At 36.8% G+C, this 113,472-nt stretch overlaps 2 protein-coding genes across 2 annotated transcripts; both read left to right on the plus strand.

The window, feature by feature from the left end:
• Positions 1-12,867: 12,867 nt before the first annotated feature.
• On the plus strand, positions 12,868-62,888 carry LOC140163650 (uncharacterized). The gene is made up of 38 exons (XM_072186965.1): positions 12,868-12,978; positions 15,934-16,756; positions 21,954-22,206; positions 25,502-28,093; positions 29,075-31,201; positions 31,704-32,567; positions 33,986-34,086; positions 35,866-36,042; positions 36,629-36,725; positions 41,658-41,839; positions 43,410-43,604; positions 43,849-43,950; positions 44,252-44,540; positions 45,287-45,478; positions 46,150-46,396; positions 46,927-47,098; positions 47,424-47,576; positions 48,069-48,229; positions 49,037-49,163; positions 49,821-49,919; positions 50,082-50,277; positions 51,136-51,391; positions 51,957-52,083; positions 52,396-52,527; positions 52,674-52,950; positions 54,226-54,369; positions 54,610-54,802; positions 55,595-55,728; positions 56,697-56,894; positions 57,506-57,663; positions 58,560-58,686; positions 59,048-59,137; positions 59,433-59,525; positions 59,782-59,871; positions 60,369-60,521; positions 60,648-60,903; positions 61,493-61,662; positions 62,527-62,888. The coding sequence occupies exons 2-38, from the start codon at positions 15,974-15,976 to the stop codon at positions 62,886-62,888; spliced, it is 12,069 nt and encodes a 4,022-aa protein (XP_072043066.1). The 5' UTR covers positions 12,868-12,978; positions 15,934-15,973.
• Positions 62,889-63,294: 406 nt separating this feature from the next.
• Positions 63,295-76,538, plus strand: LOC140164763 (adhesion G-protein coupled receptor G7-like). Its single transcript, XM_072188131.1, has 14 exons — positions 63,295-63,848; positions 64,573-64,668; positions 65,127-65,254; positions 66,248-66,470; positions 67,513-67,740; positions 68,213-68,340; positions 68,920-69,072; positions 69,325-69,667; positions 70,053-70,249; positions 71,581-71,727; positions 72,482-72,633; positions 73,265-73,554; positions 74,267-74,333; positions 74,647-76,538. Exons 1-14 carry the CDS (start codon positions 63,356-63,358, stop codon positions 75,269-75,271), a joined length of 3,270 nt encoding a protein of 1,089 aa, XP_072044232.1. The 5' UTR covers positions 63,295-63,355; the 3' UTR covers positions 75,272-76,538.
• The last annotated feature ends 36,934 nt before the right edge of the window (positions 76,539-113,472 follow it).

Genomic DNA, 113,472 nt, shown 5'->3' on the forward strand with positions numbered 1-113,472 from the left:
AAAGGCTAATTGCAGCCACATTTACTTTGATGTGAATTGAGCATCGAAGGAGAAAATGCTTGAAATATTATAAATACAAGTTGAGGAAATTTGACCTGTCAATAGATGACCCCTGTTTCATCAGCCTAAACCCAGTGACCTCTTACACCAAATCTGCAAACCTTTTCCGCGCTTCGCGTGTATTTTGAACATTAATTTCTAAAGCAATTTTAGCTTCAAAATGGCACTATTTTTCATGGTTAATGCTACCAACCTTTTAGTGTTCCCAAACATAATGACCCAAGTTTCTTGTAGCCCCAGCTGAATGATCTTTTTTCGACAAAAATCGCCACCGGTACGTCACTTTCATATTTCAGGTAAGTCAATTTCAAATTCGAGTGCCACAACCTTTACCCACACCTCTCGAGGATATGATCCACCTTAGTGATTTGGGGGTAAATTCGTCGGTCGCAACACATAGTGGCGTACAGGACAAAATACGTTTCCGAACAATCCGTTTTTGAAGGATATGTTAATAGTAACGGAGTCGATACTCCTCCACTGTTATCTCCCAGTGACCCGATTCCATTTGAAATTGAAGTTTAAGGTTCACACTATTAAACTGTGTCTTTAATAGTTAACAAGGAATAACTATTATAGGATAATAGCTAACTCTAAACCTATACGCCACTAAGTGGAACGGAAAATCACTCTACGCCACTATGTGCTGCGACCGACGAATTGTAATATGATTCATTCTATTTTTAATTAAACGGAGATTTATAAAGGCACATTGAACACGATTAACTAATAATCGGCAAGAGCGAACTGAAACCCTTATATCATTAGCTCTTAAAGTAGTATCGCTAGTCATTTTCTGACAAGCAATCATTAATAGTCAGATCGTGAGCTAGTTTACACGTATGCGTACAAATGTACCAAATTAAAATTGAGTTTTACCAAATAAATATGACTATGCAGAATTCTTTTATTCATTCATATAAGAATCTGATAGTAAGGGCTAATAGACGAGACTACACAGGACCCATATTTTATTTTAGGAGATGTTTCGATGGAGATATAGATGTTGGAGGTATATTTTCATCCTCCTCTATTACGACGGTACGTATACAAATACTAGTATGCTGCAAGTCATTGAAATTGATACTTGCATCTGGTGACCCTCACACGATGCGAATGATGTTAGCGGTCGAATGTAACTACATGTAATATTGAATTCATTTTATCAAAATGAAATCAAAATGAACGATAATTATTACCACGTAATGTGTATCACGGCGTAGCTGTTTCGGTGGTCCTTTTCAGTGATGCTTGGCCTGGTTATATGTGTTTGCCCACATGCCAGCATCCTTTCAACGAGAATAAGGTTGAGAAACAAATAAAATAAAATATATCAAAGTTTTGCTTGAAAGCACCATATATATTACCATGCTCATAATGAAAGTTTTACTCGCTGCTGATTAAGACTTTTACACTTTGCCGGGAGATTTTTCATCGTTCCATGTCATAAATTTCTTTACGTCTTCATTTAGGTGTGGTATCGAATATAGCTCCTCCCAAAGGACCCCATATGCAACTAGTGGAGCAATTAATGGAAGAATATGGACCTCCATTTTGTATCAGCTGAATGACCCCCTTTTTTCGACAAAAATCTCCACGGTACGTCACTTTCATATTTCAGGTACGTCAATTTCAAGTTCGAGTGCCACAACCTCCACCCACCCCTTCGGAGCACATGCCCCACCATAGCGATTTGGGGGTAAATTGTAATATGTAATGATTCATTCCAGTTTTAATTAAATGGACATTTATAAAGGCACATTAAACACGATTGAGCTCTTGAAGTACCTACCGCTAGTCATTTTCTGACAACCAATCATTAATAATCAGATCGCAAGCTAGTGTACACGTATGCGTACAAATGTACAAAATTAAATTGAGTTTTACCAAATAAATATGACTAAGCAGAATTCTCTTTCATCATTCATAAGAATCTGATAGTAATGGCTAATAGGAGAGGCTACACAGGACTGATATTTTTTCACGAGATGTTTCGATGGGGACATGGATGTTTGAAGTATATTTTCATTCTTCTTCATTACAATGGTACGTATACAAAATATGCTACAACTCGTTATCCAAGTAAGTCAGTGAAACTGATCCTTAAATGTAGTGACCCTCACACGACGTGAATGATATTACTGGCGGTAGCGCTTTTTGTTGCGAAAATGAAACCTGAATGAATACATGAATAAATGATGCTTACCACGTTATTGACGCATATGTTATAACTATGGCGTACCTATTTCGTATGTCTTTTTAGTAATTGCTTGTTCTGACCGTCTAAAAGTCCTAGTTATATCCTTTCAACCGGAAAAAGCTTGGCAAATAATTTAAACAAAGTATAAACAATAATTAAAAGATGATGGTCTCCATTTTGCAAATGAAATTTTTAAAAATAATTATATCAACGTTTCCTAAAACTACGCACACTATTGACAATTGAGCTCGCTACTGATTAAGACTTTAGTATTCACTGCGAGATGTATAACTAAACCATAATACATTCTGGTCTTGATTATTTTAGACGTAGTATGGACGTTGGCGTCTCCCAAAGGACCTCATATGCAACTAGTGGAGCAATTATTGAGTGAGTATGGACCTCCATTTTGTCGACCTGTCTCTGAATATAACAAGACAATAGAAGTTGAATTCTTCATGTTCATCAACCAGGTTCTTAATTTCGTAAGTATCATTATTTTGCCAAATACTTTTCTTATGATTTTTAACTAAGGGATGAAATCAAAACTCGACCGGCGGTTGACAGCCGGTTCCCCTCGGTTCCGTCCGGTTACCATTGTTTACCGGTCAACCGCCGGTCGAGTTTTGATTTCGTCCCTAAGCAGGACTCTAATCCAATTGGCTTATTTAAGACTATGTTCATAACAGCATTTATGATTTAAATGTCAAAATGTCAGAGGCACGATGTAATACCTTTTATATATCATCCTGATCAGAATAGTAATTTATAATATTGTTAAGATTTTTTTCTCAATAGAATGAACGAGATCAGATGCTAAAAGTGAGCGGACAGCTTGATATGGTAAGGCTTATTAAACATGTCACACAGGGCATTTACAATAGAATCACGTTTTATGAAGGCGTAGGGAAAATAGCATTGGGTAATAAACTTAATATTTCTTACAGAAAATCAATGATATTGCACCAAGCAATGGCCTTCAGTGTTCAAAGTAATTATATTTTTAGCCATTTGATATTTTCATTTGTAGAAGCATTGTACGTTATTAGTTCCATTATAAAGTGTGTCAGGATTTCTAGTTGTTTAATGGCTAACCGTCAATAAAAGGTTTGCTAGGGTATCTTTCTTTTGTAAACAAAATAATAACAGCTCGTAGTTAATGTTTTAAATAAAACGGATTTCGTATAGGGACGAAAATGCATTTAATCGACCTAGCAAAACATATATTTCAGTGTGGTGTTGAATATTGAAGCATACATTTAAGTTTCACCTATTGTGTAATATAAGTGTATGAAATCTGGCGGACAAGAAATATTTAGAAACATAATTGTAGGATTTTTTAAACTCTTTTCAAGACATGGCACGATGAGTATCTTGTATGGAATGAAACTGAATTCCCAACAGTTGAAACGGTTAAAATACCAATATCAAAAATCTGGCATCCTGTAGTATATCTTCATGAAAGGTAAGTCATTTTAGCCATAAACATTGCTATAAACTGTACCATATGGTTACAGAACCACCACCGGCAATTTAAGGGGAAGGAAATTATAGAACATTTTTGGGTCATTTTTAAACCAAATTTCACACAAAACATATCTGTGTGAGCATGGTGAAGTTTACTTCCAAGCAAAGTGAGAGTCTGCTTTGTCCGTGAAATAACTGCTACGCAGGGCAACCTACCCAACTATTCCAGGGGCGTTGGTTGTCAATGAGATGTTACAGTGAAGGTGTTGAAAGTTTTTAAACTTTCAACACCTTCATTATTATTTGTTATTGTTATTTAAAAGTATTATTATTTAAAAATAACAATACTTTTAAATAAGAATAACAAAGTTTCTATTGTTTAGACTCAAAGAATATTTGATATATGCACCTGATTTGAAGTATTCAGTGCGTCGTTAACCGATCAGAATAATGTTTAAGGAGTTTTTAAAGAATTGGTTTAAATATAATAATTGTATGTTCTTTTACATTATATTCATATGTTCAGCAATATATCAGGACTACAAGCACAAAACCAACAGGTATATGATTTGTACAATGCCTGCCTCACTCGGCTTGTAAATCAAATTAAATCTCTAAAACAAATGAAAGCAAATATCTTTTTACCTGCCGGTCAATCAGTCTTTCACAATTAACTCATTTTGGTGTGATACTGAAAGGTTTCTGATTTTATTGTCCTGAAAAGTGAAATTGCTCTAGGCTTTGGGTCACTAGCGTTACAAAAATGTATGATTTATCATATCTACAATATTTAGCTTATCAACGTCAAACGAAGGTTAAACGACCAAAAAATGTATTCTTCTAGAACTTATATCGCCATTCAATTTTAAGAACTACCCATTTGTTTTAATCTGACCAATGGTTGTTGTGGAAGAAAGACTGAAGATATTTATTATTGATTATAGAACACCAACGAGTGACCATGATTATGTTAATTTATAGCTTTAAAATAAGAACATTAAGTATAAACTTTCTTCTGCAAGTTTTGGTCCAAAAATGATAAAGTTTGTGATCTGCAGATAATTTTCAAAACTATCAAAACCCAATATCCTAAAAAGTAGTGTTTTGGCACTTGACCACTTCTTCCACTATAGCCTTAAAATGAATGATGTAATCTAGTTTTCGGGCGCGATTTGATAACTTGTATGTAACGATCTTGTTCTAGATCAGATCAGAGATACTGTTTTTAATTCTAACTCAATTAAAGGCCCGTTTAGTGTTTTACTCATCCGGACGATCGTAAAAATCATTTTGGTACATTTGTCATTGTCATAAATGCTAGTGGTACAGCCGAATGCCGTGTATTTAAGGAATTTACATACATCTGTAATTTATATACTGACATTATATAAATTAGCTACATGTGTTTGAATGGGGCTTTAACTTCGTCGATACTGCTGTTTTCTTCATTTTGTTGCCAAATTTTTCGTTTCAAAAATACCAAATAACAATATGAACGACTTATCTTTCACTTGTAAGCAATTTATAAAGCAATTTTAATTGTTTTACACTTTCGCACATTTTGTTGTCACTGACAGCTAATGACCCTTGATAACTTGATTTTCACGCACTTAAAAATGGATGTACACCATCATGAGTAATACAATTATAACATTTAAAATACTTTCATATTTCTATCCTTGATTTAAAGTTCAGATTTTGAAACTCCGATAGATGGCCTTCCGTGGATATATCCCGATGGACGTATCTATTTCGCTGTACCAATGATATTTACTACAATGTGTCGAGTTGACGCTCGATTTTTCCCATTTGATACTCAACGATGCCAATCAAAATTTGGATCTTGGACATACCCTACACGACATATGGATCTGGTTTTACCAGAGCTAAATGCTTCAGATTCTAGTACGAACTTTGTGGAAAATGGTGTTTGGGACTTAACCGACGTGTTGTTTCATCGCAAGGATACGTTTTACGTTAATTATGGCAACTATTCAGAGATTGTTTTTACATTAGTTCTTACTCGTCGTCCGACATTCTACGTCCTAACAGTAACCATCCCTTGTTTGCTTTTGTCTGTGATTAATGTGATGGTTTTCATTTTGCCAACGGAATCCGGTGAAAAGGTGTCTTTGGGTATCACAAATGTATTGGCACTGGTACTTTTTCAACAGTTGATTGCTGAGATTATGCCACCTACATCTGACAAGTCACCTTTGATATGTAAGTACGACCCAATGAGTGACCCAAAATGACGTATCAAAGTATGAAACACACTGTACTCATTTTTTTATGCAATGCCCACAGTTCACGGTTGTTTGATGTATATAGAATTGGCTTCATTATTAACTAAATGCAAACTATAGATGGCGCTATTTTTCCGAAATCATATTTCTTTATTTGAAAGGGGTACGTGATTAATCCTGCCATTAAAATAGCTGGAATAGGTGAAACAAGCAACAAGGAAATTTTATAAACATATTTTATCAAACAATAAAAGGACCTATTTGTATTAAAAGCTTGAAAGTGTAATTTCCAGTAACTAAATAGCGCCACCAATTTGTTCATTAACAGATACATTTTATATTCGAAAAAGGTTTAAACATGCTGTAAATGTTAATAATTTTGTAAAAGAGTGGAAATTAATGTTGAGAATTTGGTTGTACATAATACTTTGTTTGAAAAACTAATAAATGATCTCATCAAACAACCGTGAGTTAAGGGGTGGGGTATGAACGTTTGGACAGTATTTATTTTGGGACATGAGAGCACATCAGACATATCGAATTGCATTCTGAATACGAAGAATGTCATTCTGATATCAAATAATTTTGATTTTTTTTAAATTCGCAATTTAATACACATTTTATGGCAAATCATTAAAAATTGATATTTTTGATATTTAACAGTACTTGAAGTAAACTTTATAAATCTGATGATTTATACTTAGAGTGTATGTAGGTGGGATGAAAAGACGACGATCAATTGAAAATTTTGACCTTTCGTATTGAAGATATGGATTTTTTTTTCCCAAAACACCAAAAAAAATTAGGTGTTTTTGGGAAAAATCCATATCTTCAATATAAAAGGTCAAAATTTTCAATTGACTGTCGGCTTTTCCTCCTTGATACATACACTTTAAAAATATATTATTAGATTTATATAATTTACATCGAGGACTGTCATATATCAAAAATTTGAAAAATATCAAATTTTTATAATTTGTCATAAAATTTGTATTATATTGTGAATTTCAAAAAATAAAAATTATTTGATATCAGAAAGACATGCTTCGTATTCAGAATGCAATTTGATAGGTCCGAGGTGCTCTCATGTCCCACAAAAAATACTGTCGAAACGCAATAAACGCTCATTTTAGATCCCTTAATGCACTCCTTTGAAAGTGAATTGCACTTCTTCTTCACTATTTGCAGATTGACCGTCAATCTAAAACCCCGGGTTTTATTAAATGAAATAAATTTACAGCCTTTCCCTTCACTCATTTGTCTAATCACTGATGGGGGTAAGCTGTTAAAGGAACATCAACTCTTTGTTTAATTTAGTTTTATTTCGAAATTTAATTTGGCTCCCGTACACGTACAAGGGCACGAAAGTAAAGTTCTCGTATACATATACATACATACAAGGAATGCCGAAAATATCATTTGTATATATTTTACCATTAGAAACGCTGACTCTGTGAACCGTTTTTAAACATCAGCTCAAAACTTATCTAGTTGTGTTCTTTCAGGTGTAAGGATGCATAAAACATTGGTTCCACTGATATAGGGAAAAAAAGATCCCAAACCAAAAAGCACCCCTTAGCGCCATTTAATATAATAACCGGGCATAATAATTCAAACTGTAGCATTCATTCGTTTTCAATGAGATGCGGACAGACGAGTGGAATGGTTGAAAGTTTTAATAACAATACTTTTAAATAAAAACAATGTTTCTACTGTGGCGCAACGGTACGGGCTCTGTCTTGCAATGTAAATCAAACTTAAATCTTTAAAAATAAATCAAGCAAACTTTTCTTACCTGCTGGTCAATTTTTCTTTCATATTACTTCATTTCATATGAGAACTCGACACAAATTAAATTTAAAATACCTGAAATAATATTATAATATGCAAGGCACAAACGAAAGGTTGAAAATCTTCAAATTGCAAACAATGTTATGAGAGAGTGGTGAGGTGGTGCATCTCTCCTTCTGTTGATCCCCAGTGGGATGCTGGCACCCGTAATATCTTTAGAAAATTTTTACCGTTTTCCGGCTCCTTTGGAAAAATCCTGCCTATGCCACTGATTGGGAATGCAAGCTACAAATAGAACTGCATGCAACAACTTTTTCATAAGCCTCTTTCACATGTTATTTCATTAATCTACAGCTTATTACTTCACACCTATGATAATAACAGGATGCCTGGCCGTTATGACAGGTGTAATTGTGGCGTATTGTCACCAGCAAGATGGGAAATCAGAAGTCCCTAAGTGGGTTTGCATACTAGCTAAGAAGAGTCATTATCAAACGAAACCGGCAAACGACTCCAGCATTGACCAGAATAACACTGACAGTGATAATGAAGAAAATGGGAATTCCAATATGTGTGATACGAGTTATAGTCAAAAGCCAAGGACATTATGTTTAGATGAGACCAAAAAAGAGGATAACGTGGAAATTGAGAACACTGATACAAATGTATACAAATTAAAAAGTACAGGTACTAGAATGGGAAATACTACTAGCGTGTTTCTTACCAAATACAATGGACATTTGATTGATAATATTGTAACGTGGAAAGACATTGCCACTGCTATTAACCGCATCATGTTATCTGTTTGTCTATGTATCACGGTAGTTTCAAGTATTGTTATCGTCTTTTGTTTCATTTTTATGTCACGGGATCATTAAAGCGCAGGCAGGAAAAATCACGTTTTGTAATTTGATCTCTGTTATAGAAAGCCATGTGCATATGCGGCAAAATTAGCAAAACGATCCATGTGTACTGTCGATATTGTCGTATTTCAAGGAATCCCGAAAAACCTAAATAGATCTTATATACTTTACGTAAGCGCTTTTGTAATAATAATAATAATGTATGTATACACGGTTCCTCACAGTAAGTAAATGTGTGTATATCAAACCAAGTATTTGATTCGTTGTATATAATAAAATATGTATACTGTATACTTCACGGATCTCCACAGGCACGTTATTCCAAATGCGAGGAGCACCGACAGCAAAGGAAGAATCACCCGCCTTCTTGTGAGATCTCAGAGTGGACAGACGGGTGCAGTCGGCGTGAGAGCGGAGTCGGCGTCTAGCACCAAGGGGATCGTTATTTCTTTGTAAACAAAATAAGCTCTTCCAAATAAGGAGCTTCACCATGGAGACACCGTTTCTAGTTTCTAACCAAGGTTTCTAGTAAAAGCTGAACTATGATATTTAGCGTATACGTTTTTTGCAGTCGGAAAGTGTCCAGAAACTCTTCACTACAACGTCAAAGTCGTGAGCGGGTCAATTGATAATGATAAGATTGATTAAACATGTCAAATATAGCTCATTTACAACTGAACCTCGTTTTATTAATTCGCATCAGGTACCTCAGTTCTTACAAAAAGTAAATAAAAGACATAGATTTCGTCGAGGACGGACGTGTTTCTAATCAATCTCTATAGTTGGATTTGATTTACTTTATGTATTAAATATTCCTGTGAAGTTGCACTTCGCTTCGTGTCTCGAATACTATTTTAGTAGCATAATGTTAAAATACTGATTCTAAGATATGTCACTTTAAGGTTACACAAAGAAACGTATAAAAACGTATAATAGACGTATAAAGTTGTTTTCTAAAACAGAGTTTTCTCAGTAATCAAATATCGCAGCGAGGGAAATGTTGGTGCGTCGGCTCCATCTCACCTAAAATGTGAAATGATGCGGCCTTGGGGGTATTTTAAACTGCATTCTATCACCTGTTTTACACGTAGACAAAAGAATAATGACAGTGTACAACACAAAATAATCTAACATCGAATTTTAAGCGGCTTTAATCCACCCAATTGGGCAGTCACTACACCAGTTTGGTGCATGCGGGGACCCGTCATGGCCGACCAAATCCTGACCATGACTTGGCTCGTTGGATTCGTCTATAAAACCACACCGAGTGATTGTTTTCTTCTTTTTTGTATTGTACTACAAATCCATCAAAGAAATAATGTTGCCATTCAACAGAACCAATTACAGTACCGATTAAATTTTAAAAGCCCATTTTTGGGGGAACATTTTCGAGAAAGGAAATTGTTTACTTACCCCAAACGTTTATTGTATTTGGCTTTATAGACATCATTTGATTTCAGATGAATACTGACATTTAGCATTCATTTGAGCGCACTGCACAGAATCAAGAATTTATTCTTGTTTCATAGTTGAACCCCGAGTTGAACACGTACACCAGCTCACGTTAAAATCGAAACTCTTCGTAAAAAAATTTGTTACTAGCAACATAGGCCAAATTCCGTTGGTTTGCGAGCTAAGATCTATATTCCTTCACACAGTGTAGCTTACATACACGTTTCTGAATTCTCTCCAACCGGTCTTCCTGTGCTGAGCGAGACCTGCTTGCCATAAGGGGGCTGCGTTCTCTAACACTGGCGTCAAATAACCGTTGTAGACAGAGAGGATTTCACCTGCGTTGAGACATGCTTGTTTAATTTTACGTAACATGAACATTTTTTTAATTAGCTTTGGAGTGCATATTGTCTACATGACTTTGCCATTTTAAACCATATTGGATGATAACTCCCAGCAACTTGGATTTCTGGACTTATGTTAAGGAGTGTTCAGAGATGCGCAGATAAACATCCGGGGGATTGTTTTTACCAACGTATACACTCATGCCTTGGTATTTACTTGGATTCACCTTAAAGTTTGTTACTGACAGACCACTCATGCAGAGATTCCAAACACTGCTGTACCTCAGTGACGGCATCCACGGCTCTATTTTCACCATAAAAGTCGTCAATATACTTCCAAACCTTCATGCTGTTGTCATCAAATCCAGTAAGCGCACCATTGATCATGCCTAAAAAGGCATTAGGTCCAATAATAGTGCCCTGAGGTACACCACCATGTAATTCTATCCACTCAGGGTAAGTACTTTTGTATTTCACTCTTTGTTTCCACCCAGAAAAGAAGTCCACTGTACAAGAGAAACACCAAGTTTGAAAAGCTTTCAGACTGTGATCTTATGATCAATCAAGTCAAAAGCCTTAATCTGTTAGCACAATAGTGCCAATATTCTTGATTTCTCGGCCCTGACATCAAATGGTGATAGACATCAATAAGCCAGTGGGTGGTAAACAATCCCTTCTGGTTTAATTTGTCTTTGATGAACATGGGGATGAATCGCATCCACATGGGGAAGAATAGCACCCACAATCTATTTGTACACTCTTCCTTCAAAGACTTTCGTAAGAATGATTAAGCGTGATCTCGTGCGCTAGTTTGCAATGTTTGAATGGTTCTATATTCCAGTGTATGATGCGTAAGCCCCTTCCCCAAGTTATTTGTTTTTAACTTACTTATATATCTACATGTATGATGTTTTGGAAATGTTTAGTGTTAGTGCAAATACCATTATGAACATTGGTTTAGATGACTGATGTAACAAACAAAGATCGAGCGTTACATTAACCAGATGTAACAAAGCATTATGTTTATGTTTTATATTTAATATTATACTTTCTCCATCCAACTAACTCCGTGGCCCAGAGGTAAATACCTGCACTGCACTCATAAACAACGAAGTAACATATTGGTTTGAGTCTCATTGAAGCCTTTCGGATTGCATTCCAAATTATATTAGACGTTTGTCGGTAAATCATAATAGGTATACATTTAAATAAGAATTAAATGAGATCAAACTAAATATTACTAGCAGAAACGTCCCAACAAAAAGAGTACATACTGGAGAATGAACAAAAACGTTTAAATAAACAGGTGCCATATCGTATATCAAATGTGACCTCCCGAAAAAGTTCAATCTAATCAGGTTGAGACTTGTTCTATTCAAAAAATGCCAAAGAGGAACTCTCTTTAATATCAATATTGATTGTCAAAATAACCAAGCCACCTTTTGCACACAAATCCAAAATGTCATTTGTCATGGGTTGTAAACATAATCAAAGGCGCATTAGTGTTTTTGTCATTATTATTACCGACTTCCCTTTTTAACTTCTTTATTCCACAAGTACCTAAAGTAACTCGAATATCTGAACTTAATATTGACGTCAATACGCGAAAGTACTGTGACATGTCATTATTCTTACCGGCAGTTTATGTATATTTATATATATTTATGTATATATTTCATTTAGTGCATAGCTGATATGATAATTCGTTTCACATAGTAGACCTTTGCAGTAATACAAATTGTAATATCGTACAGGTGTTGATATCAATTAAGGGGCAGTCTGCCTTTGTGGTGTTAGAGACTGGAATCAATTAGTCCTTTTACTCTAAAGGGCTAGATCAAATATTGTACCATCCAAAAACGTAAAGGGCATTTCCTGAAGGACGTAAAAGTTTGTATCAACTGGCCGAAGTTGTGCCAGCTTGACCCAGGGATGGTGGTGGTGAGCCGTAATCCGCTCCTTTTATGGGTCGTTGTCGAGTTCCTACGGGAAGATAACTTCAAAGAAACAAATAAATAAGTTAAAGCTAATTAAACTATAAAAAGAGCATGGATATTGATCATTTAAAATGTGAATGCATAATAATATATCTCACAGACAGAAATTTAGAACATGGGTTTAAAAAAGATGAGCTTTTAGCAGGGTCATGGTTGGTGAAGTGGTAAAAACATTGAAATGATTAGAATTGTGGCTGGACGACCACTACTCTAAATTTGCTCGACTTATTAATATATTTATTTTTTCATCTTTCACCATTTCCAAAGCTTTTCATGTCCATAAAACTGAGTAGTAATTGAGTGCACTTTTCGTGTACTCAGATTGACGTGCAATATAATTTCTACTGCGTCAATGTAAATATCGTTTGTCAAGGAAAAGTTCCAAACAATTGAGAGACCTATGACCAACTTAGCTACACCTATCAAATTTAAATGTAATCTACTTCCTCCCCAGTACGTACAGAAGTTGCGAAGTTCTTCAGTGTGTGTGGTGCAGTGAGTACGGAGTGCAACTGAGTTACAACTATATTTGCGCACGTTTTTGATTTGCATTAATTGGTAAGTAGTAATAATTTAATATATTATAGTACCATGATCAGCTACAAATATTTCTATAAAACGTAAGTTAAATTTATTTTGTAGTATAAAATATGAGTCTAAATAAAAACTTACGTGAAAAAAATCTGTAAAACTTGTGGAGTTTGTGTGGTTAGGTGTAAGAGTCATTATGGACCCAACATTTTGTTTCACAATTGCGTTTGTTTTAAATTAAATGTGATTTGAAACTTACTCTGGAACTCTTTTAAAAATTACATTGACGTTTAAGTAAGAACAAAGAAGACCTTTGAAGTATATTAAGTCAAAGCAAAGGGATTTGCACATGGATATCCTCGTTATTGTCATTAGAAGTTATTAACCTATTTGCAGCATTACGTACAAAGATAATATTTGTAGATGACATTGTAAAGATTCCTTTATCAAAAAGCTTTCGTTTGAAATATTGTTCAAATTATATCGAAAAATACCGATATGTATTTTCTATTTGTAATTTCAATTTATTTATTATTATTACCGTGCAATAACAACATAAGTTTTTAAATATATGAAACCTTTACATAGCTGCATATAGATTCAGTCGTGGCAAAAGTTAGAAATATTTTCACCTTCTTGCCATATGTGTCTTACGCAAGACTTTAAATCAACCTGAAGAAAGAAGCGATATTCGCATGCTACAAACTGCTACCAGAACATCTTGTTGTTGTACTTTGATTTTCAATATCACTTGCCCGGATTATTTGGTACTAAGGACGCACCATTAGATATTATCGGGTGGGGGTGGCTAGGGAGTTAGGGTCAGGCGAAGTTGTCTTTTTCAATTTTAATGTATACCTTTTATACAGAGCTGGGTAGGGAAACAATTTTGTTACTCATCAGTGAGGCAAATTTTTTTTTTACCTATCAGTGAGGCAATTTTTTCTTCAAAAACTCCCTAGCCTCCCTGATAATATCTAATGGTGCGTCCCTAATGTGAATTTATGTGAATATTCCCATGGCGATTCACAGCAAGCTGCACAGCACAAGCATAGCAGTTACACATGGTTGCCTATACATAATTATCGCATTTTCGTATCCGGGAGTTCCTCTTTGTGGACAATCAAACTATTTGTTTTCATCAAATGTTCACCTAAGGTTAGCAATTATTTTAAACTGTTGTGATTTAGTACTTTACAGCATCTTGCGAATGGTAGTGAGCACAAATTGCATTGATCATTTCATAGCGAGTGTGTAGAAGAATGCGAATATCACAGACATACTTTTGTAGGTCCTGTGGTTCTTGAATTTTGTTGTAAAGAGGGCTGAAACAACAACACTTTTGTAAAACGTACATAACTCATTAACAACAATAAATCAAGCAAGTTTTCAAAGTATATGATTTGTAGAATTAACTTTTGCAAAACATCAAAGTGTTACTTTTCAATAATATATTGATTTAGATAATGAAAATCGATTGTTGTTTGTCTGCTTCGACCAACAATACCTAGTCTACCCTTAATAAACAAGCCACAAAAGGTCCCACTGTAGGGGCCACTATTCAAAACATGAATGAGCAATGTACATTTTGAAGCTAAATAGTAAAACAGTCAGCTTATGTTATACATAGAGCTAGATAATGTAGAAAACGTATTACACACAGGTGTGTTGACATTACAGCTTCTAGAGGACTATGACCTAATTAGTCATATCTAATGTGCAAAGTTTTACGCACTTCATGCAATTTGTTCGGGAAGAACCATAGGAGCACTGTACTTGCTCAGGGCGGCATGTCCTTGACATGTCGCTTTCTTAAAATATCACTATAAATATCCAATTTGATAAAAACGTCTCAAAATTTCCAAAAAAAAAAAAAAAATACACATTCGCACTCAACGGCCCGGTCATTACCTGGCGCCTTGATTTTGGAAACTCGTCGCTTCCCAGTTACCTGTATTTTAAGTGTGCCCCTATCAGAGCCATTAAAGGTAAAACTTCCTTAACCAGGGCAAAGACTAGGCTAAAACTGATTAGTTGTAACATTCCTCCTACATGTACCACATAGCAAGAAATCTTATTTCAGAAGATATCCTACCAGGCAGTTTATTTAGGACTTTACATTTTTATTCTGAGTATAAATTAATTTGAACATCACTGTCAGGCTGCACCCGGATGTCACCAGAATCAAATTGGATTAAATGGACATAAACATTTTATATTTATATGTGTTGGATCCTCTTTAAAGCCATATTATAACATTTGTCCTCTGATTTTGACTAATAAGATTGAAATATATAATCTAATAGACTATAATTCAATATAATTCGATTGAAATGATTTAATCCAATTTTGGATTTGTCCTTGATCACAACCGCATAATTTGATCTTTAATCTACTTTTTGTATAATATTCCATTTTCAGGGGCGCACCATTTGATTGGGGTGTGTGTGTGTGTGTGTGGGGGGGGGGGGGGTTAATTGGAGTTTTTGTAAGACGAACAATTTAGTGCACAAGAATGCAATTGAATACATGAATACAAAACCCACCCAAAGTCCATGGGAAGTGATTTTGAGAGAAAAACTTGCGTATCATTCTAATTCCTTAAGTTAGATTTACCTGGAATGTATAATGTTGATAAGCATTCTGCCATGTAATATAAACCACACACGTTCCCTTATTAAACCCATTTTTTTTCAAAAGTCACTCTCTAGCAATGAATGTGTTACAAGTGGACTGTTATACATACTGAATTTCAATCAATGTGTTACAAGACTCAAATCACGGAATTGGGTGGTTCTTTCATACATGCTATTTAGCACATGCTCAATAGACACAGATGACGAATTTGAGTTGTTCTTTCATACATATGACAGGCCTATGTATAGCAACAATTTCCCATGCTTAACTCAATTTGGCCAGCGTATGGACTTGGGTGGGTTTTGTATTCATATGTTCATTGTTTATGTTGTTTTTTCTTTGCAGAAATTGGACAATCAGGTAGAAGCCTAACCACTCTGTGACAATGGCATCTCCACTAAAGTGGAGATGCAACATATTCTGTACCATATTGATCATATTGATAACAGGTACATTCTCTGAGATTGGCCCACCCGTGCCGCCCTCCGTATATCATGTTGGAGGACCTATCACTGAACATGTTACCTGTCTCATAGATGGTAGCCCATATCTTGTAACAGAGAACATAGTGATCGAGCAAAATGCCAGCCTAACTATTAACCCTGGTGTTGAGCTGCAATTTGCCCAGAATGTCGGCATCGTAGCTCATGGTGTTTTGATAGCAAATGGAACAGCGGATCTACGGATTGTGTTGACTGCCAGCGAAAATGATTGGAATGGAATCGAGTGGACAGAACAGGCAAGCAACCAAGAAAATGGACCCTATCAGTCTATTCTTCGATTCACTGATATCATGAAGGCCGGCGCAGCAGGAGTAGCCGTAAGTGCGATAATGACGTCACCACTGTTTGAAAATGTCACCATTTTTGAGAGTTCAGGAGATGGTTTACGGCTTACTCGTATAGTCGACGAGGTGCAGATCATTGATAGCTTGATATCCAACAATAATGGCATTGGCGTGTCTGTAGCTACTATCAGCGATGGGAATCTGTTCATGGACGGAGTTGATGTCAGAGACAATACCCAACAAGGTGTCCTTTTTGAATGGGAGAGACCTTCAGGGGATACAACGACCTATGACTTTTGCTCTTTCGATAGAAGTGTTGACGACTTTGTCTATCTCCAACACGATGCTTCGTTCTATGGTGATCCGAATGAATGTGTTCAGGTCAGTATTGAGTTTTCATAATACGTTTGTGTTTGTGTAAGGGCGGTTATAAGCCGGGTCGCCAAAATCAGGCCAAGGTTAATAATCTAAATGAAAATTGATTGCCGTGATCTAAATGCGCGAGAAGTGTGTGAAAAGAAATCCCACTGGGCTATTCCAGTTAAAATCCATACACATGGCATGACCTTAATCTCCCACACAGGGGTTGTAGATATCAAATGGAGTCTCCCATTCAGGTAACCCCATTTTAAATTTGTGGGATCTCCCACAAATTTTAAATTTGGTTATCTGCACGGGAGACTCCATTTGATATCTACAACCCCTGTGTGGGAGATTAAGGTCATGCCATGTGTATGGATTTCAACTGGAATAGCCCATTACACCAAATGTAACTCATTTAAATAAATATTATTTTATACCAAACTTGGATCACTTGGTTACAAATTCGCATTATGTGGGAAATTGGCTAAAATAGTTTAACATACCAAAACATTTTATTAAAGTTTTTGCCTGTTAGCGATACAGTAACCTAGACCAGGGGCGTAGCCAGCTTTCTTGGTCAGGGGGGCAAAATAAAATTTTTGGGGCACAGACGAAAAAAAATTGCAGTTGCATCATACAATACATAGAGACTGTATGTCTTCGAGCTTCCCGAAAAGGGCCTTAGTGGGATGATGTGTGCGCGTAGCGCAAAAAAAATGGTATTTTACACTATTTTCGCCCATTATCCGGCTAAAAGGGCTTTATTGTTACAATTTGCGCGCGTAGCGCGGCAAATTTTGTATTTTACACTATTTTGGCCCTGAATTTTGCTAGAAAAGGGGCTCCTTGCCCTTTTCTTTTCAGTTGCCCTCCTGATTTTCTCTCTCATTTTTTGTCAGAGGGGCACTTTTTCTTTCATTTTTTGTCAGTGGGGGCACTCTGCCCCACCTGCCCCCCCGCTGGCTACGCTACTGACCTAGACCCAAACCGCTAAAAATAGTGCATTAGTCGAACGTGACCTAATAAGCCAACCGTATCAGGCCTACTGTTTAAAAGGTGTTAAATGTGTCGTTGACTGTTTTAATAATTAACAAAGTGTCATGAACATAATAAGCAAGAAACGCAGAGTCAATTAATTGAACAACAAAGTTTTGAGCTTAGTTTTGAATTGATCAATGGAGACAGCAGAACGAATGGTGAAAGGGATATTGTTCCAGAATAAAAGGGTGCTGCCACTGCCAAGGCCCGGTCACCATAGGAAGATGTTTTAAAGTGGTTTTCAAATGGATGTCACAGTAGAAATTACGTTAAAATATCACCCTAATATTTTCTTGACTAGGGTCAAATAAACGAGTCATATAAGGCAAGTGATATGGCAGGAACCATATTTTCCACAATTCCCATGTAACTAAAAAAGTGCAGTGCCCATCGTGATATTACTAAATTTATCATAACGGAAATTAAGACTCCAAAGATCCAAATGTTCCCATGGTTCAACTTAGTCGGCACTAATTCATGCGTGCTAAGCGTTGATTACGGTCTGCTGAATTTATATATTAGGTAAATAAGGGTATAATTAACCATGGGGTCTGCGCTAGTTCATTCGTGCAAAACAACGATTCATTTTCATATTAATAAAGTAATATGAAATAACATGTATTTAAGGAAGTATCTCGCCAAACAGTTTTATTAAGGTATAAATTTCAACTTGATTTTTAAAATATTCAAAAATGTAAAAGAAATTTGATAAAAAAACAACAACAAAAAACAAGTAAAAAAAGTCACGACGGTTCTTTCAACGCGATTAATTTTCACCACGAAAAAGTATCATTTTGAAAATATATAATAATAATGAACATTTCTAATGCGCACGCATCCGCAAAAGAAGCACCCATGGAGCAACAAGAGTTCGCTCGAGCAAAGATTAATTAAATCAAACAACAACATATATATGGTCGAATCCAACCAAAAGTGTCCACGGGCCAAAAATAAAAGTCCGAAATAAAAATGTCTCCACAATTTTTTCCTTTTGCCCATTGATTGATGACATATTGGCCTTATAGGAACCAAAAGTGCCATTACTAATCTTGAAAAATAAATCCAGGACGTGTGATAGTAAATGTGATATCAAAACCCAATGTTACCTACGAATACCACTAGGATGCTTTCACTATCGCAATACTAATCAACCTAAAACAAATGGAATATTCCCGTTAACGCTTTTTTCGTGTAATGTAGACCACACGGTGTCAGGAAAATGTTAGCTCAACCAGAAAATATTTGTTTTTATTTTTATAACGCGATCAATATGATCTTAGTCAATTTATGCTAGTTTATTTTTGAAAATGAAGTTTAGGTCAGTTTCTGTATTTTATTTATCAAATGAGTATGAATCAATTTACACATTGTATTAGAACGAGTAGGATATATGTTTTCAAGAATATTAGGAATTATACGCATACACCTAACGCTTTATACAATGAAAAGGTGAAGAAACCCGGGTATTCGTAGGTAACATGAGCGATTTAACAATATCTATATTGAGTTTAGAGGTTTAAATTTTGCTATTATGGTAATGAATTAATGAAATGGTAGTTTTTAGATCTCTTTCAGATGGTACGTCCAAATGAATAAATGCTATTACCTTAGATCAAAAAATTTCGATGCTTTTAGCAAGATTTTGACCACTTCATGTTGATATACAAGTAGTTAATCAGCAATTTTACATAATAAATAATTGTTGAATGAATCCGTATATGGGTAATAATAGTGTCCTGGGGTACCGCTTAAAGTTTCTGACAATTAATTTCCATTGGTAGAGACACTTCATTACACATGTCATGTATTATGCTGTATTCGTAACATTTCAGTATTTGTAGGTAAGAATTTGGAGGTAAAGCACTTTGAAATTATTATTTTTTTATGTGCGTTTATTGATACTTTAGACCCTATCATGTATTAATAATGTCGGTTCACAGCGGTTGAAAGAGGATTGAAGTAAGAAACAAAGGCACTAAAGTGACTTTAATTTGCTTAATTGCACACAAATCGCTTAAAACCGTTATTGCAGACTTGTGAAGTCCATCTTGGAGTCAGTTACGTCTTGTGGCCTTTCGTTTGAGGGCAACTACAATTAACTTTATACCAGGGTCCATCAATGTGTTGTCTAGATCATGAGACAATGAGAATAGTCGTTTTTTCCATGGTATTCGTAGGTAACCTTAGCGAAAACGTCAAAAGTTACCTTCGAATAAATCAATTTGGACACAAAGTACTCAGAAACCAGAAGGTCGGTAAACATTTAAAATGAAGCACACATGACAGTTGACAAATCCAAGTATTTATCCCTTCTAATCTTCTTTGAATCTGATTTTTCTTTCAAATGAGCAGACCGTCGTCTATTTCAGTACATATTTTTCACCAATTAAGCCGTATTCAGTTTTGCATGGTGGGCATGTATGTGAATTCGCAACTTTCATTGACATATGATTTGATAGCAAACATACAGGCCTTTGTTATGTACCAATATGGGCATTGGCATGAATGGCGGTGTTTCACAATACTGTCATAATGTCAAATTGTATTCGTAGGTAACATTCGGTTACCGAAATTTACCTACGAATACTTGCTTTTGTTGTTGACATCTCAGAAATATTTAAACGCAGGCTATTGAAACTGCGTAGAAATAAAGAGTGTATTACCCTGCACCTATTGCTTAACTATTGTTTACTATTCTCTCACTTTGTGGAAATGGCACAGCTTTTAACATGTATTCGGAGGTAATGCATATTTTTTACCAAACCTACCTTTGTGCCATTTAGAATTTCTGGCAGCTAAACACAATAATAAAGATGTCCGAATGCAATGCATTTCAGTATTGGACATACCAAAGCTTGTATCAATTGCGTATTTATTAGTGATTTTCATTTTTTTAAGATATATCTAGTGCTATGAAAAATTGTATTCGTAGGTAATGTAAAAAAATACCACTCAAAAAATTATCAAAAAAAATTCATAATTATGTACAAATATGTGAAAAATTGAACAGGCAATCTTTGAATACACACCTTTCATGAAATCAATTTAGATTCAATCCAATGACTTCTTTTCATAACTGATTTATATGTTTTTAAAAATACTTTAAGAAATATTTTGAAAAAATGGGTAAAAATAGCATGTTTTGGGGTCTCTGTGTCTAAGTTTTTCACAGAAGGGGTCTTATTATATATGGCGCGAAGCGTATCATCAAGGCGAATAAACAAAACAAAAAAAGGAATGCCAATTGATTAATACTTTTAAGTCATGGCCCTGAACATGCCGTGTACACTTTTCGTTGGATTCGACCATATATGAAAACAAGAAATAGATAAACAAGAACTTAATCATAAGCCATATTCATAAGGTGAGCTTTAAGACATGATTTAAATGATTCAAGAGAAGAACAAGCACGGATATGATGAGGTAGAGAGTTCCACAGACGAGGAGCTGCCACCGTAAATGATCTATCAGACTATCCCCCATGTTTATACACGTTGTGGTCCTTAAGAACTCGGTCACTCACCTCTGCACGGTATTTTTTGTGGGATCTAAAAGCACGTCGCGAGTATTATATCGCGAATTTCAACAAATCTAAATAATTTCATATCAGAAGAACATTCCTTGTATTCAAAATGCAATTTGGTGTGTCTGATGTGCTCCCAGCCCCCACATCCCCATAAACAAACATTCAAAGGTGGGTGACCGACCGCTTAATTTGCCAACATATTAGGGTGTTTTTTACAATAATAATATTAGGGAAGCATTGAAAAACAATTAATTTTTAGCGGCATGTTAGCCCTGTTTTAAAATCAGGCCGAGATAACAGTGTTCGTATAGAGACCACTAAAAAAACCTGTATAGGCGCCTTCCTTTTTACCACATTTGGGTCACATGCATTTGGATTACAAAAGGGCCGCACGCCGTATGCACAATCGTTGGTTTAGTATTACAGAATCATGCCTTTATGTGCACTGGCCCATCAAATACCAAAATGTACTTAAATTTTGGGGAAAAATAGTCTAAAAAATTGAAACAATTTCGTGCGCAAATGTCCCAATAAAACCGGCACAAAATATGCTCGTCCTGCACACCCAGCTTTAATACTACTGCCGCTGATTGTACTGGTGATTGTACTTTTAATGATTTTTGGTGTTCTTTTTTATATCAAATTTTGTAGGTGATCCAATCAGCTCCTGGAACAACTATTACGACTTATCTAGTGTCCAATACTGCTAGTAGCAGCAATTCAAGAGTAGAGTTTTGGAATAGCGATTCTTCAACATCATCACAGTTTCTAGCCACCGTGTTTCCTTTTAGGGATATCGAGGGAGAGTTGGTAACATCAACAACGAATAGCATGAGAATCAGGGCTTCACGCGTCAATACCGCGTACAGAATTCGCTTCACCATGTTTATTAGAATAAACAAAGGTAATTAGTGTATCTCCAATATGTTCATATGATACGATAATGGCATATTTAATCATTGCTGTAATACTAAAAGCTATTTAATAAGACATCTACAATCAATAATCCGCTTGTCAGATATTGTACAATCTTGAATATAAGTAGCAAACAAATTTTAAGCGCCTTTGAATAAAAAAAACGGTTCTTTTTTTGTAGGACGTTACCTTTATTCCCCCGAAGTAAGCGATTCCTTATGACAAGCCGCTCGCCCTTCTAAAAACGAAGTCAAACGTATCACAAGCAACAGTACACATATTGACTAGAGCAATAGAGGTTATCCACTTCACTCATGTGTGACTTCTAACAAAAGGCGCTGATTCCCGTAGTATTCCTCATTCAAAGCAATTCAATGCACGACCTCGGAGTTACCTGCATGACTTTGGCGGGTTATTTTGAAACAGTCATGGTTGCACATGCAGGTACTTCTTTTGAAAGTCCTAAACAAGGTATAGCAGTCGTTGATAGGATATGCAGCTTATAGAACACGAATAACCTCTATTGAAAAAAAAGGTAGCTGCCCTAAAATACTTTTGTTCAATAGAAGAAATCCTAATGGGACAATTATTGGTATGTCAATAAAAGCATTGTTATTTAATATTTAACCGACACACTTTTCAATATTTCACATGTGAAATGCACCTAAATATTATTGTGAAGAAAAAAAGATTACATATAGATCTTGTTGGCAAAGCCCAAATTATTTCGACAATCTTCCCAAAATCAACAGACAGTGATTGTCAGTCAGAATTGTTGGACAATAATATGCTACGCAAAATGGACAAAACAAAACCCAACATTTTTAAAGATGCTCTCTCTATTGTCATGATTGTATTGCTGAACTGGTGAGTTAGTCCATTGTCTGCGACCGATCCCGTGTGTGTGGGAGGTCCCGCAAATTAGGGAACGTTAACGTGTACTTAACGAGTCACGATGAAATTTGTAACGGGTGATATTCCAACATTTGGACTTCCACATCATTTAAAGTGTACTACCATGCAACGTGTACTTTTAACTTGTAGTTTAGTTTATAGCCATGTTTAATGTGGAGATAAAGCAGCTTCCATTAGCTTTTAACGAGTGCTGACTCCAACGTGGTACGCTGTGTACCCGTTTGAATTTGGAGACGCTCCCTTACTCTTCCTATTCTTAATGTAGTAGACCATGAGCCTTTTGAGGGTAGACTTTGTGCAACTCGGTATTTTTAAAATGATTTTGTTTTTAATATCATAAGGACAACTACTTGTCTGCTACATAACTGTGAAGAGTAACTTAGTGGACCTCTCACGCACACAGGATCGGCCTCAGACAATATGTACTAAGGTGTAAATTGTCTTCTGCCTGGTTGTTTATGGGTAGACCCAAACCAAAGGTTGGAATGTCGTTGATGATTTAGCTGTTGGATATTACATTCAAAATAATGTTGCTGGTTATTACATTTCAATTTTCACGTCTGATACCATCATACATCTGCACTTAATTGAGATGTTGGGCTGACACCTGACTCAAAGATTTACAACCAAAGGGCAAACGCGTAAACGTAGTGTACAGTTTAGTGCGTGGTGAAGCCGATTGCTTATACGGTATATAGTGAAATTAAACAAGCCATGAAAACCAGGATTAAACAACACAGGGAGCACAGCGCCATCTCGGACCGGAAGCAAATCCGTTTTAAAAATTCGCGCACGTTCTATCTGTCTTGCGGACGCATCCGAGAAACAGTTTACAATTCTTTTCCAGGAATCTCTATCAGCCATCAGATTTGGAATGTCATTAATTTCTTGATTGGCGTCCCTTGCCACACAGTCAATGTAGTTGAATGGTCTTCTTCCTCTACATGTTCGTGGAAGCCTCATACAGATGACATCTGAAATTATTTGGTCTGTTGCTCGGTAGCAGTGGCCTGCAAATCTGGATCGCCCTTGAGCAAGGATGGAGGACACCTGTGGAACATCATCGTAGATCTCTGCTTTGGTTTTATGTTCACGCCAGGATATATTTCGAACCCTCATCAACAGCCGGGTGTAGGTACCATCAAGACGATCCTGATAATCTTTCTTCATTGTCCAGGTCTCACTTCCATATAAGAGGATACTCTCTATGCAGGCTCTAAAGAAGGCAAGCTTGGTATTTCTTGATATGTTGGACTGCCAGATGGTGTGCAGCTTGTTGCAAGCTTTCCGCGCACGTTACCAGCCCAGTATGAATGGCCAAATGGACCAAAAACATGTAAGATTATACGTGTGACCTTGGCCTTACAAGTGTAAGATTGCATCTTATACGTGGAAGATTTCATCTTATTCACTCGGTCGGACATCCGGGGACATTGTCCCCCTCGTCTCCTTTGTACAAGCGCGCGCATAGCAACCAGCTCGAGAAAGGGGAACTGCACATGCGTACACTGGTTTTACAAGGCCATTTCCTCTTTGTGACGTCAGCCCGACCAAGAGAATACGTCTTAAAATCTAGCCGAATGCTGAAATTGACGAATGAAAAAATAAGAAATCCCAAACGACGAACGAATCTTCTTACGTGTAACCATTTTTGACCAATGAAATCTCGACGTGCAAACCATGGTATATCTTATACGGGTAAGAATTGTTTTTAGTGATGGACGGTATGCCAATTTGACTGGCACGAACGAGCGCCGAAATAATCTCAAATAAAATATCGATATACCCTGGTCATTTTCGTAAGCGTAATCATTTACTTTCACTTCGTAACTAATCGTAATTCATTAGCTATCCAGAAAATGAGCAAACAAAGTCAGATTAAAAGGACCAACAATCGGAAGTGTCTAGAGTGTCTAGAGTAAGACTATACAAAGCATATGCGAACAATGTATACAATTTGTCCGTGGAGCGCTCAGACACATGGTATATTGTGTTTGAAAATACCCCCTCTACGATTGACAATGACGACCTCTCCTCGGTACACACCCAAAAACATCGTCCATCACTAAAATTTAAATCTTACAAGTCTAAGACGTGTAAGATACAATCTTACACGCATTAGATAGAGCCTTAACACATGTATTAAATGTTACACGAATATGTAGCACGTTTTTTGGACCATTTGGCCTTTTCATAGCCCAGCGGGTAAGTTGCCTGAAGTTGTATGATATCAGATGCTACATAGCAGGTTGCAAAACATCAAGTAAGTTCCAGTATTCGATTTATTAAAAAAAAATTGGAAAAGTACAAATTGGTCACAAAATTGATAAAAGGTTCAACATGTTTTTCCACTCGTTTTTATTGCACAGATGCTGATAATTACGACTTGACATTACAACGTTCCATCTTCACAAGTAATGGCTTACATGGTGTTCACATCGACCGAAGCCAGCGTGATATCTTAATCAGCGACTGCCTTGTTTATGACAACGGACAAAATGGAATCTTAGCAAACCGAGTTGATGGACAGTTTCATTTATCAACTTCTACTGTGGATAACAATCAAGAATCAGGGTTATCAACCCTAACTATGGTTGGGCAAGCTTTCATTACTGACTGCCGATTTAAGAATAATACTATGGACGGCGTTAATTTAGGTATTAGATCATTCTATGACGTACGCAATGTAGCCTCGGTGTCGGTGACCTCTTCTGATTCATCTTTTTCTGATAATGGTTATTTAGGCTTAAATATACATTCTGTTGGCTGTAGTGCTGTCAGCCTTTTTGATGATTTTGGTATGTTATCGTGCGTGGTAAGGCGCAATGGCCGCGGAGGTATTCGGATTTTCAATTCATGTACAAGCAATCGGTATCGTTGGTCTGCATCCATCGTAAATACACTACTTACGGAAAACGAGAACCGAGCTATGGAACTTCGAGCGCTCAGTGAAGTCGATGTTTGCGCTAATGATTTTGAAAGCAACTTGGGATCTAGCGAAGTTCTGTATTGGTTTTTAGATCGGTTTGAAAGTGGAGAACTAGTGACAATTTCTGACAACATATTTGTTGATAATTCGGCAACAGTTATAATGCAAATCGACGGATCATTTGCTGATACTATGAACGATATAGACATTGAAGGCAATGTTTTTCAAAATAACACTTGCCTTAATGTCATCAACATGAAATGGGAACCAAACGGCGAATTCTACGATATTAACCATTTGGCCATTACTAGAAACAATTTTACAGCAAATTTACCTGTTCACTCATTCCGTAAATACTGGATATTACCAGCCGCTACCGTGTCTTACGATAAGCCACATGTAACATTCACGGGAAACATCTTGGACAATCCGGTATTTCCCTTTCAGTTGAACGTCCAAGGTGATAACTTCGGAACCACCACAGACGCTAGCCTGAATTGGTGGGGAACTAGTGACGAAGAAGAGATTCAAGAAATCATTATTGACCAACATGACAAATACGACTACCCGCGTGTTGAGTATTTCCCGTATCTTCTGTCTCCCGATATTTCAGATATAGTCGACAACGATGTAACCAGATTCAGCGTGCCGTTTGAAAGAGGTAGTGTGATTGGTGGCATTTTAGTTGGAAATGTCACTCTTACGAAGGAACTCGGACCATATTACGCTGATAAGGACATTTTCATACCTGAATCGGCGGAATTTCATTTGGAACCTGGTTTGACATTGCGATTTGCATACCATGCCGGAATTGTTGTCCAAGGCAAACTTATAGCTATTGGCACGGAAACAGAAAACATACAATTAGAGTCTCAAATTGGACAAAGCCAAAGTTCTATAGTTAGATTAGTAAGTGATAGTGAACAGTGGGAGGGTCGTCTTGAGGTTCAAGTTTCTGAAGAATGGAACAGAGTGTGCTTTTCAGATTGGACATTGCAAAATGCACGTGTAGTGTGTCGAGAATTAGGATATAGTGATGCAGTGCGTTTTTACTCCGCAACAAGTAGGCCACCAAATTATTACTCTTACTACGACCCCTTCCCTCCTTATTATGATAATTTTCCAACTTACCCTGATTTTCCGGAGGATATTGATGATATTCCAATATGGACTCAGACATTTGCGTGTAATGGATATGAAGCAGATACCTCATTGTGTAGCCGAACGAATTTGCCTTCCACATGTATGGATAACTTTACCGATATCTACATCGAATGTAGACGACCTCAATGGGGAGGGATACTTTTCCCTATCAACAGTAAACAGAGTAATCTACAACATGTCACTGTGAGAGATGCTGGATTTAAAATACGTTCTTACGACTGGACAGTGGTAAATAACTATTCTCCTCACATTGCTTCAAGTGTCATAAGTCACAGTGCAATTCATGTGCTCAAACACATAATGGTAGAATCTCCAGCAAATGGAATTGGTTTGTATCCCGATCCATTTCACGTGATTTCTGAAGATCAATTCTGTAACATTTCTGTCGATAACTGTGTAGGCACTTCCGGAACACGTGGTATCCATCTGTATATTCCTAGTGTATACATGGATGATCTTCGGGTGAATGACTGTTACTATGGCATTTATTATGATCCAAACACATACTACATTTCAAGAAGCATCGCAACTTATGCAGGTGATGTTTCACGAAGAAGCAGGTGTCAAGACAGTATACAGTTAACCAGCGATGACAACATTGCTATCATTACCACGCCAAACTATGGTTCTGGCTCTTGCGCGGTCACAGTCAGCAATGTGAATGTGTCAGGGCGTTTGGGTGTCTTCATAATTTACTCAAACTTTGAATATATATACGTACGCGACATGGGACAAGAAATACTGAGGGTAGGAGGAGTGTCTAGAGCTAGCGTAGACCATATTGTTATTTCCAATACCAATGTGATAACCATACAATACACTGTGACTACAACTAGGGCATTCTATATCATGGTGAAAGCTCTAAGCGGTAAGTACTAAACTCATAATAAAATGCTTATTAACAAACAAATAGCAAATTAATCAATTGTTTTAGATTTGTAAACATAATAAAAAAAGCGCACATAATACAGAGTGTCCCTGAAAGGACTGTATCGTCGGAAGCTGAATTGTTTGGGTATTTTAACGCATAAACCAAACATAACTAAATAACCGACGTGGTTGAGGAATATATCAGCTATCACATACTTTTTGAATGTTAATTAATCAAAAGAATGAATCTGAATCAAAAGAATTTTACGAAACTACCTCATTTTTAGCCCGTTCCACGGAGTTAAATATCTATCAACGACTATAGACGCCTCATGCGCTGATGATGCGCAGTGATTAGCACTCCGAATACAGATCTTCGATTGATATTTGAATCCGTGGAAAGCTTTGAAGATGAGAGAGATTCGTAAAATTTGTATATTTCACGAACGGTGTGGTCAATTGTCAAAATTCAAAAAGTATGTTATTGTAGATTTATTTCTCAACCACACCAGTTATTTAGTTATGTTTATTAATATACCCTAACAATTAAGTTTTTGACGATACAGTTCTTACAGGGACACCCTGTACGCATCTTATTTCCAACTGTTATTAAAATTTATCCAAACAAGTCAAAGGATGCTAACCTTTACGCATGTTCCAAGTTACACCTAAATAGAACCAGCTAAACATTGTGCACGGAGCTCTTTAGACATAAAGTCATAATCATGACTTTTAATCCCATACATAACTGTACGGGCCACGAAAAGACCAACATAGCCAGTGTGGTCGCTTTCACGTTATCTTGTTATTTCAGTGTAACGTGGTTAGAAACCCTTCCTGGCGAGTATTACTAACACTAAAGTTTACAGAAATCGTACATAATGGCTTTAATTGAATTGTTAACTTAACCACAACGCTGATATACCAGGCAACAACCATGTTTTTACGATAGATAAAATCGATCTCTATTATTTTACAGAAACGGGTTTAATTGAACCTACCGGACAGATTGCGTTTAGAAGCAGCGGTTTCAGGAATGCAAATTACGGAATATACATTGGATATTCAAATCCTCCGTTTCCGTTTCAATTGCATGTTGAAAATGGAATTTTCGAAGAAGACGCTTTTAGTGTGTACTTATCTTCATTCTATCGTGGACATGAAGTAAATTTCCACAACAACACTTTTCACAACAATGCCCGGGTTTTTTACATGTCAAGATCGCACGAAGATACAATTCTTTCAATAACGATGAATACATTTAGTTACAACAAGAACAAAGTTCTAGAAATACCAAATGATATACGCTGGTGCAATGTATCCAACAATGTCTTCTTGAACAATGTAGGCCCAACGGTTGTTGAATTTTACGAAGCAGTTCGTTTAGTTTCGATGACAACAAACAATCCCGTCAACCAATTTATGGACAACACACTGAAGGATAATATGCCTGATAATGTTGAGCTTATTGAGTTTGGATTAAGATGTACCATTCTTAGCAAGGCAAACTCGTTAAGGCTCCAGTACAACCACTTCGACAACGCTGAATATGATTTTGAGCTATGTACAGCAGGAGTCATAACATTGATTCAAGATTACGTTGATGCTAGATTTAATTTCTGGAATAGATTTAATGACACCGCTATAGCAATGAGGTTGTTCGATTTTAATGACTGGAATGACAGACTACCGGTCACGTTTCGCCCATACTTGATATCGGCAGATGAATATGGCGGAATGGAAATACCGAATGATACAGGTGATGTCTATCTAGATAAGACTTACACCGGTGGAAGAATTTTCAAGAATAGTATTATGTCCATTGAAGAAAGTCCGTATTACATACAAGGAGATATCACTGTACTTGCAGATGCAACGTTGACTATTGAAGCCGGGACTAAATTACACTTTGCGGGTCATGTCGGTGTGCTTATTTTGGGTCAGCTCATTGCACAAGGAAGTCATGATAATCACATAACCTTAAAATCAATTATGTCCGACAACCCAGATGAGACTTTAGAATCGGGAGATATCCGTCTTGTTGGAGGACCTTCTAAATTTGATGGGAAATTGGAAATATATCTTGGAGGTGAATGGGTGTCGGTCTGTTATCCAAGGTATTACCAACGAGGACGTCGTCTTGGAATGGTTGCGTGTCGACAATTGGAATTGGGACCCTTTCAGAGCTTTCATATTGAGTTTGATGATGTGTGGCATGATTATGTATGTAATGGAACTGAAAACAAGGTCACTGACTGTTTTTCGTCTGTAATTGGTGAAAACGTGTATTGCCAACATGGATATGCTTTTGCGATGACATGTTCCGAGCTTATTACTTCTACATCCGGCTATTGGGGCGGTGTGCGTATTATCGGAAACCAATCAACCCAAGTTCAGTCTGAACTCATTAATGTTGATGTATATGACGCAGGTTATCTTCACTTCCAAGAGGTGCCAGGGATATATACAAGGTACACTAGTCCTAAACTGATCAACGTGACTGTTAACCATTCAAGAAAAGATGGCATTGTTTTTGATACAGCTCTCAATGACCTAATAATGGAAACGGTAACAATAGACGAGTCAAGTTCATCAGGAATGGCAATGTACAATATGGATAATGTGAATTTAGATATTCAAAATCTGACTACCATGTTTAATGCTGGGACTGGTGTGGCTGCTCGAAATGATGATTACATGTCAGTGTCAATGACCCATTTGGACTATCTTTATCTTTTTCGTGATTATACTGCCAGTGAGGATTACATAACAATAGAAAACGCCAAAGTACTGTTTCTTTACCCTCCTCGCACGTTTCCGTACGACTATAATACTGATTATTCGTATTCTTTATTCATAACAACTGTTTATGAACGTTATCTAGTAGTCTCGATATACCGGCAAGCTTATTATTATTATGACAGCTTAAGTGTGATAGATACAGCATCAGAAAGTGTTTTAGGAAGTATTCCAACTCGTTCACATATAAGACATCTGTCTGTTGTATCAACGTCGACTGGAAATACCTTTCGTGTCACAATGAGTTATCGGGGTACAGCAAGAATCCGAGAGATTTACATCAAAGTTATATCACCACTTATGACAGGTTGGTAAACTTCGTATTTTCTACTTATTAATTTTTAGTTGAAATTAAAATCAAAAGTGTATCTGTAAAGAAAATATACAGTAAACTGAAAGACGTCCATATATGGTTTGATACTTGCTTTCTTTATTAAAACAAATTATGTTGGTGACCCATCTGTTTATTATGCTTCTCGCCAATTATTGTTAAGTCATAGTTTCTGAAGCTGTCCCGTGAAAGCTGTGTGTATGTCAAACTGGTGGTTCTTTTTGTGCCGCAATATGGAGTTTTTAATGTCTTTAAAACATGAATATGTAGTTTTCATCGATTTGAAAATTGAAGGTATGTTATTATGGTGGAGGAAAACAAATCATGCTTTTCTCAAAAACTGCTTATTTGCTGTGTTAGTTGGATTCCTTGCGTCATTTCCTTTATGAAGATATATACTTTTCTAACAGTTTAGAATGACACTGCCTACTCCCTTAAACATACAAACAATACAGACTTTTCACTTAATTCTTTGCAGAATTCATCTTCCAATCAGTAAGAGATTCCTGTTTTGGTTTCAATACAAACGGAGGTGGTGTCGAGCTATCGAGTCCTTTCAGTGTAGCCAATGCTACAAACGTCTTAATTGATAGCTGTAAAATTACGTCGAATACGGCATACGGAAATGACAACTACGCGATCAAAATCACCAAACCTAGCAATGGATGGATTGACATTCGAAATTGCCTTGTGACCAATAATGAAAATGTAGGTGGAATCAATATAACCACTGAACAGAAGATCAATACGGATTCAGAAGACCTGGAGAGTTTAAACCTGATTGTTGAGAACACCTTTACTAAGAATACTAACGGTGCAGGCATGGTAGAAATAGACTCTGATTCGGGTACAGGCTTACCTCTTCATTTTCAGATTGAAGGCAACGTGATAATGCATAATTCCCCACGTGATTCGGCGAATATTATGGATGTCAGCGGAGCATACCTAGATGTTAATGGGAATATCGTATACAACAACACATGCAGAAGTGTTCTCCGGTTTCGGCAGGATACCTTATCGGCATCTTCCCAGCAATGTACAAACAATCTTATCTACTACAATATAGGAATGGAGATTAATAGAAAGTACACAATAGAAAACGCAGGGAATGGCATAAGGTACCACCAAAATACCATACACAATTCTGCTAATGTTTACGAAATCGAGGCTATTACCGGAGAAGACATGCCAACAGGTGACAACGACATCTTGAATGCAACTAAGAATTGGTGGGGACCTGGTTCACCCGGAGAAAGATTCAGAGACTCAGGATCTGTCGCTGGCTATGCAACAGTGGAATTTCAACCAATCTTACCCGAAAAACCTAGTCACATTCAAAACTGTAAGTACTCTTTAATGGAAATACATGATATCAAATACATTAATTTTGTTACATACATTGTTTGGTTTTCAGCTGCTAGCTACACTAACAGTATGTTATCGACAATTTAGATGAACCTAATATAACATGTAATTCAATCATGTCAGCCAGAAAAGCTCACTTTTTAGTTATACGATATCACCGACGTTGGAGCCAAAACCTTTGGCCTACACCCAGCTCGGTGGATTCTTTAGGGTCAACCGAGGTCAATCGATGAGGAATCTACTTGATCATCGCCCCCGCTCCTGCTGAAGCAGTGTGAGTACGAGCCGAACAACCGTCCGTCAACAGGAGCGGAGGCTTTAGAGTTAATCTGTCACATAGTTGGGATCGGGTCATCAAGCAATTTCCTCATAGATTGACCTCGGATGACCAGCTGAAGGCCAAAGGTTTTGGCGACAATGTCGATGATACCATCTAACCAAAAAGGAGATTTTCTGGTTGACAAGATTAATTAATCACAATTTGATTAATTAATCACAATTATCAAATGACGTAATTACATTCATTTATGAATACGGGGAGCAAAAAAAATCGGGCTAAATCACGATTTGAACCGGCGAAATCTGGTTTTTGAGACCAGTGCTGTACAATCTGAGTTATTCAACCCTATGATGGACGGCGATCCCAATTACTAAATATCTGGTCAGAATCATGAAACCGTGCTGTTGTTAGGCCGGGATCACCCACGTTACGATATAGTCAGGTAAGTGACAGTACAGGGGATCAATGAAGGTGCCTTTTTAAATACTTCAGAGAAACTGACCAGGTAATAATATTAAGTGAAGAAGCGGAGCTGAAAATTAAGCTGAAATGGGATTCGAACCAGCGACCTCTGGTTTGCGCTACCAGTCTCCTATCATCTGAGCTATCCAGCCCAATAATAGACGGCGATCCCAAATACCAATATCTTTGTTCGGGTGCCTGTCAGAGCCTTGAAACCCTGCCGTCGTGTGGGCGCTGGTCAGAGCCATGATACCGCGCTGTCTTGTGGTCGGGGATGGTTCTCAGTACATACACATAGATTATCCAGGACATCACGTGGACCTACACAAAGTGAAGATCTTCAATAGAGAACCACGGTACTTCGAAAGAGGAGTCACAGAGGCAATTCACATCCGGGCTAACCAACCGTCCTTGAATAAGGACGAGGGGCGCTACAATTTATCAAGAGTCCACGATCCAGCTCTGACGTTACAAGTCTAGAGTCGTCAAATCGATCAGCGAACTGGATCGTTCTGCTGAAGAAGGTTGTAGTGTTAACAATTAAAAAATTTGAGGTGAGCAACTTATGTGAATTGCGAACAAAAGTTCAATTTTTCATTGATTTGATTACCACACAGATGTACTTTCATGCTCGTTCGTGTCTCTTAATTTAGATCGATGCCCTGTTGGATACAAGTGGCTTGCGGAACGTAGTTACTGCTACAGTTACAAAGGTGGCGTTGACGATGGAGAGTCTGCTGCCCTAGAGTGCGAGGTTAATATTATTTAAGCTATAAACTTGAAGAACAAAAACTAAACTTATCATTATTCTCACTTTGTAAAAGTATAAACATAATGCATTATAAAATATATCAATACTGGGAATTGATGATGATGATGATGATGATGATGATGGTGATGATTATGATGTTGATGATAATGATAAGAATAGATTTGAAGCCAGCTGTTATCTTTCCCTATAAATGTATATCACTGCGGACAAAATTCTTCTAGTTTATACTAAACGTTGATATCGTCTTCATCACCGAAAAGTGACAAATACCAGTTAAAATAAACCGATAACTTTCTGTTATAGTTACTATACAGTGTGGGCCAAAAACAACTTTACCCAATTTCAGAGGGTGGTTGCTTGAATTATAGAAGAGCTATTTATGATAATGTTACATATTCTAAATGTATATCTTTCTAAGAGTATGTGATGAAGAAATGAAAGCAAAAGACGCTGAATTAACAAAATGGTGCTAGTTTTGCGTCAGAGGGTCAAAAATCACTTTGTCCACACGTAATTCAATGGGATTTGTCCGATTGCTAAGAGTAAGGCATACATATGCGTTAGGCATACATGTAATTAGTTAACACGTTTGGCTTATCTTTGAAAAGTGATGATTGTTTTATATGCATGAAAGAAATACAATCGATTTTAACCCCATTTACTTGTCATGTACTCGAACTTCACTCCTGTCATTGACCAACAATTAGCATAAAAGTTACACAATTACAAAGGTTTTATCTGGCGCAATTTTTGAATTTTAAATAGGCCTTCGTGCGTTTTGTGACTGCGTGGCTTATTTCTAAATAGGTTTGTAAGGTGCCAAGTTAAGGCAATTCACAACACAAGAGATGACTTTTATGGCAGAGGTATACTTTATTAAGAACAGAAAGCTCTTTGGTAGTGCAGCGTCAATTTCGGATTCGTTTCCCGAACGTAAGATCACACCGAAACCTACCATAACTCTACATACGAACAACTTTCATAACCTCGGAAGTGTGATGAATAGATGCAAAGCACAGAGCGGACGTCCAAGAACTGGTCGTTCAGCTGCAAATATTGCAGCGGTTCAAAGGGACTTGCAGCTAACCCCAGAGTCAGTTGTCGACGCAACAACAATTTGCCGAACATACCACGTACGCAATAAGTTCAATAACTTCAAACTTTCTTGTAGATAACATTTCGTAATGACAAAAAATCAGGTGAGGTTACAATTGCTTTGCTGAGGTTACAATATTTGAGGAGAATTGTGTTTTCTTTGCAGCGTGAAAGCTGCATATCATGACGAAATATCATAGCTTGATATTTAAATTGTTCATGTTTGATTTATTTGATTGTGTTCATGTGTTATATAAAATTGCTGAACAAATTTGTGCGTATACTGAGTGGTTCTCATTCTTTATCGAACTCGCCATTGCAAGAGATGCGACGCGACAGCTAGTAGGCCTTCGCGTGGACAAAGTTAATTTTGACTCTTTGATTTAAAAATAGCGTCACGTTTTTATTTTAATACATTTTTGGATAGTTTTTTCACCAAATACTCTAATGAAAGTGTTCTTTACGAATATGTGAAAACAATTTGCAGCCGACTTTTTAATTTTGAGATATGAACCTTTTAAATTGGGTAAAGTTGTTTTTGGCCCACACTGTAGAGGGTGACGTTGTTGAATTGTTATTTTTAATAATAGCATTTTCGTAGCATCAGCGTACCAAAATTACAACGATATTACAAACAACACATTATATATTAATTTGTTTGTACAGAATGAGGGCGCTCTACTAGCTAGGTCTCCAAAGATCGTTGACAACAGGAACATCTTGCTATTTGAAACCATCAATGATGCACGGGCAGACTACGCAGATGACAATCATTTCGTATGGGTTGACCCGTGCTTAAATAACTTCTCCCTTGAATCAACCCTAAATTTAGGGGCAACACAGGTAAAATGTAACAATCTGAACGATCTAACTCTATTAAATTTTGTTATTATAGTACATGTGGTAAGAAAGCCGGAAAGTCCCCATAAATAGCTTATTCACATGCACATTGAGCAATGCAACGAAACATCTGGGAATGCCCAATCTATAGACAGGTCTGACTCATTTTGTTATAATTGTCACCTGATTTGTTATCGTTACTTTATCTCTCATGAAGTTTTTTAAATGTACACAGATTTCAAATGAAATCACTGAGGGCACTTCTCAATGGTTCTTAAATTCAATGAGCTATCCTGTCCGTGACGCAATAAGTTACATGCATTGCAACAAACAATTTTTGTCAAAAGTTATTATTCTGTACGACATTAACAATCAAAGAACCTGGAATAACTGCTTAGTCCATTTTTTCATCGTCTCCTCTTTCTTTCCGTCTTATTGTTATATTTTCCCGTTTTTTTCTCGGTTAGGCACCATGTTAGCACATGACATACATGTAATAGCGAATTACTTAGCAAATAATAATAAAAAACAAAAACAAGATTATTCGTGATGATATAATTGTTTCAATTTCAATTTACCATGTTTACAGGATTGTAGCTGTTTTGCCATGGACTTGAATACCATAGGAACTGTTCACGAAATGCCTTGTGAAAACCGACATTCTTACGTGTGTCTGAAAACGCCAAGTATGTTTGTTTATGCATAATTGCACTTTATTATTAATATTTGAATTTATATGGTGGTCATGATGTTTACCCAAATCACGTTACTGAGATATTGTTTACACGCTCATAGACCATTCCTAAAATTGACACCTTCGTGCTGTTATTGAACATAGGGTAACGAAAGCAAGGTCAAGTAGGGTTTCCCGTGATTAATTCGTTATTTTATAATCACGTGATATCCTTCTTGATCTCGCTTTCCTGGTCACTTTCGTAGTTTTTAGTACGTAGTATCGATGTGATATAGATTGTTAACTCCACCAACGTCAGGAAGGTACCCATCATAGGAATGGTCTATAGATGATGTGACATAACAAACATTTGCTCGTCAGGCAATATTGACCAACGTTTCCGTCCGGTTCCGTCCGGTTTCTATTGATCTAAACAATGGAAACCGGACGGAACCGAACGGAACGGCGGGCAATCGCCGGTGAGTTTTGATTTCATCCTTTAGAGTAAAAAATAAGTAAAATATATTACGATCATTATCAATGGATATATACAAGCAGTGGTATTTTTTCACTAATATTTATCAAAATAAAGATCATTTGCATATATTTAAGTCAATATTTCCAAAAACCGTCGGAAATTGGGTATTGAAAAGTGGAGTGGTTATATGCAGATCCATTGAACATGTCAATAGACACGTCCATTTACTTTTTATTTACATAATCATCTCACCTCATTTATACAAACCTCATTTATACAAACGAAAAAAAAATGACATTAAAACTAGAACCTAGAATCTTTTGCTATGAAATATGTTTCAAATTCTATATTTCAAAAATGCTGTTCAATTTGATTCCTTTAATTCCTTTAAATGATACGTGAAGTCAGCTTGGATAAAATACTGGTAGATTACATGTTGGTAACCAAGTAACCCAGGAACTCATGAATGATTTTAACACTTTATAAAGTCTTCAAGTCTTCAAGTGCTGTTCTCCTAACAAAGCGAAGCTTATCCAAGGAGTAAGGTGATGATGCTCATAAATGTGCAGAAATGTGCAGAGTGCAGAACAACAAACGGTGCACGTAAAAAGAACTGGAGAGCTGATTTAGATGACTTGGTGAGTAGCAGTAGGCTGCAAGACCCTCACTGCTGGCAGAGCTATGGCCTGGAAAACGTTGACAGATGGTGCTGCAACTGCTTCCGCAGGTAGCCTGTTCCAAGTTGGAATTGTCCTCACAAAGAAAGAGTATTTGTAGGTGTTGCGAGTAGCCAAGACTGGAAGGTAGCGTAAATTGTGTGATCTTTCAGAGGTTGGATGAAGCCTGATGTTTGGTGGAAAGCTGATGTTAACTAGACCATGATGGATTTTATAAAACATTGTACATTGAGACATCACTCTTCTAGTGGCTAACTGGTCTAATTGCAGCTGATCCAGAAGAGGTGTTACGCTTGTCTTTCGATGAAATTCTCCACAAATGAACCTAACAGCCTGACGCTGGACCATTTCCAAGGGTTTTACATCACGAGCTGTGTATGGACTCCAAGCTGTGGCAGCATACTCAAGTTGAGGTCTGACAAGAGTCTGGTATGCCTTTAATTTGACATCCTTGGAACATGGCCCAAGGTTACGACGAATAATTCCAAGTGTGTTGAGAGCTTTTGTACGAATGTTTGAGACATGTTGTTTGAATGATAGGTCATTAGATATAGTTACACCAAGATATTTGTGACTTTCCGTTTTCTCAATAATTTGGTTTGAAACACAATAGCTGAAAATTGACGGCAGTTTCTTACGAGTGACAGTGAGGTGTTGACATTTGCTGGCATTAAAAGACATTTGCCATTTGTCTGCCCATGCAAACACTGCATTCAGGTCTTTCTGTAAGGCTACATGATCTTCTGGTCCTTTTATCTTACGATATAGAACACTATCGTCAGCGAATAGTCTAATGGTAGATTCCAGCTCTTCAGTGATGTCATTGATATAGATAAGGAAGAGGGTGGGTCCTAAAACTGACCCCTGGGGCACACCAGATTTTACAGGTGCCCGGTTTGAACAAGTTCCATTCATGGTAACACACTGTTCCCTGTTTGACAGGAAACCTTGAATCCATTGGAGCGATTTCCCTCTAATGCCATAATGGTGCAATTTGGCAGCAAGCCTCTGGTGCGGCACCTTATCAAAGGCTTTGCTAAAATCTAGCATAAGAATATCAGTCTGACTGGTTCTGTTTAGACATTCTGCCCAATCATGGATGGCTTCCAGCAGCTGAGTTTCACATGAGCGCTTTTCCCTGAAACCATGTTGATTTTCTACTATGATATTATATGTGGCCAGATGTTTGGAGATATGCGACAAGACTATGTGTTCCATTAATTTACATGAAATACAAGTTAAACTAACAGGTCTGTAATTCTCAGGTGAAGATTTTACTCCCTTCTTGTATATGCCAGTGACAAAAGCTTTTCTCCAATCATCTGGCAAAGTTCCTGTTGCATAGGATTGCCGAAAGATGAAATGCAGCATCGGTGCAAGTTCTGTAGCATAATCATGAAGCATCCTGGATGGTATACTGTCTGGTCCCCCTGCCTTGTTGATGTTTATCTGAGTAAGTTGTTTTACTACTCCTTGTAACTCTATGTCAAGATCTTGAATACTTGAAAAGGCAGAGTGCCCTTTGTTAGGAATTGCAGATAAGTTCTCGTCAGTAAATACGGAGGAAAACTGTTTGTTTAGAGCTTCAGCCTTTGATAAATCAGAGACACATGTTTCCCCATCTGATATTAATGTGGGGATACTTACTGCATCCTTCCTTTGGGATCTTATAAAAGACCAAAATCTCTTTGGACTGGTTTCAAGACTTGGCCCAAGCACTTCTTCCATGTAGTGAGTGTAAGACTGACGTAGGGTAGCAGTCACATTGTTACGCTTTTTTTGTAACTAGTCCATAGGCGTTTGGATTTTGTTTTCTTTGCAGCAGAATACAACTTATCCCTTTTCCTCATTTGTTTCACAATACTATGATCTATCCAAGGGTGGCTTTGTTTACCCTTGGAGAAATGATGGGGAACATACTTCTCTGTTGTATTTAACACATAGTTCTTAAATGTGGTCCAGTTTTCATTTACAGATTTGTTCATGGGTTCATTCAGGAAAAAATCCCTAGAGTTAGCCTCCAGAGTTTCTTTGATGCTCTGTGTAGCAGCTTTCTTAAAATTGTAGATCTTACGTGGTGGCTTACTCATTCTTTTGGGCTTTAAATTCAAGTCAAAGAGCACTATGTCGTGATCACTCACTCCTGGTTTTGTTCTAATATTACTCACAACATTTAGGTTGTTGGTACATATCAAATCTAACACGTTTTGTGATCTTGGTCTTGTGATCAACGTATTCAGCTGCGTAAGACCTGACTCAGATAGAAAATCTAAGAAATCATCATGAAGTTTCTTACGTCTACTGTCACCTTTTGTTTCACCTGTCCCCCAGTTTATATCTGGGAAGTTAAAATCACCACAGATGATGATATTACAATGACTTTTGATTTTACTCAAAACTTTGGCAAGGCTATCAGAAAGATGATTGACTGGGTCAAAGTCATTATTTGGTGTTCGATAAAAACTACCTATAAAAACTCTACCGGCTTTAACAAACTCCATGGAGGACCAAACAATTTCACAAGGTGCATCAAACTCTGGTTCTTCAACAGAAACAAAGTTACCCTTAACAGCAAGGAATACACCTCCCCCTGATTGATTACGGTCCTTGCGCATAACATTGTAATCTTCAGGGAAAATGGAGTAAGTTGGAATACCTGAACCAAGTTTGGACTCGCATCCAAATATTATATCAGGAGCATGCTCTTTGATTGAAGCTTGAAAATCCAATCTTCCTTTCTCCCCTTCTAGCCCATCACAGTTAATGACCATTAATTTTAACGAAAGAACACAATTCTTCCTGGATCTATACACTTTGTTTGCCTGGTGTTTAATTGGCGTGGACGTATCATGTGGAACAAAGTTACACACATCAGGTTCATCAACAGTAACTTCGTCAGTTAATGACTCAAAGGAATTACCAGTAGCAAAGTAATTGCTATCAAAGAAACTGGGACCAACATTAGGCAAGCCACATTGTATACAAATCCACGACAAATTGGAATGGTGAGTATACACGTCAGATATGTGGTCCGTTACAACGGCACACTCCCGGTGGTACCATATGTCGCATATAAACGTGTTATAAATACGTTTTGAATTTGATCAAAACGTTTTAATAACATTCAAGTGTCGGGTTATATAAAGGACATGTTTAAAACTTTTTATATGACAAACACTACATCAACATTTTAGAAATGTTGTCAAAATGTTATCGTAAAATGTGTTTGGAAAACTAAGATTTAATATAAATCTGGCCAGATATACCTATTTTTGGCGAACGAACCTTCAGTCGTCAGCTGGGTTGTGATAACCTTGAGTAACGGACACTTGACGGGTATTGATAACAATCGGAGAGAAATATGTCCTTAATATGATTCTGTCCCAGTCGTGAGAAAGTTTTACCCGGACGCATCCTCCACGGTTGAGGGATAGTTGCTCAGCCAACACCCAGATCGCCTCTTTTACGCCTCGCTGAAACCAACGTTACTTGCGATCTAAAATTCGGACATACTTGGTGTCAAAATGGTGTCCACTGGCTTTCATATGTAAGAAAACCGTTGAGTCGTTTCCACTTGAGCTGGCTCTCCGATGTTGTAACATGGTATTGTAAAGAGGTTGGTACTCAAGGTCATTTGCATCACAACCCAGCTAAAGACTGATTAGGTTTCAGTTGCAACGTCGGATCGTTCGCCAAAAAGAGGTATGTCTGTTTGATCAGATTTAAATTAAATCTTAATTTCAACATACCCCCTGTTAAACCGCATAATGTACGCCTTTTGTTTTCCTAGGAAGCGGTTGCTCACATTACTGCAACGGGAATGGTGTATGTATAGGAGTAAACACGTGTACCTGTAATTATGGCTGGTCTGGCCCTGATTGTTCAGAATTTCATTGCGATGATGTCAATAACTGTTCTGGATTTGGTGAATGTGTTGGGCCAAACTTGTGCAGGTGTCGTGGAGGATGGCAGGTACGTATTTGGAAACCGCCTAATTGGCTAGGGTGACTTTTACCCAGAGAAGCAGAATCTTGACTCAGAAACATTGTATCTAATCTACTGAAGAAGTTATGGGTCTCTCAAAACCTCTTTTTGACAAATAAAATTTTGACAAAACGAAACAAGGTTTTGAGAGACCCATAACTTCTTAAGTAGATAAGATGCACTGTTTCTGAGACCAGATTCTGTTTTTCTGGGTAAAAGTCACCCCAGTTAGTACTTTTCAGCATAATATCTTTTTTGCAAAGTCAAATATGAGTGTTCCAAAACGCTACTAATTCAACGTCGCAACTTGAGAGAGCAAAAAGTGGGGGTCTGGGCCAAATTTTGACAAGCCATATCTCCAAAACCGCTTGGAGTTGAGCATTCATTTTTTCCATGTGTTCATTATGCTCATAGAAGTATGCTAGAAGTGATTTTCAGCAACATTTGAGGGGATGACCACTGACCAACCATCCCATTTTGTTGATGTGGTTGAAATGACATATATGTGAGTAGGCAAACCTAACTGATGTTTTTAAAGCAAAGTCAATATCTCTCAGAAATGTTGTCCAAGAACATATTTTCAACATACCTGAAGTTGATGGTGGGGCAAAATGTCTGACATTGATTTTCAGGGGGGTCAAAATGTACAAAAAATGTATAATTGGAGTTTTGCATGGGTAATATCTCAGCTAAAAGTATTCTAATAGGCTCAATATGGGATAAGAGTAATGTCCTACCAAAGGGCTCTGACTTGGACAATAAAATTATTTTTACTTTTGGAGTTCTGACCCCCCGAAGTTGGTCCTGGATGGACAAAGTTGCATTTTGAGAGCCCTATATCTTTTAAAGTAAAGGATTCATAAGTTGTCTGATGCCAGATTTGAATTCTACACAAAATGTACCCCAGGATACATACTTTTCAAAGTTGTTGGGGATTCCCTTTATACATTTATGGCCCTCCAAACATCGTCTTTCGCGTTGCGACACATTTTTTACGCTGACCCCCCTAAATTTCAAATTGATGCCACGGGAAAACAAAATGAAGTATGAAGCTCAAATTTTCAGGATGTTGCTTTCTCATCAATATCTACCACCACACAGAAAAAGAAAAAAATTGAAGAGGCGCTGCGGTGCACATCCCTGGAGTTGATATGGAATGGCTCATATGACAAACAATATCAAATATATGACAAAAAAGAATAACCAAAAATAATTTTATTATAAGATTGTACATTTCGATGACTTTCATAATAATATACTATTATAAGATTGTACATTATGGCTTTCAGACCAAGTAAGATGTTAAAATATTTTCTCATTTACTGTTAAAGTTCATATAAAGCAGATTTGATATACCAACTAACCACAAGTACAATGATTTTATCATAATTATATGTCCATCTTATACCATTTTTAAATACTTCGCACGGTCTATGACAAAAATGTATGATACTAATATCTCCATTTTGGATGCCCTGTGAATAAGAGCGTTAATCAGACCATTCTCCAAATGATGATATCAACGTTCTAACACTTTAACATCTTTCTACTTTAACAGGGTCGCGCTTGTTCTGTAAGCTATTGTAGTCGATACGATCGATGTTCGACGTGTGCGTGTGAAATCGGATGTGGCTGGTGTGATGCTACTCAAACCTGCGTCCCTGGTACAGCATATTCACCAGATATTGGACAATGTAATAACTGGTTTTATTACGGTTGTTTCAGCCCAGGCATCTGTTCTCCAATAGTTGATGTAAGCTTTCAACCATGCACTTATTGTAGCTATTTGTATATTGCTTTATTCTCGAAAAACCATAAATCTATCGACTTTCAATTTCTTAAAATCTGTGAGTGAAACTTGAACTCATGCATGAGCCACATGTCACACACCAAACTTAAAAAGGTCGTACTTCGCCTATAATCATATCTATTTATTGTTTATAAATTTGAAGTATACCTTTATATTAATAATAATATTATATAATTTCTAAATTCAGAAACTGGACTGCGAATTTCGTCAATGCGAATTTCGAGCTCGCGACACAGATCGAGAGACTTGCCAGAGATGTTTGGATATTCAGAATTGTTTTTCAACTCAGGTAAGAAAAGCACAAGCAGGCATTTTCTGACTCAGCAAAAGGCAATTAATTTGTGTTCTAAACCCTATGCAACTACTACACGTCGTAACGTTCACTATGCAAAACTATGCTTCCACTAGCAGTCTCCTAAATCAGATTCTTAATCAAATCGTTCCACACTTATTGTTTCTATTTTGCTACTGAACAAGGATAGTATTTGATATTGGGCCAGTTGTAAAGTATAAAGGTATCATTGTCTTTATGATCTAAAAATAAATGTATTGTGGTTAGCTTAATTTCAGTGTGAGATCTACCTTCACAGGAAAATACAACCTGTCAAACTTGGGATGAAGACAAATGTCCATCTGGTCTTGTAACCAAAGCGTATACCGACAGCACAAGGATCGATAAGGTTGAGATTAATGAAGATGTCAAACTCCTCGATAACAGTGATGCTCTCATTTACCGATGTCAGATTGGTGGGGACGGCGTTCTGGATGAACATGAGTTGTTTTTAACTAGTGAAATATTTGATGTAACAGAGGGAGATATAGTTGTTAGTGGACAAGCTGGCGGCATTATGCATAGGATTGGGTTTCTGTCAAATCAAGGTTTGTTGACTTTCTCTGATATAAGCTTGTGAAATGTTCTATTAAATTAATCTCAACCACAATTGTGATATTAATGAAGCAGTTTTAGCTGAGATAAAGAGCAAACAGTTACGGGCTGCAGCTGATTGTTAGAAAATTGTTGAAAGGGATTCAATCATGTTTCACCGTTGTTCATCACCGATTAACAACTATGCGTTCGCGTCGTCTGCGTGGTTTACTTCACGAGGGCAGCTTCCGAGAGTAGTATAGTAAAACCACGCAGACGCGCAGGATAAGGGATGTTAATCGGTGATAAACAACGGTGAAACATGATTGAATCCCTTTCAACAATGAAAACAAGCTAAAGGTCTTATTAATTCACATGATTATTTTATGAGGAATGTCAGTTAATCATTGACAGTCAGCCTCAAAATGGTCGGTGATTACTGTTGATATCAGCAATAAAACTGAATAAAACGGCAATCTTTATCCGATACTTCCAAAGTACTGAATTCAACTTGTAAGCGTGATACGCACACAGATTCCAGACATGACTAATTTTACGCGCTCACGCGTAACACGGATGTGCGCTGGCGTTCGCGTATACGCTTACTGTAAAAGCGTGGATTCCTCACGGATTAACAACGGTTGGCTCCTATACAAATGTATAGGAAGCGTTGTTGAAACACTGTTAGCGTAAGTGTGTTGCCATTGCGTGATAGAGTTTATTATGCTGTTGCTTTATACCGATTTATATATTTTAACAGATCACCACACTCTGATAATGGGCCGTCAAGTCGATATAACTGAAGTAATTGACTATGCAGATTTTAACCAACCTGTTCAACTACATAGAGCACGAGAGTTTCCAGTTTTAGATGATCAACCCAGGGATAATTTTATTACAGATATACTAAATGACGGAATCAGCGGCAGTGATGTACATGGAATACCACCAGGTAGGAATTAGACTTGTAAAAATCGTATGGACATTAATGGACAATAATCTAGTCTGGGCTTGCAAAATTCCTTGTGGTTTATTTGTATCATGTAAAACACACGTATTGAATTGCAAAGGAAGCCTCTTAAGGACTTTTCTTACTGTTGTGGTCGTGGTATAACTTATTTTATTTTATGCCGTCTGAATGTTCAAATAATTTTACATTAGGAATTCCTTTATTGAAGGATATCTATAGCAAGTCTGAACTAAGTCCCGCTTATACTTGAAAAAGATACCAATAATATACCGTAAAGATTAGCATAATATCTCATATGGATTCCCTTGGCATAACACAAACTAAAGAAAAAATCCCAAGTAAGGGCACGAACCCTAAATGTGTGTTGGCATGTTCAGAGGAGGGAGCTCTCTATTTGAAAGTGAAATAGAGAATGGGCACTAAGGCAAAGAATCATATGTGCGCAGTTCGGCAAATATTTGTGGTATTCAGACTCGAACTTCAAATGGGGTTTAGCTACATCTCCAAGCACTCTAATACACACTGAAGTTCACATTATTGAACACAAAGTTGGGATGTAGGATCAACCATGAACTTGTTTCACGTTTGAGTACTTTCAGAGAAATTAATGAAATGTCACTAATGTCTGCCTTCCATATTTACTTGTGTATTAGACACAACGCCATACAGATGTCTTGGATTAGAATATGCAAATACCGAAGTATCCAAGGATCGATTTGTATCAACGTTTATTTTCCTGCCATCAAATGTAACGACACAAGGCTACATGTTGGGTGATATCTTGGTTTCAAATACAAACAGTTTAAACGTAGAAGAGGTGATTGAAGTTGTTCCAGAGACCGAAGCTGTCTATTTGCATACGAATTTGTTTAAATGTGATCGTACTTCTTCGTTTACCATGTGAGTAATTAGTTGCGTGCTACATTCAAGTTCAAGTTCGAAGATAAGCATTACTCGTATGAACGTCTCCTTTACAAGGCGTTGTAGAACAGATGTGTGTATCTTGGAACTATCCTACAGATCTGTCCATCTTTGAACGATCCACACACCACGAAAAGTGTTTGAATATACATTTCAGGTTTAGAGTTTATGCTAAGTGAGTGCATTTCTGCGTCAAAGCGACCAAGAACGTTCATGTATTCAGGGTTGTGATTTGTTAATTATAGTCTTAGCGATTATGATACGCATGCCTTTAATGCTGTTCATATTTGGTGTCATTTATGTAATGTGGACCTTTTCTAAGATCGTGTCAAAGGACTGTTACATTTTAGAGAATGATTTTGGAGTTCCAACCAAATTCAACACTGTAAATTACTGTAGATTCAACCATTTTCATCCATGAAAATTCATATCAAATGCATCTTAGATCGTCAGCAGTTATTTACATCATAATTATAGCATACACTACCAGCTAAGTTTTTTTCCTTTAGGTTTAATCATATCTGGGCAACATCGGAGAGCAACGGTGTCGATTTATCCTGCCCAGGAGGATTTGGACGATCAAACCTATTAATCTTGAGCCCCGACCTATCTACTGATGATCTCACCATATCACAGAATGACATAATCCTGGGAAGTATCAATGGAAAACTCGCTGGAAAGGTATAATCTAACAAAAAAACCTATTAAACTTTAATACTTTCCGGCACATTAAAACGCAAATATTAAACGAAAAACGACGAATTATGGTACCATCCACTTATTTTAGCGATAAAAATGTTGAGCCGACACTACCGGAGTAAGGGCGACCCACGACATGAAATGACAACAATAAAACATGATTGAATCAATAATTGTACCCATTTTGCCATTAAGAAAATACATTCTTTGGTTGGATAGAACTGAAGAGATAAAATTATTCACATCTTATTCACATTGCTGCACTACAAAGAGACAAAGATTTTTATTATTGTTTCCCTTTTTTCAGATTATTTTCAAGATGGAAACAAATGGTTTCATATTATTTGAAATCATAACGTTTAAAACACTCAACGATCTTTATACCATCCCGACTCAATTAATGCCGGTATCTGATATGGAAAATCCAGAGTTTTATTTCCATGAGAGTATCTCTGAACAGGTGAGACATGTTTTACGTGATAAATACCCAACTCACTATTAGATATAAGTTACCCATATAAATTATAACATAATCCATTTGGGTTACTATTTATTATGATTCATACCTCGGAACAGACTAAGCAGGATTGTAAAGTAAATTAAATACAAGTTCTCAGACAAAAAAAGGTTCTGTAGACAAATCCAAAATTTCTACTTACTTAGACAGTTTCCTCACTCCGGTTGACTTCTTCAATAATGCGATGATGTGCCGGTTTTCCCGCAAGACTTCTTATCCCCAGGGATCATCGCATCACTGAAGAGGTCACCCGACCTGGGTGATGAATTTGTCTGAGTAGAAATTTTGGATTTGTTTACAAAACTGACTGAGACCTTAAATGATTGCACACATTTCGAACAAAAAGGTTTTACTTAACATAGAACATTTCAAATGAAAATGACGTAATGCTAGTTAACACATGACTTCGTGATTGATGTTTGTTTTGTTTTTCAGCATCCGGCCCTTACATGCTCAGGAGATGTTCAGTTTACGTACTGCCCAGAATTTCAATTTACTCTTCAAATTTCTGACTTTGGAGGACTTAATGCGATTGGAATGGGGTTCAATGGAATGAGAGAATCTTCTATTCAATTTCAGTGTGAGCTTGATAATGGGTATGTTTATTTAATAAATACGATCATTAATGGGCGTGGAATGAGCACTTTAATTCGATCAACCTTGAAAAAAACTTCCTGTATTATTTTAAGGACCATAAAAACTTTTCAATGTAAGTGACCTAATGGAAAGTCTCATCGCCCATCCACTTTATGTCAGAAAAAACTTATCTAACAATATCCCCATTGCAATTCCAGGCAATATGTTTTAAAGGTATATGCACGAATCTCGGTAGCAAAGTGGTGTACCGGTCACTCCTAAAGCATTTTGCGTTTCAATAGGGGTCATAGTAATGCACATTGTTGCTTCTAAGTTAAATATTACCACCGCTGATTTACGTAAAACTTACAATTAACCGAATAGGGTGCAACTTGCTAGACTTGAGTCCAGTGTTAAGGGTTGGGGTTGGGCAGTATTGTAATACGACTAGTAGAGTTGCACCATATTCGGCAATCGCTCCAAACTTAAAACAAGGATGTTTGGGCCATGGTCCTTCGCGTAAGATGTCTTAATATCACCCACGTTTAGATTTTCAGTGTGTTGTTTTCTGCAGCTCATTTAATGGGTTATTCCATTTGAAATCCACACACTTTATGGAAGACATATCCATAATCTCACGCAGGTAGTGTGAGTTTCAAATAGGGTTACCTGAATTTGTGGCTTCATTTGAAAGTTGCGCCCCCATGTGTGGGGGATACAGGTCATGTGTTCCATTAAGAGTGTATGAATTTCAACTGGAATAGCCATATTTTAAGAATGTCAAACGTGGCCATCAACAATGATAAATTCTATTTAATAACTTACAGGGCTGAAAGTGCAACCATTAGTTCTGGGCAGAAACATTTTGGCCTATTCCAATTTGCTCTTGGTGGAGTTCCGTTTGTCGCAAGCTTTTCTGGAGCTGCTAATCTTCTACTGGAATCCGAAAGCTCAGTAAGTTTTCAGAATTATACCTTACTCAGTTTGTGTATAGAACGATAATACTTCTTGCCTGTCATACGGGAAATCAAAGGGTGCACTCTTCACGTACTCTGTAACCTTTGGTATTCCATAATGCCGCAGCACTGAAAACATGACGGACCTGTTGATGGAGTCAAAGGTATTTTTAAAGTCCACAAAAGTGACTTTCAAGGGAAGTTGGTGCTCCTTAAAAGCTGCCATGATCCTCCTCAAAATGTGTATTTGCTGAGCACAGCTGCGACCAGATCTTAAGTCAGCCTGGTTGCTTCTCAGTAAAGGATCAATGTGAGGTCGGATCCTGTTCAAAAGGATCTTGTTGTACACTTTTGCGGCAATGGACATAAGTGAAATACCACGGTAGTTTGTCATGGGAGAGAAATCGCCTTTCTTTGGTAGAGGAATGATAACATTTGTGACCCATTCACGTGGCGGTGTCAGCGTTGAGAATAAATCCATGCAGAATTCGAGAATCATATCAATCATGCTATCCCCTCCTCCCTGAAGTGCTTCAGCAGTCATAGCACAGTCCAATGCTTCTGCCTTGTTGGTCTTCATTGCTGCTATTGCTTCAACTACTTCTTCACGAAAATCGAGTATAACTACTTTATAAAATACATGTAATTTTTACAGATCACTGCTGATGCCAATTACACCGAAGACACATCATGTAGTTCTGATGTTGGCATAATACGGAGAGACAGAACAGGAATGTCTTTTTATAATTTGGATGTAAGTTTAGATCTTATCAAGTTATTAATGCATTTTTTAAATATTATTGTAAGTAAGTGTTTTATACTTATTTTTTTGTTGGCATTGTTGATACATTGATAGTTTAAACAGATGTATGACATTTGTTTTGAGATCTCATTTGTTTTACTTCTTGTGCTTTAGCCGCAATGTCAAACAATTACAACATCAAGTTTTGATTTCGACGAGGATACCGTTAATGGAAACAACGTTGGTATTGAGAGCTCACATGTTAAGGTCACGTTAAACGTAGATGTTTCAGCAGCTGTTCTAGCTCAGGGTACCATTCCGTGTACTAATGGAGTTGATAATGCTGTTCCAAATTGGCTTCTGTCAAAGCGTAAGTTGTGATAAGATCGATGGGCATAACGCTATTGAACTTAAAAATTTAGAGTTAGTTAAACTTGGCACATTTTGGGAATTTATGTATTACCTATAATAGTATCTTAAAAGATATAAAGGGCAAAATTACATTATAAAAATACCCAAGTGTAATATAAAAGGCGAATTTCGGTACTTTTCCCCAACCAAACACTGTGTGGTATTTATATTTTAATGAATGAAACAAAATGATTGAGGCATCTGGGCATAAAGATAATAAATCACAATCATTAAGTTGTGACAGGATCGATGGGTATGACGATGATATTAAACTTCAAAATTTAGAGTCAATTGAACTTGGCACATTTTGAGAATTTATGTATTACCTATAATAGTATCTTAAAAGATATAAAGGGCAAAATTACATTATAGAAATACCTAAGTGTAATATAAAAGGCGAATTTCGGTACTTTTCCCCAACCAAACACTGTGTGGTATTTATATTTTAATGAATGAAACAAAATGATTGAGGCATCTGGGCATAAAGATAATAAATCACAATCATTAAGTTGTGACAGGATCGATGGGTATGACGATGATATTAAACTTCAAAATTTAGAGTCAATTGAACTTGGCACATTTTGAGAATTTATGTATTACCAATAATAGTGTCTTAAAAGATATAGAGGGCAAAATTACATTATGAAAATTACTGATATAGGTCCAAGTGTAATATAAAGGCGAATTTCGGGTTTTTTTCTCAACCAAACACTGTTTAGTATTTATATTTTAATGAATGAAACAAAATGAATGCACTATCCCTAAGGCATCTGGGCATGAAGATAATAAATCACAATCATTATTTTTATTGTCACAGTTGGAATCAGCGCCAACACTATTTGCGCTCTATCTGGATCTCGAAAGGGTGTGTTCTTCACCGAGTCACTCAATATAGAATCTTCGGTCAAAAGCACTATCTGTGCTGAATTTTGTCACGATCCTGGATCAAATTTATTGGTTTACGGAGACGCGGGACTAAATAGTGTAACATTGCATGGTGTCTATACAACAGATGATATAAATGATAGCCAAAGTCGTGTAATGGCTAACGGTTATCTCGGATCCACATATAGGTAATGGTATATTAGATGTTTTCTTAGAACCGAGCTGTGAGTTTATTTTTGTCCATCCAACCCATTATGTAAAAGCTCTTTTTGGGGCCAATTCCAGTGTGAGGTCAAATTGCAATTTAAGTGGCTACGACATAGAGTGCTGGGGCACGCTAACGGTAAACTTATATTTGAAGTCTGAGTTGATTGACCAGAAAAGAGTTATAAACTCATTTCAAATTTCTTTCAAGAAACTTTAACATAGCTTGGAGAATTGATACAGCTTTTTTATTACTACTCTCGTCACCAAATTAAATAGGTTTGATTCCTACTAATATATACTATCAACACCACTACCACCACCACCACCACCACCGCCACCACCACTCCACCACCCACCACCACAACCACCACCACTAGCACCACCACCACCACCACCATCGCCCACCACCACCACCACTACCACCACACCACCACCACACCACCACCACCACCACCACCACCATCACCACCAACAACAACAATACTATCACCAGCACCAACACCACCCATATACGTTTTTATTGAATCTACTTTATCTTCTTTGCAGGGAATGCAAGTCAACTTCGTATCAATGTTGCAGCTGTGCGGGGCAGATTCCTGGTATTATCGATACTACAAATAACAATGATTGTCTTTGTCAATGTGATTGTTGGGGAAATACTCCAAGTTTCGAGGTAAGTTTTGTACTCAAAATGAGCCTAAACATGAAAAACGAGTGAATGATAATAAATTTATGTAACACTTATTTTAGAAAATGGCCCTATACTTGTATAGGGTATGTCGGCAAATTGTTTCAGTTGGAAGAATTTATTTTGAGCTTTCATATGCTAGTATGTTGTTTTCTAACGTGCCGCTGACGCATAATATTTCTTATTACCTTCCGTAATGCATGTGATAACGATGTTAGCGTGGAGTTCCCTTTAAATGCATCCAATGTTTGGATACTTCTATCAATGATTTTTTCAACACTTTTACTCCTTTCATAGCTAAATGGTGACTGTCAGTGTGAGTTATGTCCAGATGGAACAACATTGAAGAGGAATAGCATGAATCCTGTATGCCCATGTTTTTGTGCTGATGGCTCAGTACGTGATATGAATGACGATGGCAATTGCCCGGTATGCATCACTTTAAGATACTTCCAAGAAAGCAGAAGCATATGCCTTAATGATAATTTTGTAATATGTATCGATTTTTTAAAATTATTTTGCTCTCTATTAATTTATTATATTCATTTTTGTACTTCTTCCAAATTTATTGTTAGTGTACATGTGAATGTGTTGACGGTACAACTGATGTCATTAGTGCAAACGGAGAATGCCCATGTCTTTGCCAATGTGATGATTGCAGCATATCCCGACGTAGTGTAACGGGTTGTCAATGTACCAATGTGTGTCCCCCATGCGGTCCTGATGAAGTTCAAATATGGGAGAATTGTGAATGTACCTGCAAGATCCATAATAAGTGTGGAATCCCACCTACTTGTGTTCTTGGAAGGAAAGGGCCATATTGCGACGAATTGGATTGCTTTCCGTGTCATAGTAAATTAATTTGCTTTAATAATTTTTAACTGGTGGTGGTCATATCAGCTATTATTAGAGGGTAAATATGTTACATACTGTCATGATCGTACAGTTTTTATGTGTTTGTTGCCACTTTGCTTCATCTATGTGCGCTTTTACTTTGTTTGTTCCTCATGTATCTTCAGCGTTTGAAATAAGGCGCGTCCTTGCGTCAAATACCCGTGAAAGTAAGCGCGGACTCGCAATTTTCCTACGGTACGGGTCCAAGTGACCCGTAAAAAATGAACCATTAAAAGAGCAAAAATTCCTAGTTTTGTTGTTCCACTGGAAAATGTGGTTCACATAATAAGTCCTGCTCCCTAAGTACATTTTTATTTTAGTTTCCCATTAGGTTTTCACCCCGGATTTTCAATTTTCTACAATCTACATACATAAAGGAAATAACGAGCTAGTCTACGGTTCCTTCATTATGCAGACTGGCAGACAGTAGGTGGTATTGCTAGTTATTGTTTCTATAGGTTAAATACCACTAATTATGTATTACACGGGTTTCAATGGGAAAATGCCTAATTTCGGGTGGAATTTTCTCATATTCAGAACTCTCACAGTTCAATGCCACAAATATCAGGTGAAACTATATGATTTAGATGCCAAATGATCAAAAATTCAACATAGGTTGACCTGAGACTTTTCTTGTTTTAACGCACTGAACCGTAAACACCTTAAAATGACAGTGCGCCCTCGAAGCTGAAAGTTACAATATAATAGGGCAAATATTTACTAAAAACGAAGCCGTGCGTATGAATATTGGTACTATTACAACAAAAATGTCATATAATGAGAGAAAATGTACCATTTTGAAGCATCAAACTCTAAAAAGTACTTTTTGGCTATATAACTTGATCAATGTCAGCGATTTTAATGCAGTCTTTTCGAATGCCATGAAAACAAATAGTTACTCGTCGTATTTCAATGTATCACCAAGGCCTATTAGTGGTATTTAACCTATAGTCTACACAAACATTAATACTTCATAATATTCGGACCCTTGAAATATCAAAAGCAAGGGTCCGTGGTCGGACCCTTGGATTTCTTTTCTTATTTCAAGGCCTGTGTACTTTCCAGACTGTAAGATATTTAAGCTTAATTGAATTGCCCGAAACATGTCAAGGAAGCTTTTAGGTTGATGGTGATGGTGGTGATGGTGGTGGTGGGTGGGGTGGGGGTGCAAAAGAGCTTAAAATGATGATAATGTAGGCATACTTTAACGTTGTTATATGTGTTGCCATTCAGCTTGCTCCGGTAACGGCTACTGTACCGGCAATCCAGGTGAATGTACATCAAGATGCGTGTGCAATAGATTTTGGACAGGCCCTTGTTGTGATCAACGGGTTCCACGTAATATGTGGGGTGATCCACATTTACAAACACTGGATGGTAAGGAAATCCACAATGTTTTTGTTAATCTGAAGTAAATTTAATCATGTCAAAACTTGAATACATGAAAAACCTTCTATGAAGAGGCACCTTTTACAGACGGTCTTCATAAGTTATTCGACATCCTGATGTACCTACTGCCAGGAAATGACATGTCTTTAATTTAATTGCAATAAGTTTTAGATGACATTATCAGCTGGTTGTTGCACCTTTTTTTATTAATTTCTGGTTTCGTTTTAGGCATTCCGTATTTATACAACGGAATCGGAGAGTTTGCGTATTGTAACAGTGAAGCAAATGACTTTGGCGTGCAGACACGTTTCTTTAAGTACGAAAGGGGATCTTTAACGGGAGCTGTGTCAGTGAAAGTCGGATTAAGTATCGTCACAATCACGACCCCTGGATCTGATAAAGACGATTTACCAAATTTAAGGTTTGTAGAATATTTCATATGAGCTATTCCAGATGAAATCCATATACCCCCTATGTAAGACATGATTTTTTTTAAATCTCCAAAACAGGGAGTGTAGATGTCAAGTAGAGTCACCCCTTCAGGTAAATCCATCTGAAATCCACACTCCCTATGTGTGAGATTAAGAGCATCCACAGGCAAATATACATCTTGATATAAAATTGTATTTCTTGTATACAGTTGGCATATCAGTAATCATTTCCAAGGGAGCAGAGTCGTCCTGCTGACTGACTCCCACCTGATTTAATGAATGTGTGCCAATCAGTCAGAAATTTGCAAATATAATGATATTACGATAATCCAAAATGGGGGTTCATTTTAACTAAAACAAACCAAAAGAAGATGCAAATTGGAACTTTTGGCCAACTTTGTCTCATATCCGGACATCAAGCGGAGCCATCACGTCGTGTGGTCTGGAGGTCAAAAAACTTTTTTGCCCCTCCTGTATTTATTGAGCCCCTCCACCAAAGTATGTAATGGACCTGTATTCGAAACATGAATGGAGCTAGATAATAAGTTACAGGGTCCAAATAACAAGTGGTGTACTGCAACACAAGTAGTGCAGTTCTGTTTTCAATTTTGAATCATAGTTCAAAACGGGATGGCGTAACTATAAATGTATAACCGGTTGTTTGCTAGTCTCATAGTAGTGTCTCTTGTGAATCAGCGAAGTTTAAAGTTTATTATGTTGGTTAAAAGAATGCCTTTATTTTGGTCCTATTCTACGTCTCATTTCAATTGTTATGTTAACAGAATTGATGGGCAACTGGTAAACATTTTGGAGGATACGTCACTAATGCTTGGAAATTCTAAGTCGAAGCTTGATGTTCAAACACAGTCCACCGACGACACACTGAGAGCAACGATGTCGTTTCAGTTTGAGACACGTAAGGAGACTCAGTGCTGAAGATTGAACCTTACAATATAAATTTCAGTAGGGACATTAAAATAATACTTGACATAGATAGCATTCACGTTGCCCTTTTGTGGTCAAGTTAAGGGTTTATATATATTTAACGAGATGCACACGACATTAGTCTATAGACATCCACCGTGTATATGAAGGCCGTACCTGGTAGTTAGCACTAACCGCCTCTTTCACTGATTTACCATGAAGTTCGTTTCCTAGATTGAATAGATGTGGAGTGATGAAAGATACTATTATTATATACTGCATACCGTAAGATCCATTCTTTGCCTTCACAGCTTGAACTTAATTACACACAGAGAAAATTAAAATGTAATTATTACATAATATTTTGTAAAATTATGTCGAAAACTGTTACCTAAGTGTTTTGTAAAATTTAAAAATACATGGGTGAAATGTAGCCAATATTGTTTACACCATTTATATAATTGACGGTAAATACAAAGGTTGCTATCTAATTTCTGGATTGTTAAGAATATACGTATAACCAGTATTATGATCGCGAACCCACCACATATTATGTAATTTTTTTTTACCCCTGTGGATAATGATGAAGACCAAAATTTGCCATATGACCTTTCTCTGAATCCTTATGAGAGGAACACAATTTATATGATTTCTATACGCCCAATTTTGAAATTTCAGCCCTGCATTAACAGCCATTTTGGATATATGCACATTAACATTTCTCCTGTGTCCTTTTTTGTTCTTTTTTTGATATGTTGTTTAGGAGGGTGTTAAAAGTCACTAGCAAGCGAAAACATTGGTGTTCCATTTTTGTCTAGGTGCGCCTATTTTGGTACTTAAATCGACTTGTCTATATAGCTTTGTTAATTAAATGTTTGAATTTCTTACGCCACTCACGACCAAACTTTGGCGCTCAAATCTGGATCGATTGTTTGATACATTGATATTATGATTTTCTAGGTGTCACGCTTACGGTTGAAGTACGATTCAGTCCGATGATACAGCGTCAGTACATTAACATCTATTTTAATGCATCAAACAAAGACTTCATCGGGAAAACCGAGGGACTCTGTGGCATGATGGACGACAACGAAGCAAACGACTTACAAGGTCCTGACGGGATACTCTATACTGACCCTGTGGACTTTGCTGAATCATGTAAATACATAAGACATTTATTATGCGTGTTATAACAATTTCAAAAAATGGAGGTGAACGTAGTATTCTTTATAAATTCAAAAACGCGTATGTGGTCTTTTGTTGCAACCAACAGATTGGTTGTTTTGTCAAATGCGAGTAACCAAACCCCTGAACTCTTAAAATATCACGACTCGTTTTATGAATCATTTTAATCACGAGGAGAAGGAACGTTGATGTTGTTATCTAAACAGCTACGTTCATATGAAATTATGCATCCAATGTTGATATCACAATTACTTTAGTTACGAGTATCAAAGTACTTTATAGGTTAATTACCAGGTTCTGTACATTTTACTGCTTACTTATGAAGTAACGTAAAAAAATGCCTAGTGGCGAGAATTTGCTCCTTTGGCCCGTACAAGTAGAGAGCGCCCTCCTCTGATAATCCCAACAGGAATTAAGGGTCCGTGCCATTATTTTCTAGTAGGATTTTAAAGTGAGGACACTTTTAGTTTATGACGAAAAAGTTATGTCAAGGAGCCCAAATGCGCAATTAGGCCAATCTTTACGGTATTTTGCTTTACAGTTGATTGACTATGTTGTTCCTTTTACATGTTGTTTATTTTCAGGGCGAATAGCATCGTCTCAACAAAACTCTGGCATGTATGGTAACTGGTCATGGGAGCATTCTAACTTTCACGTTGATGATTTGCTGGACATGTCATACACGGATCCTAACCATGATCCAGTGTATACAACAGACGACTTGCCAGCAGAAGATGTAGCAGTCAGTACTTGTTTTTTTTTTATTTGTTTGTTCATTTAACTTGAGTTGTTGTTGTTGTTATTTTTTGCCTACGGAGGTGTTACACTTGTATTTCTAGTTGTACATCACCCACGTACAAGGACCATAAAGAGTGTAAAATGGACCTGAAGAACGATGTGATTATTTTCCTACCTTAAGCAATGAACACATCTTACAACACTGGTAGAGATCAGTTATAAGACATGAATAAAAGGTAAGGAAAAATCACACGTTTTGAGGAGTTAATTAGCATAATTTCATCCAGAATTCTACATTCTTTTCAACTGATTTCAATTGGCATCTTGATGCAAACTTTGCTACCTTTTTTGAGTAACATCAATGCGATTAAGATACCCCTTCCCCCCAATTTTGATACCCTACACGAGATACTCGGGTATCGCGCCCGGTCGTGAAAAAATACCCTTTTACTTTACTTTTTTTTTGTATGCGGCTGATATTGAACTTGAAACACAAGTGCCCCGGTTGTTTGGTTGTTTTGAACATCTCTTACGGCTAATATGCAAGTAGGCATGATATGTCCACGGGCCGTGGCCATACACGGAATTGAAACCAACGAAATCAGATCATAATGTTACCAACTACTTTTTTTTTTATAGACATCCTTATATTTTAAAAGTCAATAGGAGAGATAATATCTAAACATTATACTCAAAACCTAGATTATCCTCGAAGATATGACAGGACGCGACCAGACATAAATTCATGCCAAATTGATTGCCATGGGCCTTTAAAATAGAACATACCATTATAATGAATAGCTGGGCATGGAACAACAATCAAAATCAGTTGACACGTTTTTCACCAAAGGTTTCAATATTATAGACACCAATCACCTCACTTATTTTATATTTTTACAGCTCGCTAATTCTGTATGTATGGCTCTTGGAATCACCGATAGCCGCAAGGATCTTCTAGATGCTTGTATTTTTGACATTGCTATCACAAAAGATACAACATTTTCTGAGCAGGAATCACTAAAGATGGGTATGCTTCAGTATAATAATTTCGAATTGATATTAGAGTTTGCGGAAGACATCGTCATTTCCATCAGATTATGAAGTTTATGCAATATAGATTTAGATATGACAAATGAACATTCTGATATTATTTTTATCCAAGTGAGCTATTATGCTCGTGAGATTCGACAGAGCCATTAATATGCCAATTCAATATTATTGGTCTTGCAATAATACTTGTTTGTCCAAATTATGCTATGGGGGATCTTGTCAATGTAGATGGAATTTTACGGGTATGATGATACCTCCGTACAACGTAAATAATGCATTCTGCATATCGTGCCCAACAAGAACAACTTAATAGAGTTTATATTGTTATAAATTTACAGGGTGTCCAACTCAGTGTTCTGGAAAAGGTCGGTGCGTTAATGATGCATGTGAATGTATACAGGGGTGGTTAGGCAGCGATTGCAGTGAAGGTAATGTGTTATTAGAACCTGTCAATTGTTTATGTTTTTATTGATTCACAAATCAATTATTCAACAAAAATAATTTGTGTTATTGCTATCACAATATATACACAATTGTCAGAGCAGGAATCATCCCTAAAATTTGTTTATCTTTAATAATCTCTGTTAAAAAGGATTCGTGCTATTAAAAAATTTAAACATAATTCAAATGGCCGACACAAAGATTTTGCTTTTCTTTGCGAAAATAGATTATTGTCTTCACAAAAATAGATACAAATGATATATGTATTTCTCGTTTAATCAGGTTTATGTGGTAGTACTTGCATTCACGGCAAATGTGAAGCTGGACTTTGTATGTGTGATACAGGCTGGGAAGGGCCAAGCTGCAATTTGCAAGGTTTGAACGTTGAAATTACAAAATATTTTGTTGCATTAATGTTTTTACATGCGTCATTGCTCTAAAAGGGATAACTTTAAATTCTTGTGAGAAATGATCGAAATAATACTAACGACTGGAGTGCTGATACTGAATACTTAATTTGCATAAAACGACATAATGCTCGCAGTGCCATGATCACCATGGCAAAACATTACTGGGTATATAGTACAATATCCTGTTAAATTATTATTATTATTATATTATTCTTATAAAGCAACCTGCTTTGGTGTCAACAGCTGCACTGATTTGGACCATGGACAGTGTTTTAGGACTAATGTTTGTCTTTGTACGCTTGGATTTACAGGTAACCTTTTTACGTTTGTGTAAAATTTAATTTTCTTAACGTAACTTTAAATATTGGCTTTAAGCAATCTAGTCCGCGAAGAGAATATGTTAGTGACAGATGCCCGTCCAAATCCAATGTAGAGGGAGGCAGACGCAAACAGCACTACATTAGCGGTCGATGACATTTCATTCACAAGGGATGCCAACACCGCAATTTAGACGCCGAATTTTGCTGCTCTTTGTGAGATAAGAGACGACAAGATTTTGTCTGAAGAAGCAAATTGTTATGTATATTTATTGCTGCTACAAATAATCAATGAACAGTATTAAGTCGTATGATCGTTAAAAAGAGAAGGCAAGGTGTGCGCTTTGATGAGCACGATATAAATTATATTTAGTGACACTATAATAGGGACACCATACATGCGAATGACATTTGTTACGAGCAACTTACTATCAACCATTCATGAAACATAACTATCGCATATAAATTTATCATATTTGCTGGTCATAAAGGTGACGATTGCAGCTTGCAAGCAACTTGTTACAATGTCGACAATTGTACTGGTCATGGTATCTGCGTTGATTACGACGTCTGTGAATGTGATTATGGCTGGACTGGAAATACCTGTAATACGTTCTCTTGTGAAACACATGGCTTTTGTTCAGGTATGTTGACACTAATTTTTTTGTATACTGCAAAATGTGCCGTTTATCTTATTGTTAATTGTAATGTGTCGCAATGTGTTGCATAGTGCTATCGTGGAAAACATTTTCTTTCCTTTTTTGACGAAGGTAATGGCGAATGTGAGGCCTTTGACGAATGTCGGTGTGATACAGGTTGGAAGACGGCATCATGTGGCATTCCGGACTGTGATACAGAAGACAACTGCTCCGGAAATGGAGACTGTATCTCTCCAGGGGTTTGTCAATGTTATGAAGGATTTATAGGTCACAATTGTAGTCAAACGTCTAGGTGCTTTGACCTTAATGACTGTAGTGAACACGGATTGTGCATCTTGGATTCTGTGTCTCAGGAAATAAGCTGCAGGTAATATGAAAAACTCAGGATATCATTCATCAAACATTATCATCATCGTCATCAATATCATCATCATTATCATGATTGTAATCAAAAAGATTATGTGTATACTGATGACAAAAATATCTACATTCGTTTCTGTGTCTCTCCCATGTAGTTGACCTGTCGGCAACAATTTAGCTTCTGTTGATTAGGACAAGTGTATAAAGAATACATTTTCAGTCCATAACGCATTTCATATTCAAAGTACCCAGTACTTACTATGGTTGGTATATACCCCGGGGTATATATAACACCCTATTAAAAACGAAACGGTTTTCAGCAAAATCGTTTAGAAAAAAGTTTAATAATGTAAAGATTCGCCTAATGGCACACTTGGGCTTCTTTGCCTTGTGCAAATAGAGAGCTCCTTCTCTGAAATCCAAACAAGAATTAATGTTCCATGCCTATTTGTTAGTGGAAATTGGACGTGAGTGCACTTTTAGGTTGTGCCTAAAATTCCACTTATTTCAATGTGAGCCCAAATCGCCATTAGTCGAACTTTTAAGTTTGTGAAGCTATTAAGAATAAATTAAGATACATAATGTTTACTTCGCAGGTGTTATATCGGATATACGGGTCCAAATTGCGCCGAAATGTCTTGTAACGAAAACAACGAATGTTCAAACCAAGGAACTTGTGTTGAGCCTAACCTTTGCCAGTGCGATATGGGATACAAGGGCTCCGACTGCTCAAAATATTCCTGCGAGAGTCTCAACTTTTGTTCAGGTTATAATTTATCTATATTTCCTTCATCTCGCTTTTGCATACTCAGATGTAAAACCTGTAGCTGTCAAATGATTAGGTTCTGTCATTGTAAAGGTCTCAGTATTGACAAATAAAGCATGGTCGATGGTATTCACTTAACCCCTTAATGATGTTGATCAGATATTCTTAGTCAGTGGGAGTGGTATAGTTCGTAGACACATAATCTGATAGGACAATCGCATGATTTCGGGTGTCGTCTATCAGGCCGTAGACGACCCCACGTCATCATAGTGTTGATAACGCGTAATACGCTTGTAGAGGTGTGCGTATGCATCGCGTTGTATGCGTAGACTAGGGGAGCTTAAATGACGATAACTTATTTTTTGCTTAAAAAATTGTTTACAGTTATTAGAATAATATTTAACTGACTAAGAATAAGAATAAACGAATTTTTGTTTTTACTATCTTCTATCTATGATAGACGACAGGCAGGTCCAATATTTTTATGTGTGCGCCGGCATCCACTACTCGTCTATCACACGGTAGAGGATTGTAAAAACAAAAAATCCTATCGTTTATTCTCTAAATTATCCTTACCAGCCGGGCACTACTATCTATGTAGCATGATAATAGTAGTGGTCAAAGATACAAAATAAACAAAACTTTAATAACAATTTTAGTTTTCGATATAAGAGACACCTTTAGATTTTGTGATTCCTGTCACTGTTGGCAAAAATTCAATCGCTGAAATTGGCGAATTTGAAGGTCCGGATATATTATGACGTCATATAGTGATCTCATTATTTTATTTTGGTACACATTTATTCATCAAAATTAAGAGCGTTTTATGAGCGGTAATGTGATATAATTATTATTTTCATTCAGGTCATGGAACGTGCATAAACTTTGATGATTGTTTGTGCTCGGTGGGATGGTCTGGTGATAGGTGTGACATACCTAGTTGCACAGATATCAATAATTGCTATCAGCAAGGTGAATGCATAGGGTACAAAATGTGTGATTGTTATGAAGGCTTTGATGGCGACACTTGCCAAGATACCCTGGTCCCTAATTCGATGACACCAACTTTCCAACTCTCCGTATATGACGCAACCGTGCCAGAAAACCATCCGATGGGTACCGAAGTTATAACTGTGTACGCCGATGATCCAGATCCTGGACGAAATGGAGAAATCATCTATTCAGTCATTGATGAGAATAACTTGTTTTTTTGTTATGAATGGTGAAACTGGCGTCTTATCAACTCGGGCTGAATTTGACTTCGAGACAACAGGCAATCTGGTCTATGATGTGTCTGTCATGGCAGAAGACCGAGGCAGTCCTACATTTTCTTCTAAAGCCAATGTTAGAATTGTTGTAACAGATGAAAATGACAATTGTCCTGTTGTAAGAAACATAAACGTCAGTGAGATTATTATGGATAATGACGACATTGGTACAGTGTTGGCAACGATTACTGCTGATGATGAAGACAGTGGCGTGAACAGTCAACTAACGTATGCATTCTTCCAAGTTTCGGCGAAGATACAAGATCTTTTCGAAATTCATGCCGTCGATGGCGTCATTACTACAAAGAAAGAAATATCAGCTGGGAATTACGTCATAAAATGTATCGTATCTGACCAAGGGATCCCCTTGTAGCACTGAATTTGATGTTCCGCTTCAAATAAATTCTGCACCACAGGCTGTACAAATGACATCATTGGCTCCAACAACTGCAGCTCAGAAAACGTCTAAACTAACCACAGAATTGGATCAAACTACAATGCGGGAAATTACATCTACCGTAGGCCTTACAACGACTAATCTGACAACTACTGAAATATTAGCGACTTCAACAAAATCGGCAACGATGACGGGACAAACAACTACGACGAAACCAACCACTACCATGAAACCAACAACTTCGACAAAACTAATTACTACGACGGGACAAATAACTACGACGAAACCAACAACTACGACCAATCCAACAACTACGACAAAATCAACAACTATGACCAATCCAACAACTACGACAAAACCAACAACTACGACGAAACTAACAACTACGACGAAACCAACAACTTCGACGAAACCAGCAACTACAAGAAACCGACCCACGACTACCAAGGTCAACAATCCAATAACAACCAAAACGACAATTACTGCCGCTGTGAAAACAACCACAACCGCAATACCACCAGGTAAGCATTAGGTTACAAGTGCCTTAAGATATATGTTGTATTTCACAGGCAAACAGTTGGTAATAACCATACTTAATGTATTGAGATTGTCAAAAAATACTTAAGGTAAAGGTAACCTCATGGCAACTTCCTGGGAAATACATGCCTGCGCAATGAACCTCTGGATTTACATTACATTATGTCACATCAGGTCACCCTAGTGGCATATTGAAATCCTCCGGAAGAAGTTACGTTTTGATTGAAACTACAAACTTTGTTAGTTATAGGCAGAGGCAACTCCTAAAAGTAGAAATTTTCTGGGGATATTGCCGAGCTTAAATCATCGGGTTTTATCAGTATTCGTCATTTGTTTTTATGCAATGTTCACCAGCAAAGTGTTACGTGTACTCCGATTATCATTACGTCAACTGGATCACGCTTTTGAGTCCTGTACCACGATCAAAATGATCGCAACACAAAGTCTATGGCATGTACTAGCAATACCAAAAGATGCGTGATCCAGTTACCAGGGACTTATGTAATCACTTTGCTGGCGAATTATTATGAAACTGAGACAAATGCAAATATTTATTCTAACATAAATTTTGAATCAATACCGAAAGTGTTTTATTTTGGTTTTATTTTTGATATTTGTATGGTGTTCTCGCATGAACTGTGTTAATGAAATGCATATTTCTAACTTTATCAGCATTAAGTGCTCTTTTTTTCCTGATTTATTTTGTAGCTTGTTACGATGACTCTGGGTGTGCCAACAATGGCGCGTGTGTTGCTGGTGAATGTCAATGTACCTGTTTCGTCACCGGTAACACATGTGAAGTAGGTAAGATATTTACCACCTGATACCAGGTTCATGTCATGAGTTTAATGACAACCCGTCAAAAGTGAAAAGTCTCAATACATATTTTTCCTGTTAATGACCACGATTTAACTTAATTTATACCAAGCAAGAGTAATCGAAAGTAAATATGTTTCATGCGCTATAATATATACGCGTTTGTAATTGTAAAAGAGTCAATAACCAGTCTGTCGTGGATTCCAATCAATGATCCGAAAGAGTGCAACTTCACTTTCGTGTCATAACCTATTATGTTGAGAGTCAATTGCACTTTTTTTATTTCGCTCCATATTGGACTAATCACTGCGTTGGCTATGTTTACCGAAACACTTGACTCATTTAAAAGTTGCCAATTTCATCCATGTTTGGCTTTTACTCTAAAAATTATTTATTTATTTAATTTGTATCCAATTATATTTTTTATTTGTTTTTCTTATTAATAGCTGCCGATTGCTACAGGATTCTGATGGTAATAGAAACGCTACCTACATATCCGGCTGAATTCAGCCCAGAGTTGATGGACCCAGATTCAGTAGAATTCAAACAAGCTGCACAGGAAATACTACCATTAGTGAGAATCTTAATTATTAAAATTTACTCTTTTTCATTGATGCGATGTACTGAATGTTAAAATGAAAAAGGAAATACGATCGTATATATAACACTGTTTAGTAGAACAAATGACAATCGGTGATCGTCTCGAGAGCATTGTGGCTAACTGGTACAGTCTTTGACCGATGATCGCGACGTTGCGGGTTCGAGCCCTAGCGGTGCATGCAAACAATGTCTATAACATTTACAGCCTCTCCACCTAGGTGCAAAATTAGGTACTATGCAGATAAAAAGAATCGCAGTGTTGAAGTTGAAGCAACTCCCCACCCACTTAGTTATTTTATCATGCTAATGAGGCATCAAGCCCTATAATGCGATTGAGAGATGGGTTGCATAATAAGCTTATCGGTAAGCAAACTTAGGTTCATACTTAAGCAGTCAGGCAATGTACATGAAGTGAGGTTAATGTGTAACTTAAAACAATACAATTAATATGATTACATAATTAATTTAACATTGTATTTTGATTCTTTGGCACAGAATTATAAATAGTTAATCTTCAAACAATTTTTATCAATAAAGTTGATTTTAACCATTCATTTTGGTCTAAGTTAAATTTGAAATTTCAATTCAGAACAGTAGCGGCAATGCATTATGGGATGCGATTGTACCTGATTAGGTATATCTATAACTTATTAGGTACAGTACCTGATCAGGTAATTTACCTGGCCTGTTAATTCGTTGGCGTAGTGCACCATTGCTAGGCTCACGCTTTCTTTGTTACGAACCATTGATCGAAATGATCACAACACAAAGACTATGGCATATCATAATTCGGAACAGGTGTATCAGCCCATGCTTGAACCAGTAACCATTAACCAATTGTTATTAACGTGCACTACGGCAAATAAAGTAATCCAAACGAGGTAAATTATCTTACTCCAAACAAAGGAGTAAACAAGGGATTCAATATTTCCCACACCTTACCGAATTCTACTTTTCTTTTGGTCAGATAATAAATCTTATCTACAGCACTGAGACTGCATCTCGTCACTTTCTTAACGCTTACATATCAGCATTTCAAGATGGAAGCTTAGTTGTTGAAACCATGGTCAGTTTGCAGGAAGGAGCCTTTATATCTGCAACACATTTTGAACAGGAGCTTCAAGCTGCCGCGATCAGACATCAAAGACCACATTTTCGAATAAGAGAAGGGAGTATTGAAATAACAACAGGTAATTCTTCGTATAATTTAAGACAGAATTATAAAGTTTGCGTCTGACGTCATCCGTCAATCAAACTTAGAAACTATTTGATTACGAGTGGTCGTGTGGTTGAGTTTCTGAACGTGTATGTAAAACAAGGTGTCCTATGGTTAATGTCTCACCTTCAAACACACAGACCGTCTTAAAAGTTAGGTCTTAGTAAATTATTGGGAAATTTCTTTCTTGAAGGTTCCATGTCAACAATGCCCAGGAAAGTTGTTTTTTGCATTGTAAATGTATCGTAATTTTCGCCATTTTCTGCGTTTCCTTTTTCTGCAATGAAGGTATCAGATTAATCAAAATTCCTTTTACGCACTACTAGCCAATCAAGAGCCGTAGGGAGTTTGATTGACAGCGACGTCAGATTGTAACATCATTACACTTTATTTTATTTGTACTTCCCATTTTCACACTTTAATGAAATGCAAACATTTTCTATGCTGCCAATGCGGTATCTATGTCTTTTCGTACGTAAACTCTGATTTCTGACGCAACAAGTGTTCAGCCAGCAAATGGTCAGAGTTATAGAGTTATAGCCAATGTACGATCTTATAATATTAAATTTGTTATTGATTTTAATCCTGATGTTTTAGCATATTTGTAATGCTTCTACATGTACCAACTTACGTTGTGTATTCGTTATGTATGTCAGGTCAATAGAGCGATTTTAATGTTGTTTATTAAGATATTTAACTCAACGTTAAACGACCACAATATCTAGTAGGGTTTTGTCCACTTTACCTTGTTATTTCGGCTTAAAATTGGCAGAAACCTTAAAGTTATTTCTAATATTATTTTAGCATTTCGAGTATAGAATAATACAAGTAGAATTTGATGGTAATCATACATTATAGGGTTAAGGCTAAAAAAGACGTTTCCATTCGTAATAGGGCATACAACTCTTGTTAGTCAGAATTCATGAAGAAATGAGAGGGCTTGATAATCACGATATTAGGTTAATACCAGGCGTATGTTAATTATCTTTTAAAATTAAAATGTTTGAACATTGAAGCCAATCAAGAACAGAAACCAACTACTACTACTACGAAGACCGTACCAACTTCACGACGTCCATCAACGACACTACCTAATGTTCCAACGCTAGCCGTAGGAATCTCGAGGCCGCCACCGCTTGTGAGAGTTTGTCCGGATATCACATGCAGTTCTGAGTATGGTGACCTGACATTTCGGGCAACAGAAAATGGAATGACATCATACTCACAACAAAGATGTCTTTGTGGTGAGTAGAATGAAAGAGGAATATATTTTTACTTCATCAGGACTCGAGGGTTGAGAGACAAAAAGTCTTAACCCAGTTTTTCTGGCTCTCAACCCTCGAGGTTGTATAATATTGTCATCTGATCCACTTTCATGCAATCTGTTTGAGTGGTTTTCGGTGTTCCTAAGTCATTTTTGCAGACTTCAGCAGTGGATCAGTAGTGGAACGTAAAGAGTATGTGCCCATAGTTCACTTGGTGTTGTCAAACAAAATTCAAAAAGTGTTTTTACTCGACAAACCTAAATGATCTATTCAATGAAGGACAAAATTCGTTTTTATAGCTATTGATTTTGCGGTTGATGATTATTATTATTTTGGGGATGATGATGATGATTGTGTTTTAATAAAAACAGTTTGATCGTACGATTTATACCAATATTTGGCATTCTTTAATACTTTCATAATTTTATATTTATACCATATTTTATATAAGGTATTAGATCAATAGCAACACTCTATTGCCAGACAGATGGCCGTTCAACTTGGACCTGCAATAATGCTTTGGTATCTGGATGTGACATAGGAAATGTTAATCAACAACTTCAAGAGTTATATCAGCAGGTATATATATAAATATGTACAGGTTTGGCATTAAGTATGGAATATTTCTTCACGAAGTGCCAAGACTAATCTGGAAGAGGTCTGCGTTAAATAAGTATACCCATTTTCCACATAATACCGCTATGACATCATAATGTGAGCGCGCCCTCGCAAAATTGGTAAATTCTGGATATGTACAAAAGTACAGACACCATTGATTTTTGGCTGAATATTCACTGTGTTGTTCACCAGATTGTCTACAAAATACGACAGGAAGTGGTTTTTTCAAACAAGTTAAAAGTCGACATATTTTGCAAAGTTATTAATTTAGTAGAGTTAAGCCACATTTCATTAAAATTACCAAAGTCACTCTACACATCTATGTGCTGCGGAAATGATGGATCTACGTTTATCTTAAGTCCTTTTGGCCTAAACAGGCGTGTGTTTTTTTTTATGTCGGATGAAAAATCTTAGAGGATAATACACTCCCCCTTCGTAGGTTAATCAATCATTTTATTCAAGGAAAAAAAAGAGATGAAAAAAGAAGTATGACTAACGCTTCTGTTTGTGTTTGAAACGTCTTTGTCCCTTTCTTTTCAGTGTATATTTACTGCAGATATGCTGGTTAATGTGCTTCAAAGGCTGTATGAACTCACTTCTAATGCTGAATTCAATTTACGAACAGAGGGTGTAGAAGCAGTTACGGGAGTTTTTGAGGCAATTAATAGGAATTTTATTCCAGTAAATCGAGAGGTAATTCTACTTTTCTGTACCTATTACGTCATTTGAGATGTGGAGATACGAAATAATATTTTCTTACTTCGTATCTCTAGATTTATGCTTATACTAACAGTTTTCTAGAAAGATTGCATATCGTTTATTGATCTGAAAGAGTTTTAATAAAAATATAAATCCTTTTTCAAAAAAAAAAAAAACAAAGTATTGTACATTATCATGATTATTGAGTATTATATAATATCAAAATGAATATTGTTTTACCCATAGGTAATGTCAAAAGTAGTCTTAATCATAAGTAACGTTATGGACGCTGACGATAAAGTTCTTGAAGCTGCGCAGAATGAACGTGGATCGTTGAGTCGCATGATAACAGCCTTCGAAGTCATGTTGAAATCAACAGAGATTATTGTGAATGGTATTTTCTCTCACAAAGCTAGAAACATTGGAGTAAGAGTGCAAGATGTAACGAAGGACGATTTAGAGCGAGGCCTTCAATTCAACTCCCTTAATGATAATGAAATAAATTTGGATGATGGTGCTGATCTAGAGCATCAAGCTTTTACCTCATTGCGTCTTCCGATGTCACTAGTTGACAACTTGTTTGTTCAAGGTAATTATATCATTATTTCTAGAACAATCTTTTTAAATTATGACCACTTTTCACTTAGTCATCAGGACCTGAAGAGAATATATATATAGACTCGTGTTTGCATAAAGTACCTTCATGTTTTAAACAGAGTACAGGAGCACTCGGAACGTGAACGTGTAAAAACGGTGTGATGTCAATTTTGTACCATTAAAAGAGTGCTGACTGATAACACTGGCATGAATAATTTACGATCAAATGACAATAATCATTTAAAATCAAATGATAATAATAGTAACCTACTTCTTCAAACATAGTAGAAGTGAGTGGTTAATCTACCTGGTTAAGAAAAAGGAAAAGGTGAATTTCTGATGTTCCATTGCTAACTAAAGCGGCATTTTCTTTTCAGGAGTAACAACACAAAGAGTACTATTTATCATATACCGAACCCCAAAGTTGTTTATTTCATCGAAACTTCTCGCGGATAATAGGAGACACATATCATATCAACGTCGGATCAATACTCAAGTTATATCATGTAGCATCAAGGACCAAGTTTTCACAGACCTCATTGAACCAGTCAAAATGACTTTCTGTCTAAAAGAGGTATGTCAAACACCTTTAGATTCATAGCTGAAAGCTCCGCTATTTACAACACAAGCACTTCTCTTCCTTTCGTTGTGGATTTAGACGTTATATACATTATATCTGTACTTAGATTATAAAAATCTAAAAGGCATTAGTTCATGTTGGACAAATCAGGAATTAGCATCCCTCATCCAGTTGCTGAACAGGCTTCTGATGAGAAAATGCATAGAAGTAAAAGCAGCACCCTGCTCTTTTTGAAATTGACTTTGTGCTACATAGAGGTTTTACTCTGTGTAAAATGGGAAAGTCCACCTAACGCCATCTCTGAGGGACAGCTACAGTTATGGGTTTATTTATCCAATTCTATACCGTCAATCAAAGTCCGCTTTTCTCGACAACACGCCAGACATCACTGCGGGATGAACATAGAGCTCATGATAAATGAACGAGGGGCGAGCCCCTTTCTATTCGTCTATAGTGATCATCTTATGAAATCATAATTGTGACATGATCAAGGGGAATGAGTCACATGTCGACCCTGGTCGAAAGTGAGTTTTACCTATGTTTCTAAAGAGGACATTTAGAGCTTTTAGAAACTGAAAACCCCAAGTTGATACGATTTTTCTTTGCAAAGTTACGTCACTTTATCAATCACTGGAAACAATAGGATTTTAATACTTTCTTTGCCAATATCTCAAAATTAATGTTAGCGGCATCTGACTCATTCTCCTTGATCGTGTCACAATTGTGATGCGATCAAGCAAAATCAGTCGAAACTCGCAAATATTGATTTTGAGATATAGCCAAACAAAGGTAATATTTCCTTTTCTTTCCTATTGTTTTGGAAACTCTGTAATTGCTCATATCTTTGGAACTGGTTGTTCAAATTCAATGGAGTTTTCTGCAAAATGCAGCTTTGTAAATGCTTTTTACTATTTTGTAAGAAACTGAAAATTTAATATTTCCGAGTTCCGACTGATTTTGCTTGATCGCATCACAATTTATATGATGAATTTCAGAAGTATTATAATGAATGTTACATTCCACTTCCCCATTTTTTTAAACAATCAAGTGTATAAAGGATAAAACTAATAATGGTCACTTAAATGGTAGATTTGAAAATTATACCGTTTTATTAAAGTAATACTATACAATATGTATAGTATACATCTATATGATTTAATTATGTATATTCATACGTAGCAGTAAATCAAATTTGCTAATCAAATTTGGTACACTCACCGGAGCTCTTTGCTGGGCCAACCGACGCCGGTTGAGGTACCAAATTTAAGTAGCGTAGAAGTATAATTTTGTTTTCTATCTATATGATTGTTCTTGTTCCGGTTCAGTCGGGATATAATATTGACGGTGCAAAATGCGTTTACTGGAACAGTAATCGAGGTGACTGGTCTTCTGATGGTTGTGTACTGGTGACCGAAAATCAGAACGTAGTTGTCTGCAACTGCGATCATCTCACTAACTTTGCTGTTTTGACGGTAAGCTCATATTAATGACTTGCCATATATTATTATGTCTTAATATGTTCTTTAAATTAACCGAATGGAAGGTGTAAACTTAATTGAGTGAGCCGTCAACACCATCTTCAAAAAAACACAATAAACATGATGAAGGTGTTCTTCTATTTCACGATTCTGTCATATGCGGGGAGAGCCTCGAACTGGCGATAGACATAAAAGGAAGGATTAAGTAACTTTAAGCAATGTCATATGGTTCAATTCCCATTCATGTATGCTTCCAGATCGAGAATCTCCTCGCATATAGCGGAACCGTGCAATGGGTGAATTGATTAACATGTTTTTAAAATGTAAACACTGACTAATAAAATACTACCAGTGTTGGTAAATCCACATAAAGGTGGTCTAGAACAACAGATGATCATCAAATCTGGTGCGTTGATGTGTGGATGGATTTGCGTGTTTTGACTTTTTATCGTTTCGGTAAATTCAGAAATCCTCCCTAAACAAAGAAGAACGTAAAAATGTGAATCTGGGTAATGTCGATGTATACATCGAGAAATTACGCACGCTCGACTATTGTAACAATGCGATGACTTTAATAGTTTGAGTTTCTTTGAAATAGATTTAGGCAACACTGTACTTGACTATCACACAATTTAATTTAAATGACATAAAGTGTTAAAACATCCTGATTTTGAAGCATGAAACTGAACTAAACGCATTTCGAATGGCAAGATTAATATTTCTGTTTTAAATCATGCATTTCTTTTAGAACATCCATGAAAATGAAGTTCGCAGTCGTGTGCCTGAAGGTGGATCAAGTGGTAAAAACGTCAACGTGAATTTGAGATTCTTAGTGTACATAGGATGTGCTTTAATATTGCTATGTACCCTCGTCATATATCTGACGTATGTACCGAATAGGTGAGAGTTTACAACGTGATATTTGTTAGTTTGATTTTTAGTGTAAAATTCAATCAGGTGTAAATTATTTCATCATAAGTAATTAATAGGCTATTCCAGTTGAAATCCCCATTACCCCTGTGGAAGATTTTGGAAATAACTTCCACAGGGGGGAGTATTTTTTTCAAATGTAATTGTCAAGAGTTATTCATTTTGTAACCCATACCCCCCTGTATTATGGCTTTACCAATATCTTCCACAAATGGAGTGAGTATTTCAAATGGAAGTAACCAAATTGTCTATTCTATTCGAAACTTATAATACTCCCTGTGTTAAAGACATCGGCTAAATCTCCCACAGGGGTAGTGTGGATTTTGAATGGAATAGTCCATAATTTTTGACCCATAGTCATATTCATAGGAAATATAACTGTGTATTATCTTGCGTAAATATGTATAAATTGTAATTACTATCGTGATTTTTCTCAATAATAACCATCACCTTATATCGTGCACCCTAACTTTAACCATAATCCTAAACTAACACTGTACTCCTGGAACGCTATACAATTGTGTCATTTCCCAAATACATTTTCTAAGCGACTAAATGATAAAATCATATTGTATTTCTAATTGCATCTTATTAATTCCAGACATATCTTGACCAAACATTCCACCAAAATTCTCTTGAATTTCTGTACTGCAATAGGCCTACTTGGATTATGTGTTGCAATTATCGTCGTAACAATTACCGATGAGAGACCCAACAATCCATCAATTGGTTCGATCTGGTGCACCTGTATATCAGCATTGCTTCATTACTTTGTCTTGGTAGTAGCCTTGTGGACTGCATGCTTTTCTACGTACGACTTCATGTCCTCAAGACGTAGATCGCACATGGAAAATTCCTATTATACATTGATATCATCATTTTGTGCATGGGGTATGTATAAAATGTATAAATAAGGGCAAACATTTATTACTTTATTAAGATGAGCAAAGCCCTAGAAAAAACTGATCTTTAAACTCTTTTACATATTATCCAAATGTAAATGTTAACCATTGTAGAAAACTATAGCCTCGCTTCAAGGCGTTAGGGTGCTGGAATATTTTATTTTTTATTTTCTATTTTTGCTTCTTGGTTTATTTTTATTCTAATATATGTATGCCTTGTACAACTACCTCTGATGTAAATATACCGTGTGTCAAAAGTCTGTTCCTCCTCCCATAAGAAAACCACTTTAACATGCTTTAAATTAAACTCACACAATTAATTTGATATTAATTTGTTACTGGTTATTGTTTTAGATTAATATAAATGTCACTTAGCAATTTATTTGAAGTTGTTGTCTCTTTATGATCGATAACCTCCGACGATATGCAAACCTCGGTTATTGTTGTTTTTTTCTTTGAAATCCGAGGTCTGCAGACCTTTAAATCCACTAAAATTGTGTTTGTATTTTTTATCTTCTCCCTTCTTCAACTTCACTTCGTGGAGGTGGTGGGGCGTAAGTTGTGTTACCTATATATAATATCTTTGCTATACCATGCAGCACTTCAAACGTAATATATCCAGCTGACAGGTGGTGACAACTAAGACAACCCACGCTTTCTAATGTTTCTTTCCCTTCTTTTTGACTTATTTTAATTTGTAGGTATACCATTTGTAACTGTTCTGGTCACAGGTTTTATAACCCAGCTGAAGTATGCAGAGACCGATCTGTAAGTACGAATTGTACAGTGACACATTCTCTTATGTGATCTGAGTGTGTTCAATCCCCTCTGAGTTCTTTTTTTCTATAGAATATGTATGTATGCCCGAGCTTCACAAAGTCATTTAAAATGTATTATGCTAACAATTGTAAATAAATTTGTTTATTGTTTTTCCCAATGACCGACTTTTATGAAAAACTATATATCTTAATTATTTTTATAAAACTCAAACAATTATTTTATTTTTATTCCTTTGAAGTCCATCAATGAATATCTCGTCAACTTGTTTTAAAATCAACTTTCCTAACTGTTTTGTTTGTAGATGTTTTCCGCGAGAAACTACATTCCTTGCCGTCATTGCGGCACCTTTGGCAGTCATCTTTATCTTCAATTTGGTATTGTACTTATTGATTGGAATACTTGGCGGTGTTCCTGCTTCCTTGGTCCAAAAGCACAAAGATGATGTATCAAGTCGCGTGAAGGAAGGCGTGGCTGTAAACATCGCGCTGTTGTTGACCTACATCTCTGGATATTTTGCCATTGTGTCTTCTATGGGATATATTGCGCAGCCAATCTTTGCATTCTGTTGTGCCATACTGGCAATTATGTTACTCTACATATATATTTTGAATAGGGTTGAAGTACGTAGATTTTGGTCATCCTTAATGTGCAGTGGTTCCGAATTTAGATTTTCAAGTGAATCAAGTAGGGCAAGTTCTTATGAAGATCAAAGCCAGTTTACTAGCGACAGATCTGAATATTTTATGACCGAACGTCCTGGTTTTCATATCAGGAATACAGGAAGATATGCTGCCGGTGGAAATCGAACCTCGCACTTCAACCCAAATTCAATACCATTGTCAGATGTTGAGAAATATAGATTTGTAAACGATAAGAAACCAAAACGTGGGAAAAATAATGACACCTTCAACAATGATTATTATTGAGTTTTGGTAATATGTCTTACGTGTTGGTTAAAAGTAATTCATATAATTTACAACTGATTTAGAAAATGGGTTTAGTATTTCAAAAACTAAAGCTGACGGTTCCTCTAGGCATTAAGCTTTAAAGGCGCTCGATAGTAAGCACATATGCTAACTATCGAGTTTTTACGATATGCCTTATTTGATGTGTTTATTTTTCCCCGGGTTATGTTTATAACCAAGTATGATTATATATAGCGATATTTATAGTGATATCCTCCAATTTAAGATATTTCAAAAACTAAAGCTGGTGGTTCCTCTAGGCATGAAGGTCTACTTACATTGCCCTGCACTCTATTATTATAATTAATTATGAAAAGATGATTTGTGTTAAAATAACACAAATAAAAAAAATCATTTGGTACTAACGTACTACTGTAAAATATAATATGATACTCAGAATAATAACATACATGTAGAATAAAGAACACTTAACCTTTATTTTAGGCTAATGAAAGTCGATGTTATGTTTATCATAACCAGCCCGCGTTTGGATTTTGCTGCCGCGTACTTGTGATGCCAAAATCCCAAAATGTTAGGGCACATCCAGAAAAATAATGTGAGAACTAAAAGTATCAGGAATGTTAGCTGAAGACGTTATGGAGACATGTATATAGCCTAATGAATATCACCATCCAGCATACGGCTTATTGATCTGTGCATTAACCCTAACCGTGCCCATGGTTATTTTGCTTTCGTCTTCATTTAGTTTAGCGCAATATAAATCAAAGCTTCTGTGTGTGCCAAGGCGCATGCGTTAATATGTTGTCAGACGCTCGAAATGGTGTCAGAATACTTTGACACCTTGAAAAAATTGTGCGCTTTTCCGCCACCTTTTGACACCCTAGGAGTCATTTAAATTAATTGTACAACGGTTTTGGTGTAAATCACTAAATGATCACTGAAAGGTGTAGGTCGTACACTTACAGTGCAGGGTCAGAATTTCGTTTCACAGTGCGAGAATCAATCTTGATTCTTGCAGAGTAAATTTGCGGGAATCATTTGATTCTCGCAAATCAACTTCTGTGTAAACTACAAACATTTGCAGGAATCAACTTTGATTCACGGAAATCTGTTTACGAGAATCTTTGCAAGAATCGATTCTCTGATTCACGCCGAAATTCTGACCCTGCAGTGTTACCGTAAATTAATGTATAACATAATATTATAGTCAAAACAACACCTTTCTCAGTGTCATTTACAGGCGACTCCTAGAAGGTGTCGCTGTGACACCAATACATATAACGATATTTTATAATGATGTCATCCAATTTAAGATATTTCTACAAATATAGCTGGTGGTTATTCCCAGCAAACACAAAAACGTTTTACAAACGTTTTAAAGAAGTTATATTTTGGCTTTTGGTTTTATGTAAAAACGTTTTAATAGCATTAAAATGTCGGGTTATATAAAGGTCATGATTTTAAAACGTTTTAAAACGTTTTGTATGAAAACACACTACAACAATATTTTTAAATGTTTTCAAAAAATGTTTATGTTATTGTAAATTATTTTTGCAAACATTTTTGCGAAATATTGTGTCAATACTTAAATAACATTATGTTAAAATATTTGAACCCAGCAAACACAGAAATGTTCTTAAAATGTTTTGTTCAAAACCTCTTAACAACATTTAAATGTCGGGTTATATAAAGGTCATGAAAACGTTTTTAAAATGTTATTGAAAATATTTTGGGTAAACATTTTTCGCAAAATATTTTTTCAACCCCAAAATAACATTCTGTTTAGAATGTTTTGTATCAAGTTTTCACAAATGTTTTTTGGAATGTTATGAACACGTTTTATACTCTTAATATACCCTTTATATAACCCGACATTTAAACGTTTTCTGACAACCTTTTATAACCTTTTAAAAATGATGTCGAAAACGTTTTGTGTTTGCTGGGTTACTTGTCGAAATATTATGAAGTGATGATATGTGTTTTTTCATGAATAAAGTCATTTGGTATTCACGTACAACTATACATAGATTAATTACATAAAATATAATGTCATACTCAGAATAATAACATAAAATATAGAATAAAGGCACACTTTACATTAGTTTAAAGTGATCATAACGAGAAATTTATATATTATTCATATTATCAAGTGTTAGTGCATTAGGCCACCATGATTAAATAGTTAGATAGTTAATCTTAAAGCTCCTGCGAGTATCAGTGTAAAATCGCTCGCTTTTTGCGCGTTATTCTCGATGGATTGAGTGAATTTCAGTTTTTTTCCGCTGTTGTATTTTTCTTCTAAATTCACCACACAAAAATATCACGTCTGACATCGTCAGATGTCAAAAACTTTGAGGAGCTTTAAGACTAACTATTTAACACTGAACTCGAAGGATACAATGCAATGTTACTCTTATTTTCAACAACTCTTCCTATACCTTTGTACAGGAGCCAAGCGTTGTTAATCCGTGATGAGTCCACACTTTTCATTTATCATGCCTGGAACTTATTTGTCATGCCTGGAACTTATGCGTAAACACTTTCTTAATATGTTATTAAAGTAAGCTAAACATTACTGTTTTATTCTTTAGTTTTATTGCAGCTATCAACAGAGAAATCATCGATCTTCTTGTAAGGTTGAGTGGCAATGACAAACGGACATTCCGAATGAAAGAATCATGTGAATTAGACGATCTTTAGCTTGTTTTCGTTGTTAAAAGCGATTCAATAATGTTTCACCGTTGTTCGTCACCGATTAACAACTCGCGTCCGGCGCGCGTAATTTCTTTCTGCAACCATAATGGGCCGCAATGCGATAACACATAGTACATACATGTAATTATAGGCCTATGAGGCTAGATATAACACGAGTTTATTACCATTATTATTTCCTCTTACTTAATAAAATAAAAAGAAATCGATAGAATTAAAATTCTACAACGGTTTACCTGGGGTTCGAACCCACAATCTATGTACACATAGTCTAATGCCTACACGACTGTGCTATGATTCGTTGTGCCAGTAATGTGGTTGTTTATGATACTTATTGATTACGGAATACACACAATATACTATTACTAGTATATTAGTACTAATAAATACGGCATACACACAATATACTATTACTAGTATATTAGTACTAATAAATACGAATATAATCCTAACCCTAACCTCAACCCTAATCCCTAACCCTAACTCTTACCTTAACACTAACCCTAAACCCTAACCCTAACCCTAAACCCTAACCCTTACCCTAACCCTAACCATAACTTTGCCTCGAACTATGCGGTTAGTGATATATTGCGGCCCATTATGGTTGCAGAAAGAAATTAAGCGTCCGGCGCGTCTGCGCAGACGACGCCCTAAATGCATTATCCACTGAAATCAACTCTATTGAATTGTAATAAAACATGTCAGATTCAAACAAACCCACAATATTGATATTTTATTTACGTTACCTTGACTAATTATAATATATTAAAATGTATCATATGTACGCCTATTAACATTACAGTCACGCGGTAGCTGTGACCAGCAAGATTTAAAAAGAAAAGACTGATAAAGTTTAGCTTAAATTTTATTGTCATAAATCAAAAATAGCATAACTTCAAACATCTATTTTTCGGTTTATTCGTTTTTTGGCGCACTTCGTAACCTGATTGACTTTCCAAGCTTGGAGCTGCATGGCTACATTCATAACAAGATAGGAAATCTACCAAAAAAAAAAAAAAAAAAACGTTGACAACGTAAAGAAAGCAGCAAGTTAAAAAAACAAACACCTTGGCTCACTTTTTGAAGCGTGGTCCCATTTTGAACACCAACAGCAAATCGGTGTTTCTATTTTAATATTATAAAACAAAACATATATAAGATATTGGCTTACCATGCAAAAACAAGATAATAACCTTTCTGGTCGTTCCAGAAAGCTTACAAATTAATAAAGCATCTGCACATCAAAGATACATAACACTTCTGGATATGTTTTAAATTTATATAAATATGATAAAGTTTAAATCAGTACCTTTTACAAATGGGACCAAGTTTCAAAGAGTGAGCCGAGGTGTTTTTCTTTACTGCTTTTTTTTTACATTGTCAACGTTTTTTTTTTGGTAGATCGGAATTAACTACAATATATGCAAGATATCAGTATAATTTGATGAGTCTGTTCTCTTTAAAACAACCGAAGTTGTACGCGCTCCATCAAACCCACTGACCAACACACTGCACCAACACCAATGAGTCAAACGTTTGCATAAGGTGTCACATTATTTATAATCACCGCAATACAATTTTAGTCTATTACCCTATTACCAGACATAAATAATGTATAACTTACATTACACCATAAGCAGTATTACTGATACTTGTTACATAGATTTCGCATATTTTGTGATGTGCCAGAGCAGACTCGTCAACTAGGGAGGTAATTTGGGGTCAATGCCCCCTGCCCCCTCTAAGATCAACAGCACACACAGAACAAAAGATAGTCACCCAACTTCCATAAGGGAAATGATCAAGTTAGAGAATGAAAATAAAGAAAAGCAAGAAAGACTAGACATGGAAAACAAGAAATTAGAAATGGAAGACAAAGCACGCCACGAAAAGATGACGTTTGAGCACCAAAAATTAGAAACAGAAGAAAAGGAAAAGGTAGCAAAATTGGAACTTGAAAAACAAAAATTGGAAATGGAAGAAAAGGAAAAATTAGCAAAACTAGAAATGGAAGAAAATGACAGGCAAGCAAAGCTCAATTTGGAAGCACATTTGAAAGAAAGAGAAATTGAAGAAAAGTACACGTTTGAACAAGAGAAGTTGGCAAAGCTAGGTGACAAATACTCATCAAGTTTCTCCTCAAAGTCAGGGTTTGATGTTACAAAGTATGTAAAGCTGGTGCCTAAATTCAAAGAAAAAGATGTTGACGAGTATTTCCAACATTTTGAAAAGGTAGCTACAAATTTGAAATGGGCTCCAGAGCATTGGACCCTACTGTTACAATGTAGTTTTGTGGGGAAGGCCAGGGAAACTTACTCAGCTCTACCAATAGAGAAGTGTAACAATTATGAAGAAGTCAAACAGGCAGTCCTTAAGGCCTATGAACTTGTGCCTGAAGCATACAGACAAATGTTCAGAGATTCAAGAAAGCAAGCAGATCCAACCCATGTAGAATTTGCTAGAGTAAAAGAACACATGTTTGACAGGTGGCTTGGTTCAAAAGAAGTCAAATATGATTTCGGCCAACTTAAGCAATAATTGGTTCTTATAGAAGAGTTCAAAAAATGTGTCCACGCTGACATTAAAACCCACTTGGATGAAAGCGCTAGCAAAATTAAGATGCTAAGTGACGCGGCGACGATGGCGGACGACTATGGCTTAACTCACAAATTGAATGGGAGTAGATTTAGTCATAACAGAAGTTATTCAAACAGGTTCAGCCATAACCAAACTAGAGCAAATCAGGGTGGTACACAAGAAGGGAGACCTCTGTCCAACCACAGATCCTGGTCTAATTCACAGCATAGTGCTGGTGGTAGAGGGACCCCATGGAGTTCAGGTACCAGACCAACAGGTGGGACTGAATTTAAATCCCAATTATTTTGCAATTTCTGTAAGAAACCAGGACATACAGTGACCACGTGTCAGACATTAAAAGCCAGATACGTGTTGTGCACGGTCTATGATTCTGGAAGGAACTTTGCCATTTAATGAGGATAGTTCAGCTGGTAATGCTTTGATCCAGGGTATTGGGATGGAAATACTTAATGTACCTATTAACTTGACATCTGACTTGGTTTCTGGTCCTGTAACCATAGGAATTGCCAGTCAAGGGAGTGTCCGTGTTGCTAGGAAATGATTTGGCAGGGGGGAAGGTTTTTCCTGACCCAATAGTCACAGATAAGCCCTGTTTGCAGGATGATAATAGTGAGGAAAAGGAGATATTTCCTGCATGTGCAGTGACACGGGCAATGAGTAAGAAGGCCTCATTAGAAACAATTGAGGACAACCAAATTGATGACTTAGGCTACAATTTGGAAGACACATTTGTGTCAAAGTTGAATGAGAAAGAAGATAAACTTCCTTCTCCTGGGGATAGAAATACCCTACAAATGACACAGCCTCTGAGCATGAACAACTTGGGGAAACCATAAAAGACCCATTAAGTCATGACAAGCTGATTCTGGAGCAACAAAATGACCCAGAACTCAAAGAGATCAATCAAAGGGCATTGACCCTAGAAGAAGCAGAACAAAATTCTGTCTGTTTTTACAAACAAGATGTTGTGCTAATGAGAAAATGGCGCCCGCCTGATGCACCTGCCGATGAAGAGTGGAAGGTAGTGCACCAAATTGTGGTACCAAAAGTCTACCACGCTGAAGTTATTAACATAGCACATGGTAGTCCCATGGCAGGGCATTTGGGTGTTAAGAAAACTCATGAAAGAATTCTGAGACATTTCTGGTGGCCCACTCTCAGAAAAGATGTTTCTGAATATTGCAAAACATGTCACATATGCCAAGTAGTAGGGAAGCCAAACCAGAAAATACCTCCTGCTCCATTGAAGCCAATTCCAGCCTTTGATGAACCATTTAGTAGGGTTATTATTGATTGTGTAGGCCCCCTACCAAAGACTAAGTCAGGTAATCAATACCTTCTGACAATTATGTGCGCGTCAACACGCTTTCCTGAAGCCAAACCCTTGAGAAATATTAAAGCAGTGACTTTAGTGAAAGCTCTAACCAAGTTCTTCACATTTGTGGGGCTCCCCAAGTCCATACAGTCAGACCAAGGATCAAATTTTACTTCTGGAGTATTTCAGCAGGTCATGTATCAATTAGGTATAGAGCAGTATACCTCAAGTGCTTACCATCCAGAATCACAAGGTGCACTATAAAGGTTCCATCAAACGTTGAAAACATGATCAGGACATATTGTTTGGAATTTCAGAGGGACTGGGATGAGGGAGTGCACTTGTTGTTGTTTGCTGCTAGGGAAGCTGTTCAGGAAACTTTGGGATTTAGTCCTTTTGAGTTAGTGTTTGGACACACAGTGCGCGGGCCTTTAAAGTTGTTGAAAGAAAAGTGGCTCAATGAGAAATCAGACATCAATTTATTGGATTATGTCTCCAATTTTAAGCATAGGCTTAATAGAGCAACTGATATCGCCAAGGAAAACTTGAAACAGGGTCAGGCCAAAATGAAACAATAGTATGATAAACATGCCAAGGAGAGAGTGTTCAAACCAGGTGACAAAGTTCTAGTACTGTTTCCAATTCCAGGACACCCATTACAAGCCAGATATCATGGCCCATGTGAGGTAGAGTCAAAAGTGGGTGAAGTAGATTATATTATCAAGACTCCTGGTAGACGCAAGAGCAGACAGTTATGCCACATAAATATGCTCAAAGAGTATGTTGAAAGAAGTGACAGTGGCATTTCGAAACCTGTGTGTACAGTAAAACATACTGATAATGTAGACAAACATGCCGATGTAGACAAAATCGCCAATGTAGACAAGAGTAAAGATGACAATTCTGATGTCACATTTGACCAGGATAAAGAGCTGGAGCACAAAGAGTATAATGTAAAATTGAACAATTCTGATGTGCTCACTAATTTGGACTCAAAGTTAGGTCATCTTTCTCAAGATCAACAAAGTCAAATTGCAAATTTGATTCACAAATTTGACAATATATTTCCTGATACGCCAAGTAGAACAAATGCTGCATTTCATGATGCAGATGTTGGTGATACAAAACCAATCAAGCAGCATCCTTACAGAGTCAATCCATTGAAAATGGAACATCTCAAAAATGAGATCAATTACATGCTAACAATGATATCATAGAAGCAAGTAGTAGTGAGTGGAGTTCACCATGCATTCTTGTTCCCAAGCCTGATGGTTCATACAGATTAGTAGCATATGAGAGCTGCAAATGTTCATTCAAAGACAGACTCATACCCTATTCCAAGAATTGATGATTGCATAGACAAAATTGGGAATGCAAAATTTGTTAGCAAATTTGATCTATTGAAAGGGTACTGGCAGGTTCCACTCACAGACCGTGCCAAAGAGATTTCTGCTTTTTGTACACCATTTGGTCTTTACCAATACAAAGTCATGCCATTCGGAAGCCTTTCGGATTGAATTCTGAAATGAGTCGTTTGTCGGTAAATCATAACGTAGTACATCGAAAGGAGACACTTTTGGGCAGGATTGTAAGATGGAGAAATAGCAAAAAAATCTTCCCGGGGTGATTTTTTCACAATTTGGGTTTGTTGTAAATTTGTATTGTTAATAATGTTTAAAATATTGTCTCATATAGTTTCAGACCGGAATATAACTGACATCTTATATTTTGTCAATAATATTTTTAAAGGCCGATATCTCAATTTCCAATTTCATAATACCATAACTTACGAACTCAATATGTTCGCTTAAGAATGTCTGATTTCTTTGGAGAAAACGGCGTTGTGTAGCAAATATCTCTATATTTAAGATTTGTAAAACACTCAAAATTGATAACCTGTCCAAAAGTGTCTCTTTTTGATATGACACGTCACATATATGTATACCTTTAATTAATAAAGAAATGAGATCAAACAAAATATCAGTAGCAGAAACGTCCCACAAAAGAACAAAAACGTTTTAATTAACAGGTGCCATATCTTATATCAAATGTTTTAACTCAAATGTAACCTCCTGAAAAAGTTCAATCTAATCAGGTTGAGACTTGTTCTATTCAAAAAATTGATTGTCAAAATAACCAAGTTACCTTTTGCACACCAATCCAAAATGTCATTTGTCATGGATTGTGAACATAATCAAAGGCGCATTAGTCTTTTTGTCATTATTATTACTGACTTCCTTTTTCAACTTCTTTACCACAAGTACCTAAAGCAACTCGAATATCTAAACTTAATATTGACGTCAATACGCAAAAGTACTGTGACATGTCATTATTCTTACTGGCAGTTTATGTATATATAAATGATAGATGGAAAATTCTCTTGCTTGAGGATTTCAGGCGGATACGTCATGTTCTCACAAATTTTGTTGAACACGGTGGTGTAATATTAGCAATCAAAAAGTAAGTAATTTTTTCAAAATTCTTTGACAAACTCTTATTTACCCCACTATTCCCTTTCATTTTTACAGGAAGATAATTTAAGCAAACAAACAAACAAGTTAAAGTTATTGTTTATTTAGTTGTTTCACCATTTGCAAAGCTTTTCATATTCAAAATTTAGTAGTAATTCTAGTTCACTTTTCGTGTACTCTAACATGATTAACGTGTAATGCGATTAACTGCGTCGATGTAAATATCGTAAATAGATAGTTTGTCATGGGAAAAGTTCCAAACAATTGAAAGACCTATGACCAACTTAGCTACACCTATCAAATATATTTAACTGTATACTACTTCCTCCTCAGTAAGTAAAGAATTAAGGTGCGAGGTTCGTTCGTCAGTGTGTGTGGTGCAGTAAGAAGTTTAAGTATGGACTGCAACTGAGTTACAGCTACTGATTTGCGCATATTGGTAAGTTATAATTTTATATATTATAGTGCCATGATCAGCTACACATTTTTCTAGAAAATATAAGTCAAATTTATTGCGTAGTAATTTCGTATTATAAAATATATATGTGTCAACACCACTATGAGAATACTGTCTTGAAAATAAAAACTAAAAGGCCCATTCAGTGATTTGCTAATCTGGAGGACGTAAAAAATCATCAACATTCAGATTTTAGCACTTTGTCAGTGTCATGGATTTGCTAACATATCCTGCTAGTGGTTAAGCCGAAAGCCGTCTATTAAAGACATAATATTACATTTTACATGAATCTGTGTTTTCTCTACTGAATTAGAGAAATTAGCTATGTATTTAAATGGGGATTTAACAATTCCGCTGTTTTTAAATTAATAAATACCTGATGACAATTTTAATGACATATCCTTCACCTTTAAGCATTTTATTCACAACCTTATTTTTACACTTGTAAGTGAAAATATTTGTTTACAGCCTTATGGTCTCAACATTTTTTCGCAATTACAATTGCGTTTGTTTTCAATTAAATGTGGATTTTTAAAAATACCCTGCAAGTCTTTGAAAGAAGTACAATGACGGTAAAGCAAGAACAAAGACCTTTGAAGCATATAAATTCAAAGCAAAGGAATCTGCACACGATTATTCTTGTTATTGCCATTAGAAATTATTATATTAACCTATTTGCGGTATTATATATAAATGATATTAGTGTATTACAGTGCAATACCAACACATGATAAGTTTTTAACTGAAACTTTTACATAGCTGCACATAGATTCAGTCGTGGCAAAAAAAATCAACCTGGAGAAAGAAGGGTTATTTGCATGCTACACACTGCTACCAAAACTTGCTTTTGTACTTTGTCATAAGAAAACACTTTATTTTTTATGTCATTTATGTTTTTGTTCTTATAATGACGTCTTTTGTATCACAACATATCACCAAAAGGGATCCTTATAGGTTAAATACCACTAATTATGTATTACACGGGTTTCAATGGGAAAATGGCTAATTTCGGGTGGAATGTTCTCATATTCAAAACTCTCACAGTTAAATGCCACTAATATCAGGTGAAACTATATGATTTAGATGCCAAATGATCAAAAACTGAATGTATACATGTATGGTTATTAAATACTTTGTAGCCGTAACATTTATTTTGTTTTCAAAGTCCAGCATTTTGACCCTACTAATATACCTTAAAAAGTTTGATAGATATAACTTAAATATAATATTCCTATGCCCAATAATTTGTAATTTCCAAAAATACATGTAGCACACTTGACATGCACTTATTCGTTTTTGTGAATATTGAAAAAAAGAAAGAAAACACCATCAAACACCAAAAACAAAACAAACAAACAAACAAAAATCGGGGATAATTGTAACCTAAGTATTAAATATTCAATGTATTAGACTAGAATTTAATCTAATTCGATTTAAATTTAATATATGCCTCTGAGTAGTCTTCCCGTATATTTGAATGGAAATGCGTCGCGGCAAGGGTGATAGTCCGGCTGCAAACTATTGTTTATTGGGTTAGATGGTTTTGCCAGTTAAATTACTTTTTCTTAATTGAATAATAAGGTGGTACAAAATGAGGTTGTACGATTATCACCCCTTTTTGAACCCATATCAAAATAATCAAAGGTTAAATTTGAAGAACCACATGGGCCGGCTAAAAGAGATAAAAATGTTCCAATTTTGATGAAAATGGTCTCAGACTAGACAAAAGTTCAATAATTCCGATTTCGTAAGACATTTGTTAGTAAAAGCTGATAACCATGCATCCTTCCTAATTTGAACCTGCTAAATCAAAAATAGGCGTTGAGCAAGTGTTATTTTAAGTCTATGGCCCTCAAAATAATCCCAGAAATGACCCCGTATTGTTAAACAGGGGCAAAATTAAACATGCTCCTATTTCACTCATTAGGTTTAGGTTAGGTTTAGGTTTTATTAAACAAATACATGGCAGCCAACGGCTGAATTGTGTACCGTAATACAAAAATACATAAATAAATATAAATATACAAAAATACAATATTATTCAAAAACAGACCAAGATGAGAGATATCAAAATGTGAACAACTTATTGAGAAGCTGGATATCGTAGTAGGGCACCGGCCTGTTGGCGAATCTTTCTGTGCGCATTGTCAGCCTGGTAAATTCATCATCATTCCTAAGACTCCTACCATGGACGAGGGAGAAGCCCGCTAGTGCGTTCACAAGAAGGAAGCGACTGAGCAAATGTAAGGCAATGGCTTTCCCTCCCAGTGGAAATGGGTTCCAAGTTGCAAGTACTGAGAGCATGTTTGTAAGAAATGTACTTGTTATAACCTAATATAATCTTGCAGGCCCTCTTCTGGATACGTTCAATCATCAAAGATTGCTTGACAGTAACAGAAGAATGCCAGATGACATCGGCATATTCCAGGAGAGGGCGAACATAACAAGAATAAATGGTGATCAATTCAGTGGTGTTGAAACCAAAACGTTTTAACTTACTAAGAATATATAATCTTTTGTTGGCATTTTTGAAAATATGATTAACTTGAGTATCCCATTTGAGATCCGCCTGGATGTAAATACCAAGAACTTTGGCATGATGAACATACTTCAGAGAAGTGTTACCAATATTAAGGTCAGAACGTGGAGGTGGATTTCTCATGTAACAGATGTGAATAGCTTGACATTTATTTAATTTAAGTTGGTTTTTCAAGGACCAATCCAGGAACTCATCAAGATCAGTCTGAAGATTGTTTCCCCCATTACAGTTGCGATTCTCCGCAAAGGTAAGATCATCAACATATTCAATGAGAGCAGCAGCCCTGAGCCGCATCATTGATGACTGCCTGGAAGGTGATAGGACCAATTTTGGTGCCCTGGGGAACACCTGCATGAAGCTGAGCATAATCGGACAAAGTTTTATTATATCTGCAACATTGACGGCGGTCACTGAGAAAATTGATGACCCAAGGCACTATAGCCCCCATGACACCCAAGGCCAATAACTTGTCAATCGCAATATTATGATTGACAAGGTCAAAGGCCTTGGAGAAGTCAGTGAGGACCACAGTGCCTATATTTCGAGGTGAATCAGAACCAAGGAACATAGTATGAATAAGATTAATCAGATAATGAGATGTAGATATGCCACTGATGTTACCAAACTGGTTAATATCAATATTGACAGAAATATCCTCAATTAGCATATTATTATCAAAGTATTTTGTTTGGTCGTAAGGATCACAGAAATATAAATGTTGTGCGTGTACGGCTTGTGGTTGTCGAGCTATGTGCCAAAAGGTCAATTTTCAAGTTGTATATGGGTCAAAAAATAAAGTTGCTCTGATATTCATGAAAGTTGTACCAAATTGTTGATCTTGTTTAAGGCTGTGACGTATAGTTAATTTGTTATTTGGCAACAAATTTATAGGTCTACAGGTTCTAGTGGCGATTGTCCTGTTAAATTGGTTTATCAGTTCTACCCAAGTAACTATACATCACAGATAGTGGACATCTAGAGTGGAAAGCATTTTAAGTTGATGTATTCAAAAAAGAGGACAGCTTCATTTTGTTATTATATTTATGATATGAAACATTAATTTGAGTCAACTTAATGAATGCACATTTTACTGTTGTTTCATTACAGAACTAGGACAATCAGTAAGAAGATAAACCACTGTGACAATGGCATCTCCACCAACGTGGAGATGCAACATACTCTGTACCATATTGATCATATGGATAACAGGTACATTCTCTGAGATTGGTCCACCGGTGCCGCCTTCCATATATCATGTTGGAGGACCTATCACTGAACATGTTACCTGTCTCATAGATGATAGCCCATATCTTGTAACAGAGAACATAGTGATCGAGCAAAATGCCAGCCTCACTATTAACCCTGGTGTTGAGCTGCAATTTGCCCAGAATGTCGGCATCGTAGCTCATGGTGCGTTGATAGCAAATGGAACAGCGGATCAACGGATTTTGTTGACTGCCGATGTTAATGACTGGAATGGAATCGAGTGGACAGAACATGCGCGCAACCAAGAAAACGGAACCTTTACGTCTATTATTCGATTCACGGATATCATGAAGGCCGGCGCATCAGGAGTTGCCGTAAGTGCGATTGCAACGTCACCACTGTTTGAAAATGTCACCATTTTTGAGAGTTTAGGAGATGGTTTACGACTCACTCATATATTCAACGAGGTGCAGATTATTGATAGCTTGATATCCAATAATAATGGCATTGGCGTGTCTGTATCTACTATCGGTGATGGGAATCTGTTCATGGACAGTGTTGATGTCAGAAACAACACCCAACAAGGTGTCTTTTTGAATGGGAGAGACCTTCAGCGGATACAACGACCTATGACTTCTGCTCTTTCGATAGAAGCGTTGGCGACTTTGTCTATCTCGAACACGATAGTTCGTTTTATGGTGCAAATGAATGCATAAAGGTCAGTATTGGGTTTCCATTGAGTTTGCGTAAGCGCGGTTATCAACAGAGACGCCAAAAACATGCCTGCCCAGCAAACACAAAAATTTTTTTTAAATGTTTTAAACATGTTATACTTTGGGTTTTGGTTTAGATAAAAACGTTTTAATAACATTAAATGTCGGTTATATAAAGGTCATGGAAATGTTTTAAAACATTTTGTATGAAAAACACTTAAATAACATTATGTTCGAATATTTGCAACAGGTTATCAACAAATGCTTTTTAATTATATTAAAACGTTTTATACCCTTTATTTTTGATGTCTTATATATATAACCCGACATTTAAACGTTTTACGGCAACTTTTTTTATAACTTTTGTAAATGATGTCGAGAACTTTTGTGTTTGCTGGGTGGAAGGAGATAAGTGAAAATGTGGACCCTGTTAAAAATACGCGGAACTGTATGAACAGAAATCCCACTGAGCTATTCCAGCTGAAATCTACACCCCCTATGTAGAAAAGTGGCTTAAATGTTAAACATACCAAAATATTTGACCAAAAACGTTTAAAATAATATGTTAGTTTTAATTGGATGTTAAACGTGACCTAATCTATCCGTATTATTCTTACTTTCTAAAAGGTGTTAAGTCCAGGTCTTATTGCTTATTTCTCATATTTTTTTCAAGCGATTTTTAACCAAAAAAGACCTTTGATTTTGACTGTTCATAGCTCCAAAAGACCCCTTTTACCTGTTCGCAGCTCCAAAAGAGCTCCTTTTACATGTACGACGTCAGCTCCCAAAGACCTACCACCTCCAAAATTCAGGGGGAGCATACCCAACAAAAATGTATGATGTTCCCAACCCGAGCTATTTTCTTGACTAGAGAAAAATAAATGAATCATATAAAGCAAGTTGCATGGCAGGAGCAATATTTTTGCATATTTAGCCGTTTAAACTAAAAAAGCGCAGTGCACATTTTAATATTAATACATTGATAATAAAGGATAGAAAATTTGTTTGCAAAACAGCAAATGTTCCCATGGTTCAACTTAGTCGGCACTAATTCATGCGTGCTAAGCGTTGATTACGGTCTGCTGCATATATATGTATATTAAGTAAATAAGGGTTTAATTAACTATGGAGTCTGTACTAGTTCATACCTGCAAAACAACGATTGATTTAATATTAATAAAGTGATATAAAATAACATGTATTTAAGGAAGTATCTCTCCAAACTTTTTACCAAGGAAGATATAAATATTTACTTGGTTTTGAAAAGTAATAAATTCAAAATATTGAAAATGCATATTAATTTTGATCCAAAACACACACACACACACCCCAACCCACCCCCACACACACCCCTACAACCACCACACAAAAACCCTAAAAAAACTAATAAATTTCATATATTCATATGTATTTTTTTTATTAATAGTCGTTGCGTACTACTACTATACATTTTTTCTTATAAGTAACAACCAGGGGTGTGTAGATTCAGAATCAATCGGGAGCAAAAATGGCACCCTTGGGTAAATTGAGTTATTGAGGTCAAAGGTCACACAAGGGGAAACATTTTGAATTGCTTATATCAAAGTATAAGATAGCCGAAATGTTTCTTTTGGTCGTAAGAGTAAAAATGTCAATGGTCGTATATCTCTAGAATCTCTACTGTGCAAATACTGGTTGCGATATCAGATTTATAACATGTCCTCTGTTCTTTAGATGCCGATTTATTGAAGCCCTGGTGTTTAATAGCGATCTAGTTTTGTACTATTTGCCATCCGCTGCGAGTGATTATTTTGTTGAATCCTTTGAATTCCCTTCTCTGACAAGTAAGCTCTAAAAATAGCGACGGCTCCTGGTGTGCTTTTTTGAGTATAGGCACTATCTTTTGCTTTTAATAAAGCTTAAAATTCATCTACTGCTGGTACGCAACTCAACCACCATGAGGATTGCGATCAATTTGCCTGCCGTTCTATTTTTATTTGCATTTCCGATCGCATTTAAACCTTTTTTTCGCATTCTGTGCACACCTAATGAAAATAACATGGGAAACTTGTCCTTGTGTCTGTTTCATTGTTGTATTCGTTTTGTTCTGTCTTTTCTATATTTTATATCATAAAATCAGCTATCATTTATATTTTGTTAATAAATCATAGACAGTAACACTATGGCTGTCGAAAGATAAAAAAATCGACCTCCATGATAACACCGATCGTCTGCTTCCGGGTTGATGGTCTCAATCGCTGCGTTTTTGCTCCTGATAGTCACGACCAGTGCGTTTATGTTCGCTATAGATCGCATACGATCGGTTCTATTTATAATACGTTAAAATTGGCTGCAAAATATTCGACTTTAAAAATCACGGAGTTTAAAGCCCTATGTGCACAAATATTTAATGCAACATTTGTCCAATATGCTATTTGTTGGCCTTTTAAACTATATAGAGAGGTATAGAAAGCAAGATTCTGAAAACGTAATAAGCAGCGACATTGAGCAATGAATAAGATAAATAGTTCTGAAGCTAAATGCGTATTTATAACGACTGCATTACTTTTAGGTATATTTATGAATATTCTGAATCATTCAGGCAGATATATAAAGTAAAATCAAATATTAAACTGTTCATCTGGACTTAATCTTTAAACAGTGGTGTTCTTTTATCTCAAATTGCGCAGGTGATCCAATCAGCTCCTGGAACAACTATCACGGCTTATCTAGTGTCGAATACTGCTAGTAGCAGCAATTCCAGAGTAGAGTTTTGGAATGGCGATTCTTCAACATCATCAGAGTTTCTGGTCACCTTGTTTCCAGTTAGGGATGGTGATGGAGAATTGATAACATCAACAACGAATAGCATGAGAATCAGGGCTGCCCGCGTCAGTACCTCCTACAGAATTCGCTTCACCATGTTTATTAGAATAAACAAAGGTAATTATTTTACCTCCAATTATGTTTATATAATACGATAATAGTAGATAATAGTAATAATTGCTGTAATATTTAATCAAACCAATATTACCACCAATAATCCGCTCGTCAGATATTGTACAAACTTGAATATGAATATTAAACAAATTTTGAACGCCTTTAAATAAAAGAAACGGTTCTTTTTATGCTAACATTATTCATAACTTTCCTAGAACGTTACCATTAGTCCCCCGAAATGATCGATCCCACCCTTCTAAAATGAAGTCATACGTATCACAGGCAATCGTACACACAGTGGCTAGAGCAATAAATATTAAGCAAATTGTTCAGGTAGCTGTGCTAAAAATACTTTTGTTCAATGTGAAGATTATTGTTACGTCGTATTATTTTAAACCGACACACCTTTCCACATGGGAAATGCAACTAAATATTTACATTGTCAAACACATTATTTCGCCAGTGTTCCCAGAATCACCAGTCTGTAATTGTCAATTCAAAATGGAACAAAGGGGAACAAAACAAATGCCAACATTTTCTTTACAGATGCCCCCTTTTATATTACTGTCAAGTTAAGGTTTCTTCTCATGCTCTTTATGGGCATAGGCCTATCACAGCCAAATCTGTTGGATATTACATAAAACATTAACGTTACAACAGATACCATAATACCTCTTCTGGAAACTGAGCAGCTGTGTTGGTCACGTGATATTTTTCGTTCAAACCAACACAGTCACGAACCGTACACATCCCACACTACCTGGTGACGCGTTCAAGTAAAGATTAACAACCAAAAGACAAAGCTTAAACTTAAAGGATGACTGTGGTAATCACAACATTTTGCCTTATATGATAGAAAATTAATAATTATCAAACACGAATCACGTGGTTTTATTTGAAACAAACTCATATTGACCATAAAAACGAATTGATTCAGCCGTCTCTCAACATGCGATATTCAAAATTCCCGGGCACCGAAATTATTCAGTGCAATGACGTCCTAGTAATACAAGGCATAGGAGAGGTACCACCTCGGACAGGACCATTAAAAAGATCCCTATAGTCATTTTTAAATATCACACACGTTCCCATCCCAGTGCGTGGGTCAGTTGCTTGCGAGTTCTGAGAAAATCAGACGCAACATCGCAGGTTGCAAAACATCAAGTAAGTTCCAGTATTCGAATTAATTCAACAAAAAGTGTAAATTGATCATAAATTAAGTAAAGGTACAACATATTTTTCGCTCCTTTTTATTGTATAGATGCTGAAAATTACGACATTTCATTACAACGCTCCATCTTAGCAACTAATGGCTTTAATGGTGTTCAAATCGACCGAAGCCAGCGTGGTATCTTAATTAGCGACTGCCTTGTTATCGATAATGGACAAAATGGAATCTTAGCAAACAGAGTTGATGGACACTTTCATTTATCAACTTCTACTGTGAACAGCAATCAAGGATCAGGGTTATCAACCCTAAATATGGTTGGACAAGTTTTCATTACTGACTGCCGATTTAAGAATAATACTATGGACGGAGTTAATTTAGGTATTAGATCATTCTATGACGTACGCAATGTAGTCTCGGTGACCTCTTCCGATCATCTTTTTCTGATAACGGTTATTTAGGCTTAAATATAAATTCCGTTGGCTGTAGTGTTGGCAGCCTTTTTGATGATTTTGATCTGTTATCGTGCGTGGTAAGACGCAATGGCCGCGGAGGTATTCGGATTTTCAATTCGTGTACAAACAATCGCTATCTTTGGTCTACTTCCATCATAAATACTCTACTTTCGGAAAACAAGAACCGAACTATAGAACTTCGAGGGCTCATTAAAGCCTATGTTTGTGATAATGATTTTGAAAGCAACTTTGGATATAGCAACGTTCTGTATTGGTTTTTAGATCGGTTTCAAAGTGGAGAACTAGTGACGATTTCTGACAACATTTTTGTTGATAATTCGGCAAATGTTATCATGCAAATCGACGGTACATTTGCTGATACTATGAACGATATAGACATTGAAGGCAATGTTTTTCAAAATAACACTTGTCTTAACGTTATAAACATTAAATGGGAACCATATGGTGAATTCTATGATATCAACCATTTGGCCATTACTAGAAACAATTTTACAGCAAATTTACCTGTTCACTCATTCCGTACTTACTGGATATTACCTGCCGTTGCCGTGTCTTACGATAAGCCACATGTTAGTTTCACGGAAAACATCTTGGACAATCCGGTATTTCCCTTTCAGTTGAACGTCCAAGGTGATAACTTCGGAACTACGACAAACGCAAGCCTGAATTGGTGGGGAACTAGTGACGAGGAAGCGATTCAAGAAATGATCATTGACCAATATGACAAATACGACTACCCGCGTGTTGAGTATTTCCCGTATCTTCTGTCCCCCGATATTTCAGATATAGTCGACAACAATGTAAACAGATTCATCGTGCCGTTTAAAAGAGGAAGTGTAATTGGTGGATTTTTAGTCGGAAATGTCACTCTTACGAAGGAACTTGGACCATATTACGCTGATAGGGACATTTTCATACCTAAATCGGCCGCATTGCATTTGGAACCTGGTTTAACATTGCGATTTGCATACCATGCCGGAATTGTTGTCCAAGGCAAACTTATAGCCATTGGCACGGAAACAGAAAAAATAACATTAGAGTCTCAAACTAGACAAAGCCAAAGTTCTGCAGTTAGATTGGTAAGCGATAGTCAACAGTGGGAGGGTCGTCTTGAGGTTCAAGTTTCTGAAAATGAAGAGTGGAACAGAGTGTGCTTTTCAGGTTGGACAATGCAAAATGCACGAGTAGTGTGTCGAGAGTTAGGATATAGTGATGCAGTGCGTTTTTACTCTGCTACAAGTAGTTCACCAAATTACCCTTACTACTACTATTTCTATTTTCTAAATCCTTATTATGATCAATTTCCAACTTACCCTGATTTTCCAGAGGATATCGGTAATATTTCCAAATGGACTCAGACGTTTGCGTGCAATGGATATGAAAATGATACCACAATGTGTAGCCAAACGGCTTGGTCTTCCACATGCATGGATAACTTCACCGATATCTACATCGAATGTAGACGACCTCAATGGGGAGGGATACTTTTCCCTATCAACAGTAAACAGAGTAATCTACAAAATGTTGTTGTGAGAGATGCTGGATTCAAAATCCGTACTTACGACTGGAAAGTGGTAAAAGTGGTAAATAACCGTAATCATCACATTGCTTCAAGTATCATAAGTCACAGTGCAATTCATGTGCTCAAAAGCATAATGATAGAGTCTCCTGCAAATGGAATCAGTTTGTATCCAGATCCATTTCAACTGATTTCTGAAGATCAATTCTGTAACATTTCTGTCGATAACTGTGTAGGCACTTCCGGAACACGTGGTATCCATCTGTACATTCCTGGTGTATACATAGATGGCCTGCGGGTGAATGACTGTTACTATGGCATTTATTACAATCCATACACATACTTCATTTCAAGAAGTATCGCAACTTATGCAGGTGATGTTTCGCGAACAAGCAGGTGTCAAGACAGTATCCAGCTAACCAATGACGGTGAAATTGCCATCATTTCCACACCAAACCATGGCTCTGGCTCTTGCGAGGTTACAGTCAGCAATGTAAATGCGTCTGGGCGTCTGGGTGTCTTCGTAATTTTCTCAAACTTTTATTATATATACGTACGCGATATGGGACAGGAAATCCTGAGGGTAGGAAAAGTGTCTAGTGATAACGTAGACCGCATTGTTATTTCCAATAGCAATGCAATAACCATACAATACTCTGTGACTACCACCAGGGAATTCTTTATCATGGTGAAAGCTATAAGCGGTAAGTACTAACTCCATAATAAAATGTTCATAACAAAGAAACAGCAAATCAATAAATTGTTTTAGATAATAATATGCATCTTACTTCCAATCTTTATTAAAAGTTATAAAGTCAGGCTGTCTCGGAACTTAGATTAATAGAAGTGTTATCAGCCAACTAAACAAAACTGCACATTGTGATGTAATCATAACGCTTTCTCTGTATTATTTTTAGAAGCTGACTTAATTGAACCAAAAAGACAGATTGCGGTGGAAAACAGCATTTTTGAAGAAAATGCGTTTAGTGTGTATTTATCTAGATTCCATCGTGGGTATAAAGTAAATATCCACAACAACACTTTTCACAACAATGTCCGGGCTTTTTACATGTCCAGATCTCACGAAGATACCATTCTTTCAATAACGATGAATACATTTAGTTACAACAGGAACAAAGTTCTACAAATACCGAATGATGTACGCTGGTGCAATGTATCAAACAATGTCTTCATGAACAATTTAGGCCCGACGGTTGTTGAATTTTACGAAGCAGTTATCTTAGTTTCGAAGACAAACAATTCGGTCATCCAATTCATAGACAACACTCTGAAGGACAATATACCTGATAATATTGAGCTTATTGAATTGGGATTAAGATGTACCATTCTTAGCAAGGTAAACTCGTTAAGGCTCCAGTACAACTACTTCGACAACGCTGACTATGATTTTGAGCTATGTACAGCAGGAGTTATAACATTGATTCACGATTATGTTGCCGTTGATGCTAGATTTAATTTCTGGAATAGATTCAATGAAACAGCTATAGCAGCGAGGTCGTTCGACTTTAATGACTGGAATGACAGGCTACCGGTCTCGTTTCGCCCGTACTTGATATCGGCAAATGAATATGGCGGAATGGAAATACCAAATGATACAGGGGATATCCATCTAGATAAGACTTTCACCGGTGGAAGAATTGTCAAGAATAGTATTATGTCCATTGACGAAAGTCCCTATTTCATTCAAGGAGATATCACTGTACTTGTAAATGCAACATTGACCATTGAAGCAGGAACTGAATTATACTTTGGACCCCATGTCGGTATGCTTATTTTGGGTCGGTTCCTCGCACAAGGATGTCATGATAATCACATAACCTTAAAATCAATTATGTTCGACAACCCAGAGGAAACTTTAGAGTCTGGAGATATCCGTCTTGTTGGAGGAACTTCTCAATTTGATGGGACATTGGAAATATATCTTAAAGGTGAATGGGGACCGGTCTGTTTTCCGAGGTATTACCAACGAAGACGTCGTCTTGCAATAGTTGCGTGTCGACAATTGGAATTGGGCCCTTTTCAGAACCTTCATAGAGAGTTTGACGTTGAAAGTGTGTTGCATGATTACGTATGTAATGGTACTGAAAGCAAGGTCACTGACTGTACTTCGTCTGTAATTGGTGAAAACGTGTTTTGCCAACGTGGACATGCTTTTGCGATGACATGTTCTGATGTTATTACCTCTACGCCAGGCTTTTGGGGCGGTGTACGTATTATCGGAGGAAAACAGCCAAACCAAGTACAGTCTGAACTCACCAATGTTGATGTACATAACGCAGGTTATCTTCACTTCCAAGAGGTACCAGCTATATACGCAAGGTACACCAGTCCTAAACTGATTAACGTAACGGTTAACCATTCAAGAAAAGATGGCATTGTTTTTGATACGGCTTTCGATGACCTAATGATGGAAAATGTAACAATAGACGAATCAAGCTCATCAGGAATGGCCATGTACAATATGGACAATGTGAATTTAGATATTCATAATCTGACTAGCATGAATAATACTGGGACTGGCGTGGCTGTTAGAAATGACGATTACATGTCCATGTCTATGACCCACTTGGACTATCTTCATATTTTTCGTGATTATACTTCGAGTGAGGATTACATAACAGTACATCACACAAACGTTCTGTTTCTGTACCCTCGTCGCCCGCTTGTGTCCGATTCATCTTACTCATCATATGCTTTATTCCTAACACCAGCATATGAACGTTATCTAATAGTCTCCATATACCGAGAGCGCTATTATAAATTTTATGATAGCTTAACCGTGACAGATGTAGCATCAGGAAGTATTTTAGGAAATATTCCAGCTCAATCAAATTTAAGACATCTGTCTGTTGTATCACCATCCGCTGGAAATTCCCTTCGTGTCACAATGAATTTCCGCTACACAACCGTTCGAGAGACTTACATCAAAGTTGTATCACCCCCTATGACAGGTTGGTTAAATTCTTATTTTCTACTTTTAATTTTTTGTTTCAAATAAAAAGTGTATTTCTACGCATTAATAACAATGACAAACGAAGTATAAAACCTAAAGACGCCCATGGTTCGATACTTGATATTTAGTGACATGACGCGTCTGCCTAGCGGTCTCGCCAACTGTTGGGTCATGGTTTGGTCTAAATAATTATGTGTATGTCAGACTGGCGGTGCTTTACTTTTCCGCATATAATTAGAAATATAATGATGAATGTATTGTGTCACCAATACCCTGTGCCCTGTAAGTTCTGCTTGTGGAAATCACGTGGCCAGCTAAAGTAATGGTAATGATAATGGCGTAACGAATCCAATGCTGCTATTAATATAAACACACAAAAATAAAACAGATATCTCACTTAATTCTTTGCAGAATTTATCCTCCAATCTGTAAGAGATTCATGTTTTGGTTTCAACACAAACGGAGGCGGTGTCGAGCTATCGAGTCCTTTCAGTGTAGCTAATGCTACAAACGTGTTGATTGACAGCTGTAAAATTACGTCTAATATGGCATACGGAAATGACCACTACGCGATCAAAATCACCAAACCAAGCAATGGATGGATTGACATTAGAAATTGCCTCGTGACCAATAATGAAAATGTAGGTGGAATAAATATAACCACTGAACAGAAGATCAATACGGATTCAGAAGACCTGGAGAGTTTAAACTTCATTGTTGAGAACACTTTTACTAAAAATGCTAACGGTGCTGGCATGGTAGAAATAGACTCTGATTCGGGTACAGGCTTACCTCTTCATTTTCAGATTGAAGGCAACGTGATAATGCATAATTCCCCACGTGATTCGGCAAATATTATGGATGTCAGCGGAGCATACCTAGATGTTAATGGGAATATCGTATACAACAACACATGCAGAAGTGTTCTCCGGATTCGACAGGATACCTTATTGGCATCTTCCCAGCAATGTACAAACAATCTTATCTACTACAATATAGGAATGGAGATTAATAGAAAGTACACAATAGAAAACGCAGGGAATGGCATAAGGTACCACCAAAATACCATCCACAATTCTGCTAATGTTTACGAAATCGAGGCTATTACCGGAGAAAACATGCCAACAGGTGCACGTGACAACGACATCTTGAATGCAACTAAGAATTGGTGGGGACCTGGTTCACCCGGAGAAAGATTCAGAGACTCAGGATCTGTCGCTGGTTATGCAACAGTGGAATTTCAACCAACCTTACCCGAAAAACCCAGTCACATTCAGAACTGTAAGTATTCTTTAATGGAAATACATGATATTGATATCAAATACATTTGTTACATACATTGTTTGATTTTCAGCTGCTAGCTACACTAACAGTATCTTATCGACAATTTACATGAACCTAATATAACATGTAATTGTGATTAATTAAATCATGTCAGCCAGAAAAGCTCACTTTTTAGTTAAACGATATCACCGACGTTGGAGCCAAAACCTTTGGCCTACACCCAGCTCGGTGGATTCTTTAGGGTCAACGGAGGTCAATCGATGAGGAATCTGCTTGATCATCGCCCCGCGGAGCGGAGACTTTAGAGTTAATCTGTCACATGGTTGGGATCGGGTCATCAAGCAATTTCCTCATCAATTGACATCGAATGACCCTAACCCATCCACCCAGCTGAAGGCCAGAGGTTTTGGCCACAATGTCGATGTTGATCTAACCAAAAAGGAGATTTTCTGGTTGACAAAATAATTTGAAGATCACTATTTGATTAATTAATCACAATTCCCAAATGAATGAGAGTATACACAGTATAATAACATGTAATTACATTCATTTATGAAGAAGGGGAGCAAAAAATCGGGCTAATTTACGATTTGAACCGGCGAAATCTGGTTTTTGAGACCAGCGCTGTACAATCTGAGTTATTCAACCCTATGATGGACGGCGATCCCAATTACTGAATATCTTTGCTCGGGCACTGGTCAGAACCATGAAACCGTGCTGTTGTTAGGCCGAGATCACCCACGTTACGATATAGTCAGGTATGTGACAGTAGAGGGGATCAATGAAGGTGCCTTTTTAAATACTTGAAGTAAGTAATATATACAGAGAAACTGACCAAGTAATAATATTAAGTGAAGAAGCGGAGCAAAGAAAATTAGGCTGAAATGGGATTCGAACCAGCGACCTCTAGTTTGCGCTTCCAGTTTTCTGCCATCTGAGCTATCCAGCCCAATAATGGACGGCGATCCCAAATACCAATATCTTTGTTCGGGTGCTGGTCAGAGCCATGATACCGTGCCGTCGTGTGGGAGCTGGTCAGAGCCATGATACCGCGCTGTCTTGTGGTCGGGGAAGGTTTCTCAGTACATACACATAGATTATCCAGGGCATCACGTGGACCTACACAAAGTGAAGATCTTCAATAGAGAACCACGGTACTTCTGAGGAGTCACAGAGGCAATTCACATCCGGGCTAACCAACCGTCCAAGGACGAGGGGTGCTACAATTTATCAAGAGTCTACGATCCAGCTCTGACGTTACAAGTCTAGAGTCGTCAAATCGATCAGCGAACTGGATCGTTCTGCTGAAGAAGGTTGTAGTGTTAACAATTAAAACATTTGAGGTGAGCAACTTATGTGTTGAGAACAAAAGTTCAATTTTTCATTGATTTGATTACCACACAGATGTACTTTCATGCTCGTGTCTCTTAATTTAGATCGATGCCCTGTTGGATACAAGTGGCTTGCGGAACGTAGTTACTGTTACAGTTACAAAGGTGGCGTTGACGATGGAGAATCTGCTGCCCTAGAGTGCAAGGTTAATATTATTTAAGCTATAAACTTGTAGAACAAAAACTAAACTTATCATTATTCTCACTTTGTAAAAGTATAAACATAATGTATTATAAAATATATCAATACTGATGATAATTATTGATGATGATGATGATGATGATGATGATGATGATGATGATGATGATGATGATGACAATGATGATGATGATGATGATAATGATGATGATTATGATGTTGATGATAGTGATAAGATTAGATTTGAAGCCAGCTGTTATCTTTCCCTATAAATGTATATCACTGCGGACAAAATTCTTCTAGTTTATACTAAACGTTGATATCTGATATCGTCTTCATCACCGAAAAGTGACAAATACCAGTTAAAATAAACCGATAGCTTTCTGTTATAGTTACTATAGAGGGTGACGTTGTTGAATTGTTTTGTTTAATAATAGCATTTTCTCATGGTCGCCACTCGCATTGGCGTACCAAAATTACAACGATATTAAAAACAACACATTATATATTTGTTTGTACAGAATGAGGGCGCTCTACTAGCTAGGTCTCCAAACTTCTTTGACAACAGGAACATCTTGCTATTTGAAACCATCAATGATGCTCGGACAGACTACGCAGATGACAATCATTTCGTATGGGTTGACCCGTGTTTAGACAACATCTCCCTTGAATCAACCCTAAATTTAGGGGCAACACAGGTAAAATGTAACAATCTGAACGATCTGACTCTATTAATTTTTTTATTATAATACATGTGGTAAGAAAGCCAGAAAGTCGCCATAAATAGCTTATTCACACGCACAATTGAGCAATGCAATGAAACATCTGGGAATTCCCAATCTATAGACAGGTCTGACTCATTTTGTTATTGTTACTTCATTACACAGCCGTGACGTTAGTCTTTCTTCTTTCTCCTTTCTGTCAACCATTACATTTGCTCTAGCACTCACATGCTTACATCGTATTTGACCTAACTTGGTCACAATGATCATTGATCGTGCCGCCTTCATGTCACATGAAACTTGTTGGGTCAAAGGTCACACAGGGGTCATAGGGGTCAAAAACGTGATTTCAACTCAAAATGCATCTTCTACAAATTACGTAGGACAGTGACGCCACTTGCACACATGCATTGTTATTACCCAGTGTCTATATGGTGTACACAGATTTGGGGTCAAAGGTCATTAAGGGGTCACTTCCGGTATAAAACGAAATACTTTCAATTTTTTTTATTAGCTAAGGAAAACATAGGACAGTAACGGTATGTTCACATATGAGTTGCAGTTATCCAATGTGCATGTGGTATTTTTAATTTGGGGTCAAAGGTCATTAAGGGGTCACTTCCGGAATAAAACGAAATACCTTTAAAATGCATCTTCTCCCACAAATTACATAGGACAGTGACACCACTTGCACACATGCATTGCTATTACCCAGTGTCAATGTGGTGTACACAGATTTGGGGTCAAAGGTCATTAAGGGGCCACTTCCGGTATAAATCGAAATATCTTCAAAAAATTTTATTAGCTAAGAAAAATAGGAGAGTGATGGTATGATCACACATGAATTGTGTTCAGCCAATGTATATATGGTATTTTTTATTTGGGGTCAAAGGTCATTAAGGGGTCATTTCCGGTATAAAACGAAATACCTTTAAAATGCATCTTCTCCCATAAATTACTCAGGACAGTGATGCCACTTACGCACATGCATTGTTATTACCCAGTGTCTATGGGGTGTACACAGATTTGGGGTCAAAGGTCATGAAGGGGTCACTTCCGGTCTGAGACGAAAAACCTTCAAAATGTCCCTTCTGCCACAAATAACATGGCAAAATAATGCCACGTGCACTCGTACATTGACATTAGCCAATGTCTATAGGGTTTTCATATATTTTGGGGTCAAAGGTCATTAAGGGGTCACAACACGGCTGTGTTCGTGGTCTTAGACCACAGCTAAGTCTAGTTTGTTATTGTTACTTCTTGTCTCATGAAGTTTTTAAATGCACTTGATTTTATTTTATTTTATTTTATTCGGTACTCAGAAATTACAATGCATACATATAAATAGATAATTAACACTAATATAAGATGTACACATTTTAAAAACAACTTATTAAGATGATAAAACATTATAAAAACATTAGCAGACCACCAAGGATAGCCCAAAAAGCTTTTCAAAAGAAAAGCTTATTTCCAATGGGGTCCTTAATCATGTGAGGGAAGGGGAATGCAAAGAACACTGAAGACAAAAAAAAATATGAACACACACACACACACACACACACACAAAGATTTCAAATGTAATCACTCAGGGCACATCTCAATGGTTCTTAAATTCAATGAGCTATCCTGTCCGTGACGCAATAAATTACATGCATCGCAAAAAAACCCCAATTTTTGTCAAAAGTTGTTATTCTGCTTACTCCATTTTTTTCATCGCCTCCGCCTTTGCTACTTCTTTCCGTCTTATTGTCATCTTTTCCCGATTAGGCACCATGTTAGCACATGACTTAATAGCGGATTACTTAGCACTGTGGTGATTGAATAAAAACAAAACAAGATTATTTGTGATGATATATTAATTAAATTGTTTCAATTTCAATTTACCATGTGTACAGGGCTGTCGCTGCTTTGTCATGGACTTGAATACCATAGGGACGGTTCACGAAATGCCATGTGAAAACCGACATTCTTACGTGTGTCTGAAAATGCCAAGTATGTTTGTTTATGCATAATTGCACTTTGTCATTAATGATCAAATTTATATGGTGGTCAGGATGCAGTTTACCGATGTCGACACGTACTGAGAAATTGAGTAATGTTTACACGCTCATAGACCATTCCTAAAATTAGCACATTTCAGCCGTTGGTGAACATATGGTTAGGGAAAGCAATGTCAAGAAGGGTATCACGTGATAAATTCGTTGTTTTTTAATCACGTGATATCCTTCTTGATCTCGCTTTTCTGCTTACTTTCATATGTTTTAGTACGTAGTATCGATGTGATATCGATTTAACCCCATAAACGGTAGGAAGGTACCCATTATATGAAGGGTCTATAGATGAAGTGACATACCAAACATTGTTATTTGCCTGACAGTAGGAAGGCGCATCATGTTGAGGAATCGTGAGCATTTTTAATGCTTGCTCATAAGCCATCAACACTCTTGTTCGACTAATGAACTGGCCATGAAACACTTCCTGACCAGGCCGCATATTGCTTGGGTATGCAACTTGATATCCCACAATACAACGCTCTATTTCAAATCTCATTCAATATCTTGGTTTAGATTAAAGAAATAAGTAAAATATATAATAAGTATTATTATAAAGGGCATTTGCATATGTAAGTCAAATTTTCCAAGAACCGTTCGAAGTTGCGTATTGCGTATTGAAAAGTGGAGTGCATTATGCAGTTCGCTTGAGCATGTCAATATACAGGTCCCTTAACTTTTTTTACATATATAAACATCCCACCTCATTTATACAAGCGAAACAATACCATTAAAACTACAACCTTCGTTAGCTGTGAAATATGGTTCAAAAATCTATATCCAAAAATTCTGTTCAATTTGAATCCTTTAATCATTGTACGAAATGATACGTGAAGCCTGCTTGGATAAAATACCAATAGACACCTGCTGATAACCAGATAATACAACAAAGTACTTTAAATTAGGTCTCATATCTTGACACTTGGTTTCTAGAACTAACAGACTCAGCTAAAATAATAAATGTTCACATCAAAACACACTAATTACATTCTTAAGGGTACATGCTCTTGGGTCATGACCTTGACATAGGGACATTTTTTTATTTTATTTTTGACAAGAAGACATACATACCCTTCATATAAAATAACATGAATCCTGAAAAAAGTGCCAATGTGTAATTTCCCCTATTTTGTCTCCGTTGCTAATGAAAACAAACTCCGATTGTATTGCGTGCGGTCCATTTATTAAAAGCTCCATGGTATGCACCAATTACTCTCTTAGTTTCGAGTCCAGACTGCATATTGTAAGGACGAACGACGTGTGTTTAGAACGACGTAAACCACAGCATAAACCGATTGTGAAGGAGACTAACTCTCAAGTTGAAGCGTTTCCGATTAGAACGTCAGTCCGGCAAACTCGTCAAATTGGGCATATAATATCAAAACGGGATGTACGAACGGGAATCGGGATATCGCTGTGCTTGAAACCAGACCTGCTTGAAACCGTGCGCCCAGCAGGGCCCGCGCCCGGTAACTTGCAGTAGGCCTACTACAGCTACTAGTGTTTTGTTTTGCACTACAACCCGGGCATGCAAGAAGTGCTGTGAAAACATATTTATATGGAAGATATGGGCCTATATTAGATTTACTGAAACCCGGGGCTCACAAAAATGATTATTATAAATGATCAACCAAATATTGTTGAAGGTCTATTGATCATTATTCAATGACAATGGACATGCCTATTGCCTCCGGCAAGGGGGAGGGGGGAGGGTAATCCCATACTGCCAAATGCATAGGGGCCTACGGGGATGATTGCGCTTTTGCAAACAATCCTTACAGACATGGGTCTCTATTTTTGCTGAAAATCCTTATGGGTCCGTTAAACCCCCATACCGTGAATCTCGATCTTTTCGGGGAAAATGGGTCTAGGCCTATAGGAAAGAAAACTTTAGACATGGGTCTATATTTTGAGAAAATCCTTAGAAATGGGTAGGCCCTCCCTACCTGTCCACGGTCAAATGGCAATGGGTAGGCCTACGGGTTTCAAGTCTGGAGCCCCCCCCCCGTCTAAAAAATATCAACTTGTCCCCCCCCCCCCCCCGCATGCCTAGGGCCGGTTTTTAGGTGTCACTTCGCCTAAACCATAATTATACGCCTAACGACCATTTGAGCGTGCAAAAATTTGCACTTTGGGGCTAGCTAAAATGGCCAATGAGGTTAATTTGGTCAGAAACCCCTGGCAAAAACCCACATACAGGCGTCAACATTGGGAGGGTGATTGTATGGAACATCTACCCTGGCAAAATATTAGTGGGATTTATCCTCCATCCCACCAGGATCTACGCCTACAAAAGGGATCCGAAAATCTAAACTTCGAAAATAGTCCAATAGGCCTTCTGATTAAAATACAAAATAACAAAAACACAAAATAACTTCCCATGACAATATGTCGGTTCATAAAATACAAATTTTGTATTAGATCCAACACAAAGGTTTTTTACTGCTTTTGGAAGGAGGGTGGTCCGAAATTTAAAAAAGTCGGCGGCACTTGAAATTATGACCCCCCTTTTTCGGCAACAAAAAATTATGACCCCTCCGCTGATTGGCCTACACCTTAGGGGCTGTGCAATAATTATGACCCCTGGGGGGGGGTAAAATTGGCGGGGGGCAAGAAATATTTGGCGAGCCGAAAGGGGGGCAAGCAATTCCCCCCAAGCGATTTTTGGCACGCATTCATGGGGCGCCTTTTTAATAAAACACTCTAAAATGGCTTGGGAAAACAGTACGGAAACGCTTAAATTTTCCTGCTCGGAGCGCTGAGGGGCAAAGAATTTTGGCGGGCCGACGGGGGGGGAGGAAGCGATTTTGGCGGGCCGAGAGGGGGGAAGCGATATTTGGCGAGTCATTTGGAAGTTTTACTCCCGGGGGTAAATTGCACGGCCCCTTAGGCCTACCGAACCCCATAAACAGGCTAAAATTGTATTTTTGAATGAAATAACCACACTATCTGTCATCTTGTGATTCCCTACATTTTGGTCATCGAAAATGTTATGACCCCCCCATATTTTTTATCCTTAAAATTTTTGAACCCTTCTGTATATTTGGGACCACCTTCCGAAGAAAATGATAACCCCCCCGCCAGGCCTAATCATTATTTTGTTCTTGAGCAAAGATTGGTGAATCATATGATTTACAAATGCATCGTTAAACCATATAGGCCTATTTTGTACTTTTGTTCTCAAAATTACAAAAAAAAGTAAGTCAATTATCGTAGTAGGCTGACGATATCCATTCTTGTTCTAAAATTGTCAATTTTGCACTGGCCCTGTTCTGACCACAGCTTCTAACATTCATAAAATCGTTGGTCAATCATGTTCCAAACGGGATATACAACCGCGACAGTCTTCTCCAAGTGTGTACATCTCGATTTGCCGGATTGACCCATGACCTCATGAGTCATGAAACGTAAACACATGGCGTGAAATATAAATTTCTCCGTGTCTTCTTGCCAGGAAAATCAGGAATTTAACCAGTTGCAGTCATTTGATTGTGAGTAGCAAAGTACACAAGCAACAGGGCCTTGTCGTGGCTTATGAGGGCGAATTTCGTTTGACACTTTGTCAAATTAGTAACATAGAATTGAAAGAAATATTACGCGATTGACCGTATCTCTGAATCGTGTAAAAGCTTAAAAAGTGTTGACCATACCGTCTAAAAAAATTGATATTTCGAAATTTGCTGATCGTAATCCCCAAATTCGAGTATGCACATGTAGCGAAGATATGCACCATATCTTGCAAAGTTAATTTTTTTGAAAATAATTAAACAAGCTATGAAAGCTAGACTCATTAAGAAATTTTTGAAAAATACAAATTTCAGTCGTAAATTTTAGGTTTTCTACAACTTGTAATTTTATTTCTGAAGTAGAGATATCAAAACTGAATAGCAAGAATGTTACTATGGGATGTTTTATAGATGACTACAATTTGGTTTAGAAATCGGAATGAGGAAAATTGATGAAATGAAAAAAAAAAAAAAAAAATAGCGAGTGCTATAATCAATGACCCAGTTCATTCACTCCCAGTCCCAATCAGAGTCTGAAAATTAAAATAGCAATGGAAAAATAATAATATATAAACCTTTACCTTTAAGATGAGGTATAACTTTTATTTTTCCGATGATTATTTCTGGGCCAAATTTGATACTTAATGTGGCAAAATCATCCCATTTTTTTGCTCAAAACCTCAAAAGAGGCAGTAACCTTAACAACAAAACTCCCTGGTCCGAAGGACTTAAGAAACCACATGTTCTAATTCACGTCGCATTTTGTTTTCCTAGGAAGTGGTTGCTCACATTACTGCAACGGAAATGGTGTATGTACAGGAGTAAACGTATGTACCTGTAATTATGGCTGGTCTGGCCTTGATTGTTCAGTATTTCATTGCGATGATGTCAATAACTGTTCTGGATTTGGTGAATGTGTTGGGCCAAACTTGTGCAGGTGTCGTGGAGGATGGCAGGTACATATTGGAAACCGCTTAATTTTGCTATTCTTAACTCGAAATGCTGAAATTATATTAGTAATAACTGTCAGAAAAGGTTTCTATCCATTTTAAGACAAACTATTTATGGGGACTAATGTCTGAATACGTTATGTCAAAATTAGTCAGTTGAGATGTCAAACACTACCAAATGGGCCGATTCCATATGTGCAAGTTGGGACATGTGTAAATATTTAATATATGACAAACAGTAACAAATATATGACAAAAAGAATAACTAATAATACTTCTATTATAAGATTGTACATTTGGATGACTTTCATAATTTTATTAAAGATTGTACATTTTGGCTTTTGGACCAAGGAAAGTTAAAATATCTCATATAAAGTTCATATAAAGCAGATTTGATATACCACCTAACCACAAGAACAATGGTCATACCTTCACGTAAGCTTCACGAAACATACAATACATTTGCCCAAAGGATAAACTGATTTTATCATAATTATATGTCCATCTTAGACCATTTTTAAATACTTCGCACGATCTATAACAAAAATATATGATACTAATATCTCCATTTTGGATGCCCTGTGAATAAGAGTGTTAATCAGACCGTCCTCCAAATGATGATATCTACCCGGGATATCTACATTCTAATGCTTTAACATCTTTCTACTTAAACAGGGTCGCGCTTGTTCTGTAAGCTACTGTAGTCGATACGATCGTTGTTCGACGTGTGCGTGTGAAATCGGATGTGGTTGGTGTGATGCTACTCAATCTTGCGTCCCTGGTACAGCATATTCACCAGATATTGGGCAATGTAATAACTGGTTTTACTATGGTTGTTTCAGTCCAGGCATCTGTTCTCCAATAGTTGAAGTAAGGTTCTAAGCATTTACTTATTGTAGCTATTTGTAGATTTAAGTTATATTTAAAAAACTCTTTATCCATCGACTTCCGATTTCTTAAAATCTACTTTAAAAAGTACAAGTGAAACGAATTCTTGCGGTAGATGTCGGCATGAGCCAAATGTCACACAACAAAGCTACAAAATGTCGTTCTTCGCCCATATACATTAAGCCTATAATTATAGCTATTTTATTGTTTATAAATTTGAAGTATGCCTTTATAATGCTATTAGGTGTCGTATTTTTTTTCAGAAACTGGACTGCGAATTTCGTCAATGCGAATTTAGAGCTCGTGACACAGACCGTGAGACCTGTCAGAGATGTTTGGATGTACAGAATTGTTTTTCATCTCAGGTAAGAAAAGTTCGGTACGGTATATTCTGACGCTGTAAAAACAATTCATTCGTGTTCCCAACAGATGCAAGCAGTGGCAGCGGCAGGAATTTTTGGGGGTGGGGGGGGGGGGTGAATGGAGGCGGAACGTGGGGGTGGAGGCGGATGGGGGATGGAGGCAGATCAGGGGTGGATGCGGAACGAGGGGAGTACATGCCCCTGGCTCCGCCACTGGATGCGATTACTATACGTTCAGTATGCAAACTGTACTGCCGCTATAGCTGTCTCTTAAGTCAGATCCTTAATCAAATCATGCCAGACTTATTACACTAAGTATAAAGGAATATTTATCTTTACGGTATCAAAGTCCAATGTGTTGTTTTAAGCTTAATTTAAGTGTGAGTTCTTACTTCGCAGGAAAATACAACATGTCAAACTTGGGATGAAGACAAATGTCCATCTGGTCTTGTAACCAAAGCGTATACCGACAGTACAAGGATCGATAACGTTGAGATTAATGAAGATGTCAAACTCCTCGACAACAGTGATGTTATCATTTACCGATGTCAGATTGCTGGTGACGACGTTCTAGATGAGCATGAATTGCTTTTAACCAATGAAACCGTTGATTTAACAGTGGGCGATATAGTTGTTAGTGGACAGGCTGACGGCATTATGCATAGGATCGGGTTTCTGTCAAATCAAGGTTGTTTACTTTCTCTGATATAAGCTTGTAAAATATTCTATTAAATTCATCTCAACCACAATTGTGATATTAATGAAGCAGTTTTAGCTGAGATAAAGAGTAAACAGTTACAGGCTGCAGCTGATTGTTAGAAAATTGTTGAAAGGGATTCAATCATGTTTCACCGTTGTTCATCACCGATTAACAACGATGCGTTCGCGTCGTCTGCGTGGTTTACTTCACAAGGGCAGCTTCCGAGCGAAGTATAGTAAAACCACGCAGGCGCGCAGGATGCGGGATGTTAATCGGTGATAAGTAACGGTGAAACATGATTGAATCCCTTTCAACAACGAAAACAAGCTAAAGATCGTATTAATTCACATGATTATTTTATGAGGAATGTCAGCCTCAAAATGGTCGGTGATTACTGTTGATATCAGCAATAAAACTGAATAAAACGGCAATCTTTATCCGATACTTCCATATTACTGACTTCAACTTGTAAGCGTGATACGCACACAGATTCCAGATATGACGAATTTTACGCGCTCACGAGTAACACGGATGTGCGCTGGCGTTCGCGTATATGTTTACTGTAAAAGTATGGATTCCTCACGGATTAACAACGGTTGGCTCCTGTACAAATGTATAGGAAGAGTTGTTGAAACACTGTTAGCGTAAGTGTGTTGTCATTGCATTATCACTTACGTGATAGAGTTTATTATGCTGTTGCTTTATATATACCGATTTATATATTTAACAGATCATCACACTCTGATAATGGGCCGTCAAGTCGATATTACTGAAGTAATTGACTATGCAGATTTTAGCCAACCTGTTCAACTACATAGAGCACGAGAGTTTCCAGTTTTAGATGATCAACCCGGCGATAATTTCATTACAGATATACTAAATGACGGAATCAGCGGCAGTAATGTACATGGAATACCACTAGGTAGGAATTAGACTTGTAAAAATTGTATGGACATTAATGGACAATAATCTAGTCTGGGCTTGCAAAATTCCTTGTGGTTTATTTGTATCATGTAAAACACACGTATTGAATTTGCAAATGACTTTAAGGACTTTTCTTACTGTTGTGGTCGTGGTATAACTTATTTTATTTTATGCCGTCTGAATGTTCAAATAATTTTACATTAGAAATTCATTTATTGAAGGACATCTATAGCAAGTCTGAACTTGAAGTCCCGCTTATACTTGAAAAAGATACCAATAATACACCGTAAAGATTAGCCAATTAGCCGCATATGGATTCCCTTGGCATAACACAAACTAAAGAAAAAATCCCAAGTAAGGGCACGAACCCTAAATGTCTGTTGGCATTTTCAGAGAAGGGAGCTCTCTATTTGAAAGTGAAATAGAGAGTGGGCAGTAAGGCAAAGAATCATATGTGTGCAGTTCGGCAAATATTTGTGGTATTCAGACTCAAACTTCAAATGGGGTTTAGCTCTAATACACACTGAAGTTCACATTATTGAACACAAAGTTGGGATGTAGGATCAATCATGAACTTGTTTCACGTTTGAGTACTTTCAGAGAAATTAACGAAATGTCACTAATGTCTGCCTTATTTTACTTGTGTATTAGACACAACGCCATACAGATGTCTTGGATTAGAATATGCAAATACCGAAGTATCCAAGGATCGATTTGTATCAACGTTTATTTTCCTGCCATCAAATGTTGTGACACAAGGCTACATGTTGGGTGATATCTTGGTTTCAAATAATACCAACAGTTTAAACGTAGAAGAGGTGATTGAAGTTGTTCCAGAGACCGAAGCTGTCTATTTGCATACGAATTTGTTTAAATGTGATCGTACTTCTTCGTTTACCATGTGAGTAATTAGTTGCGTGCTACATTCAAGTTCAAGTTCGATGATAAGCATTACTCGTATGAACGTCTCCTTTACAAGGCGTTGTAGAACAGATGTGTGTATCTTGGAACTATCCTACAGATCTGTCCATCTTGGAACGATCCTCACACCATGAAAAGTGTTTGAATATACATTTCAGGTTTAGAGTTTATGCTAAGTGAGTGCATTTCTGCGTCAAAGCGACCAAGAACATTCATGTATTCAGGGTTGTGATTTTTTCATTATAGTCTTATCGATTATGATACGCGCCTTATCACATGCCTTTAATTCTGTTCATATTAGGTGTCATTTATGTAATGTGGACCTTTTCTAAGATCGTGTCAAAGGACTGTTACATTTTAGAGAATGATTTTGGAGTTCCAACCAAATTCAACTCTGTAAATTACTGTAGATTCAACCATTTTCATCCATGAAAATTCATATCAAATGCATGTTAGATCGTCAACAGTTATTTACATCATAATTATAGCATACACTACCAGCTAAGTTTTTTTTCCTTTAGGTTTAATCATATCTTGGCAACATCGGAGAGCAACGGTGTCGATTTATCCTGCCCAGGAGGATTTGGACGATCAAACCTATTAATCTTGAGCCCCGACCTATCTACTGATGATCTCACCATATCACAGAATGACATAATCCTGGGAAGTATCAATGGAAAACTCGCTGGAAAGGTATAATCTAACAAAAAAAACCTATTAAACTGTAATACTTTCCGGCACATTAAAACGCAAATATTAAACGAAAAACGACGAATTATGGGACCATCCACTTATTTTAGCGATAAAATGTTGAGCCAACACTACCGGAGTAAGGGCGACCCACGACATGACATGACAACAATAAAACATGATTGAATCCTTATTGTACCCATTTTGCCATTAAGAAAATATATTCTTTGGTTGGATAGAACTGAAGAGATGAAATTATTCACATCTTATTCACATTGCTGCACTACAAAGAGACAAAGATTTTTTATTATTGCTTCCTTTTTTTTTCAGATTATTTTCAAGATGGAAACACATGGTTTCATATTATTTGAAATCATAACGTTTAAAACCCTCAACGATCTTTATACCATCCCGACTCAATTAATGCCGGTATCTGATATGGAAAATCCAGAGTTTTATTTCCATGAGAGTATCTCTGAACAGGTGAGACATGTTTTACGTGATAAATACCCAACTCACTATTAAATATATGTTACCCATATAAATAATAACATAATCCATTTGGGTTACTATTTATTATGATTCATACCTCGGAACAGACTA

The sequence above is a fragment of the Amphiura filiformis genome, chromosome 11 (genome assembly GCF_039555335.1).
Source record: "Amphiura filiformis chromosome 11, Afil_fr2py, whole genome shotgun sequence".
NCBI lineage: Eukaryota > Metazoa > Echinodermata > Ophiuroidea > Amphilepidida > Amphiuridae > Amphiura > Amphiura filiformis.

Bases quoted from the DNA above. Each gene is read 5' to 3' on its own strand.
- LOC140163650 (XM_072186965.1), top strand. From the start codon at position 15,974: ATGGCATCTCCACTAAAGTGGAGATGCAACATATTCTGTACCATATTG. The intron at 36,043-36,628 runs GTAAAATGTAAC...CCATGTTTACAG, and splicing joins TAAATTTAGGGGCAACACAG to GATTGTAGCTGTTTTGCCAT. The intron at 52,528-52,673 runs GTATGCATCACT...ATTTATTGTTAG, and splicing joins ATGACGATGGCAATTGCCCG to TGTACATGTGAATGTGTTGA.
- LOC140164763 (XM_072188131.1), top strand. From the start codon at position 63,356: ATGACATCATTGGCTCCAACAACTGCAGCTCAGAAAACGTCTAAACTA. The intron at 70,250-71,580 runs GTATGTCAAACA...GTTCCGGTTCAG, and splicing joins TGACTTTCTGTCTAAAAGAG to TCGGGATATAATATTGACGG. The intron at 74,334-74,646 runs GTAAGTACGAAT...TTTTGTTTGTAG, and splicing joins AAGTATGCAGAGACCGATCT to ATGTTTTCCGCGAGAAACTA.